We start from the raw sequence: 144,179 nt of genomic DNA on the forward strand, positions 1-144,179 counted from the left end.
AGCAATGGTTATAGAGGTAGAAGAAAATGGAAATGGCATAGAAGACAAAACAAAATTTTCATAGGAAAGGGATGATCAAACTAAGGTCTGGCATAGAAGACGAGTGGAATACATTTGGATACATCCATGAGTGCATGAATGAATGAATTGGCCAAGCATACAGGAAGGACCAGAGAGACTGCAGGACCTGCACATATCATGGGAATGAATCTTAGCCCCCCAGGGGTTGGAATCGAGTAGAAAAGAGACAGATGGGGATAGCTGGTCTATCTCAGGACTTGGGTCCTCTTGGACTTGAACATGGGTGGTAGCCAGGTTACCCACACCCTTTTTTGGATGCAGCTGCAAAGTCAGGCTCTGCTGCCTTTCTACCCTTTATAGATGCTGTGCATCTCCTCTGACAAACTGGCCAGAGTCTTAGAAACAAAGCCTACACTATTGCAAATAATAGAAAACCAAGTAGATGGAACCTCCCAGGATGGGTGAGAATAGGATAGGAGAGACCAACCACCAAATGTAAATTTTCTAAACTCAGGATGGCCTTGGAGGAGTCCTTGTGCTCTACTCTAGGGTTGTTTTCAGTCACATCCCTGTCCTGAAATCTCAGGAATGCCTAGGTCGGTGGTAAGACACCACTTCTTCAAACATGCCCCCTTGATGTCCTGATCCAGTGCCTCAGTGCATGCTGTCCTCCCAAAGTGAAATGTTTGCCTACCCCACATAGAATTGTCCCCAAAAGGGACAATTTCTGAAGCCAGGCTGTTTTCTTACAGATCCCCTCATTTAAGGTAGTTGGTCCTTATAGTGTAGCAGCCATTCCACCGTATTTATATCTAATAATTCATCTGTTTTCCTTCTAGTCCAAGATTTTTTTTGAGATAGGAACTATATTTCATGTCTGTATCTGCAGTGACTAGCATAACACCTGACTAAGTTGTCAAATTAGGGGTACTGATTGACATATATATGATTTTATGAGCAAATATATAACAATGCATACAAGGATGAGGGCTATGTGAATGAGCGAATGGGAGTAAGTGATGTAGTTGGAGAATAAAAAATAAATGAAGAGTTTCTGGTTCCAATCAAGATGGTATATGCACCCTCCACTCTGTATTGCTCCTACTAAAAGCAACTGAAAACCCTGCAAAGAAATCATAGAGCAGCTAAAAAGCAAATGATAGTGGGTGAATCTGCAAAGGCAAAAAGTAACAGCAGACTGTTGGTGAGTGTCCTGTTGATTTTTCCTCCAGGATTCCCCCATTGCGCCCTTGACTCAAAGGTGGCCTGAAATCTAGAACCATGCACTGGGTGAAAATAGAAGCTCTAGGAAAAGTCTTCTAATCCTGGTAGGAGGAGTGGCTTCCCACTCTGGGAGGTGGAGCTCAATTTCCTTCCCCCACCCCCAAGTGTGGGCTGGATTTAGTGACTCACTTCCAAACAACAGAATACAGAACGGAAACATAAAACAGTAACTTAACAGAAGAGAAATGTGGCAGACAAGTCTGTAACCAAGTGATCAAGGTTAATGTCAGCAGTTATGTTGGTATCCAGTATCCCCTGAGATGATACAATGAGGAGGGCACTTTACCTGTGCAACCCTAGTCTATCATAAGAAAGTGTCAGACAACCCAGATTGAGGGAGATTTTACACAATACCTGACCAGTACTCACCAAAATTGCCGAAGTCAGGAAAAACAAGGAAAGCCAGAGAAAGTGTTAGAAATCAGAGGAGATAACAACTTTCTAATTTTTAAAATTTTCATTTATTTACTTTTTTAGGGATGTGATTTTGCTCTGTCACTCAGGGTGGAATGCCATGGCACAATCACGACTCACTGCAGCTTCAGCCTCCTAGACTCAAGCAATCCTCCCACGTTAGCCTCCCAAGTAGTGGGGACTGCAGGCATGTGCCACACACCCAGCTAATTTTTTTATTTTTATTTTTCGTAGAATCAGTGTCTCACTGCTTGCCCAGGCTGATCGTGACCTCCTGGGCTCAAGTGATCCTCCCACCTTAGTCCACCAGTGTGCTGGGGTTACAGGTGTGGGCCAATGAGCCCATCCCTGACACATAACTACATGTAATAAGAAATCCTGAATTGGATCCTAGAGGACAAAAAAAATCTTTAGTGAAGAAATTGGTGTATCCAAATTAAAGTCTGTATTGGTTCATAGTATTGTGCCAGTGTTAATTTCTTAGTTTTGACAAACATATCATAATAATGTAAGATGTTAGCATCAGAGGGAAATGGGTGAAGGATATAGGAGAGCTCTCTGAATACACAAAATTATTCCAAAATAAAAAGTATATTTTAAAAGATAAAGAATAAGAAGAGACATACTATACAAATACCGATCATAAGAAAGCTAGAGAGGATTTAGTAAACATCAGGATAGAAAAAATTACCAAGGATAAACAGAGGGAGAGACAGTGAACAATAAATGGAGCAACAGAAAACAAAAGACAAGACTGGAAGAAAATACTTGCAACTCACATACTCAACACAAGACTTACATTCAGAAAAATATACAGAAGCTCAAATCTCAACAGTATGAAGCAAAGCAACCATTTTTCTTAAAGGGCAAAAAAAAATGAGACACATCACCAAAGAAATTATTCATATGGCAAATATGCACATAAAAAGATGACATTATCAGCTTCTAGGAAAATGCAAATTTAAACCACAATGAGATAGAGATACCACTGTAACCCTATTAAAATGGCTAAGAAAAAAGTAGACAAAGTCAAGTGTTCCTGATGATGTGGGTCAGCTGGAACTTTCATTCACTGCTGGTGGAGATGTGAAATCATGTAGCCACTCTACAAAAAGCCTGCAGTTTCATACAAAGCTAAACCGACACTCGCCGTATAACTCAGCAGTCCGGTTCCTAGGTATTCAATGTGAGAAAATGAAAAAGTATGTTCACACAAAATCCCGTACATAAAAAGTATAACTTCTCTTTTCCTAATTACCAAACACTGGAAACAATGTTGAGTGGATAAACAGATTGCAGTTTATCCATACAAAGGGATACTATTTAGCAATAACAACAACAATAAACAATATGGATGAATCTCAAAGGCATCACACTGAGTGAAAAGACCATCTCAGAAGATGACACAGCGCATGACTCCATTTATGCAACCTTCTGGAAAAGGTAAAACACAGTGAGAGAGGACAGTCAGTAATCACCAGGCACCAGAGGTGGGGGAGTGGGATTACAAAGCAAAGGGGCACAGGGAGTTTTGGGGCTGACAGGCTCCTCTGTGCCCTGCAAGTGATGGTAGTGTCACTAATCTATACATGTTTTCCCAGGGAGAGGAAGTCGGCTTGACTGCATGTAAGCTCATATAATAATTATAATTGAGAACAGCACTAACAATGGTGAATGACTGTATTCCTACTTGTGAGTAGGAATTTCCTCATACTGTCCCAACCTGAAAGGATCTCCCTCACTCCTATCAGCCTATCTATCTATAGCAATCTCAACTAATTACTGGAATTCTGCCCCTGACATCCCTCTCTTTTTGAATCTCGCTGTGCCTGGTGGCCCGTGACCCAAGGGGTGCTGCAAAGGCTTTGTGAAACAAGCCCCTCTGGAGTCAGCCTCCCTGGTGTGCTGGCGATGCCATCCTTGCCTCTGCAGACACACTGCTCACTATGCTTGGGTGCTCTCCAAGGGCTGCAGCTACCTTGGGTTCTGTTTCCACCAAGATTCTTGGCTGTATGGAGAAGAACCTCCACCACCTTGAGCTAGCTTCAATAGGAGGCATTTATTGTAGGGCTTCACAGAGATCTCACAGAACCTGTGACAGAAAACTGAGGAGAGCCAGGCCTCAGGAATTGGAGAACTGGCCTCTGGCTCCCAGGCCTGCCCGGCCTCTCCTTTTCCCCGTGGGTCTGCTCCACGCCCCCTGCTCTCTCTCACACCTGCTTTCTCCTGCTTGCACATCAGCTTGTACAAGACCCCCAAGTCCTCCAACTCCAGGTCTACATAACCTTCGTGCTACACACTAGCAGCAGTCTCTTTCAGTTTCCAATTCCAAAGCTTGGAGAGAAAAATCAATTGGCTCAGCCCAACTTTTTAAATATGACACACACTTCTGGGCTTGGATTAGGTATTCACCTCTGGCCCAATTAGCAATTGGATAAAGAACGGGATCAAATGGCCTATGAGCTGCTCCATTGAGGGGCTGTGGCAAGGGCAGACAATACAGTAATTGCCTCTGGAATTAACTCACAGAAATGGCAGGCTATGAACACACAGTTCTCCCTGGGGTACAAAATCAAGACCACACATCCAGCTGCAGGGGCAACTGCAGTTTGGGGGCAGCCAAAGAAGCCTCAGCTTCAGACCCATTCAGATGGGCCAGAGCAAGAGGAGGCCCTGGGTGGGTGAGGTCAGGAGGCCTGCTAGAGCCAGAGGCTTGCAGGAGTCGTTGACCCAAACTCAGAATTCACCTTGAGCAAGAGACAGTCAGCAACACAGAACAGCTTTGCAGACAGATGTCAGGGCAGGCTAGGGGCGGGTACAGGGGTGTGTCTGTGAAGGGCACTCAAGGAGGCAAGGAAAGGAACACCCAACCGAGGGCCATACTTCCTTGCTTTCTAAGTAGCGTCAGCCTCCCCCTGCTCCCCACGACCTGGGGACCCTCCCTCCTCACCCAGGGCTTGATTGAGAGGCAGCTGCCTTGTCCACTCTGCTCTGGCCTCTCTGAGATTTCATCAGTTCCACCTGCTCCCAGACAAAACAATTCTCCAGACCCAGTTTGTGATAGCAAAGTGCTTTTCTCCTTTCTCAGGAAAGAAAATATGTGGTCACACACTCTGCCTACCTTTGAATATTTATTTTTTCTGTAAAACTGAAATCCCTGCCTTCTCCTACCACCCGAAGAGCAGATTTAGCCTGACCTGCCCTTGTGCTGTCTCCAGGTCACTTAGCAGTGACTTGTACCATCCAAAACTGCATTCATGCATTTTCTCTCCAGCTCATGAGCTCTTTAAGGAGAATATCTTTTCCATCTGCTTCCCTACCACCTTGCACAGTTCTGAGGAAGTGTTTACATTTGAGTTCTTCCAGAAGCTACTGTGAGCAAGGGCAAGTAGTTCAACTGGGAAAGGAACTCGGGAAACACCCACAGGGGAACAGGAGCATGGGAGGGGGAAGGAAAGGCAGCCAAGGGCTGATGCATTTAAAACCCAGCTACGACTTGTGGGCAATTGGAGCTTAACCCCACTGAGAAGGCCCTGGGAGTGCAGGATACACACTGCAGAGTTTTCCCTCCACAGGGCGAGGGAGCTGGTGTGGTTACTCACCAACACCTGTCAGCCATCCGGGAAAGGTACTTCTGGGTGGCCTTAATACCCTAGATTGCAGGCCCACCACTGGGACAGGCATAGCATGCTGCCGCAGTCAGAGATAGTCCTCAGCAGAGACATTCAGGCACTGGCCAGTGGAACTTGGCACAACTAGAAATGAAGTGGTCAGGAGGAAGGCAGAGGGGTGGGGAGGTGCGATTTAGTAAACACCTACTGAATTATGCTCAATGAACTTCAGAGTTCATTGGGAATTAACTGTTTTTCTTTTCTATCACTACAAAGGGATACACAAACGAATGAATGTTACTCCATTTAATTCTTCACAAATTTGTTGGCAAATCTTAGGCTGGTTACTTCAGTGCACTATTCCCTCCTACTGCCTTTCCTTTCAAAACAAAAAGGCACAAATATATCCTCTCATTGGATATCTGTCACCCATTGGATGGTTGATTATGATTCTGTGGGTGGGTGTCTCCTTCTCTCCTTCCTCCCCATCTATAAGCATCACTCCCAGAGCTGTGAGGTTAATCAGAGCAGAAAAATGTCCCCAAAGGAATAGTCTTCATCAGTCAGGGGCACACATGCAGCGGGGCTCTGAGTCAGCCCAGGGCAGTACCCTAGCTCTACCTCCACTCACCATCTGAGAGTGGGCAGACTACCTCACTTGTCTGTGCCTCACTTGCATCATCTATAAAACAGACATCTACCTTGCTTAGTTTTGTGGAGATGAAATTACATAAGGTATGGAAAGCATTCGGTACTATGCTCAGTACTTGAAATCTCAATTTTTTTTTCTTCCCTGAATTCACGGTAACACTGTAAAGGAGGGTCAAGTGGGGGAGAATAACTGATTTCAAAGACTGGGATGATGGGGGATTCCCATACACATAAGAGGGAACTGAAGTACAGAGAGGTCATGAAAATCATCCCAGGTCACACAGCTCAGTGTGGGATTAGAATCCGGATTGTCTGGCTACAGACTCTACTCTCATCATCACTACGTTTTACTGATTTGTCTGAGAAGGGGGTGTGCCAGTTGAATACTAGAAGTAGGAAGGTGATGAAATAGGTTCTTTCTAAGGAAATAACTCAGAAGTGCAATAACTATGGTCCAAAGCAGAGCAGGCAAGGGTGGGAGTGGAAGGAGGCATGAACAGGAGGGATGTGGCAATGGAGGAGTGTGAGGACTGGGGAAGGCTGAGGGAGCAGGGAAGAAGGAAGAAAGGATCAGTGGGGGTTTGTATTTGGCAAGCCTGTAGCTGGGTTTTGGCATATTTAACTTAGGGCCAGAGAGCAAGGTTTGCAAAAAGTTGATGACACAAATGATTTTTAGAATATCCACTGAGTCACCAAATACTTACGAAACTCCAGCTACATATAAGCTCTACCACCTCAAATTAGGCCTTAAGTATGGCTCAGAAATAACTGAGGAGCTCACTGTTAAAATGCTAGCACTCCGATATTACTTTAGACAATTAATATCTCTGGAGGTGAAGTTATGGGCATTGGTATTTTTGAAAAACATTCCAGGTGATTTTAATATGCATACAGGGTTGAGACCCCTGGAATTCAATATCTCATTTAATTCGTACATTTAATTCTCATTTAACCTTTAAGGTTCTATTATTATTATTATCTCAGAGAGGCTAAGAATCATCTCAGAAGGAGCAGAGCCAGGGTTTCAACATTAGGCTATATGATGACAAAATCCATCCTTTCTTCCACTGCAAGCTTACAACTTAAAGGGGTCTTAAAGGTTGCCCTGCTCCATCTCCTCTCATTTTGCACAGTAGAAACTCGAGGTCCTAGGATTGGAAGTGAATTGTCACAGGTCACCCATATCAGTAATGTCAGAGTCCAGACTCCAACTTGCCTCTCCTGGCCCTCGGCCCAGAATTCATTCTTCCCAGCCAGGTCACATTCTGTTTCAGACTAGAATATTGATCCAAGAAGTAGTGAGGAAAACCATCTGAGAGTCAGACACTGCTCTCTCACTCCCAAGTCTGGAAAGACAGGCACCATATTTCAGGTAGGTACTAAGCAGAGGAGTCCCAGCTGGCCACCTCCTCATGTCTGCCCAATGGCTGCATCTCCGTGACAGCCAAACCCTTTATTAAGTGGCCTGTGCCATCTCACCTCCTGCCCTTGCCGAACTTACATAGTACATGTTGTAGAGATTAGGGAAAAAAAATCCCTCAACCCTGAGGCAGAGCAATAACAACATGGAAGCCAATGGGGAAGGCAGTTCATCGTGTTGGCTTGAAAAATAACGAAGGTGACATTTAGGGCTGCTCTGGCCTTGCTGTCATGGAGTCTCATCGTTTATTCAACCGTCTCTGTTACAGACAAACTTCCTAGTCAGTCTTGGAGTGGGAGTGGGGTCATCCTGTCCTATGTGGCCCATTAAAGATGTAGGGGTCTTCTTTTATTTCCCTCTGTCTCCCCAGTCACCTGAAGTTTAGTCTCTGTCCAATTCCTGGTGCTCACATGACATTTCTGCAGGAGAACATAATTGGCTGTTGTTGACGGGGAATGGTGGGGAGAAAAGGCAAGAAGAGTCCGCTACACATCAGTGCTCTGCCTGGCTGATACATGCTATTCATTGAAAGCCCATGATGGACCATTCACTCATTCATACATTAATTCATTCAACAATTGATTACAAGTAACTCATTTGTGTCAAGAACTGTACTAAGTGCTGAATATGCCATGTGATCCAAACAGGCATGGCTCCTGTCTTCCTAGAGCATAGGGTCTAGTGCTACCCAATACAGTGGTCACAAGATTCAGGTGGCTTCGTAAATGCAAATTGGTCTAAATTACATATAATTAAAAATTCAGTTTCTCATTTGTACTAGCCACATTTCAAGTGCTCAATTAGCCACATGTGGCTAGTGGCTGCCATATTGGATAGATAGGAAACAGTTCCATTGTCACAGAATGTTCTATCAGACAGCAATGGTCTAGTGGGACAGGCAGACACTTTCTGTATATTCTTGCCTCTACCCCTCATAGATCCTTTTGAGATGGGTGTTGTTTTCCCTGTTTTAGAGGGAAGTAAACAGTGATCAGCTGGTCAATTTAGAGCCAGGATTTGAACCCAGGTTTGTTCTACTCCAAAATCTGTAAGCAACTGAAAGGTACCAGGATCAAAGCTACAGATAACAAAGTGGTTAAAAGAATATGGTTTGCAGGCTGGGTACAGTGGTTCATGCCTCTAATCCCAGCACTTTGTGAGGCCAAGGCAGGTGGATCACTTGAGCTCAGGAGTTCGAGACCAGTCTGGTCAAAATGGCGAGACCCCTTCTCTACTAAGACTACAAAAATAAGCCGGGCATGGTGGCATATGCCTGTAATCTCAGCTATTCAAGAGGCTAAGGCAGGAGAATTGCTTGAACCCAGGAGGTGGAGGTGGCAGTGAGCTGAGATCATGCCGCTGCACTACGGCCTTGGTGGCAGAGTGTGACTGTGTCTCAAAATCAGAAAAAGAACCAAGTCACAAAGTCCAGTTCAACCTAGTCTAAGAGAGAATTTACACTCCACATCTTGAACGGAAGTATATCAAAGAATTTGTGAACATATGTTAAAACTACCACAAATATGAACTGGGAAAAGTACCCAGAGCTCCCTTTGAACAGAGAGCATGGATGAATCCACCAGAGATGAAGCACAAAGTCTAGGCATATATATACCATTTTACTATCCAGGAGCTCTGGGTCAGATCCAGAGGGTATTAAGATGCCCAACCCTATCAGATGAGGAAATTTGCACCAGTAGGACATATCTGTGGTAGAGATGCATACATATGGGACTGGGCAGGGAAGGAGGGTGCATGATCGGTATTTTAACAGGATATGACACTCAGTACCCACACAACCTTTCTTCTAATTGGGGTGTTGTGTTTGGAGAGGTGAGCACCAGAAACACAGCTACTGAGAAACATTTCCAAAATTACATTCTTTTTTACTTCTGGCCAGAATATCTGGTCCTGAATTCCTGTTTCCTTTCCTTCACTTGGCATCAGGTTGAATAGTGAGAAGGAGAGGAAGAAAGGAATAGTTATTGAACACTTACTGTGCCATTTTATTTATTTCTCATGACTATTTTATCAGATAGGTGTCACAGCCAGATTATTAGAAAGGGGGTCCCCTCCCACGCATGTGTGTAGCTGTCTGTAGTCCTGAATCTCATTGTTCTCCAGCTCCAAACTCTGTTGACCTACCCAGACAGTGTGTATAATGATTCATGGAAGATACAGGCGAAAATGTATTGGCCTTCCAATTTAGATATTTAAATTTAAAGACTATGAAGGTTTACCAAGATGCAATTTACAGATGAAAATTAATGCTCAGTATTTTTCACCTACTGTTAGTGAGAGATCCTGGAGAAAGTGTAAGTGCCCCATAGTGCAGATGAGTCACTCAGGACAATCTCACTCCATGTTTGGCTTTCAACATTTTATGGTTGATTAGGGTTGACTTGTGCCCAGTTAAGTAGAGTTACAGATTATATTATTTAAAATACTAGAACTGAGAAGAAATCATGAAAACCTTCTGTACCAGATGGAGGTTCACTGGTTATCCCAGCTGACTGGGTACTTAAAAGAGTTATCTCAACATAAAGATAAAAAAGGTAATTGTCTTTCAAAAAGACATCGGTTCACAGTTTCCTCACCCTTTCTGTGATGAAACTCGTTTTCTGTGAATAAACTAGTTTCTTACAGCTAAGACAATAACTAAACTCAGCCTTTGGTATGCATTGAACTCGGGACTAGATTTTCAAATAATTGTTTCAGAAAGTGTGGAATGCAGGTTTTCAAAAACATAATATTTTAGTATGAGCAAGCATTTTTCTTTCATTAATAATTTTAAATTACTATTTTTATCTCATGCTTTAAAAAATCTCCATCTTAAAAATGTCCACTTATGTATGCTTTAGAAATAAAATATTAGTACAGAAGTTAACTATGTACTGTGTTAATAACGACATATAGATACATTGGTAGTAGAAGCTCAAACTCTTTACAGCCAGTAGAGGAATATGACCAAAAACGAGTGAAGACCACTGCCTTAGAGTCTAGTTTTTCCTTTTAATGTGATTGAAACTTGCTCTCATTCTTTTGAAGGTATTAAAAGGAAGGAAAAGGAAAGGGTAGTTAGAAGGGAGAAAGCAAAGATGGAGACACAGAAGGGATGAAGGCTTTGGAGGGCCAGCGCAACTCAGGAATGGCCCAGGAGAAAGCAAGAAAAAAATATGTCTGAAGCTGTTTTCACATAATCACAATAGCCAAGGACAAAACCACAGTCAACCCCAACTAACCTACTAAGCAGCTAAAAAAGGGTCAGAAAGGTACACCTCAAAGGATGCAAAGCCAGCAAGTGTGGAGATGAACAATGGTAGTTCTGTGAGCACCCCAAAGAGTGAACTCTCTCTGTGGCTGAATTATTCCCAGAGGCTCTGATTTTTTTCTGTTTATATTTTCTATCCTGATGAGAAATGCACTGATTTTCACCCTGTCTCAGGACAAATAGAACTTTGACATGTAGTTCACAATCTATGTAACTGATTTCATATACTTCTGCCAGCTGTATCATGTTTCTGACAATTACAAATATTTCTCTCCTCACTCCAAGGAATTGTGGGACAGCCAGAATCATGCTGCTATCCCTTGAACATTACAGTCTGGGTGCTATTATTTCCTTCTGACATTGCAGGCAAACAAACTGAGGCTGAGAGGGGTGATGTTGCTTACCAAGGACCCAGGGGATAATTGGTAGAGCCCGGATTGGCACCAGGGTTGATCTGAGAAGGTACCTTAACTAAATTCTTTTCTGTATTCCAGGTGTCAGTCTGGATACCCTCAATCCCAAGGCATCTCAACCAGTAGCAATTTTTAGAGGTTCAGGGTACCCCCAAGCTATTCTTAAAACTTCAAAAGTCTCATTAAAATGGCACAATACAGGTTATTTCTTAATGAATACAGTGTTTGTATTGGAGGAAATCTTTCAAGGGTGGAGTTAATGATGTAAGAAAATCAGATATGTGGTCATCGGTAGTCGGAATACGGGGAGCCACTGCTTTAGATTTTCACCCAGAAGACAAATATCCCGCATTAAATCCCTTTAACTTCAACAGCATATGGCTTAGCTAGACTGCTTCCTAAGTGGAAAATCTCAGGCTGTTAATATGACCTTATGTGCTTCAGTTTCCTCCTCTGTAAAGTAGGGGTGAAGACAGACATACCTCTGAGTGTTATCGTAAGGACTGAAAAAACTGAAACATGTACGGCCTTAAAACAGTGCCTGACACATCACAGGAAGTCAGAGACAACTGTTGCCCTTGTTGTTGTAACCTCAATTTCCTTGTCTGTAAAATGGGGGCAGTTTATGTACGATCTACCCCATAGGATGATTGTAAGACTCAAATGAAATGGTGAAAAAGTGCCTCATAAGCAACATCATGCTCTGAAGATGAGAATGTATGCTCTAATTTTCACTCCTGTCTCACATATGAAACAAGTCTAAGAACAGTGTATTCCAGCCAAGAAATTGAAAGCTTTGTTCCTTCGGAGTCAGAGTGTGGCCCTGAACAGATCAATGTTGCCGAAGCGAAAAGAGAGAGATTTAATTACCTTGAGCCTTAGTGCCTTCCCCACTGAGAGCAGAGAGTTCCTGGTGAGAGGAGTAGCTGAGTGGAGAGGTGACAGGTCGTCATATGAGTGCCTGGGGACTCCCAGATATAAGCTCCATCACCTTCCTAGGGCCAGACAACTTGACAAAGGAAGAGCTGGCTCCAAGGAGAAGGTGTGAACCTGTGTCTTTGAAAGGCCGTGATCTGTGATGAAATCTGTTTGAGTGTGGCACCCTGGGGAGAAGGAGGCTAAGGATGCCTTTTTGGCCCTTGCATGGCTGTGTGTAAATCTTCATGTTCAAGGCATATGGTGTTTGCCTACACTGGTATCCATATTCTAAGGGGATGTACACTCACATACTGAGTCTTATATGCATAAGGTTGTATGCATACTTGAGTATGTGTGTACATGTATCTATGACCTGGGCACATTCCTGCATGCATAAATGGGTTTGCATGTGGACACTGGTTCTGCCTCCATGGGCAAAAATGTTCAACTGTGTCTCTGCACTTGGTCTGGTGGATATGTACATACCTGGATGGCCACGTGGACCCATGTGTATAAGTCCCTGGCTTCACAGGTATATGAGTCTGTACACATCCTTGCGATGTGTTTCAGTAGAGCCTGAGAATCTGAGACAAGCTGTGGGGCTGTCCACTGGGACCATCTGTGGAGCTGGGTCTCCAAGACTGTGGGTGAATGACCCAAAGCTAGGAAGAGACGGGAAGGTTTGCATGAGGGAAGCTGAGCTCACAGGTCCAAGCAAATGGATCCTGCATCCAGCCAGAGGGGTCAAGGAAGACCAGATACTAAATGACAGGAGGTGCAGAGCCTGGGCTGTGAGGAGGAGAGTTGACCAGCAGGGAAGAGCACACTGCAGAAATGTGGAAGCAAATGCTCTGGCCACCAAACCACAGTTGCTAAGCAGGCACAGGCAGAATAACATTTTTGTTGTTTAATTAGAGATGTTTTCTTAAAGGTATCATACCAGCTGCACCATGTGTATGCATGGAAGACATCAATGTGTGTATTGTCATGCATACGCTGAGGTCTGTGTTTGTACAGGTCCTTACCAGGGCTTGACATATGACGCGATTGCATCTCAAGGATTTCCACTGTTACTCAGACAGCATTTAGACAGCGCTTACCATGTGCATGATGCGTTCAGGAGAGAATGGAATGAAGCAGAATCATGTCCCTTGTCCTTGAGGTTTTCATATTCTAAATGGGGCCAGAAATATGCAATGCAGAGAAACATTATAAGCAGCATAAATAAGGTGGGTAGGAATTCTTCTGCCTAGATTTGTGTTCAAGCCTGAACTTGGCCCTTGTACTAGCTGTGTGGCCTTGTGAATGTTACTTAACTTCTCTGAGTTCCTTTTCCCTCATCTATCAGATATAACACCAATATAACACCAAGACCTAGCACTAGGTTGCTTGAGAATTAAAGGAAGTAACATATCAAAGTCACCTAATAAAATATAAAGTACAAAGCAAATACAATGGATGTGGGCTTGCTCAGGCAGGCTCCTTGGAGGAGGAGGCAAGAGCTGACAAGGGTGATGGGCAAGGCTAACTATAGCCCAGGAGAGGATGCGACCATTCTGAACTCCATTTAGGGCAGTCCTCATCCTCACACCTCAGCGCTTTTCGAACACCAGGCTTCCTCTAATCACTGAATGTCAGGGCAGGAGAGGAGCTTAGAAACATGAATCTAACGCTGGGCGTGGTGGCTCATGCCTGTAATCCCAGCACTTTGGGAGGCCAAGGTGGGCAGATCACAAGGTCAGGAGTTTGAGACCAGCCTGACCAATATGGTGAAACCTGGTCTCTACTAAAAATACAAAAATTATCCAGGCGTTGTGGTGGGTGCCTGTAGTCCCAGCTACTTGGGAGGCTGAGGCAGGAGAATCACTTGAACTCGGGAGGTGGAGGTTGCAGTGAGCTGAGATCAAGCCACAGTATGAGACTGTGATTGAATCTAACCCATCATATTGCTAAGGCAGAAACACTCAGAAATGCTCATCAAAGCCTTTCCAGAAGTTTGCAGGAGTAGCTGACACAGTGTGAGACATCGTGCTGGTGCTTTTGCACACATTCTCGGCCTGGCTTATTGGCAGAGCTGTTGTTAACCAATATAGTATCTTTCTCAAATAAGAAAAGGCCCTTCCTCTGGACAGATGCAGTCTATCAGAGGCTCATATGACAAGCTTTAAGCAATGCTGTATGAATGGAAACTTCAGGCAGGCACAGCCCCTGAGCACACCACTGGGCCCCTGCCACAAGGTGGACTGCAGCCCTCCTCTCCTCTCAGACAAGCACCCTGCATGACCCTAGAGAGAAGCCCTGGGTTTGAGCCTGGCTAGGGCAGGAGTCAGCCAACATGTAGGCACTGATGATGTGGCAGGAAATAGGACATCGTCCTCACCCCAACAGGAATTCTCAGTTTATTTCAAGAAATGAAAACAACAACAAAACATGCAACTAATCATTGTAAAAAGTTCTGTGGGAAAAGGAAGCTACAGGTTCAGAGGAGGACCCAAAACCAAACCTCAAGGTCAGGAGCAGCTTCATGGAAAGATGGTGAAGCATTCAGGAGAGTGAGATGCAGGTATATCTGGCACACAGCAGTGGTGGGAATGCAAGGCTTTCACATTCTGATGTAGCCCCATCAAACCAATGCATTGAAATGGTCCCTAAATCAAAAATGGATCCATTAAAATAATAATAGATATCATTTATTGGGCACTTACCATGCATTTTAATTCAAGTACTTCTGTAACAACCTTAGGAGACAGGAACTGTTATTATCCACACTTTCCCACAAGGAAACTGGGGGGGCTCAATGCCTTACCTGCAGCACCCATGGTCAGTGGCAGAAATGGGGGCTGCTGTGAAGCTGTGCCCTTCATCACTGCCCAATGCCATCTTTGCTCAGGACTGTTTCTCTTGGCAGAATCCAGGAAGAGGGGCTGAAGCTGAAGCCAGATTTGGGGGTATATCAAACCTAGGGCAGTATGTTGGCCATGGAGAATATTCCTCTCAGATACCAAGCTTCAGGGAGCATGACTGCCCAGTGGTCCCCACAACTGCTTTCCAAAATCCAGCACAAACTGCATCCTGACTACCCCTGGCCACCCCCAGCCAATGGAGGAGCAGGGCAGGGATGCTGAGGAAGGGCCCTTCCTGGAGACTTGGGACTCCTCTCTTGGGCAACCATGGCTCCAGGACTCCCAGCCTTGTCAAAGTTTCCTTAGGATTGTCTAAAAACGCTTCCCTCAGCCCTCCCTCCCCTCCTTTGCTCCTTCACAGGGAGTCAGGCCTGCGTTGTGAACTTGTGGCTTTTCCAGCCTCCCCTGGCCTCTTCATTTTTTCCCACAAGCATTTCCTCCAACAGATTTCTTGCATGTTTAATCCTGTCTTGTTTCTGCTTTCTCAGAGGACCTGGACTAATACAGATGGGGTGGGTAGGTCTGTGTGGAAGCAATGTGGGGGCCCAGGGGTGGTCCCTGAAGACAAGGACTTGGAGCCTGGAAGGCAGATGAATGGGATACTCTGAGAGAATGCACTATTGGCTGTCACGGGAAGCCCTGACACTGTGCTCTTTCATCAGGTCTCAGAAAGGATGCTCTTTCATGAAAGGGATAATCCTCCTCCCCTGCCAAACACCCTCCTGTCTTCCCTCCACCTACCTTCACCTGGGTTTCATCTGGAGGTCATTCTTCCAGGAAGCCTTAACATTCAGCACTGGTGATGTTTTTCTTCCTTGTGCCACCACAGCCCCGTTGACCAGCACCTGTCACAGAACCAGTCTGTGACTGTAAGGGTAGCGGTGCTTGTGCATCTGAGCCCTCACTAGCTGGGGTGCTCCTTGGGGTGGGTCTCAGTCTGAGCCATTCATCACTGTATCCCAGTACCTGGCGTAGCAGTGCCTGGAATGCAGGTGTTGTTGAGTGAATGAATATATGAATACCTGAGTGAGTGGCCTCAGCAGGTCCGCAGCTTGCCTTGTTTGATGCAGATACAAATTTGCTGACCCTTAGTTTCCTTATCTGCGAAAAGCAGTGATAATGCCGAACTCTCCAAGTTGTGAGGATAATGCCCAACTCTTCGCCTGAAACATGTAACAAAGTGGCTGCCACTGTAACAAGACCTCACACACCTCAGGCCGTCTGGCCTGGCCCCCAGCTGCCCCACTGTAGCCCTATTGCCCATATGTAGCAGCACTCAAACAAAAGCGGAAGCTCTGCTTTTTCGATTATATTGAAAAAATAGTTACTTAGGTTTTGCGGTCTGTACTACCTGCCATCTCACTCCCCAGTCCCTGGTTTCTCTTCTCCTGATTATTAAAAACATAATAAACACATATTGCTCCCTTGCTACTGTCATAGCCACTGGGGATTCAGAAATAAGGAGATGAGAGTCTTCTTTCTTAGAGCTCATGGTCCAGTGAGGGTTGGGGAGAGAAAGAGAACAGAAACAAACATAAAAATAAATATTCGCTACTTGGTGTAGTAAAAGCCGCAGTAGACTAAGACTCAACTGATGGCATGTGACAACATATATCCAAAATTTCCCAAAACATAGCCAATTTCAAATTATTTTATCATTTTTCACTAGAGACAATTTGTTGGGTATGACTTAATATGTTTAAATTTTTTATTATGAAATATTTCAGGCATATAAAAAGCACAGGCATAATGAACAACTGTGTACCAAGCACGCAGCTTAAAATACAAAACCCCTTTGCATTCTTCTTTTTCTCCTCTGTGGTAACCTCTCTCCTGAATTTGGGTTTAGCTTTCCTGTGTGTGTGTGTGTGTGTGTGTGTGTGTGTGTGTGTGTGTGTGTGTTTTGTTCTTTGAGATGGAGTCTCACTCTATTGCCAGGCAGTGGCATGATCTCGGCTCACTGCAACCTCTGCCTCCCAGGTTTAAGCAATTCTCCTGCCTCCTGAGTAGCTATTACTACAGGCATGCACACCACACCCAGCTAATTTTTGTATTTTTAGTAGAGATGGGGTTTCACCATGTTGGCCAGGATGATCTCGATCTCTTGACCTCATGATCCACCCACTTTGGCCTCCCAAAGTGCTAGGACTACAGGCCTGAGCCACTGCCCCAGGCACTTAGTGTGTTTTTATGCTTTATGTATTCATCTACAAATTACATATGACATCCTTTGACAAGTTTTAAAACTTTATATAAATGTTACATACTGTATGTATGTATCACTCTGCAACACTTTTGTTTTGTTCAACATTGTTTTTCAGATGTATCCATGTTGATGCCTCTATCTCCGATTCACTCATTTTCACTGCTCTATAGTATTCTGTTGCATGATGATATCATAGAATTGATCTGTTTTCCAGGTGATAGACATGTGGGCTGGAGAAACAGAATCACTGTGTCTTTCCATTAGCGATCTTCAGGAAGTAGACACCAAGATGGGATTAGCTGTGCATGAGATGTATTGGAGAAGTTCTTGTACATGACAAAGGAGGTGATCAGGATGAGACAGGAAGAGCCTTCAGACCATGATGTGGGTCTGACATATGAGAAAGGAAAGTGGGAAGGAAGGAGAAGGAAGAAGGAAGAGCTGTGACTACAGTGCAGTTCTAAGAACGTTTTGGCCAGGCCAACAGGGAGTCCTCATGCAATAGTCATCCATGACACCATCTCATGTGCAGAAGGAATGCCCCAGCTTTAGTGCCCCCGACATACCCAGTTACTGTGGATATGAAGGTGTGGCAACTGGAGCATTTGTCAGTTATGCACGCCACAGAGGGTTCTCTTGAGGAGTGATCTGAGTGATGCCCCTCCATGGCCATTACACTGCGTATGAGCAGAGAGGAAGCAGACACATTCTTCCTGGTGGACCTTCTTTCATTCATGCATCCTCTATCTTATGGAAAAAAAGGTGAGATATTAGAGAAGGTCATCACAGGACAGTATCATTAAAGCTGGGTCCTAGGGGACCGTCTCAGGCATCATTGCTGGCCGGCAATTACAGCAAGCGTTATGTGATTCATTTATTCTTTGTATTTATGTGGAGCTCTGCTTCCAGGGATCTGCCATCAATGATCCAAGAGGCTCCTTGTTAAGGCTTTGGAATCACACAGACATGCATTTTATTCATCTCAGCTACCTGGGCATTGCATAACATTGTGTAAGTCTTTTCACCGATGTGGGTCTCACTTTTGTTATCTGATAAATGAGGATAGCCAGACCTATCTCAGGGTGATATTATAGGGATTAAAAACATGATATAAGCATAGAGTCTGGCACTCACAGTTAGGTGCTTTTAAAAAGAAAACATTAGTTCCTTCCCCATCCCACTGTGACATTATTAGGGGAAAAGAAATCTACTCTTAGATGTAGTAATTTTTCTTAAACTGAGAAATGTTTAAAAACTTAGGGCCTTAGTTCTGTAAATTCCAGCTATCTATAGCAATTGGGGTGAATCAGAATGATCTCCACGAACCTTCTAATTCACACCCATCACTCTGTCTAAAGCAGCAATTTGTGATTAATCTCACTCTAGGGCTAAATCAGTCCCAAGCGCTTCCAAGGCACTTGATAAAGAAGCTCTCTGATTTATAGCAAACACCATTATTGAGCGGTGGCAGGGAGAAGCCATTGGGGATTTGTCTTGCTGGAAACTGTCTGTTGGAGCCGTTTCTTCTATTTTCCTGGGTAAGAGCTCAATTTATTTCAAAATAGAGGAATGGAGTTCCTTGGTAGGGTAGGAGGAAGAGAGGACTTAGATAATTTTTAAAAATAAATAATAATACTAATATTTGAAATTCGTGAAACACTTTCAGCTTACACAGACATCAGGATTTGAAAGAAGGCTAGGCATATAGGGGTCTTCAATAAACGTTTGTAGATGTGTACAATCATCTCATTTAATCTTCACAGCAGCCCTAGGAAGTACACTGAAGCCATTCTTCCCATTTGACAAAGAGGGAATGTGAGGTTGGCAGCTAAGAAATAGCAAAGCTGGGACTTGCGTTTTATTTATTTATTATTTATTAATTTTTATTTCTATTTTATTTATTTTTGAGACGGAGTCTCACTGTCACTCAGGTTGGAGTACAATGGCATAATCTCACCTCACTGCAACCTCTGCCTCCCAGGTTCAAGCAATTCTTGTGCCTCAGCCTCCCAAGTAGGTGGGAATATGGGTGTGCAGCACCATACCCAGCTAATTTTTTCATCTTTAGTAGAGACGGGGTTTCGCCATGCTACCCAGGCTGGTCTTGAACTCCTGACCTCAAGTGATCCTCCCACCTCAGCCTCCCAAAGTGCTGAAATTATAGGCATGAGCCACCCTGCCTGGACAGAGTTGGGACTTTCATGCAGATCCAGGCCTGACCCTTACCTTTCACCTTGCCATCACCCTCAATGGTCCAGGAGCAGCACTATCAAACCCATTCCTGGACCACAGATGTCTGAAGCACTGTCTCATCACCAAACTGGAAACCTGGTTAGCCAAGACTGCAGTTTCTTTTTTTGCCTATTCTTTGGGCCCATGTGGTTCTATTACAGAACACATTTATAACACGTTAGCATCTTGCACATGGTCCATCTTTCTGACTCCTGTCTACTTAGAGCCTGGTTCTCCTCCCAGTGACCTTCATGGATGGCTGTCTTTTCTTTGCTTCAGCATCTCCTATGACTGACAGCTCCCTACTCAGTTGCCCAGTGTCAAGAGCCCTTCTTACTTGATTGAGCCAACCTATCACCCCTGGAATGAAATTCCTTGGACTGTAGACTTGGATCCAGGCAGAATCGTAGTAGCACAAGCTTATTAGGCCTTCCCACTTACAAGCCAGGTGACAGAGGAAAAATGATTTAATTTTTTATGCCCTGGTTTTCTCAATTATAAAATGGAACCAATACTATTTTATCAGTAGGAATACTTTTAGGAACAAGTAACAAAACACCCAATTAATAGTGGCATAAATAATAAAGACATTTACTATCTCACTTCACAAAAAGTTTTGAGGCAGGCAATGCCAGCACTGCCCCAGCACCCAGTGACACTGGGATTCTGGGTTGGTATCCCTGGGATTCCCTGGGTCATCATATCTTGAAACAGAACTTGCAAGGCAGGGATAAAAGACATAGGTAAAAACAAATAAGCAAACAAACAATTAAAACAGAATCTTCTGTGGCCTCTTTCTTCTCAGGGAGGAAAATTTTTGCCATTCTTGGAGTACTTGACATTGCTTTCTTTCTTATTCATCATATCTAGCTACACACCTGTTCTTAGACCTGGCCTTGGCTTAGGTGAATAGCATTAGATAATTGACTGAGATATTTGCAGGCAGGGCATACCGTCACCTAAACAAAATGAAAAGCAAGAGGAACAGTGGCTGTTGGCTGGTGAGACTGGATCTGTGTCCCCATCCAAATCTCATGTTGAATTGTATGGAATCGTCAATCCTTTTTTTGGAGGTGGGGCCAGTGGGAGGTGATTGTATCATGGGGCGGGTTCTGATGAGTAGTTTAGCGCTATCCCCTCAGTGCTGTTCTTGTGATAGTGAGTGAGTTATCACTAGATCTGGTTCTTTTAAAAGTGTGTAGCACCTCCCCACCCCTCCTGCTCCCACCACATGAGATGCCTTGCTCCTCTTTGCACTTCTGCCATAATTATAAGTTCCCTGAGGCCTTCCCAGAAGCTGATGCCACCATGCTTCCTGTACAGCCTGCAGAACTGTGAGCCAATTAAATCTATTTTCTTTAGAAATTAGTCTCAGGTATTTCTTTATAGCAATGGAAGAACAGACTAATGTAGCTGGGCAACAACAGCATTATGTCAGGTGCAAAATTGGATAATATATGAAAAGTATTTAGTAGCATCCCCAACACCTTCTGCTTCATAAATGCTAACTATTACTATTGCCTACTATTATCATAAACATTCATAAAAAGTAACCAGGGTCCCTCTGATCTTCTCTTCTCCCATCTAGGACTTCTGTTCACCTTCAATTATGCCGTACCTTGCTAGTCATGTTAAGAGAGGAAGTAGTCCCAGGGGAATAAAATAAATCAAATGACATTTCCCCACACCGCACTGTATTGTCATGCTTTACAATCCAACCAACCAGCCAGAGCTCCCAACACTTAATGCCTCCAAATGGCATTTCATCTGAGACCCAAGAGCTTGCAGGGTCAAGGTAAGTCTTACCTGGGAGGCCTGAGTCAACTCACTCACACTCTCTGAGCTTGATTTCCTCATTCATAAATCAAGTGGGACAATTTTATCTGCCTCACAGAATTGTTGCAGGAGTCAAGCGAGCTACTGCATGTCAAGTGCTTTCAGAGCTTGGTTTGTAAGAGGTCTCAATAATGAGTGGTGGCCATTATTATTGCTCTTGTTACTGCTCTTATTGTTAGGGACTTGATCTTACCAAGCCCTAAAGACCTCATTGCCAGAACAGTCTGACCTGAGGGCACTCTGCAGAGAAAGTCTGAGCACCGCCAAGCATGCCTCCCAAGACTGGTGTGTCTGCCCAGCCTGCGTTTCCTTCACATTTCAACTCCGACAGATTTCTGTGTTCTGGATGAAGCTGTTGAGTGTTAACTCTGCAATCTGTTCTGGCTGTTCAATAAACGTCTGCTCCCAAACGAGCTGTCACATACATGTAAATATCACTTCATGTCTGGATTTTGATTTCCCAGTCAAACTTCTACTTCAAGGAGGCTATTAGGGTCATTCCAGATACAGAGACTAGGAATCACCCATAAAGCATCAAGCATTCTTGGGGACTGTGGATAAAAAAGATGAGGATGCCAGAGCTCCTGCTCTCTAGGAGCTCCCAGGCCAATAGCCAGCTTGCAGCATGATGGGGTAAGTGCAGTAACAGAGATCTTTCCGTTGCCACAACATACAGGTAAGGATAAACTGAGCTTTCAAGAGGCGTAGTGACTTGCTGGATCCCACAGCTGGTAGGGAAGGCAGGATGTGAACTCAGATCTTCTGACCTTGAATCCTCAGTGCTTTCCTAAACTATAGGTTGGTGCAAAAGTAATTGCCTTTTTTTTTTTTTTTTGCCATTTAAAAGTAATGGCAAAAAATGCAATTACTTAACCTAATGGTTCTCCTGAGAGGAGGAGTTAGTTCTTCGTAATGCACTCAGAAGTCAAAGCTTGTGGCCCATGTGACTTTGGGTAGCTATTAGGGTCCAAAAAGTGCCCTAACCCCTGCATTGTCAAGGGTCAACTGGGTCAACTAGGCTGCTGGGCCTTTTTCATGAATACCTTTTAGTTAGCTGAATGGCTCATGGCAAAGGGAGCTGGTATTTAGAGAGGAGATCATGGAAAGTTTCAGGGACTATGGAGGAGAAATGCTCTAGGCACTTGAACAAAGCAGGGGTCCCAAATAAATGTTTCCCACATTGTCCTGCCAATTGCTCCCATTTCTTTTGTGTGAGGGGAGGTGTATTAAAGACAGTGAAAGCCTCTGAGTGTCATAGACCTAGCTAAATTCCTGGGCTACTGTGTGACCTCTATAGAGTTACACAGTCCTGTGAACCCCCATTTTCTTTTCTGTAAATTAGGAGAATAAAACATGCCTCACAGGGTCGCTGTGAAGATTCCTATTTTCCCAGCACATCATCTGGCGAATCGATTGGTGATTCCAGGAAAAGGCTGGCCTTATTTCTCCAGACTTAAACATCAGAATGTAGAAATTGATGGAAATCAGGAACACTCTCCAGACAAGGGCCATATGGATTAACAGAATTAGGTTAATTATTATTATTATTGAGACTGAGTCTTGATCTGTTGCCCAGGCTGGAGTGCAGTGACACGATCTCATCTCACTGTAACATCTGCCTCCCGGGTTCAAGCGATTCTCCTGCCTCAGCCTCCCCAGTAACTGGGATTACAGGTGCCTGCCACCCAGCTCTGTAATAAAATTTTGTATTTTTAGTAGAGACAGGGTTTCACCATGTTGCCCAGACTGGTCTTGAACTCCTGACCTCAAGTGATCTGCCCACCTCGGCCTCTGAAAGTGCTGGGATTACAGACGTGAGCCACTGCACCTGGCCGAAATAGGTTAAACACACACACACACACACACACACACACACACACACACCCCAGACTAAAACAAAATATGCCACAAATAAAAGTTTCCTTTCTTCTCACACTGAACTAGGAAGAGATCATCTCCAATTCTGAGTTGTAACAGATCAGAACCAACTGTTTGGAAATGACCTCTCTTAATTAATAATCTTCTAGCCCAGATGAAGACATGTTAGAGTATGTTAATAAGAATCAGAACAGTGTGGCATTTGGGATGTTCAGCAGAGCATATACACATTACTGTATTTAAACCCATAATAATTCTGGGAATTGAGTAGGGCAAATATTACTATCCCATTTTCCCAAATAAAAAAATGAGACTAGTGATGTTGCCCTTGATTCTTTCAAGGCTCCAGTAACATCAGAAAGGAATAATTTGGAAAAAACTAAACTCAACATTTCTGTGCAAAAGCAATAGTTACTTACAGAAATACAACCTTAAATATAGAAGAACAGAATTCTTAAGTAAACCATCCACCATTTCTAACCTACAAAAGTATGATTAAACTTTAATATACTGGTCAAAATTAATACATGTTAACTTTAATATTCTGAAGGAAGAAAAAAAAACAAATCTTATTTTAGACCAGTGCTGCCCAGGATAAGGTCCCAGGCCCCTTGTGGTCTACTAAGATGGTACTGAGAGCCTGCCAGCTATGCTTAATATTTCAAAGAGCTTAACTAAAAATTTTATATTTTCTCTCATATAATTAAGCTGCTCAAACTAATTAAAACAACAATTTTTTTTTCTTTTGGCTGAAACTTTGGTAACACCAGAGATCACAGGATGATCAGAGGCCCTGCTTGGTTTTTTGATGATATCAGAGACATCCTGGAAACAGAGCTGCGCTGTGACTTATGCCCCACACCCCACAGTCTCCTAAACAGCCAGTGCAGTGAGAACACCTGGGCATGAGTCTAGACACACCAACTCTTCAGGATAGAACTTAAACCCCTTGCAGGCAGAGCCAGGTAATGTAAAAGGAGGCCTGGATGATTCAGAAGCTGGGAGCCACTAGCCTAAGTTGTCTGATGGAGGTTAGGGGCAAAGTGTAGATGGGTAGAACACTGATAGAGTTTTCTTTCCCGTAATGAAGTGGGAGATTTATCTCATCTCACTACAGATTAAAGAATTCTCTAGGCTCTCATCAAAACATGTTATGAGGTGATCAACAAGAATTTTATCCTTCACATGTATACATATGCTTAAAATGGATATTTTTACCATCTGTCATAGACTATTAAAATGGGTGCTTATAAGGGAAAAGAGGTGTTGGCCCTGCTGTTCACCAGTGAAGGGTGAAGGGAATGCACATTTTTCATCCTCACTTTCTATATGAGATTTGTTCACGAAAGTGGCAGTACATGGAGGAGGACGGACTTTGGAGTCAGAAAATGAGAGAGGGTTTGAACCAGTTCTGCCATTGAAAGGTGAGTAGTGCTGGGCACACATTAACATATTTTTGAGCTTCAGTTTCCAGGTAAATGGAGGTAACAGCGCCGTCTCCAAATGCAGTATTGCAGAAAGAACTCTGGATTACAAATCAGTGGATTCTTCAGTTCCAATCCCAGTTCAGCCATTTACCTGAATACACACTTGGATCACTTGCCTAATTCCTCCAAGTTTTGGTTTCCTCCCCTATGAGTAAATAATGCCATTTGTCCTTCCAATCTCATAGATTGGTTTTGAGGATGTAATTCAGTACAAAACAAGACAAAACAAACAAAAAAACTTTTAAATGGTAAAGCAAATAGGCTAATGAAAATTTGCTATCATACCAATATAAAATTTGTACTACATTTTTTCTCAGGTTAAATATCATTTTAGATAAAATTTATCAAGGAATCATCTTGTTTCTTTGCCTGCTGAAAGGATAAACATAAGGTTTTAATTCCAGTTCTGTCACTTACTTCATAAGCCCTGTGGTTGCATCTCTCCCACCATGGAGTAGCCATTCTGTTTGGGTGGTGTTGAGTCGTACCCATCCTCAGCTCCAGGGTTGGATCTGGATAGGTCCAAGCCAATCAAAATAATGCCATCCCCTGCCATGGTGATTGCTTCAGGGGTGCAGTTAGTGTAAAAGGCTTTGTTTCAATAGTTGGGGTGTGAGTCAGTCACTCATCCAGCTGGATGTGAAAACATGCAATCCTGGGAGCACCAGCAGCCATCTTGACATCAACAGGGAACATCTGCGAAAGACTGAAAAGAAAAAGAGCCCTTGCTCTGATGACATCATGATCCCCCGGATTAAACTGTGCCTGAAGCAGAATATTTCTGGGCTTTTCTGTTAGTTTGAGGGAACACATTTTCTTGGTTGGGTTTGTGTTGGTTTCTCTGTTCTTCCAAGTAAAAAAAATCTTAAGAACCATACCATGTAACCTTGAGCAACTTCCATTACCCCTCTAACCTTCAGCTTCCTGATCTACAACAGGGCATAGTTGAATAGAATATCTACCATAAACAGGGTTGCTGTGGGGTTCAACAGTGCTTGCAAAATGCTTAGCACCATGCATGGTTGATAGGTTTGGCTCTTTGTGTCCCCACCCAGATCTCATCTCAAATTGTAATCCCCATGTGCCAAGAAAGGTGATTAGATCAGGGGGACAGTTTCCTCCATGCTGTTCTTATGATAGTGAGTTCTCACCAGACCTGATGGTTTAGGGGGGTGGTTTCCCCTGCTCTTGCTTGATCTCTCTCACGTGCCACCAACTGAGATGTGCCTCTTCCCCTGCCACCATGACTGTGAGATTCATGAGGCCTCCCCAGCCATGTGGAACTGTGAGTCAATTAAACCCCTTTTTCTTTGTAAATCACCCAGTCTCGAGTATGTCTTTATAGCAGTATGAAAATGGCTAATAGTACAAACTATGCATTCAGTATATGGTAACAATTATTATTTCATTTGCAGCTCTAAACTTTGTGTTAAATGCTATATCATTTCACTTGGTCAACCAAGTCAACCTAGGAGAATTTTTTTTGCCCCCACTTTAAAATTAAGAAATGAAGATTAGAGAGTTTATGTGACTTGTCCAGGGTTCTACAACTACAGAAGCAGAGATTTGAGTATGATTGTTTCTCCTTTTTTTCAGTCCTTTGACCAGATGATTGTTGTACAGTGTCAATAAAATATTAATTAATGCCTATAATGTGCCAAGAATTATAAATATAGCAGTAAATATATGCACTGTCCTTTAGTTTTAGGGGATAGTCTCACACTATCAGAATTATAAAAAAATCAGGTTGAGTTTGTGTCTTGGATTTATTAGCATCATGCTCCTAACAACTAAATTAACCAGCCTATCATCTAAATCCTATAGGCACATGAAAAGTATTGACAGGAACAAAGTAGTTCTGCAATTAAGTGCAGAACATAGAGATTATTTCCATGTAAAATTAAATATATATATACATCTTGTATTTCAACTGCTATTTAATTTCTTCTAATACACTGAGCTGAACTGTAACATTTATTTCTTTTGCATTTGATTCCACTGGTTGAAAAAAGTCTTTATCTTATACTATAAAGATATTATCTCTGCTCCTTCTGACATGGTGTCAACTTGTATACGTTTCTAGGAAGTCTGAACAACACAATTAGAAGTGACGACAGTATAGAAGAAAAAACAGAGGTCTCTGCTACACTATTTTCTTAGGAAATCTGCAGGAAAATCTAATGCTGTGTTTTACTGTTTACCTTTAGGTGACATTCTCCAAGTGTCTTTATATGTTATGGAGTGCCTTTTACAATACTCCAATCACAAGGAGTGTAAAAAATGATTATATTGAGAATAGTTAATGTGAACCTCTTTATGACCAATGTTGTCTTGTGTGCAGATCAGGAAATTCCTTACGAGTAATGTATAGTAAGCCCTGAGAAACACAAACAGCCTCTGAACTTGTCTTCTTAACAACTAGAGTTTGTCTACGAAGATTTATTAGTGACAGGACACATCCCAGATGAGATTTCACAGGCTTTCACAGGCAGTGGGAGAGGTTCTACCCTCCTACACTGCCTCATCTTAAGCTTTTCATGTCAATTTTGAGAGAAGGGTCTGAGAGAACCTATAAAATCAACCTGCAGGAAACACAAGTGGTCCCTGATTTCATAATTATGAGATTTTTACTTGTATTGAAGCCATATGTGGGGAAGCTAATGAACAACTGAGAATAGTTTGTTCCTTGTTTTGATAGCTTACCCTTAGATATCTGAGCATAGTGAAAAAGGGACAGATTTGTAGTCAGATAGATCTAGCTTTGTTCTATCAAAGTGAGAGACATTGGGTATATTATTTAACTTCTCCAAGCCTATTTGTCATTGTAAAATAATAATAATAAAACCTAGCAGGGTTATGGAAAAAAATAAAGGGCCCAGCTCACAGTAGATTCACAATAGAAAGTAGTCCCTTTCCTCTGTAATTCTCTAAGAAAATATTTATTTAATATAATGTGTTTAAAGAAAAATGTCCTTCTTAGAAATATAACCTAAGCATCACTAGACTTCACTAGTTTTGGAATACACATATTAAATAAGTCATATTTCCACATTTATATAATGCAGCACTGGGCACCACTGGGGGTGTGTCTTGTGCTTCTTCTCTTGTCATTTCCCTCCAGTCCCCTTGTTGATATCTGCAGCTCAAGAAGGTCAACTTGGGGGCAGTGCCTTGCCTCTGGCTCTTTTGATGGCACCGTCATAGAAACAGAGTGGTTATCTTCTCTGGGAACCCCAGAGATTCCCAAATGGTAATCCCATCAAGCAATCAAATGACACAATCTTCTGTTAAGACTTCAGTGCACCAGGAACACAGTGTCTCCATGGAAATGCCCTCTCCCCAAATTCTGTTTCTTGCTTTGCCATCTGAACCACAAACTCTACTTCTTGTGTCTCTCTAGGAAAATAGCTTCCGCCTGTAGCATTTCTCCAGTCATCCACAGGTGAAGACAAGGAAATTCTCTATCCTGAGGTCCCTTTTTCCACATAATCCCACCCCGATGCTAACAATTTCCTGCAAACAGATACCTTCAGACTATTTCCCACTTCATCATAACCACTCAGACTTGGAAATCCAGTTTAGGCTCAGTTGAAACCTTCTCTACAATAAAAACTACTTGTGTGTTCTCATTTCTCATCCACTAGGGGTCTGCCTTCTAAATCAAAAGTAGAAGACCGAGTAAAATGTGTGATATAAATTTATTCTGTGACATTTTCCTCATTGAAGATATTTTAACATAGATTAAAATACATCAATATTTCATGAAAAATAAATTCTAGAAAAATTTAGATAATATCTGTAATGTACATGATTTGACCCTGAATATCCTTTTTGTTCATTTCAAACATCATTTTTTTAAAAGTAACATAAAATGATAAGGACTGCAACATTCTTCATATACCTTGTGTCTCATAAATTTTAATTCAACTGCCAGTTCTTTTCTCAACTAGGTATGCTAATGGTATTTGTTCCTGTTTTTGAACAGAAAGAGTATCCATTTTCTGTTTCTTCGAGATATTTAGGTCTTCTTTCTCTGATTCTTCGAGAAAATGCTTCATGCTGAGTTTGAATAGCAAACGAGGGTCTGGTTTAGACAGTGGTGGGCAATTACACATCTCTCTAATTTTGAGAGCCTATAAAGAATAAAATTTAAAAATACTATATACAATCAATGTATTCAGATTGTTTCAGTAATCCCTAATATGTTTCACATACAACAAAGAATGCATTCTATATTTTTTGAATAAAAGGTGTCTTGATTATAACACATAAAAGGGAACCACTAATTCACAGTGAACAGTTGTTTTCATGATTTGGTCAAATAATATTAGAAAAACAACAATGACAACGACAATAGTATTAATATCTTTAACAACTGCCCAAATGCTTTTTTGAGAGTAAACAAATCTTAGAGATACCTCTGTGGTTTCAGTTAAACTCTAGCAGACCTGAAAACAATCATTCAGATTTAAAAAGATTCTATGAGAGACTTTTTCAAGAAAAGGAAAATCGCAGAAATAGATGACTGAATATACTAAAAAAAGATATACATAACTGATACAGTCTTGGGTAGGTAGAATTGATGCTAATAACTTAGTGATATGGTTGGCTATGACCCCACCCAAATCTCCTCTTGAATTGTAATCCCCATAATTCCCACATGTCATGGTAGGGACCTGATGGGAGGTAACTGAATCATGAGTGTAGATCCTTCCCATGCTGTTCTCATGATAGTGATTAAGTCTCACGACATCTGATGGTTTTATAAAGGGCAGTTCTCCTGAACACACTCCTTTGCCTGTCCCCATGTAAGACTTGACTTTGCACCTCTTTCACCTTCCACCATGATTGTGAGGCCCATCCCCCAGCCATGTGGAAACTGTGAGTCAATTAAACCTCTTTCCTTTATAAATTACCCAGTCTCAGGTATGTCTTCTGTTTTTATTGGCAGCATAAGAATGGACTAACATACCTAGAAAAGTAAACAAATCAAAATCATGACAATTTTTAACTTTAGGAAAAATAAAACACTACAAAGGAAGGGAAAGTAATCACAGTGTATTATGGGGCTCAGCTATGACTAGGGCTTACGGTTTAAAATATCAAATCTTGATGAAACCAAAAGTACAATTTAATCATACTAAGAAGGGGAGAGCTGCATGTGTGTGTGCATGCACAGGGTGTGACACTGGGAAGAGAGGGCTTACGTCTCATCCTGCACAGTGGAAAATGAGTAAGGCCCAAAAGTGAAGTTAGGTCATAGCAACATAAGCATGTTATTTAGACACAGTGGGAAATACCAAAAGAATCATCCAATAGAATTGGAAAGTTACTCCTGAAACTGATGGCAGTAACCAGTCTTAGAACTATTTAACTCTTTAAAGTGGGTATGTGGGTAATTTTAAGACATAAAGACCAAAATAATGTTTAAGAAAAAATGGCCTTCATATTTAAGGAGTTTTAAAAGAAAGACATTTAGTGGTAAAAACTATTTTCATTTTTTTACTACTTCTGGCTTTTTGATATTGATGTGTCTTAACAAGGGAAGTAAATAGGAAGTAGCGGGAACAGTGTTTGCGGACTGGTAAGATTTTACAAAGACTATCCAGGCAAGGGCTCTCTGATAAGATAATGACTTTGAGGGTCAAGAAGGGGACAGACCTGAAGAACATGAGGAAAAAGACCATGTAGCAACCTAGGAAAAAACCATTCCAAGAGGGAGCTGTGAGTACAGGGGAGAACGGAGTGTGCCTAGGTGTTTAGAACAGTGAAGAAGCAGGTACAGCTGGGTGGAGCAGGATAGAGGGCAGGAGCAGATTATGTAGGACCGCACAGATCATGCTAAGGATTTTCAGTTTTACTCTAAACAACCTGCATCTAATATTTGTGGGGTCCATGGCAAGAATGAAAATGGAGGCCCAGATACCATGTATCTAAACACCTAAAAGCGGTAAGTCAAGCTAATACACTACTACATAAAATCTGTTCATTCTCCTACTTTTAGGAATACACATTCAAAATTACCTGCAAGTCCAGGTGCAAAATCAGAATTCTTGAATTTTAGAACACATACGATTGCAGGGAGCTTACTGTAGCTCTCGCCATTAGCCTGCCATCTGCCCCCTTTCCCAGCCCTAGCTTATCTGGCACTGTAAAGGGCCTTGTGTGCATGTGTTCAAGGAAGAGGTCCACATGGGCCCTGAAAGCAGGCTGAAACATGTTTGGGCAAGAAATTCCATCATCCCAGATACCTTGAGTTGGGTGTGGTAGGGGCACTGGTTCTTGAGTCCCACAGGAGAGGGGGACTTATAGTTAGAGGCAAGCCAGATAGGCGTCCTCTAAGTGAATGGGGTCAGGGGAGAAGCTTGGGTCTAGGAGCACTTCTAGCTCTGAAGAGGCTATGAGTTTCCAAAGTAAGCTAGAGAGTTTGAACAAGCATTACTTAATGTGAAATTCTTTGGTGGCAGGGGCCTTGTCTTATTTTTCTTTGTATTCCACGGCAGATTTAATATATTCCTTATTTTGACCGAGTGTCAAGTAAGTGTTTAAGTAAACTGAATTGACATAACAAGAAAAAGTTTCCCAACTATAGCAATTATAGCACTTAAGTAAACAGAAAGTCAGACCATCAGCTCAATAGTGACCTATTGTCCAAATGGGGATATCTTTGACAATGAAAGGAGATGCTAGTGAGATTTACAATGAGACATCAGGCATAAGCCAAGACTGTCTCTGCAAAACTGGGATGTAGTCACTCTTGTCTTAGCTCCTTTACAACATGTTAATTTTCTTTCCCAAGTGAAAAGTTTACCTGTCATGGCCGCCATATCAGCGTAATGCCTATGTCTAAGGACTGCACTGGTATCAGTAAAGGGGGAAAGCAAGGAGTCCAGCAGGTAACAGCCGGCACAGCTGAGTTTGGCAATGAGAGATGCAAAGCAACAAAGAGAGGAATAGAATGTCATCCCCTAAGATCTTTGGGTATTCAATACAAACTCTTCTCTTTTCCTTAAATTCTCTTATTCAGTCTTTTTAGTACAACAAATACTTAGAACACCACAGTGAGTAAGGTGCCAGGTACATGTCGGTCAGAATAGTCATGGTCCCTGCTCTCATGTAATTTACTTTGTATTTCTCCATCACTGGGCATTAGAAATGTTCCCACAGTTGTGTCTGTTGGGCTTTTATAAATTACCCTGCTATAAAAACCTTTGTTTTTTTTAAAAAATCTTATTTTCTTACCTCCATTTGGAGTTATGTGAAGTCTAACCCTCAAAATAGAATGACCTAATCAAAGAGTTAAGAGCAGACAGAATATAATTTTTATTATATAGCACCAAACTGCTTTCTACCAGAAAGGCTTTATCAACCTTTAATGTCACCAGCAATACAGGCGTACTTGAGTTATTCGCAGTTATTCACATAAGATTTCATTACTTTTATCTAAGTAACTACGTAATTTCAAATCTCAGAATCCTTAGAAAATATCAGCTCAATTTTATAGATGAGGAAACTGAGTCTCAGAGAAGTTAAATGCCAGGCAAGGAATAAAAAGCTGGCTTGGTAAATGTTTTTAACAGCTTTATTTGCTAAAACTTGGAAGTAACCAAGATGTCCTTCAATAGGTGAATGGATAAACTACAGGATACCCAGACAAAAGAATATTATTCAGATCTAAGAAAAAATTAACTATCAAGCCATGAAAAGATATGAGAAACTTAAATGCAAATTGCTAAGTGAAAAACACCAATCTGAAAAGGCTACATGATTCCAACTATATGATATTCTGGAAAAGGCACAACGATGGAGACAGTAAAAAGATCAGTGGTTGCCAGGGGCTTGGGGGAGGGAGGAATGAGTAGGCATAGAGTGTATTTTTAAGGCAGTAAAATTACTCTGCATGATACTATAATGGTGGACACATGTCATTATACATATATCAAAATGCACTGAATATACAGCACCAAGAGTGAACTCTATTAGATTTTGGGTGATAATGATGAGTTAACATAGATTCATCAATTGTAACTAATATTATCACTCTGGCATGAGATTTTGATAGCATGGGAGGCTGAGAGTATGTGGGGGCAGACATATAAGGGAAATCTCTATACCTTCCATTTGACCTAAAAGTTGAGGCTCTAGAGTCTAAAAATAAAAGCTAGAGTCTACTATTTTAAAAAAAAAAAGGCCATTTTGTGAAGAGACGAAGACTGAGCGGTTGTGTCCGCGTTGCCGACCTCTAGCAGCAGTCGGCTTCTGCACGTAGAACCTGGGAGTAGGAGACTCAGAATCGAATCTCTTCTCCCTCCTCCCTCCTGTGAGATTTTTTTGATCTTCAGCTACATTTTCAGCTTTGTGACAAACCTTATCATCAAACACAATGGCCAGGAAAGTTACCAACAAGACAGATCCTCGCTCCATGAACTCCTGTGTGTTCATTGGGAATCTCAACACTCTCGTGGTCAAGAAATCTGATATGGAGGCAATCTTTTCGAAGTATGGCAAAATTGTGGGCTGCTCTGTTCATAAGGGCTTTGCCTTCGTTCAATATGTTAATGAGAGAAATGCCCGGGCTGCTGTAGCAGGAGAGAATGGCAGAATGATTGCTGGCCAAGTTTTAGATATTAACCTGGCTGCAGAGCCAAAAGTGAACTGAGGAAAAGCAGGTGTGAAACGATCTGCAGTGGAGATGTACGGCTCCTCTTTTGACTTGGACTATGACTTTCAACGGGATTATTATGATAGGATGTACAGTTACCCAGCACATGTACCTCCTCCTCCTCCTATTGCTCGGGCTGTAGTGCCCTTGAAACGTCAGCATGTATCAGGAAACACCTCACGAAGGGGCAAAAGTGGCTTCAATTCTAAGAGTGGACAGCGGGGATCTTCCAAGTCTGGAAAATTGAAAGGAGATGACCTTCAGGCCATTAAGAAGGAACTGACCCAGATAAAACAAAAAGTGGATTCTCTCCTGAAAAACCTGGAAAAAATTGAAAAGGAACAGAGCAAACAAGCAGGAGATGAAGAATGATAAGTCAGAAGAGGAGCAGAGCAGCAGCTCTGTGAAGAAAGATGAGACTAATGTGAAGATGGAGTCTGAGGGAGGTGCAGATGACTCTGCTGAGGAGGGGGACCTACTGGATGATGATGATAATGAAGATCGGGGTGATGACCAGCTGGAGTTGATCAAGGATGATGAAAAAGAGGCTGAGGAAGGAGAGGATGACAGAGACAGCGCCAATGGCGAGGATGACTCTTAAGCACATAGTGGGGTTTAGAAATCTTATCCCATTATTTCTTTACCTAGGCGCTTGTCTAAGATCAAATTTTTCACCAGATCCTCTCCCCTAGTATCTTCAGCACATGCTCACTGTTCTCCCCATCCTTGTCCTTCCCATGTTCATTAATTCATATTTCCCTGCGCCTAGTCCCATTTTCACTTGCTTTTTGACGCTCCTAGTAGTTTTGTTAAGTCTTACCCTGTAATTTTTGCTTTTAATTTTGATACCTCTTTATGACTTAACAATAAAAAGGATGTATGGTTTTTATCAACTGTCTCCAAAATAATCTCTTGTTTTGAAGGGAGTAGAGTTCTTTTCATTCATACATATGTTCAGTAGTTGCTTTCCTAACTGCAAAGGCAATCTCATTTAGTTGAGTAGCTCCTGAAAGCAGCTTTGAGTTAGAAGTATGTGTGTTACACCCCAACATTAGTGTGCTCTGTGGGGCAGTTCAACACAAATGTAATGATGTATTTTTCTGAATGGGAGTTGGCATGTCAAATGCATCCTCTAGAAAAATAGTGTTATAGTGTTAAGATTTGTTTTCTAAAGTTGATACTGTGGGTTATTTTTGTGAACAGCCTGATGTTTGGGACCTTTTTTCTTCAAAATAAACAAGTCCTTATTAAACCAGGAATTTGGAGAAAAATAAAAAAATAAAAAAGCTGGTCTGGAAGTAAAAATGCTAGGTTTAGAACCTGTTTTTACTGCTTTTTCCCTACATGCTTTTTGTGCTCACGCTTTTTTGCACCACATGATGTTTCTTGAGTAAATTTTTCACTGAATAAATGTACTCTGGAGACATCTGAGCTAGTTTTCTTTAATTGCTAGAAACACTATATATTCTTCACACAGGTTTTCTATCACTGCTTCTTCATATGTGAACTGTTTCTCCTCTCCAACTATCTATCAGGCAGAATCCTGTTATGACCATACATATTTCTATCAAATCTTCATCTATTTTGCATAGTAAGATTTTATTGGATGTCTTGGTAATTTATTTTTTCTTTTTTGCTTTCCTTTCCATATTTATCTTATTACATTTCAGGGGGGCAATGTCTTTTTATTTTTATAAATTCTAATCTATTTTATTAAATATATCTTCATCTCTTTCAAAGTGAGCAAAATTTTCCCACCATATAGCTAGAATATGCCTTTCCACTTCCTTCACTTTATTTTCTGTGTTGAACTCCATGCACTGAACATAATAGACACTTAACAAATGCACGCTAAATTTTAAACAAACATTTATAGAACACTAGCTATGAATAAATCATTATGATAAATGTCACAGAGAAAATACTCTTAGGAGTTTACGGTTTAAGAAAAAGCAGAAATGTACTCTAATAGCAAGAATATATGGTTCTGAGACTCCTAAGGAAGATTTGAAGTTAAATATAGAATTAACCAGCCTAAAGACTACAACTAGAAGTGAAAGAAACATCTATTGTTCACTTTCTATGTGCCTTTCACTGTGTGAGGTATTTTACACGTTATCTAAATCAACAATGGAATTTGAACCACTTTTGAAATCTTGGGCCTGGCATAGAATACTTAGAAGTGTCTATGCCCAAGAGAAGGGGACAAGGGAGAGAAGGCAGCAGGACCTTACCTACAGAAATGCACACGTATGTACATCCAACATCTAGGAGATGATCTATCCTGATTTCACATATGAAGAAAACTGAACGTTGGATAGGAAACTATCTTCAAGTTAGATGGCTAAGTGAGAATTAAAACCCAACACTCCTAAGACCACTGTTATCTTTACATTACTATTTCCTGTGAGCATCTTTCTCCCATTATCAACTATTAATTTCCACATGCTACATTTCTGTAAGTGAGAGGAGGTACTGTTCAATTCTACTGCCAATTTTTCTATTTTTCACCCACTATTGTATTGCTTATCTTGCCTATTATTACATATCATGCAATCATTTAACCAATATTCACTAAGCATCTCAAATTGTCATAGGTACTATAGATATAACAGTGTACAAAGGCCTTACATTCTAAGGTAAAAGCCAATAAACAAATAAGGTAATTTTAGTAAGTGAATGAAGAAACTAAGCAGTGAGGTGTGGTGGACAACGAGTACATGGAAGTGAGGCTATTTGAGATTGTGGGATCAGAGAAAGCCTCCCCAGGACAGTGACATTTGCCTAAAGAACTGAGGGAAGAATGTTTCAGACAGAAATCAGCAAGTAGAGGAGCTGTAAGGAGGACACTACCTTGACATGGAATGGCTAGACCAAGGAAAGACTAAGGAAAGGGGCATATGAGCTAAGCAGTGGCCAAATGACATGACTAGAAGACCTAGGAAGAGTCTGGATTTTTATTCTAAGCTAGATGAGATGCCATTAGAAGGTTGTAGGCAAGGAGAGGACATTAAAATGATCACTCTGGCTACATACTGAAAATAGGCTGTTAGGAGTTGAGGTGAAAAGTGACATCAGAAGATTAAAACAGGAAATGACTGCGGTAACTTGGGAGGAGATGATGGTGACTTACTAGGAAAGGAGCAGTGGTAAAGTTGAGAAGGGCACAGATTCTGAAGGTACTTGTTGAGGCAGTCAACAAGCTATTTTCATGAATAGGATACAGAAGTGAAGGAAAGAGAAATTGAAGATGAGTCCTAAATTTCCTCTTCTGTGTTAACAGCTTTTCTTTTATGATGCTTTTCATGCATCTGAGGATAACTAACTTACTCACAGTAAATAATTACTGTAACATAATATAGTATTGCTTGTCAATTAATGACCCAGCCCATAAATTCTTTTAAAGTTATTGTTATCAAATTGTCAAAACAAAATCATTCGTGCTCATAAAACGAAATCAGAAACTTAATAACATAACTTTCTATACTTTGAAGGTGTAACTAATTAGTCACTAGGCAATTGTTCTCTGAACTTTTGAAAAAATTCTCCAAATGAAATCCCATCATAGCTAGACGCCCTTTTCTTTTAGTTTATTATGACTCTATTCGTTTCTAATACAGTTTTTAAAATCTGATTTATTTATACCTCACTTATTTCTAAAACTAATTTGAGGAGCTTCATTCTAGCTATAATTTCTACTCCTAGCTGCATCTACTCTGGCAATTCCCCTCCTGCCTCAACACAAACATACTTTAATTACTTCTGATTTTGACCTGAGCTATTAATATCATCTAACTAAAAATAACATTCTCTCAAATATTTGTTTCTTGTATGTTACTGTACCTCTTCTCCTGATCCTATTTACATTTTATTCTTTGTCTAACTAAGCTAATGATTATGACTTTGACTAAATTTCCTAAAGAATCAACTACTGTCATTTTGCTTATTTCTACTTAATCTTATATATATATAATTAATATTTTCCCTATTTGAAACACTTATATTTCCATATTTCTTTTCTTTTTCTTTCTAATATAGACATTTAAGAAAATTTTTAAAAAACAAATTTAGTAAAAGCTCATGAAAATGTAACTACATTATAAAGTTTATTGAATTTAAGGCATCCTCTTATTGTCTATACATTTCTCCCTTGCTTTACATGTGTGGAATTTTAATTTTCATGTGGTTATCCATCTTTTAATTTTTGTTATATTAATTTTACTATACTATGTTCTGATGACTGGAACCAAAACTTTTTGTATGTGTGTATGTATATATGTATGTATTTATTTATTATTTCAATAGGTTATTGGGGAACAGGTTGTGTTTGGTTACATGAGTAAGTTCTTTAGTGGTAATTTCTGAGATTTTGGTGCACCCATCACTCAAGCAGTGTACATAGTACCCAATGTGTACATCTTTTATCCCTAACTCCCTTCTCATTGTTTCCCCTGAGTACCCAAAGTCCACTGTATCATTCTTATACCTTTGCATCCTCATATGAGTGAGAACATTACATTTTTATATTATGAACAGATATTTTTGTCTAAGTTTTATGATCAGTATTTTCATGAAAGCTATGTGTGTATTTGAAAACATATTCCTTTTTCAGGATGAGTTCATGTCCTTTGCAGGGACATGAATGAAGCTGGAAACCATCATTCTCAGCAAACTAACACAAGAATAGAAACCAAACACCACATGTTCTCACTCATAAGTGGGAGCTGAAAAATGAAAACACATGGACACAGGGAGGGGAACATTACACACCAAGGCCTGTCAGGGGGTGGCAGGGTAGGGGAGATATATTAGGAGAAATACCTAATGTAGATGATGGGTTCATGGGTGCAGCAAACCACCATGACACATGTATACCTATGTAAAACAACCTCCACGTTCTGCACATGTATCCCAGAACTTAAAGTATAGGAAAAATAAACAAATAGAAACTATATTCCTTCTTCTTAGCATTTAATTTCTTATGCCACCTAAATCTTATTTTTCATACTATTCAACTGAATTATTTGATAATTCCTTACTTGATCTATGGTTTTCTAAGAATGGCAGGGTGCAAGCTACAGTTACAATTATATTTAAACAAACAAAACTATATTTTATCTAATTCCTGATTGTCAGTTGATTCTGGAAAGAGCACTGCTGCAACTGAGCACTTCACTAAGATATTGTTCTACGTGTTTCATTCACTAAGGATCTTCCATCATAAAAAGCAAAGCTAATTTTGCTACATATCATACCAAAGCATATTAGTCCCACTGCTTTTGTTTCGTTTCTTTCCTTCTAAACTCTTATATTTCCTCCAAAAGCAAGAAGTATAAGAGCTTAGGAGGAAAGAAACATATTCCTTACACTTACGAAAAGCAAGGTATAAAGTCATTCTTAATCTTGTGTGTAAGTTTTGTCTTTTTACCTAGGTAGCTTGCAAGAGCCTGTCTTTGCAATGAAGATTAAACATTTCATAAATTTAAATATCTAAGCACTGTCATTTCAGGGCTTCTCTTGGATGATACTCTGGGAATCTTCTAAAAATCCATCTTGAGAAATGTTACCTAAACCAAAAAATGTGATACAGAAACCACAATCAAAGAAAGGAAGACATGTAGAAATGAACGAATGTATCTTTCCCATTGTTATATGCAGCTTGGATTTCCTTTTCAATATTCTTTCATTGTTTTAGATTCTTTTTTTCTCGCTTTTGGCATTTTAATTTGGTTGTGCTATGTTCCTCTATCTTCTGCATCAGTGAGTCTTTGCTCTGGGGCATAAGTTCTGCTCTTTACAGCCTCCACTGAAAATTTTACAGGTTCTCTGCTGAATTCACAAGTTTAACAATTTTCTGAAATCGATATATCTTACATTTGTGAAGTTGTTCTTTCAGATTCTGTCACTTTCAGTGCAGTTAAATGAACCTTATCATGCCAGCTTCAGGTGGCATATCTTCTAGGATCTTGCCACCTTGGCTGTTCTCTCCAATAAAGTAAAACGTTTAAGTTTGAGCTGAGATTTGGTTTTGTTTTTCATATTTCTGCTCTTTAAAGCTTATCTCAACCGGGAATGATGAGTATTTCAGCGGCTTCATTTTGGGTTGCTATTACTGAATTTAGTTTACATGAGGGTCCTTGTGGTATTATTAGCTAAGAGTACTTAGATAATCAATAATCTTTTAAATAAGATTACCCTCATTTTCCCTTTCAACTCTGTTTTTCCAAGTCTTGTAAACATATTATTCTGATTTTTTAAGTCTCTCTTACCTATCACTTAAATCTATTATTGAATAAGAGAAAAGTATCGGCAACATATTTTATTCTATTACGGTTAATTTGGCTGGTCTGAGTTCTAAATAGAGTCTACATACATTTCTCGAGAAGACACATTTCTCAGGTTGTTTGAAAACTGATTATTTGTAGGGTGGTGCTAAATTATCACCACACAATCACTTGCTGGTCACAAGGAAGAAAATCACCTTTACAAGCAAAGGACCAGGCAATCACCATCCAAACCGTTGATGGCCTTCAGCATGACCAAATGTTCCAATGCAAAGCACTATGAAGCATAGTTGCATCACCTATAAAATATCCTTCCCAAAATTTAACTTCTATTTACAGATATACAGAAACAAGTTAGAAATATCATGAAGAAACAATCAAGTAAATCCAGAATCTACAATGTGGATTATATGTACTCGACAAGTCAATGACAAGTTTTAAAACAAACGAAACAAAAGAGAGGAAGGCAGTGTTCTAAAGTCAAAAGGACTTTAGGGATGTAAGGACCAAATACAATGTGTGGATCACGAAGCATCCTAATTTAAACAGGCCAACTGTAAAACTGCTGAGATAGGGAAATCTGAATATAGAAAGAATATTTAATTTTAAGAAATTACTGAGTTTCCTTAGGCATAATGTTATGATTATGGAAAAAAATGATACTACTTTCTGAAATGCATACTAAAGTTGATGGACTTCAGGACGTATCATTCCAAAATATGACTCCAGGAGACTAGACTATCCCACCCCAAATATGTCTCTTTAGCATAATTCTCCACCTCTTGGAGAATTATTCATTCCGTATCTCCCAGTTATACAGGAAATATACATGTTAATAAACTTCCCTTTCTCTCTTGTCAATCTGTCTACAGGAGTTCATCTCAACTAAGAACTACGAAGCACAGAGAGAAAATTATTTTTCCTCCCTATAAAGCAATTAGGGGTAAAATGCCCTGATATCTGGGCTTTATATAAAAATACTTCTGGGAAAAACAGAGGGATAGATGAAGCAAGTGTACAAAAGGATTATACTGTTGAATATCAGTGAGCGAAAAATAGTGGCTCATTAAGCTATTCAAAGTATTCGCTATCTTGATGTGTGTTTTAAATATTTATAATAATGGTAAACTAAAAGCTAAAAAAAAAAACTTTTTCCACTGTCCATTCTCCTCTAACATTTTTGCATTCCTATAACTTCACCCTTGATTTTACAACTATGTTTTTAGATCTAAATAGCTCATGAGAGGTTTAAATGTTTCTCCTGGAAAATGAAACTAGTCCCTTTACTACCACCTCTACTTCCAACTCTCTTCCTTAATTTCTAAAAGCAAACATATACTTTTCAGAAGGCCTAAGGAGTTAGGTGTCAATGACCCTAATCCAAAGACTCACTATGCAATAGATTTAACAGAATTTAGTGAGAATAGTGGCTATCTACTTTAAAAGACACAAAAGAAATACAACAAGGATAATGCCTACATGGCTACTTATTAACAGAACTAAAACTCTATAAAGAAAATCCCCAGGTCATTTCACCATTCCTTATTGCCTATGTATATCAATGTTTCTTGAATTCTCTTTGAACTAGTTATAAGATATTATGGGTCACTCATTAATGAGTCAAATAAAATCTCAGAGATGTGTTCATTTTATATTTGAATGATTCATGATTTCACATTTTTAAAAATTATCCTTTAATTCATTTCATTTCCTTTCACAAACACTGCAATGGAAATTGGAGTCTGACTAGTTTTTGAAGTGTTCTAAAGTAAATAAGTATAAATAACTGAAGTAAACAATTTAAAGTAAATAAATATAAGAAATTAAGGCCACCTTGACATAGGGCAATTATCCTCTGGAATGATAAAATAATTAGGAAAGATTTTCAAGCAAACCTATGAAAACATTTTATAATCAAACACTCCTAACATATGACCATGATAAAAATCCTATCATTTGCAACAATATGGATATATCTGGAAGACATTACGCTAAGTGAAATGAGCCAGGTACAGAAAGAAAAATACCATATAGTCTCACTTATATGTGGAATCTAAAAAAGTCCAACTCAGAGAAATTACGAGTAGAATAATGATTACCACAGCCTGGGGATGGGGGAATAGGAATGGGGAGGTGTTGGTCAAAAAGTACAAAGTTTCACCAGCCTGGGCAACATGGTAAGATCACATTTTTACAAAAAGCCAAAAAAAAAGAAAAAAGAAAAAAGAAAAAAAAAGAAAGAAAGAAAGAAAGAAAAGAAATGAAAAAACAGGCATTGTGGTGTATTCCTACACCCTAGCTGCTCTGGAGGCTGAGGTGGGAGAATCGCTTTAGCCCAGGAATTCAAAGCTCCAGTGAGCTATGATCACACCACTGCACTCAGCCTGGGGACAAAGCTAGAGATAGATGGACAGACAGATAAATAGATAAATAAATATTAAAAAATATAATGTTTCAGTTAGGAGAAATAACTTCTGGAGATCTACTGTACAGCACTGTTACTATAGCTAATAAAAATGTACTGTATACTTGAAAATTGCTCAGAGAATAGATTTTAAACATTCTTGCCACAAAAAATAAGTATGTGAGGTGATAAATATGTTAATTCACTTGATTTAACCATTACACAATGTGTACATATACTGAAACATCACACTGGACTCCGTAAATATATACAATTTAAGAAATTAAAATAAAAAATAAAAGCATTAAAAAAATAACTAGCTATATTTATTCCCAGTAACAACTAAAGTATTTATGAAACAACTGCTAATACACATCAATACTCTGGCAGGCACTACATATCAAGTAAAACAGCAAGTGCTTTTTCACGAAAAATAAAAGTAAGTTTTTTTAAAAAAAGACAAAAATGGAAAAAATTAATGCCAGAGAGTTTTCATGACTAGATTAAAAGCTTTCTTTGAAAACAGAAAGCAAGACATTTCAAGGGGGAAAAAAAAAATCACCTCTATTTTTTTTAGTATGTTTTTCTAAAAATATCATTACTTTCTCCTTTCCCCTCAAAAGCAATTTTTTTCTAATAGCCCATTCATTTCAGCCTCAAGTAGATACACATCACATGCACCATAATTTTTTTTTAAGGGTTTAGACAATGTTACTGTCAGGCTTCCTGGCTTTATATGATTCAGAGGCCAATTCAATTACAGTAGCTGCTATGATATTTGCCTTCCTCAACACTCTCTATTGTATGACAAAATGAAATTCTGTAAGGTGAACAGTGTATGTTTGTGTACATTGGCCAACAACGACATTTCACTTCAATGTTAAACACTCTCATATTTTCTGGTCATGAGATGTATAATATTAATAGTTTATTCATTTACTTTGTCCAATTATAAATGCATAAGAATGATTTACACATGAGTTCAAATCCCTAGCTTCCTGAAAGTGTAAAGGATACAAAATAAAATGAGATTAATATGAATGTAGCCATCAACATCAAGTGATTCTGACATCTAGAAATTAAATGAAGTGAATTTGATAGAGATTTTTTTGTTTCTGAATAAAACTGGCATTGAAAGCTCTAAAACATTTAAAATATATATCCTATTCAAATGGATTATAAACATAACCCTAAACAATAAATAAGTTCAAATTAAATATTTTTCCTATATGTGCTATCATTTTCCATACCCTTCATCCAACGAACAGGAGATGGCAGAAACAGGGTTGATAAGTGGAGAATAAGAAATCCAGTTATAAATGCTTTCAGTTTTAAAATAAATCTTTGAAGCAGATTTCTCTTATTCATATCTATTCATATTTTACAACAATTCTTATAGAAAAAAGTTAAATAAGGTGTCTCTTTCAAGGGCAAATTATAATATATATAAAGTCTGAACAGGGTAACTATAATTTTAAAACTGTCATACTATTAAACATCAACAAATTGATACAACATCTGCTCTTCATTTTTTCACTCAGGTTGTTAGGATAATCAAAATATATGGAATATGTGTTTAACTCATTATTTCAGGTACATAAAATTAATCTATCAGCTTATTAACTACAAAGAGTATTACTACAAACCTGTATTTACCCTTTTTAAATGCTAGTACATCACAAGATTATATTTAACCAGGCAATCTACATGTTTTATCTTGAAATTCACATTTAAAAAAAAGCAAATGTGAAAAAAGGTTTGCTTTTTTTTCTAATGTGAGGTGTTAACTTGACTTAAACAAAGCAAGAAAGGAACTAATCTATTTTCTGAACAATATACTATGCTAAAATGATCCAAAACTATATTATTGTACTGCTTTGTAGGTCACATCCTTTTCAAACATAAGTGACCCTGTCACTCCTCCAGTCCTCTGCTCAAATCCCTCCACTAGTGTCCCATCTCTGTGAACAAAAGCCAAAGTCCTTACAGGAGCAATAAGGCCCATGCCCTCCCCATTCCCTTGCTCACCCCATTAAACCTACACTAGTTTTCTTGTTATTGCTCCTGCCCCATGGCCTTGAACTCTTCCCCAAGACAGCCACAAGCCAGGCTCCTTCACTTATTTCAAGTCTGTGTTCGAGTATCAGCTTCTCAGTGAAACCTTCTCTGGTTGCTGACTGACCTCATTTTACACTGATACTCCAGCACCCCTCCCATCTCTGCTCACACATAACTGTCTACTAAGGACTCATGTTTTCCTATAAAATTCATATTTTGAAGTCCCAACCTCCAGTGTAACTATATTTGGAAATAAGGCCTTAAAGGAAGTTACTAAGGTTTAATGAATTCTTAAGGGTGAGGTCCTGATCCAATAGGATTAATAGTTTTATAAGAAGAGACATGAGAGAGCTGTCTCCCTCTCCTTTGTTCCCTACTCCTACCCCCAGTACTGAATTTACTATCTGTCTCCCTTTATTGCAGAATAAGCTTCGTGAGGACAGGGATTTTTGTCTATTCATATATCACCTACAACCTGGCATATAACAGGTGATCAATAAATATCTGTTGAATGCATAAAGTGTACATTTAAAACATCTTAAAAGTTGATAAGCTACAGTAAGAAACAATACATTTTTGTAACACTAGTCAAGGGATCTAATACGAAAATACACAATCTTCAATAAGCTAAAGCTTAAAAATCAAATGATCAAAATTTGTGTTCTAATCACAGAATCCTACTTTCTTGGTTCTCCTCCAATGAATCTGATCCAACATAGGCTCTGTCTTCCTCCCACCCATAAATGTGGAAAATATGTAATACTGTTACTTTGAACATTTTCTCTAATCACTTCCTACATGAACTCATCCATTCTCATTGCTTCAACTATCGCTTTTTTTTAAGATGACTCTGAAACTCTGAAATCTTCATCTCTGGCCTGGACTTGTCTGTGCTCTCTAGTGCTGTATTTACAACTGCCTTTGAGGGGAACATCACTTCACCAAACTGCTAGAGATGTTGAAGGGCAGAATCCTTAAGTAGAACATAATGTACTCATTTGAGTAGAAAAAAAATGCTACATAAAATATAATTTTAAAATGTAGTAGCAGTATAAAGACTCACTTAATTCTATATACTGCCTGAGAAACTGCCTTCTTTCATTATAGAAATTAGACTATGATAATAGGGAATTCCAATCTTTGAGTTATGACTGTGTATTCTAATTAACAATATACCCGTGTACTATCAGTTTCACTTCAACCACTGAGTTATTCCCAATATTTCAATAAAGTTTTATTACCCTGAAATTGAACTGAATCACTTGGGGTGAGGAATATAAGAAATTATATGAGGTTTTCAAATTAAGTTTCTGAACTAGGATAGTTTATTTTTAGAAGAAAAATGTCTCATTTCTTTGTCTTCATCATTGGCTCCCAAATAACACTTGTTTCTTTAGTGATTTTTCTTCCTACTCACTAATCAATTCATTATTAAAGACTTCTCTAAAGCACAGTTTTCACCTCTCCAAAAATGCTCAGTAATTTGATGATGAAATGACAATTCCAAATTTAGAAGTCTTCACATTAAAAGCTGGCTAACAGAATTCATTATCCAATTTAAACAAACCACGTATTTTTAGAATTTCATTGAGCAAAAAGAAAAAGAAAAAAAATCCAGGAGAAAATCATACTGTTACTATGCCTTTATAGACAGGCCGAGGCCTTCCAGGGTGCAATAAAGTCCCTGGGGCCTTGGATAGCATGAAGGAACCCCTTACAGTCAGTGATCCTCAGTACAAATCAGTTACTGATGAAATACATGATGTCCCATGCCTATACTACCCTTTTAAGAGGAATAATTACTACATATTATATCAGGTAAATTTCACTGCTATTTCTTTCTCAAATATTTTTTCTTCAAATTAAGAATATAAATTAAATCTAGTTAAGATAGGTACTGATATAGACTGAATGCCTGTGTCCCCCCAGAATTCATGTTGAAATTCCAACTCCCAATGTGATGGCATCAGAAGGTGAGGGCCTTTGGGAGGCGATTAGGTCATAAGGGTGGAGCCCTCATAAATGGGTTAGTGCCCTTATAGAAGAGGCTATTGAGAACTCTCTTGCCCTTTTTAGCATGTAAGGTTATAAGGAGAAGATGGCCATTTATGAGCTGGGAAGTGGGCCCTCACCACCCACCAAATCTGTTGGAAACCGGATCTAAGATGTCAGAGCCTCCCCAACTGCGTGAAGTAAGTTTCTATTGTTTATAAGCCACCCAGTCTATGGTATTTTGTTATAGCAACCTGAACAAACTAAAATCGGTGTTAAGAAGCCATGCTCGACTGTCCTCAATGCTCACAAAAGGCACAAAGTATGCCTAAACTACCAACGAATCCTGTCATCACTCCTCTCAAAATATATCCAGAATCTGACCAATTCTCTCTCCCTTTCCTGCTACCAGATATCTTTGTCTAAGCCACTGTCATCTGTTACCAGGATTATGGTAAGAGTATCCTAAATAATCTCCCTGACTCCATCATTGCCCCACTACAGTCTACTCTCCACACAGTAATACCCGTGGATCACAATAAAACATGAGTCAAATCAAGTCACTCATCTGATCAATATCCTTGACTAGCTTCCCCATCACTTGAAGTGAAAGTCAAGTTCTTACAATGGCTTAGAAGAACCTTCGTGGTCTGGTCCCCCTTCACCTCATCTTAAACTGTTCTTCCTCTCCTTTACTCCCTTCAGCCCCACTGTCTTCCTTGCTACTCCTTGAACACATCAAACACACTCTCACTTCAGGTCCTCTGCATCAGCAGCTTCCTCAGCCTGAAAGGCTCCCTCTCCCTCCAGACAGCTACAAGACTTGTTTCCGCGCTTCCTTCCCGACTCTGATCAGTGAGGCCTTCCTTGACAACGGAACAACGACTAGTACCCCTTCTCTGCTGCCTGCCCTTCTCTAATACCTTTCACCTGCTTTATTTTTTCCCAAAGTGCTTTTTATTGCTTGGCATACTATATGTTTGTTTCTTATTTGCATTACTTAACTAGAATGTTAACTCCAAGAGAACAGACTGTTGTGTTCTTTGTTCATTTCCTAGCAAGAGAATATAGAATAGTAGATTATCAATAAGCATCAGTAAATATTGATAAAATGAATGAATAAATCTTGCACTAGTTTCTTATCCCAAACTAGATGCGGATTCATCTTCCTTCAAACTGCATACCACTAAATTTTTATTTTTCTTAGGATAAATCACATCATTGTATTAAAAATCATTGTGTATGTATCTTAGCATCCTGTAAATACCAATAACCATGTCTTATTCCTCTTTGTATACCCCACATCTAGCATCATTTCTTTCTTTTAAGAGGTACTCAGTATTTGTTCATTTGTTGGGCTGAATTTGAAGTCATACTGAAAAAGACTTCCTTTTTTTTTTTTTTTGAGACAGAGTCTTACTCTGTCACCCAGACTGGAGTGCAATGGCGCGATCTCAGCTCACTGCAACCTCTGCCTCCAGGGTTCAAGTGATTCTCCTGCCTCAGCCTCCTGAGTGGCTACTACAGGTGCACACCACCATGCCCAGCTAATTTTTGTATTTTTAGTAGAGACGGGGTTTCGCCAGTTGGCCAGGCTGGTTTCAAACTCCTGACCTCAGGTGATTTACCCACCTCTGGCCTCCAAAAGTGCTAGGACTACAGGCATGAGAAAGGTATTTCTATAATATACCTGATCTATTGTGCTATCCATTAGCACATGGCCCAGTACCAATTCTTAAATTGCTAAAAAAATGTTCTGCTTTCCTAACAAGCCACCAAAATTTAATACAAGTGAGAAAGAAGAGGGCATGTAAGCTGGCTCAGAGATGCCTAATATCCATTTTGCACTGATATGGAAACCATGAAACACATCTGGAATGATGTCAACAGATCAAAAGACTTTCAGAGGATACTGAAAACTACTTGGAAGAAAGCTGCCTCAGCTTGACCTACTAATGAATTCTACAAAAAGAAAAGCCAGAGAGCAAATCGTTCACTCTTATCCTTGTAAAGAAATAAACAACCAGAAACAAACTAACATGAAGAGATTTTTCCTCAAAAAACGAATTCCAGCATCACTACTACAATTAATATCCACTTGACCCAAAACTTTTAAACAACTCATTAACTGGTATTTTTAACAAAACATTTAAATCACCAAGGAAAGATTAAATTATCATCAATGTTTAAAAAACGTAATATGCCTTGGGTTTTAAACTTTCATCAAGTCAGTTAAAATTAAAGTCTCATATTAAAGGGGTTAAACCTTCACTAGTAAGAAAAGTCAACCATACACAGTAATTTATTCTCTAAGACTTGTAGACAAGCAGAATTTTGCTTTTCAGTCAAACTTTTTGAAAACTAATCATCCATAATTATAGTAATCAAAACAGTTAATAGACTAGAACTCTTTTTACCAAGCAAAAGAAATGACAGCATTACAAATAAATGATACAGTAAAAATAATATCCTTCCTTTTATGGTGTCAGCTCACCTGAGGTATAAGTCTATCCAAGTGCTCAACTCGATTGCCATGAGAAGGGTGTGTAGATAACCATTCTGGCATCTTGGGTTGGCCATGCAGGCTATCGACAAACTCCATTTGCTGCCAAAACACTGAACTAGCTCTTATGTCCACACAAGCCTAAAACCAAAATTAGTAAAGCCACACAATGAGCTCAGTTTGGAGAATATTTTTTTTAAACATGACTTTATGTCACCACATGCTTTAAAATCACTTTCTATCATCATTTTAATAAAAGTAGAACATACTCATTGCTTAGAAGAAGACCCACCTCAAACAATATGGTATCACAGTACAGAAATAAGAGAATGCCTGCCCTCCCCACATACAACATTCACAATAATCCTGCTCCCCAAAGATAACCCACTATTTCTAGTATGATGGATATAAAGAACATATATTAAGGGTAAAATATTATACACAAATTAAAAATTTTTGTTTTTAAAAAAATAAGGTTTTAAAAATATAACCTGTTATTAAACTACATTTAAAAACTTTACTTCTATGCCACTAGATCAGAAAAGAAACTTCAAATAAACATAAAAGAAGACATTTTTATTGTGCACATCAATTTACCCACTTTTCTCAATGCATATGGAGAATACACTTAATTCATATTATACCTTAAAAAATACAATACCTTATAAAAGTACATTAGTACTTTTTAAAAGACTACATGTAGATCTTTTGTTGTTTGTGTATTGTATGTGTATGCACAATTCTATCATACGCTCAAATATATACCCATACATATATACTTGTATATGCACAGAACATATCTGGAAAGCTATTTAAGAAATGGTTAACAGTAGCTACCCTAAGAATGTACCTGAGGTATTTGATAGTAGAGAGGGAGGACTTTTATTTCTGAACTATATTAAAATACATTATTTTATAATTAAAATTATTTTAAAATCCTCCATAAGGTAGATTAATATTTTATTAATTTGCTCAATTTATTCACATTTCTTAACTTATTCTTTCTATAAGACGTAACTGGAAAACAAGTGATTATATTTCCCAACCATTTTACTTTTGATTAAAACTAAGAAAAATATATATGTACTATATTAACTAAAACATACTCTCAAAAACGCTTAAAATAACGTAATTGTGAAACCACAGAGGCAAATATATTAATAGAACACTGCATGCTAGTCAATATCCATCCTATATAATTTCTTAACAAATACCATTAAAATATTTCCAAATGTTAGCAAAATAAATGAAAAAATTTTAAATTCAAGTAAATCTTATTAAATATTTAAAGAAATATAATTCTTTAAGGTCTCCGAGTATTTTAAGTTGAAAAGAAGTCAAGGTACTTTATACACTACTGCAAAGATATGGATATACACATTTATATGTATATAAACAGGAATATACAGATAAATGTATATCACAAACATAAATATGATTCACATTTGTACACATATAAGTACACATCTATATATGCAAGATGTGTGCATGCTTATGTATAAAATATGTGTGTAACATATATACCTACACAGAAATAATTATTTGATGCTGAATTAGAAATACACACAGGAATATGCCCCTCAGTCATAGATAATCACATTCACAATAAAAATACAAGCTGAGAGTAACAAGTATTCTTCTAAAATAATCCATTAAAATATAAAATGATTTGAAAGAATTCTAACACAAACAAAAAAGCCCTCTGAAAACTGGAAGATAAACATTTCAATGGACTACAAATTCATGAATTATCTAATATGAAGTCTGTCTGCTGTACAAGCAAAAAGCATACTTATCTAATTTTTTAAGCCTAAAACTGTTGATCAAAAGACAAAATATTTCCCTATTCAATCTCTAAGTAACACAGTTGAAGGAAATCTTTAAAGCAATATTTGATATGCAGAAATAGAAAAAGAAATTAATTATCCCAACAGACTAGAAAGTATTCCAAACTAAAAATATTAAAAAGGGACTTGAGATGTCTACTTTAATGTTAAGATAAGAGTGTTGAGTTTGTCTATATTTCTCAAACCCAGTTCAAAGACCCATTAAAGTCAGATAATTGTGTTTCCAAAATGAGTATCTGATTTACATTTTTCCAACTTAGGAAAAATAAGTAACAGGGTGGACATCAGCAAGATGGAAAAATAGGAAGCCCTGAACCCTCCTTCCCCATATAAACACACTGATTCAACAATAATATACAAATTCCCTTTGTAAGAAATCCTGACACTAGGTGCAATGCTCTGCACCTGCACAAGTATGAAACTAGCCACATCAAACCTGATAAAAAAAAATTGGAGATACCCTCTCACCATAATCTCCAAGAGCAATTATATACCTCCGATACAGCACCATATGATCCTAAGAATACCTGCAGCTCCCCACCACTCCTTAAGGAAGGAAAAAGTTAGCTTGTGTATCTAACATTCCAACTTTTCTAAGAGCTGCCCTAGGAACTGTCTTTTGTCTTGCCACCCATGTAGCACTGATGGAATCTAGAACATTCTAGATGACAGGGGGCCAGTGATAACAGCCACAGCAGTTTGAACAAGCACAAAAGTAGTTGCCATACTCACTCCCTAAGGCTCAGCATGAAATGAGTTGGAGAAAACTCCAGAGCCCAGCTTCTCCCAGTGCAGGGCTGGGGGAGAAGCAGTAGATCACATATCCAACATTCTAACATTTCTGAGGGCTGCCCACGGGATTGGCTTCTGTCTCATCTGTCCTGGAGCACTGATAGGACACAGCATAAGAACCAGATGGACCAGATAGGACCCTACATGCCTAGGGACTGCTAAGAACAAAAACAGCAGTTTGTACTAGCATGAAAGAGATTCTCAGAATCTCTGCTACACTGACTAGTGAAGATCTTCTCCCGTACAAAGAGTCTGTAAAGACTAAGAGAGGTTGCTGTTTTTTCCTAATGTGTAGATATCAACAATAAGAGTCAAAAAATAAATAGAGAAATATGTAACAAAGGAACATGATAAATCTTCAGAAACTGACCCTAATGAAAGGGAAATTTATTTATCTGACAAGAGAATTAAAAATAACCATCATAAAGACATTCAATGAGGTCAGAACAACGCATGAACAATGTTAGAATTTCAATAAAGACTCAGAAAATGTAAAAAAGTACCAAAGAGAAATTCTGAAGCACACTCTCAAACAACACACTCCCGGCCTATGGGTCAAAGGAAAAAAAGAAAGGAAAATCATCTTAAGACAAATTAAAATGAAAACACAATATAACAAAACCGATGGGCTACAGCAAAAGCGGTTCTAAGAGGATAGTTTATAGTGATAAACAGCTACATTTAAAAAAAGAAAAAGAAAGAAAACCAATAACCTACTCTTATACCTGTAGAATCTGAAAAAAAGAATAAAGAAGAAGCCCAAAGTTAGCAGAAGGAAGGAAATAATAAAGATTGAAGCAGAAATAAAGGTGAGAATTTTAAAAATAGAAAAAAAAACTTGAAACTAAAAGCTTTTTTGGAAAAAATTTACAAAACTAACAAATCTTCAGAGTAATTAAGAAAAAAGATTTAAGTCGACAAAATCAGAAATGAAAGAGGACACATTACAACATACCATTATAACTGATACCATACAAAGGATCATTAAGAGACTACTCTGAACAATTATACTCCCACCAATTGGATAACTTAGAAGAAATGGATAAACTCCAAGAAATATATAACCCACCAAGACTGAATAATAAAAAAATAGAAAATATGAACAGATCTATAACTAATGGGATTGAATGAATAATAAAAAAACCTCCCAACAAAGAAAAGCCCAGAACCAGATGACTTCACTGGTGAATGCTATCAAAAACATTTAAAGAATTAATGTCAATCACTCTCAAACTCTTCCAAGAAATTGAGGAGGGAACACTTCCAAACTTATTCTATGAGACCAGCATTAGCCTGATACCTATGCCAAAGACATTGCAAAAAAAAATTACAAGCCAATATCTGTGATGAACATGAATGCAAAAATTTTTAACAAAATACTAGCAAACCAAATTCAAGAGGACATTAAAAGGATCACACCTTATGATCAAGGAGGATTTTTTTTCCTGGTAATCAACAGTGGTTCAACACACAAAAATCAATTAATGTATTAATATGATACACCACATTAACAGAATAAAAAAAAATTACATGATCATTTCTATAGATGCAGAAAAAGCACTTGACAAAATTAAACATCCTTTCATAAAAACTCTCAAATACTAGAAATAGAAAAAATTATCTCAACATAATTTTGATTACATATGAAAAGTCCACAGCTAGCATCACATTTCATAGTGAAAAACAAAAAAGTGCAGGAACAAGGCAAAGATGTCCAATCTTGCCACTTGTATTCAACATAGCACTGGAAGTCCTAGCCAGGGCAATTAGGCAAGAGAAAGAAATAAAAGGCATTGAAAGCAGAAAGAAAGAAGTAAAATGATTTATCTTTTCAGATGATATAATCTTCCAAGTAGAAAACTAAAGCCTCCACACACACACAAAAACCCTTCTAGAACTAACAAAGTCAATAAAGTTAGGATACAAAAATCAGTTATGTTCTACACACTAACAACAAACTATTCAAACAGGAAATTAAGAAAACATTCCACTTACAAAAACATTTAAGAATAAAATACTTATTAAACCAAACTAAGGAGGTGAAAGCCTTATACACTAACAGCTATTTTTAAAAACTGATGAAAGAAATTAAAGACAACTCCAATAAATGGAAAGACATCCCATGTTCATGGATTGTAAGACTTAATATTGTTAAAATATCCATACTACCCAAGGTGATCTACAGATTCAATGAGATCTCTATGAAAATCCCATTGGCATTTTTCTTATAGAAACAGAAAAAAAAATCCTAAAATGCATATGGAACCACAACCAACCCAAAATAGCCAAAGCAATCTTAAAGATGAGGAAGACTAGAGGCATCATGCTTCCTGATTTCAAAATGTATTGCAAAGCTACAGTAATTGAAACAGTATAGTATTTGCATAAAGACAACCATTCAATCAATGGACAAGAACAAAGAACTCGAAACTAAGCCCATACAAATACAGATTTTTAACAAAGCTACCAAAAATACACAATGGGAGGCCAGGCATGGTGGCTCCTATCTGTGATCCCAGCACTTTAGGAGGCTGAGGCACATGGATTGCATGAGACCAGGAGTCCAAGACCAACCTGAGCAACATGGTGAAATTGTCTCTACAAAAAATTAGCCAGGTATGGTAGTACATGCCTGTGGACCAGGAGGCTGAGATGGGAGGATCACCTGAGCCTGGGAAGTTGAGGCTGCATTAAGCTGTGATCATGCCCTGTACCCCAGCCTGGATGACAGAGCAAAACCCTACTCAAAAACACACACACAGATACACACAAACACACACCCTTCACAATGAAGAAACAGCAGCTTCTTCAACAAACGGTGCAAGAAAAACTGAATATCTACATGCAAAAGAATGAAAGTAGACCCTTAACTTACACTACATACAAAAGCTACTAAAAATGGATTAAAAATGTAAATGTAAGATCTAAAACTATAAAACTCCTAGAAGAAAATATAAGGGAAAAGTTTCATGACTTAGGTCTTAGCAATGATTTTGTCAATACGACACCAAAAGTACAGAAAACGAAAGGCAAAAACAGACAAGTGGAAGTACATCAAACCAAAAAGCTCTGCACAGTAAAGGAACCAGAGTGAAAAGGCAATCTATGGGATGGGAAAAACCATTTGTATATCTAATAAAGAGTTAATTTCTAAAATATACAAGGAATTTCTACAACTCAATAGCAAAAAAACTAAAAACCCAATTTAAAAATGGGCAAAGGGGGAGAAGATCCAAGATGGCCAAATAGGAACGGCTCTGGATTGCAGTTCCCAATGAAGACACAGAGGGTGAGTGATCACCACATTAACGAATTTTTACTGTCCACAGACCAGGAGATTCCTGGGCAGAAAAGCGCCATGAGTCTCCAGCATGGCTGTTTTAGCCGGTGCAGCAGGTCTCCACACAAAAACTCACACAAATCTGGGCACAGTTTCAGCTGGTGCCTGGAAAGCCTGGGAGACAGAGTCGCCCACTGAACTGAAAAAAAAAAGGGGCTGCAACAGGGAGCCAGGTGATCTGGCTCCGCTGATCCCACCCCCACAAAGACCAGCAATCTGAAATGCTCTGGACTGAGAGTTTCACAGCAAGCACAGTTAGACACAGAATGGTCCAGCTCTCTGGGGGGGAAGGGCATTCGACATTACCAAGGCAGTCCACCACTACCGAGGCAGTCCACCATTATCGAAGCAGTCCATCATTACCAAGGCAGTCTGCCATTACCAAGGGAGTCCACCATTACTGAGGCAATCCACCATAACTGAGGCAGTCTGCCATTACAAAGACATTCTGCCGTTACTGCCGCAGACTGCCATTACTGAAGCAGTTCTAACTATTCCTCTATAAACAAAACTGAAAGGAAGTTCACACAGCAGCGGGGCAGAGCCCACAGCAGCTCAGCAACACCTCTGCTGGCAGACTGTGACTAGGCTACCTCCTTGCTGGGCAGGGCATCCCTGAAAAAAGGCAACAGCTCATCAGGAACTTATAAATAAAGCCCCAACTTCCCAGGACAGAGGATCTGGGAAAAAAAGGCGTTTATGAGTTCTGCTACAGCAGACTTAAATGTACCTGCCCAGCAGCTCTGAATGGAACAACGGAGCTCACAAGCACTTGAGCTCCTATAAGGGACAGACTATCTCCTCAAGCAGCTCCCTGACCCCCATATATCCAAAGAGACACCTCATAAAGGAGAGCTCAGGCTAACATCTGGCAGGTATCCTGGGACAAAGATAACAGAAGGAGAAACTGGCAGCAACCCTTACTGCTCTGCAGCAGCTGCAGGCGATCCCCAGGCAAACAGGGTCTGGAGTGGACCTCCATTAGTCTTATAGCAGAGGGACCTGACTGTTAGAGCAAAAACTAAAAAACAGAAATAACTTCAACATCAACAAAAAGGATGTCCACTCAGAGATCCCATCTGAAAGCCAACTACAAAGACCACAGGTAGATAAATGCACAGAGATGGGAAGAAACCAGTGCAAAAAGGATGAAAACACCCAAGACCAGAATGCCTTTCCTCCTCCAAGGGATCACAACTCCTCACCAGCAAGGGAACAAAGCTGGATGGAGAATGAGTCTGATGAATTGACAGAAACAGACTTCAGAAGGTGGGTAATAACAAACTCTCTGAGCTAAAAGAACAGGTTCTAACCCAATGCAAAAACACTAAGAACCTTGAAAAAAGGTTTCACAAAATGCTAAAGAGAATAAACAGCCTAGAGAGGTATATAAATGAATTGATGGAGCTGAAAAACACAACACAAGAACTTCGTGAAGCATACACAAGTTTCAATAGCCAAATCTACCAAGCAAAAGAAAGTATATCAGAGATTGAAGATCAATTCAATGAAATAAAATGAGAAGGCAAGATTAGAGAAAAAAAGAGTAAAAAGAAATGAACAAAGCCTCCAAGAAATATGGGATTATGTGAAAAGACCTAATCTACGTTTGATAGGTGTATCTGAATGTGACAGAGAGAATGAATCCAAGCTGGAAAACACTCTTCAGGATATTATCCAGGAGAATTTTCCCAACCTAACAAGGCAGGCCAATATTCAAATCCAGGAAATACAGAGAACACCACAAAGATATTCCTCAAGAAGAGTAACCCCAAGGCACATAATTGTCAGATTCACCAGGGTTGAAATGAAAAAAAAGCTAAGGGCAGCCAGAGAGAAAGGTCAGGTTACCCACAAAGGGAAACCCATCAGACTCACAGCAGATCTCTCAGCAGAAACCCTACAAGCCAGAAGAGAGTGGAGGCCAATATTCAACATCCTTAAAGAAAAGAACTTTCAGCCTAGAATTTCATATCCTGGCAAACTAAGCTTCATAAGCAAAGGAGAAATAAAATCCTTTACAAACAGGCAATTGCTGAGAGATTTCATCACCACCAGTCCTGCCTTACAAGAGCTCCTGAAAGAAGCACTAAACACAGAAAGGAACAACCAGCACCAGCCACTCCAGAAATGTACCAAATGGTAAAGAGCATCGATACAATGAAGAAACTGCATCAACTAATGGGCAAAACAACCAGCTAGTATCAAAATGGCAGGATCAAATTCACACATAACAATATTAACCTTAAATGTAAATGGGCTAAATGGCCCAATCAAAAGACACAGACTGGCAAATTGGATAAAAAGTCAAAACCCAACAGTGTGCTGTATACAGAAAACCTATCTCGCATGCAAGGATACACATAGGCTCAAAATAAAAGGATGGAGGAAGATTTACCAAGAAAATGGAAAGCAAAAAAAAAAAGGAGTTGGGCCGGGCGCGGTGGCTCAAGCCTGTAATCCCAGCACTTTGGGAGGCTGAGGCGGGTGGATCGCGAGATCAAGAGATCGAGATCATCCTGGTCAACATGGTGAAACCCCGTCTCTACTAAAAATACGAAAAATTAGCTGGGCACGGTGGCGCGTGCTTGTAATCCCAGCTAGTCGGGAGGCTGAGGCAGGAGAATTGCCTGAACCCAGGAGGCGGAGGTTGCGGTGAGCCGAGATCGCACCATTGCACTCCAGCCTGGGTAACAAGAGCGAAACTCCGTCTCAAAAAAAAAAAAAAAAAAAAAAAGCAGGAGTTGCAATCCTAGTATCTGATAAAACAGATTTTAACCAACAAAGATCAAAAGAGAAAAAGAAGGACATTACATAATGGTAAAAGGATCAATGCAACAAGAAGAGCTAACGATCCTAAATAAATACGCACCCAATACAGGAGCACCCAGATACATAAAGCAAGTTCTTAACGACCTACAAAGAGACTTAGACGCCCACACAATAATAGTGGGAGACTTTGACATTCCACTGTCAATATTAGACAGATCAACGAGGCAGAAAATTAACAAGGATATCCAGGACTTGAACTCAGATCTGGACCAAGCAAACCTAATAGACATCTACAGAACTCTCCACCCCAAATCCACAGAGTATACATTCTTCTCAGCACCACATCACACCTACTCTAAAACTGACCACATAATTGGAAGTAAATCACTCCTCAGCAAATACAAAAGAATGGAAATCATAACAGTTCTCAGACCACAAAGCAATCAAATTACAACTCAGGATTAAGAAACTCTCTCAGAACCGCAAAACTACATGGAAACTGAACAACTGGCTCTTGAATGTTGACTGGATAAACAATGAAATGAAGGCACAAATAAAGATGTTTTGCAAAATCAATGAGAACAAAGACACAATGTACCAGAATCTCTGGGACACAATTAAAGTAGTGTCTAGAGAAAAATTTATATCAATAAATGCTCACATGAGAAGCATGGAAAGATCTAAAATTGACACCCTATCATCAAAATTGAAAGAGCTAGAGGAGCAAGATCAGAAACACTCAAAAGCTAGCAAGAGGTAAGAAATAACTAAGATCAGAGCAGAACTGAAGGAGATAGACACACAAAAAAACTATCAAAAAAATGAATAAATCCAGGAGCTCGTTTTTGGAAAAGATCAACAAAATAGACAGACCACCAGCCAAATTAATAAAAAAGAAAAGAGAGAAGAATCAAATAGATGCAATAAAAAATGATAAAGGGGATATCACCACAGATTCCACAGAAATACAAACCACCATCAGAGATTACTACCAATAAGTCTATGCACATAAACCAGTAAACCTGGAAGAAATGGATGAGTTCCTGGACACCAGCACCCTCCCAAGCCTAAACCACAAAGAAGCTGAAACCCTAAATAGACCAATAACAAGGGCTGAAGTTGAGGCAGCAATTAACAGCCTTCCAACCAAAAGCAGCCCAGGTCCAGATGGGTTCACAGCTGAATTCTACCAGACATGCAAACAGTTTCCTTCTAAAACTATTCCAAACAATCCAAAAAGAGAGAATCCTTCCCAAATCATTTTATGAGACAAACAACATCCTGATACCAAAAGCCAGCAGAGACTCAACAAGAAAAGAAAACTTCAGGCCAATATCCATGATGAACATTGATGTAAAACTCTTCCATAAAATACTGGCAAACCAATTGCAACAGCACATCAAAAAGCTTATCCATCACGATCAAGTAGGCTTCATCCCGGGGATGCAAGGCTGGTTCAACATACGCAAGTCTATAAATGTAATTCACCACATAAACAGAACAAAAGACAAAAACCACATGATTATCTCAATAGATGCAGAGAAGGCCTTTGACAAAATTCTACAGCCCTTTATGCTAAAAACTCTCAATAAACTAGGTATCAGGCAGAACGTATCTCAAAATAATAAAAGCTATTTACAACAAACCCACAGCCAATATCATACTGAATGGGCAAAAACTGGAAGCATTCCCTTTGAAATCCGGCATTAGACAAGGATGTCCTCTCTCACCACTCCTATTCAATATAGTATTGGAAATTCTAGCCAGAGCAATCAGGCAAGAAAAACAAATAAAGAGTATTCAATTAGGAAAGGAAGAAGTCAAACTGTCTCTATTTGCAGACAACATGATTGTATATTTAGAAGATCCCATTGTCTCAGCCCAAAATCTCCTGAAACCGATAAGCAACTTCAGCAGTCTCAGGATACAAAATCAATGTGCAAAAATCACAGGCATTCCTACATACTAATAACAGACTCAAAGAGAGCCAAATCAATATCGAACTGCCATTCACAATTGCTACAAAGAGAACAAAATACCTAGGAATACAACTAACAAAGGATGTAAAGGACCTCTTCAAGGAGAACTGCAAACCACTGCTCAAGGAAATAAGAGAGGACACAATAGATGGAAAAACATTCCATGCTCATGGTTAGGAAGAATCAATATTCTAAAAATGGCCATACTGCCCACAGTAATTTTTAGATTCAACACTATCCCAATCAAGCTACCTATGACCCTCTTCACAGAACTGAATAAAACGACCTTAAACTTCATATGGAACCAAAAGAGAGCCTGTATAGAAAAGACAATCCTAAATTAAAAAGAACAAAGATGGAGGCATCACACTATCTGACTTAAAACTACACTACAAGGCTACAGTAATCAAAACAGCATGGTACTGGTACCAAAACAGAGATATAGACCAATGGAACAGAACAGAGGCCTCAGAGGCAACACCACAGATCTACAACTATCTGATCTTTGACAAACCTGACAAAAACAAGCAATGGGGAAAGGATTCCCTGTTTAATAAATGGTGTTGGGAAAACTGGCTAGCCATGTGCAGAAAGCAGAAACTAGACCCCTTCCTGACACCTTACACTATAATTAACTCCAGATGGATTAAAGACTTAAACATAAGACCTAACACCATAAAAACCCTAGAAGAAAACCTAGGCAAAACCATTCAGGACATAGGCATAGGCAAGGACTGCATGACTAAAACACCAAAAGCATTGGCAACAAAAGCCAAAATAGACAAATGGGATCTAATTAAACTCCAGAGCTTCTGTACAGCAAAAGAAACAATCATTAGAGTGAACTGGCAACCAACAGAATGGGAAAAAAATCTTTGCAATCTACCCATTTGACAAAGGGCTAATATCCAGGATCTACAAAGAACTGAAACAGATTTACAAGAAAAAAACAAGCCCATTCAAAAGTGGGTGAAGGATATGAACAAATACTTTACAAAAAAAGACATATATGAGGCCAACAAACATATGAAAAAATGCTAATCATCACTGGTCATTAGAGAAATGCAAATCAAAACCATATTCAGATACCATCTCACACCAGTTAGAATGGCGATCATTAAAAAATCTGGAGACAACAGATGCTGGAGAGGATGTGGAGAAATAGGAACACTTTTACACTGTTGGTGGGAGTGTAAATTAGTTCAACCATTGTGGAAGACAGTGTGGTGATTCCTCAAGGACCTAGAAACAGAAATTCCATTTGACCCAGTAATCCCATTACTGGGTATATATCCAAAGGACTATAAATCGTTCTATTATAAAGCCACATGCATACATATGTTCACTGAAGCACTGTTACAATAGCAAAGACTTGGAACCAACCCAAATGCCCATCAATGATAGACTGGACAGGAAAAATGTGGCACCATGGAATACTATGGAATACTATGCAGCCATAAAAAATGACGAGTTTGTGTCCTTTATAGGGACATGGATGAACCTGGAAACCATCATTCTCAGCAAACTGACACAAGAACATAAAATGAAACACTCATAGGTGGGTATTGAACAATGAGAACACATGGACACACGGAGTGGAGCATCACACACTGAGGTCTGTTGGGGGGGCATTAGGGAGAGACAGTGACGGGTAGGGAGTTGGAGAGGGATAACATAGGCAGAAATATGAGATATAGGTGATGGGGATGGAGGCAGCAAACCACATTGCCATGTATGTACCTACACAACAATCCTGTATGTTCTTCACATGTATCCCAGAACCTAAAGTGCAATAAAATATATATGTATTGAAAAAACATGGGCAAAGGACCTGAATAGACATTCAAAAATAGGTAATAGGTATTAGAAAAAATGTTTGATATCGCTAGTCATCAGGGAAATGCAAACCAAAGTCACAGTGAAATATCACCTCACACCTATTAGGATGTCTATTATTTTTTTTAAAAAAAGAGATAAGTGTTGGCAAGGATGTAAAGAAACTGGAACTATTGTCCTCTGTCAGTGAGAATATAAAATGGCATGGCCTTTATGAAAAACAGTATGAATATTACTAAAAAAAAATTTTTAACGAATTACCAGTATGATTCAGCAATCCCACTTCTGGACATTTATCCAAGAGTTGAAATCAGGGTCTCAAGGGATTTGCAGCCACATTCATTGCAGCATTATTCACAATAGCCCAGATGTGGAAACAACCTCAATGTCCATCAGCGAATGACCAGATTAAAAAAATATGGTATAAACAGACACTGAAATATTGTTTGGACTTAAAAAGGAAATCCCATCATATGCAACAACATGTGTAAACCTTGAGGACATTAAGCTAAGTAAAACAAGCCAGTCACAAATGGACAAATGCTACATGATTCCACTTACAAGTGGTATGTACCTAAAGCAGCAAGTTTGTAGAAATAGAGAACAGAATAGTGTTTGTCAGAGACTGGAAGTAGGAGGGAATGAGGAGTTGCTATTCAATGGATATAAAGTCTCCGTTGTTATGCAAAATGAATAAGATCTAGAGATCTGATATACAACATGTGCCTATATAAGTATATACTGTACAATCAAAAATTTAAGAGGGTAGATCTCATGTTAAATGTTCTTACTAAAAAAGAGAAAAAAAAAGTAACAATGATAAACCAAAATAAAGATATTTTTAAAATAAATATTCAATGTATCAAAAGTCTAATTCATTTGCTTCAAGAAAATTACTGAGGAAAACTAAGAACTTATTAGGCAACTGATATGGTTTGGCTGTGCCCCCACCCAAATCTTGTAAACAATTGTAATCCATATTGTAATTCCCACGTGTTGAGGGAGGGACCTGGTAGGAGGTGAGTAGATTATAAGGGCAGTTCCCCCATGCTGTTCTTGTGATAGTGGGTGAGTTTTCATGGGATCTGACGGTTTTATGAGGCAGTTTTCCCTACTCTTACACACTGTCTCTCCTGCCGGCATGTAAGATGTACCTGCTTCGCCTTTCACCATGATGCTAAGTTTCCTGAGGCCTCCCCAAATATGCAGAACTGTGAGTTAATTAAACCTCTTTCCTTTATAAATTATCCAGTCTTGAGTATTTATTTACAGCAGTGTGAAAATGAACTAATACAGCAACAAATTCAGAGTAACTCATTGCTTCCATAAAATTACTTAAGTGAACTAAATAACTTATTAAGCAACTCTAAGCACATGAAGAAAGAAATTAGACTCTAGATAACTTTTCCTTCTTAAAACAGAATAAATAATGGCTACCACTGGCCAGAGAAACATAAGAAAATATATGTCAGTGAAATACTTTGGCCCTAGAATATTTCTTGAGACAGTAAACTAAGATAATGGAAAGACTACAGGTTTTAGAACCAGAAATATCTGAGTTCAAAAGACCAATTATTTTATTTATTTATTAACAGTAATTTATATGATACTACATGTCAGGCACTGTTGTAAGTGTGTTACAAATATTAACACATTATAGTAACTCATTTAATCCTCCCAATAACCTCATGAAGTAAGTACCATTATGACTCTCTCTTTACAGATTAGATAAGGAAACCAAGATCCATGGTGACTACATAACTTGACAAAGCTCACATAGCAGTAAGTGACAGAGCCATAATTTGAACCTAAGTAGTTTGGTGACAGAGTTTGTATCCCTGGGTCAATAATTTAATCTCTAGGAGTCTCAGATTCATCTGTAAAACTAAATTAAAGCAGTGAATTATCAAGCTAAAATGTGGTAATTCTTACAAAGCAGTCAGCCAGTCCAGGACTCAGAACATAGTTGACACTATTTCTACCCTTCCTTTCCCCTGGTGAGCAATCGGAGGCCTATGGTAATGGCAAGATGCTATGTTTGGCCCTAAGTGATGATGCCATGAGTTTACAAGAAGGTTCTAGTACAATCCAGAGTAGAATATAAATGTATATGAATATGCATTAAGGAACATGTTAATTGACAATTTGCTACTGTTAAATTAGAAACTCAGTGGGATATGATATTCTTAAAGAGTACAGCAGTATAAAAATTATTCTTTTAACTTCAACATTTCCCAATGCCAAAACAACAGTAGAGAAATATGTATAAATAGATCTAGACCAAGTAAAAGCTTAACTGTACTGCTACCTGTAGCCAACATTTTCATTAGAAATGCAAAGATGAAAAGTATCTCTGAATTGTGCTGTCTATATTCATTAGACGCTCCAACAAAGCTCCTGTTAGCCATCACCCCCTTTAAGAGGTAAATCCTGACACAATGAATCTGAATCTTCTTTTTAGGAAACCCTACACTCATCCCAGTCAGTGTGGCATCCTCTCCTGTATTCCACATAGATATGTGATAGGTAAAATAATCATCTGAGGCAATACTACAAAGGATTATGGCGGGGGAGTTGGGCTCCTACAGCTAGAAAAATACACTGAGGCTGTTATAAAATTTAAAGGTGCCAAAACAGATATAAAAATGATCATTATTTTAGAGGCAATACCGCAGAAAACCAAAATTATTTCCAGCAGGCAAAAATAAAAAAGTTCCCTTTCAGAAATGGATGTTCCTCCACCATGGGAGGGGAAAATCTTACTGTCTGTGAGAGCTTTGCCAAGTTACTTAACTTTTCCATCCCTAATTTTTACCCATACCTCACAAGGTTGTTATGAAGATCAAATAATGAACACATGTAATACACTGAAGACAGCACTCAGCACACTAAAAATGTTATCATTATACGCAACCATCATTATTGTCATCATCTACCAGAAACTAGTTCATTTCAGTCTCACATACTTCCATAGGTTCATCATTTTCCAGTACTGCTGATGGCATCACTTCTTAAAGCTCATTTTATTTTGTAACCCATCTATTCTCTAAACAATATTTTTCTAGTTAATAATTTAAAATTGCTCTTTTCCAACTAAATACAACATAATCTTGAGATAATCTCAGCTAAGCCATTCTCAGTATTTGCCAATCCCTTACACTGAGAGAAAACTTATCAAAAATATTTCATGTGCTCCAATACAGAAATGAAAGACATTTGTTGTTCACTTAATTTTAATTTTTTGCTCAATTTTTTGCATCTTTTGATTGTCAGCATGTCAGTTAACCAATCAATATAATAAATTAAGTTTTCATGTTACTTTTTTCCCTCTATCTTAGGTAAAGTTTTATCGTAAGACTGACAGCTCAAATCATAACAATGAAAAATCACATGAATACACAAAAGTCTGTCTCATTTCTCCAGGTGATAAAATTAAGTTCAAAATAATGTATGTATTATGAAAGTTACTTTACAACATACCTATTAAATAAGATGGTCTCATTACTTACTGGTTCTTTTCTTACTTAAAAGAATCATTAAGCAAAGAACCTAAAACAGTAACCCAAATAAAACACAAAGATAGTCTGCTGTGATGAAAGCTCAGAAAACCAACCTGAAAAACAAGAACTAAGGCTCTTCCTACTAACTAGGTATAAGTTATTAGATAAATCACTTCACATATTTGGACTCTGGTTTTCTTATCTGTAAAATGAGAAGGTAAATTAAATTAGCTCCAATTTTCCTTCCACTCTAAAAGTCTGATTCTACAATTTACTATTTTAAATAAAGTTTAGAATTTGAAATTTTCTCATTTCTGTGATGAAAAGTAGATTTTTGCTTATTACCTAATGCCCTCACTAGATGGTGCTATTGGCACAGTTATCTCAGGGCACTTGAAGAAACTAGCAGGCCATATTTCCCAAAAGGGCCACTTAACAGGCTTTGGGGATTACTCCCAGTGAGTGCTTTCCAAGCCACTATAGAATATTTATTACCCCTGTTCCTCTCCCATTAAACACCCATAATTTCCCACATCACCCCAATCACTGTGACATTCAAAAACAATCATACACAATGTCATCCTAGAAGGCTACCCCAGTTCAGAACCACTAAAAGAAAATCAGTTTTCTTTTCCAAACTTAAGAAATTGTCATGAAAAAAACTAAAACTGATAGCTTAGTTGCTTGTGAAATCTTTTAAAAGTAATTTCTATAATGACTGTAAAGTGTCAAAAGCTCTTTACAGTGACAAATAAATATTCATACCTCCCAAAATCAAATGCTTAACAGGACATCTTTTGTCAGCTGATAAACGAACAGCTCGTTAATCTATGTATAATTTACATGTCAGCCCTACCAGTTAATACTAACTCCATATCAATCATTCTGATAATTTATATTCTGATAATCATTTAATTTATATAATGATAAATTAAATGCTTTCCAAATGAAAAATTAAAAGTACTCCTATAAAAATGTAAATATGCAAAATAAAATCACTCATAGCCAATAGCAGAGGAGCAGTAGAGAACCCTAGAAAGTGGGCTGTCTACTTTGAAAGAGGCTTCATGAATAACATACTGAGATATATTTTATAGATAGAATTGCCAAGACTTGATGAAAAAATTGAATGTAAATGATAAAGAAGAAGGAAGAACTAAGGAGAACTCCAAGTTTTTTCCCAAAGCAATTGAATAGAAGGTAGTGTATTTATTGGGAAAAGGAAGACCAGAAGAAAAACATGTGAGAAGAAATTAAGAATTTAATATTGAACATACTGGGTTTGATATACTGTACTTGTGAAATAAAGAGGAGACAGCAGTCATCTGAAGATAAATGATTAGTAGAAGGGAGTTCTATGAATTTTAATTATATTAAGTGTATGAGATAGGTCCAAGCACTGTTCCTACCCTACAGAGGAGGAAAGTTGAAGCACAAAAAGAATAAATAACTTGATAATAATCACACAGCTAGTACTCTCTCTAGAGCAGATTCTCAAACTTAGGCAGTACAGTTCCAGAGTTCATGCATTATCTCTACACTTATTGCTTGCTTCTTTGGCAATTGATTAATCACCCCACACTACAGAGACCCCAGAAAGGTACAGTATTTGACATCCAAGAAAGAAAGGTGGAGGTATAAGGTTTGGTAACAGAGAATTTTTACAAGTCTCCACAGTGAACGGAAAAATCCTACCCCCTTTTCCACTGCCAATCCTCAAACAATGACAAACCAATGTTTTTTGCTTGCTTTTTATTTTTCATTTCTGTGGGCACTTAGCAGTTAATAAATTTATGGATTACATGAGCTACTTTGATATAGGCATGAAAAGTATAGTAATCCATCAGGGTAAATGGGATATCCAACAGCCAGTTTTTACAGAATTCATCTGCAGACATTTAAATGACCACAGAGAAAAGGCCAAAATATATGCTATGGGAAGGTTCCCCAAAGAAAGAACTAGATCCGGCCGGGCGTGGTGGCTCAAGCCTGTAATCCCAGCACTTTGGGAGGCCGAGACGGGTGGATCACTAGGTCAAGATATCGAGACCATTCTGGTCAACATGGTGAAACCCCGTCTCTACTAAAAATACAAAAAATGAGCTGGGCGTGGTGGCGCGTGCCTGTAATCCCAGCTACTCGGGAGGCTGAGGCAGGAGAATTGCCTGAACCCGGAGAATTGCCTGAACCCAGGAGGCGGAGGTTGCGGTGAGCCGAGATCGTGCATTGCACTCCAGCCTGGGTAACAAGAGCAAAACTCCGTATCAAAAAAAAAAAAAAAAAGAACTAGATCACTGTACTATAATCTCACAGTAGAGCTCATCATCCCAGCCTACGCAAACTCAGCTCAGGCTCTGAATGAGTGAAGATATCTGCTATGCTCTAAGTGACCACTGGACTACCGGGAGAATCCTTCTAATGGAAAAAAATGTATGTATCATTCAGAACCAACAAAACTGTCTATATGAAATATCCAGCATTCAATCAAAAATAAGCAACCAAGCCAAGAAACAAGACCAAAGGCAAAAACAGACAAGAAAAACAGACCCAGAGATAATACAGATAATAGAGTTAACATGATTTTTTAAAAAATATGATTAACATATTCAAAAAATATAAACAAAGAAACACATGACAAAAATGGAGAATTTCCCCAGAGAATTGAAATTCATAAAAGAGAATCAAAGGGAGATTCTAGAATGAAAAGACAAAGTAACTAAAATTTAAAACTCAAATATGAATTTAATGTAGAACAAATACAGCTAAAAGTAAGCTTCGTGAATTTCAAGACAGGTAGTGGAAAACATACATGCTGATACATGGGCAGTCAGAGGTTAAGTGATTAGCCTACTGCATGTTCTCACTCATAAGTGGGAGCTAAACATTGACTCCACATGGACACAAAGATGAGAAAAGACACTGGAGACTACTAGAGGGAGGAGGGCAAGAGGGGAGCAAGAGTTGAAAAACCACCTACTGGGTACCATGCTCACTATCTGGGGGACAGGATCATTTGTACACCAAACCTCAGCAACAAGCGATTAACCCATGTAATAGACCTGCACATGTACCCTGAAACCTAAAAGTTGAAAAAAATAAAATAGCAAGTCACAGAATCAAATAAAATATTTGCAAGACACATATCTGACAAAGAACCTGTACCTAGCACTTATGTGAAAAACTCTTACAACCCAAGAATAAGAACACAAACATCTCTGCCCAATTTGAAAATAGGAAAAATATCTGAGAAGATAATTCACAAAGGAATATAAATGAAAAGCCAACAGACACATAAAAATGTTCCACATTATTATATAATTATAAATAAGAAATACAAATTAAATAGACTAATTTCCCCCAAAAAGGCAAAGATAAAAACAATAATGTTCTGCTTACAAGAGATACACACATAAGAACATGAAAGTTTAAAAATAAGAGAATATTAAAAATTCACCATGCAAGCACTAACTGAAAAAAAGCTGAAATAACAATACTAAAAGAAAAAAGTGGACATCAGACAATAAGTTTTACTAGAGACAGTTATTTCACATTGAGAAAAGGATCAATCCACTAGGAAAATCTAACAATCCTGTGTGTATACTAAAGATACTTTTAAGATGTACAACGCAAAAATTAGTAGCACTAAAAGGAAAAAAATGAAAAATCTACAACCATAGCGAAATACTAACAAACCTCTCTTGATAACTACAAAAAAAAGCAAAATAATTTCAGCAAGAACATAGAAGATCTGAAACAACAGAATCAACAAACTTGAAAAACCTGACATCTATAGGCCACTGCACCCGCAATGGCAGGATTCACTTTCAAGTGCACATCATTTCAACAAAATTGATCACATACTGAGCCACAAAGCAAGATCCAACAATTTTCAAAGGATTCCAATCATTCAGTGTACTATCCAATCAGAGTGTAATTAAGCTAGAAATCAAAAACAAAAGTTAACTTTTTAAAATCATCAAATGTTCAAAAACTAAGCCATATACTTCTAAATAACCCATGGGTCAAGGAAGAAACCACAGTGAAAATAAGAATACGTTTTAAACTGAAGAAAAAATAACATATCACCACTTGCAACATGACAAGTAAAGATGCTCTCAGAGGAAAACATATGGCCTTAAATGTATGTACTAGAAAAAAAACAAGAGTTTAAAACAAATGATGGTAGTATTCATCTTAAGTTAGGGAAAAAAATAACATATGAAACCCAAAAAATGAATACAGAAGAAAATGATGAAAAAAAAAAAACAAACATGGTAACTGACGTAACAGAAAACAATTATATAATAGAGAAAATGAGAAAACCCAAAAGATGGTTTTGAAAAGATCAATGAAAGTGATAAACTCAAGCAAAAAAAGACAAGACACAGATCACCCATATTAACAAAAGGGACATTTAAAAGATATATGTAAAATGCAGGTATTTTTCGGACATTAAAATATAATAATATATTAAAACAACTTTATGCCAATAATTTGGAAAACTTAAACAAAAATTCCTAGAAAAACTACAAACACTTAACACAAAAAATAGAAAAATCTGAATAGTTCTTTATCTATGAAAGAGACCAAGGCCATAATTAAAGACAAACTCACAGAGAAATCATTAGGCCCATGTGGCTTTACCCAGGAATTCTCCAAACGTTTAAAAAGTAAATACAGCTAATCTTACAAAAACTCTTCTGGAGTAGAGAAAATGAAGAACACTCCCTAAACAATTTTATGAGGCCAGCATAACTTTGACTCCAAAACCTGACAGGGCATTACAAGAAAAGAAAATTCTAGGCCACTATCTCCTGTGGACATAGAGGTAACATTCTAAACTAAGCATTAAACCAGTCCTAGCAATACAAAGGATAATGGACAAAATTCAGTTTATTTCTCAAAAAAATGCAACTTAACTTTTAAAAAAATTAATGTAATTTGCCATATTAACAGATTAAAGAAGAAAAAATCATATAATCATTTCAATAAATGCAGAAAATGCAGAGGGAGGGAGACCATCAGGAAGAATAGCTAATGGATGCTGGGTTTAATACCTAGGAGATCTGTGCAGCAAACTACCATGGCACACGTTTATCTATATAACAGACCTGCATATCTGCACATGTACCCTGGAACTTAAAAGTTGAAGAAAAAAATGTAGAAAATGCATGTGGTAAAATTTAATACACATACATAATTTTAAAAAATCTTAGGATATCATAAATGGAAGAGAAACTCTTTTGATAAAAAGTATCTATAAAAAGCTTACAACAAACATCATAATGGTGAAATACTGAATGCTTTCTTTCCCCTAAGATCGGGAATAAACAAATTTGCCCACCACTGACTTTGTACTCAAGTTTCACACTACTACAATAAGGCAAAAAAAAAAAAAAAAGAAAGTACAGTTGACCCTTGAACAATACAGAGGTTATAAGCACTGAACCCCTGTGCAGTCAAAAATCCACATATAACAAAAACCTAACTACAAACAGCCTACTGTTGCCCTTGCCAGTAACACAGTATATTAACATGTTTTGTACGTTATACGTGTTACATACTGTATTCTTACAACAAAGCTAGAGAAAAGAAAATGTTATTAAGAAAGCCATAAGGAAGAGAAAATATATTTACTATTCATTAAGTAGAAGTGGACCATCATGTCTCCATCCTTGTCTTCACACTGAGTAGAGTGAGAAGGAAGACGAGAGTTGGTCTTGTGGTCTCAGGGGTGGCAGAGGTAGAATGGGAGACAGGAGAGGCTGGCACACTCAGTGTAACTTAATGGAAATACTTTGTAATTTCTGTCGTAAAATAAGTCAAATGTAGTCTTGAATAATCAGAATCCTTCTGCTAGATTGTCTAATGTCAATTTGTTTTCTGGCACTACTATGTCTTTTTTACCTGGCACCATTTTTCAAGCACTCATCTCCATCAAGTTATCTGCTGTTAATTCCTCTGATATGGTGTCTATTAGCTCTCGAATTTCTCCAAGATCTGTATCTTGAAACCCTTCCCTCCCCATCTTTTTTGCCATATCCATAATCTTTTCATCTTTTCCTTGATTGGCTCTGTGTAGCCACACACAACATCTGGACAGTTTGCTTCATCAACGATTTATATTTTAGGTTTGATGGCTTTCATGGCTTTTTCTCTAACAATGATGGAATCTTAAATGGTGTAATCCTTACAGACTTTCGTGATGTTCTATTGGGGTTCCCTTCCACAGCACTGACAATCTTTTCCATAAATTACCCTGTTGTAGCGACCTTTAACGGTCCTTATGGCCCTCTGATCAGAGACTCAATTAGGAATGCTATGTTTGGGGGCAAGCAGACCACTTAGTGTTGAACTTTCAGTGTTGAACTCATGGGGTTCTAGGTGGCCAGAGGCATTGGGAATATAAGAAGAAATGGCAGCCCTTACTGGCAAGATGCTTCTTGACTTTAGAACAAAGCATGGATGGAACCAATCCAGAAGAAGTGTTCTCATTGTGTAGAAGGCCTTTTTGTTATACAAACAAAAGACTGGCAGCTGGTATAATCTTTTTCCTTAGAGGCTCAGGGGTACCAGCTTTATAGATTAGAAAAGTACTTAGAAATCCAACTCCATTTCCACAGAGTTAGCATATCCCTTTCTGCCTTAAATCTTGATGCTCACTTCTCTTCCTTACTAATAAATGTCCTTTGTGGCATTATCTTTTTTCTAGAATAGGACACTTTCGTCTGCATTAAAAACCTGTTCAGGCAGATATTCTTTCTTCTCAACGATTTTCTTAAAGCATCTGGAAACACACCTGTTGCTTCTTGATCAGCAGAAGCTGCTTTTCCTGTTATCTTGACATTTTCAAGTCAAATCTCTAAAACTATCAAACCATCCTTCACTGGCATTAAATTCTCCAGCTTTAGATCTTGCATCTTCCCTTTGTTTTAAGTTGTAATGTAGTGACTGCTTTTTCTTGAATCATATTAGAGTCTATGTACAAGCCTTTCTTAGAGCAATCCTGCACTCACATAAAAGGTACATTTTCTACACAAGATACAGACTTTTGCAAAAAGTGCAAGGTTTTCAGGCTTGCTGGCATAGCTGCAGCTATGGCTTCACAAATTTTCTTTTCTTTTATTCAATGGTCCTTACTCTGGATTCATTTATTTTGAAATGGCAGGCAACCACAGCTGCAGACCTCAACCTATAGGACATACCAAGCAACTCAACTTTTTCTTGTAATGTCATGAGTTTACTTCTTGGAAGCATTTCCAGTATCGCTAGCAGCAACTCATACGGGTTACTCAAGGTGTTTACACCATTGCACTAAACACGATGAAAACTATGCAAGAGTTGCAAAAGACCATTTACTGAGATACTCAATTTATTGGAAAGAAAGCTGCTCATATGGAGATGATTAGCATCTCATGGTGTTTTAAGCAGATATTCACAACACTTGAGATCACTGCAATAGCAACAGAAAGTAAATACAAAATTATAAGAGCAGTGCAATAGGTACTACCGTTAATTCTATGAAGTTATGATTTAATACTGCATCTTTACACTTGTTTACATTTATCCCAACTGCAAATGGCACTATGTATGTCCGTGTATGCACACGTTTTAATAAATTTTCATAAAAGATTTGTATTTTATGGTAGCAAATTACAAAACAGATGAATATATACATGTGTTTTATGCATTCATGACATACCTTTTTCTTAACCTTTTCAATATTTCTAGGCTACGTGGTTCATCTGTTTTTTCAAATTGTTGCACATTTCCAAAAAACTTTCCAATGTGTTTATTGAAAAAAATCCTGTGTATAAGTGGATCTACACAGCTCAAAAATATGCTGTTCAAGAGTCAACTGTATACAGATTGGAAAGGAAGAAATAAAGGTTGTTGGGTACAAGGTCAGTTGTAAAAATCAATTGTATTTTTTTAAAAGCAGTTTACTTTAAAAATGACACTATTTATCATGACATCAAACACTTAGCAATGAACCTAACAAAAGATGTGTAATTCCTACATACAAAAAAAATTTCAAAACATTGAGAAAAATTAAAACATCTAAACAAATGGAAAGACGTATCATATTCATGGATGGGAAGAATCAATACTATAGACACTAGTCAAGTGTCCCCAAAATTAATGTAGAAATGCAATGTAATTCCAATCAAAAAGTCATGTGTTCTTCTATGTATGTATAATTTAATAAGCTGTTCCTAAAATTTATATGGAAATGCAAAGGTACATAGTCAAATCAATTCTGCAGAACAACACTGGAGGACAGAAGCTTCAGGTTATAGTGATAATATGGTATTGGCTGCAACATAAACAATAGGCAATGGAACAGAATAGTGCATCTAGAAAAATACCCCATATATAATTCCACCTTTATGACAAAGAGACACCGAAGTCTGATGAAAAAAAGATGACTTTTTTCAATGAACAGTGATGCGTCTATTAGCTATCCATATGGGGGAAAAAGATGTTACCCTCTTCTTCATATTATATATTTAAAAAATAATAGTAAAGTTTCTTAGAAATAAAGCAGGAATAACTTACTGAGATAAACAAAGATTTCCTAACCAGAACACAGAACACATTTAACATACAGGGAAAATCTGACAGACTGCAGCAGATTAAAATTAGGAAATTCGGCCAGGCGCAGTGGCTCACACCTGTAATCCCAGCACTTTGGGAGGCTGAGGCAGGCAGACCACAAGGTCAGGAGATTGAGACCATCCTGGCCAACATGGCAAAACCCTGTCTCCACTAAAAATACAAAATTAGCTGGGCTAATGCCTATAGTCCCAGCTACTTGGGAGGCTGAGGCAAGAGAATCTCCTGAACCCAGGAGGCGGAGGTTGCAGTGATCTGAGATCATGCCATTGCACTCCAGCCTGGGTGACAGAGGGAAACTCCATCTCAAAAAAAAAAAAAAATTAGGAAATTCTTGATACAGACATTCTGTGGCCCTCTTATTTGGGAACTTCTCAGTGTATGCAGTCTGATAATTCCCTTAACCATACTTACTTAACATTTAAAGAACTGCTTTTGCTTTTGTGAAGGAGTAATATCTTGATTTACGAAATTAAATCCATAAAACTTATGAAAGAGTCAAACAAATGATTAATAGTTTTAATAACTACCAGAAACATAACAAAGGATCAAATAAAATTTGAATTTAATATGGGAAGTGGCATTGTTTTCACTCATTTTTTTTAAATGTTTTCTTTTTTAAAATGCAGTGTATCTTAAATGCTACACTCAGTTATCACAGGTGATTAAAAATAGCTGCCAGGTTCCCTGTTCAGTAGATGGGAGCAAAATCAACTTAAATAAAAGTAAAGGCCCAGAGGTGCTCTCTATGTCTAGCAAAAAAAAAGCCATCTGCCACAACAAAAATTACCTAAATGTCTGGTTCTTCTACTGTTTATTTAAATGGCAGAAACTAAATTTGCTTAGCCAAGATCATAGCTACAACAGGATTAACCTATCTTCAAGCGGGGTAAACTACCTATCATCTTGTTTATTCAAAAAGCCTCCTTAGGGCATAGGTTGCAGTGAGCCGAGATCGCGCCACTGCACTCCAGCCTGGGCGACAGAGTGAGATGCTGTCTCAAAAAAAAAAAAAAAGCCTCCTTAGATCAGAGAAGCAAGAAGTAAAATATTGGGAGTACTCAAGTAAAATAAAGATAGCATTAGCTTTCCAGAGGGCACAAATGTTAAAAGGCCAGAGGGGATAACACATTATATAACCAAAAGTTTTAAATGTTCAATTTATATGTTTCACGTCTATAATCAAAAAATGTATACATGCAAAATTTATTTCCAATAAAAATAACTGAGTTTCTTTTAATAGAACCTAAAAATTACTATAATCTTATGGATTCTATCTAAGGCATAATACAGCTTCATATATAGAAGGAAATTGAGTATCTTCAGTTATACATTCTTTCAAGGTCCATAATCTTTCAAATTTCTACATTAACAGAAATTACATAAACGGCTAATACAGTCCAACTCTTATTCTCTACTCATGCCAAGCATCATTAAAATAACACACATTTATCTTTTAGCCTGTGAAGGGCACTGTGTATTCTCAACTACTAAACACTTTACCTTTGCAGCAAGCAATAGTCCAATTTTGTCAGCTTCAGCCTCCAATTTTCTGCTGTATGGTCTATTAAACATATACTAAGAAGAAATAGGACAGAAAAGCTCCATTAAGACAATTTATTTGATGACAAAAGGAGTAACAAGGAAGGTTTTTTTTTTTTTAAAGAATTTCATGGAGTATCTAGGATAAAATTCTTATACTGTCTACTAACATTAAAATAACTCCATGATATAAAATACAAACACAGTCTTTATTTTCTTGATTAGAAATTAATACTTTAAAAACATGATAAGAATAGAAGTCATGCCTATAAATTTCTAGACAGTCTCTAGTATAAGTAATTTACTTCTATTTTTCCAATTATAGTCTCCACCTACTGAGTACAGGATTCACTAAGAAAGCTTATTGATGAAGGCTTTTAATATGGTCAAGGAACATTTTGACCTTGCAGTTTAAAAAGGAAATCAAGAAAATGTAGGTATATAATAGCCAATGACACTACTAGACAATTTATTTCAGTACGAAAATTAACCATATAGCAGAATGCTCTTACTTTGATAAATTAACTTAATTTCCTTTTTCTTTCTAAGTATTGATTAGCTGGGAAAATGAAATTTTCTTCTGACTTCAATAAAAAACACATAGATATAGTAACTTTAATTTTCCTAATTACTTGTATTTATGTGAATGCTTTCCAGTTAAATTCTAATTTTCAGTAAGTACTAAAACTTTGTAGGAGATGAATCAATAGGAAGGACTTTTGAGAAAAGAGCTATTAATTGGGGAAGCAATCTTTCAAAGGTAGCCACATGTCTGTGATGGCCTGAAATAATATAATAAATCTGATATACAGTATGTGACCATTAGAAAGACTTTCTTCCTGTTCAATCATGTCTGTTTTAGGTCGATAAAGTATATTATATACTGCTTCCACTCTTCATGACAGGCTGCAGGTGCCCCCATCAAGTCTATTGATAGCATATGGATTTAAAACTTTGACTTTAAAAGGAGAAAAACTAAAGTTCAAGTCCAAATACTGCTAACTTATTGTTAACCCTGAGCTAACTGTTCAACCCTACTAAGTCCAGCAGTATCTGGTGTAACACGGAACTAGTAACAGTGCCAAGCAAACATAACAGCTCATATTTATTGAGTCCTAACTTTGTGCCAGGTACTGTGCCAAGTGCTTTATATAAATGATGCTAAACCTAGTGTGATTTTGTCCTCCAGGGACATTTATAAGTGTTTGGAAATATTTATGACTGTCATAACTGAGAGGAAGGAGAGCTATTGGAATCCAGGGGATGGGAGTCAGAAATGCTACTAAACATCCTACAGTGCACAGGACAACTCCCCTGCAACAAAGAATTACCCAGTCCAAAGTGTCAGTAGTGCTGAGATTGAGAAATCCTGCTTTAAATGTATCACTCAGTCCTCACAACAAATGAGTGTCAGCAATTCCCACTCTCGAATGACTTCACTATCAACATTCCTCTTAGTTCTCCAATCACAGTGAGCAACTTTCTAGAGAAAAACCTCTCCTTGTCACCAAAATTATTGAGGGGACTTGATTTAGGGAAAAAAAATTCAAAAAGAATCATTCCTGCTTTATTTTCATTGAAGAATTACAGTGAAGTGGTAGAATTTATCAAGTATTTCAAGAAAGAAATAGCTACATGTTATCTTTCTTATGATCAACTCTGCTGACTCCATTACAGAAAAAGCAATCTATAGATAGATGGGGAAAATAGCTACATTAATTCTTTTAATTTCCCGGCAGGTCAGTGACAGAAACAGAATTCAAAATATGAGGTCCTATAGCCTATGCAATAGCCATTCTTTTGTTTTCTCTTTAAGAACCTTTACTTCAATGTAAATGAACCAAACGATATGGTAATAGTGAATAAGAGACTTAGTTATCCAATCGCAAAAACAGTTTGTCTCACTGAATTTTGCACATTAGATTTAAACAGCACCCAGATGGCACTCTGATGGGTGCTCCATAAATCATTAAATAAATAACAGATTGTTCCTAAACAACCAAACCTCCCAGGACAAGAGGAAATATTCAGAGAAAGATGTAAAATAAAATAATCATAGTTAACAAAGTAGTTATAAAGATGGCAAATCTACTTTCAGTAGTACAGTGTTTTGAACAAAATGAGGCACTGAATAAATTTTTGAGATGATTATTATACATAAGCACTAAAAACAAAAGTTAACAAACACATAGTAAGACTTTCTTTGCAATATTTACAAAGCAATGATAGTTTAACAGAGTAAGAAGAAAGGAAGGGTGGTAAAGCAGCTTTAGCCAATTCTGTGCCCATTAAAGTTCAAAGGTTTTAATAGTGCCCCATCAAAATGCAAACATAGTTGGCTCTCTGTATCTGTGGATTATGCATCTGGTGGATTCAACCAATTTGGATAAAAAATATTTATAAAAACAATAAAAAACTACAACAAACAAAAATGTATATAGTAAAATAACTATTTACATAACATTTACATTGAATTATAAGTAATCTAGGGATAACATATGAGAGGATGTGCATAGTTACATGCACATGCCATGCCATTTTTAATCAAGGACTTGAGCATACTCAGATTTTAGTATCCACGAGAAGTACCGTATACCAAGGGATGGCTGAATTTGGGGGTTGGGGGAAGTCATTCAGTTACTACAAAAGGAAGGGTCAGTGACTGGGTTTTCTCTCTGCAAAACCAATAAATATATTTTTAAAAATTATATTAGCCACAAGTTTCCAAGCCCTTCTAACTCATCCATGCTCATCAATTAAGAGATATAGTATTCCTTAATTTAAATATTCATACATAAGAATATCCCCCAAAAATAAGAAAACATAAGACACTAAATATTAGTACCCGTATTTTGAAGTAAAATGTGAAAACGTCTCTAGATTTGCTGCTTTACAGTAGTAGTAAAATATTCTCAGCACAGGCTATGATAAACTCAAGTTATTGTCTCAGACTTACCTCTTGCAATTTAGACTGTATCCACTGGCCCAAAAGGGCCAAACTATCTCGAGGACAAATGGCCCAAATCATTGTGAGGAAAATCATACCTAGGAAGTCCAATAAATGAACCATGCCAGCCTTTTCTGCCTGAGAATAATGGAAATGATAAAAATTACATTTCATACATCAAGATAGTATATGCTTACATTTTCTAGTTCATTATGTGTTATAATTACCTGACTTCCACCTAAGATTGAGAGTTCTCTTTTTCTTCTTTTGTTTATTCTTTCCTGGTCTGTTTTTCACTTCCTTTGTTTACTTACATACCCATTCATTCATTTAACTAGTATCTACTGAGCCACTTACTATTAGTCAGATATTACCCTGAAGTTTCTTATATTAACAAGCATAATAACCTTGTGAAATGGGTACAATTTTCCCTATATTTATAATAACTAAACTGAGACAGACGTTAAAAGAGTTGCCCAAATTCACACAGCTATTACTAAAGAACCAGAAATCAAACCCAGTTTTAGTTTTTAATTTAGTTGCATCATTTAAAAAAATCAAATATATGTTTTATTTTACTAATATTTTTGGATAAAGATTAAGCACTACCTAACATACGAAACACTTAACGAGAAAAAAAAACAGAAAAAGACTGGAAGTTATTTTAAATAAAGGTATTCTGGTCTTCAAGACCAAATATATGAAACATTATTCATTTATACAAGTTTGTAATTTTTAAGTCTAGTATTTCCCATGAGAGAATCGGGTTCTATGAATTTTTGTATGTACTTAGTTACCAAAAAATATTTTTTCATAAAATAGTTGTTTTGAGTACTAATATCTAAATATAAGTTTAATGAACCGAATTGTTCATGATTTGCCATTAAAGTTGATGAGTAAATATTAATGTTGTAAATGTTAATGACTATCAGCTGAAACTTTATAGCAGTCCTTACCTGAATGTATGAAAAATGCCTGGAAACTAAAAACAATGACTTAGAATATTTTCCCTTAACAAATATTGTGCCCTCACAAAACATACTTTACCTCATTATATGTGTCTCATTACTTTGCCTCAAAACACAACTGTGCGTTTTGAAAAACAATTATGAAATTATTTTAACATGAGAAAGTGAAACTCAAAATAAGGAAGTTGTTATAGAAGAGAAAGCTCTTGTTATTAAAGAATATAATTGCTATTATACAGTCTTAGAAAACTAGAAATATATACAGAAAAACCCTGTATTTGTAGAATGAAGAAAACCTAAAAGCCTAGACAAAATAAAAATTGAGACTCCTAAAAGAGAAAATTTAGTGCTGACAATATTTCAGATCTCTGCAAAAACATATTAATAACTATTTTCCATTTTAAGGCTGCTTGCTTTTTATATCTCATGTATTGTTCCTGCACTAATAGAGATGACAATACACTGAATATGAGGCACTGAACTAGATGCCTGAAAATCAAATGGACTGAATGGTAACATCTTTCCAATGCTAAAATGGACAAAACTGATTGATCTTGCAGTTATGAAGCCATAACTTCATTACTTGAAAGGTATTAGAGTGCATATAATAACACTATTTCTACTGCTTAGTGTATATTTGTTTAAGAAAAAAAGATTTTTTTTCTTTTTTTGTTCTTTGAGACAATGTCTCACTCTGTCACCCAGGCTGGAGTGCAGTGGTGCAATCATGGCTCACTGTAGCCTTGCTCTCCCAGGCTCAAGCAATCCTCCTGCCTCAGGCTCCAGAGCAGCTGGAACTACAGGCATGAGCTACCATGCTAATTTTTAAATTTTTTTTTATACAGACAGAGTCTATGTTGCCCAGGCCAGTCTCAAACTCCTATGCTCAAGCAATCCTCCTGCCTCAGCCTCCAAAAGTGCTGGGATTACAGGTGTAAACCACTACACACAGTCAATAAAAAAATGTTTTACAAGAAATAAAGGAGAGAATTACTCTTGATGCTTCAGAAAAACACCTCATCTTATTACTACTCTAAGGAATAGGCAGAATTTGAGATGACTTTTAGAAGGATTAGAATCATTATCATTTCCATTTGAAGTTGTTAACGTTACTTGAATTTCTGATTTAGCATTTCAGTCATTTCACTATTTACCTTTGTGTTTACAGTTAAAAAAAAAGTACTTCTCTCTAATGTAGACAAAAGAGCCACTCACATTTTTAAATGAGTAACAATTTAAAAATGTGTGAAACAGATGTGTTATTTTCTTCAACACATATCAAGATGAACAGACATCTATTCACAGGAGCATACATCAATTCAAATTGTATAATCTATAAGAAAAGTGCTGCTAAAAACTGGGGAGCTATGGTAAAAGGAAGAAACCCTGGCCTAACATACAGAAGACCCAGGTTAAAGTACCAATTCAGTTACGTCATCAGGTTAGTCATGTTACTCAGTCTTTCTAAACATTAATTTTATCTTATATAAAATAGTAATAATAAATACATACCTCATTAGGTATTAAAATTATGAATGAGAAGCTACATATACTAAAAAGCTCAGTAAACTGTAAAATGGCAAGGTATCATTATTACTCTGCATTAATTATACATGACACATCATTCTAGACATTTTCAACGATGCTCCAAGCTATCCTCTGAGAATGAATAAAAAAAGATGATTTACCCATTTAAATAGCAATATCACTTCCCCACAATTAATTTTCTGACTAGATTACAAGTATATTAATAATTACAGAAAGTTTAAAATTTAATTTGAAATAATTAGGGGTTGAGAATAATTACTTTTGAGCAAAAGAGACAGGTGATAAAAATAGTATTTAAGAGAAATGTAATTATTCAGTATCAAATACTAAAGACCATAAAAATTCTCAAAATTAGTCAAACACATTTTTTCAGGTAGCAGATTAAGGCAATTCCTCAAAACTAAAATTCCACCATTTAAAAAAAAATGAAAAATCATCAATTCTTTAAAAGACTTGTTAACTTCAAAGCAATTTTTCCAAACCTGAACATTCATTTTAGGTACTTACGGCATGCCCAAGTACTGCATGTGCTATTTCATGGCCCAGAAGGAAAGAAAGTTGATGAATATCGGTTACACTATTTAAAAATCCAGTGAAAACAAACATTTGTCCATTCTGCACCACAAAGAAAATAATATAAGCAATTAGAAGATAATAAAAAATAAGGACAATAAATTTAACAATTACAATGAGTTTGAGAACATTTACTTACTGGAAGCACAAAGGCATTAATAACTGGGGAATCAACCACATGAACAGTCCAATTGATCTGAGAGATCCCTGGAACATCTTTATTGGATTCGATTAGATGACAAAGCACTTCTTTAACAGCCAGGTATCGGGCATCTTTCTCAGTCAGCATATGATTTTTAAATTCTTCCATCCACTGAAAGATTAAAAATCACTTCTTATTTCAAAAGAGCACTACAAAATGTTTACTCTGTTTCACTGAAAGTTATATGGCTACTTATTGTTGAACATTGTAACTTTCAATTATATAAAAGTCTGCATATATTAAGCACTCAAATTTCTCAAATCTGAATTATTCATGCAAAGGCAATGTGGGTTCTCACAAAGGAATAAATTCTAATACTAAAATTTTTTATGGATTGTATACATTGACATCAAAATTTCACTCTTGATTAACTTCAAATGAATACTTAAGTATTATTTCTACTTTCCTAAACATTTTAGAAAACACCGCCTAGGCCAGGCAAGATGGCTCATGCCTGTAATCCCAGCACTAAGGGAGGCCAAGGTGGGAGGATCACCTGAGCTCAGGAGTTCAAGACCAGCCTGGGAAACATGGTGAAACGCCGTCTCTACCAAAAACACAAAACATTAGCCAGGTGTGGTGGTATGCACCTGTGTTCCCAGCTGTGTGGGAGGCTGAAGTAGGAGGATTGCTTGAGCCTGGGAGGCAGAGGTTGCAGTAAGCTGAGATCTCGCCACTGCACTCCAACACTAACCTGGGGGACAGGGTAAGACCCTATACCAAAAAAAAAAAAAAAAAAAAAAAAAAACCTGCCTAGAGAACTTAAGATTTCATCTAAGTAAAATACGCAAGAAACTTATATTCACAATGCACTGAACAGAAAAACACTTTATACTTAAAAAGAAAGTTAAACTTTTACCAAAATAGATATTTCATTAATTTTAAGGTGTTTTATTCACACAAATTGAAAAGTAATTACTGAAATCTCAGAACTAATGAGCATATCACTGCCTCTACATGATGCTGATTAAAACTAGCCACCATAGAAGATACTTTTTCTGAAGTTATATTAATGAGAGCTCTTTCAAGCATATTGAGAAAACTACAAATGTTCTAAAATATTACTTTAACTTTCCTAAAATGTATACTTTCTTTCACTTAAGAATCAACAAGTGGCGGGGCATGGTGGCTTACACCTGTAATCCCAGCACTTTGGGAGGCCAAGGCGGGTGGATCACAAGTTCAGGAGATTGAGACCATCCCAGCCAACATGATAAAACCCCGCTCTACTAAAAATACAAAAATTAGCCAGGCATGGTGGCGCATGCCTGTAGTCCCAGCTACTTGGAAGACTGAGGCGTAAGTGCTTCAGTTAAGAGGCAGAGGCTGCAGCGAGCTGAGATAGCACCACTGCACTCCAGCCTGGGTGACAAGGTGAGACTCTGTTTCAAAAAAAAAAAAAAGAATCAACAAGTTAGTAACTTTTCTCCTTGAGATGCATTGCAAAGACATTATTTTATACTATAGAACATGAACTTACAAGTAGTCTTGATCTTAAAGACTTTTAAAAAGCGTAATTCACCAATGTGAACTGCCTAAAACAAAAACCCCCATTATCAACTCTTCTGAAGTAAACAAAACAAGAATATATATAACACTTTATAATATCCCTATAAGAACATGTATTTAAAATTTCCTATCATACAAGTATTATAATTGTAGCTAAAATAAGAAAAAAGACAAATACATCTATGTCTATACGGAATTTTTAAAAATGTCTTAGGAATGTGAGTGGTAAAAGATGCACTAATACTAGGCCTGTCTCCATCTTTCCAGAACAATTTCCTTAAACCTACCTCTGACTAAATTCTAAGAAACATCTCAAGTCTCCATATATACTCTGAGATTGATCTTACCTTAAAAGAAATTTTTATACTAAGAAAACATTATTTCTTTTTTCATAGTAGCTTTTCATTGACAAACTCAGAAGTTGATTTGGAATAAAAAGACTTAACCGTGCCGAGTGTGGTGGCTCACACCTGTAATGTCAGCATTTTGGGAGGCCAAGACAAGTGGACTACCTGAGGTCAGGAGTTCAAGATCAGCCTAGCCAATATGGTGAAACCCTGTCTCTACTAAAATACAAAATAATTAGCCAGGTGTGGTGGTGTGCATCTGTAGTCCCAGCTATTCAGGACGCTGAGGCCAGAGAATAACTTGAACCTGAAGGCAGAGGTTGCAATGAGCCAAGATCCTGCCACTGCAGTCCAGCCTGGTTTAAAAAAAGATTTAACCATGCCAAAGCTGTCGAGTGAGGCTACTGGACACCAATTCAACAATTATTGAGTGACAGGGCATATAACATGTATATGTGCTATGAACTGGAGAGAAAATGATGACCTCTGCTCCTAAGAAACTCACTAGGGTACAAAATGTTTCACTACCTGAGTTATTATACTTTCCAAAGAGGTAAATCTTCTAAATTCCAACTTTAGTTTGGATTCAAAAAATATAATAAATTGCTAAAACTGATGCTTGGAAAAAATGGTCTTATATTACTAGATTTTCAAGGTATAAAAGTTCTGACTATAAATCTATTTATTCCATACATATATACTAAGCACTATACTTATACACTGTGTATTAAAATAAAACCATAAACAAAACAGGTAAGAAGCTTAATCTAATAAGGGAAACAGACTATCAAATAAATAATTATACAAATAATTGTTACTCTCATGAGTGCTTTGAAGGAAAAGTATAGCATGCAGAGAAAAAAAGCCTAGGAGACCTAACCCCAGTATAGTCAAGCAATGGGCACAACTACAAATGAGCTGGTTCATAAACGAGTTGGTATGAAGGACACCTCCTAGGGCCTGATCCAGTCGCCCTGCCTAACCCTGTCTGGATAATCAAGGAAGGCCTTCCTGAGAAAGTGACATTTAAGGTGAGACGTGTTAAGCAGGAGTTAGCTGGGTGAATGCTAAGAAAAGCAATGTAGGCAGCAGTAATACTAAGTGTGAAAGGTCTGAGGCCTTTTGGAAAAAAAAATGCTAATTTCATATCAAATACTAAAATTAAAAAGCAATGTATCTTTCATATTTAAGAAATTTCCTACTTTGAGTGTTATATTAAGCAGTTTAATTAAAAACAATTCTTACTACTTACTGCTTCATATTCCAGTTCTGATAGAAGTCTGAACTGCTCTTTCCCCAATAATAGCAGCTTGCTTCTTCCTGTGATTGGACTTACTTCCAGGTGAGTAAAATAAAACACCATAAAGAGCAATCCAAAACTACTCAAACCAAGGACTAGCTTCCATTTATTCTTCCTTATACTATCTTTAAATAGTTCCTTCTTGTTAGGAGGAAGTGCCTGCCACCATTTCCTTATGCCCCTAAAGCAAAAAGAAAAATTCAAAGTTCTGATCAGCGTTCCAGCACATATCACTAAAGCTCAAATGCATACACTAGAATTTTATGTCCCCAAACACCTGAATTTGTGTGATATATTTTGCTGAACACATGGCTTTTCCAATTAATAAGGTTCTTAGCTAAATGATGAAAAATAATTAACTATGTAAAGTTACAATTAAAAATTCTAAGACTCATCGAAATTTTCTTCTTCAGCTATTTTAAGGATAAACACTAAATGAGATGCTAGTTGATTATAACTATCACTGGTTATCTTTTATTACTATTTAATACATGCAAAATACATATGTATGTATCTATACATATATATGTGTATATATGTGAGCTGGTTCCTTCTATCTATATTACATACAGATATATATGTGTGTGTGTGTGTGTACATATATATATACTCTCTATATATGCATATATGCAGAGTATTTTGCATGTATTAGATGTATTTGCATGTATATATATGTTATTTTATTTAATCTTCATAGTAACCCTGTGTCAGAAGAGAAAATTGTTAAGTAACTTGTCCATGACCACAGAGGTAACAGAAGGAAAACCAAGCAATGAAGGCAATGATATTCCAGAGTCTGACCACTTACCCACTTAATAAGGATAACTGTCTAAATAAATATGTAAGAGGTTACAGTACAACAAATCTATACCTGTAACCACTATTTTTTCCCACTTCTCCTCAGACCTCCAGCACAATCGGCCAGTGCTTCAAGGTACAAGGGAAACTACCTCAGTACTGATTTTGGAAATAAATAGTGCTCAGTAGCAGAAACTCCACTATCCTCTTTAGAACATGAAAAAGGAAAGATAATAATAAGATCAGTAAGTACTCATTATACAAGAAAGTAGGAGATTTTATAGATAACATCTGAGAAGGTCCAATTTCTACCAGACAGTAATACTCTCTACTGCTTAGCAGTGTTCAGATACATTTTGACAACAAGCAATGTTTTCAATACTGAGACTAAATTTTTCCGTGTGGGCTGATCTATAAAATAACAACAAAAATTTAGCATGCATACATCATTCTCTTGACAGAAATCTACTTTACAAAATAACTTCTTAGAGTTATCTCTATTTTGTGAAGTGACACACCCCAATGCCTCTTTATACAAAGTGTTTCAATCTAAAGGGACATAAAGCAAACTATCAAGTATACTTATTTCCTATTTAAAACCTTACATGACATTATCATTTATTTAAAATGTATGAAAGACATATTCTAATGAAAAATTTTAGGTGATTAACAATAGTAACAAAAACAAAAAGTTTAAAATAAACAATTTAAAAGGATGAGAACATACTAGGAATCATCCCAAGAACCTGGGATGAGCGTATTACTTCAACCAAGAGCCAATATAGCTGTATCTCTTCCAGATGCCAACACCAAATCCTGAAGAACACAATAAACTACAAATAGAAGTTCTCGGTTTTTGATCAGAAGCAAGCTGGTTTGGTTCATGTGAAAGTTAAGAAGGCTAGAAGGAACTTCACAGTCATCAAACACAAGAAAGCTTTCTGAGGAAACAGTGATTAGCTTTCTTCAAACTCCATGAAACAAATGAGAGAAAAAAGATTAAGTACTACCAAGCTGTGAAAATACTATTACAAAGGACCACCAAGAAAAAACAAAGATGTGTTGGGAATAGAAAAAAAAAAAAGAAGCATTAATGACTTAAGAGTTAACTAGGAGTGAGCCCACCCTTATATAAGCAAAGTTCCTCAGTTTTATGATTTACTGCTTCAAATTGCACAAATTTAAAAAAAATAAGTACTCTTCTTATATATGAGCTATAACCAACATTTCTGATCCATAAATCCTAAGATCCTATAATCATAAATATAAGATTTTCTAAATGTCTATACAATATATAAGAATAACTTTTTAAAGAGATCAAATTTCTATACCATAAATTAATATGCAATAGGTCCTAATCTTGTTTCAAGATTATTAAATCATACATAACAAAACTGAGTAGGACCTATTGTTTAGAAATTTTGTTTTGAGCTAAATGGGGGAAGAGAGGGGATCTAATGAGGTTTCTTTAAAAGTCCAGTTTTATAAATAAAAAATGTTAGTTTCTAAAAGTTAATATAACATAAAACATTAATGCAAAAAGTTAATACAAAAGTTTATTTTTCTAAAAAAAGCATTTTACCTGCCTACAATGATTGCAAGTAACTTCTGCAATGGTTTAAGAATCATCAACAAGAGAGGAACTGGAGCAGCTTGAAACCGTGGAGAGGTGTGGAAATTCCTAACAGCTCTTAGAGGAGAAGGGCTTAGAGGATGCAATACTAACAGACTAGGAACTGCTGTAACTTTTTTTATTAATAGCTGCCTTGAAAAAGAGTCCTTCCATACAGTATATTTGCTGGCATTCATCCAAATTTCCTTACTTTTGGTACTTGAGAGACATCCTGTTTTTTTGTTGTTAAAAGTCCTATAAAAATGAAAGTTTCCAGGCAGAAAAGTCCACCTATCACACTGATTTACTCCCAGTCCCTGAGACTTATTTACTATATGGTGAACTCGTACTTGATGACAGCCCTGTGAGGTTGATGCTAACGTGTTACATTTTCTCCAGTTAGCCAGTGAGTTAAACCGGAAGAAAACATGGTTTCTAACAGCAGACTGCAATCCACAGATGAGGCTCATACTTTTTACTTGATTACCTGAAACACAAAAAATAAACTATTAATATCTGCGGAAAATATTTACTTACCAAACTGGAAATATAACACTTATTAAATAGGTGTGTCAGTTGTTCTTCTAACACATCTCTGGCTAAAATACCTTGGGTTTCAACTCATCGCCCCTACAGCAACACCTTATAGTAAGATAAACCAGAGTATACATAACATTACATTTACTATGCAGTGTGTACTTTAGAAGCTGGAATTTTTTTCATTTCATTTTTAATTTTTAGTTAGGAAAGGGCTCTTTTTATTTTAATGGCAAATTATTTGAGCAATAAGAAATGGATTAGATAAAAACAATGGTAAAACTTTATCAGTTTGCAGTAACTGGGGAGAAGCATGAAACAGAATAGTAAAATCTAACTTACAAAATGCACTGGTCATTAGGTGGTGAAAAACAGGGATCCCTAAGAGATGGGAAACAAAGACTATGACAACAAATTGCCCTAGCTCATTGCCTGGAGAGTGCTTCCAGGTCACAATGCAGATAGGGTAAACCTAGGTGGAGCCCAGTGGTTCCCCTAAATAGAAAAGATAAAGCTGGGAGGTCAAGTAAACAAAGGCTGCTAGAGCTCACAGGACAGAAGACAAGAGAAGACGAGCTGCACTGAGAAAGAACTCCAGAGTTCTGCAGAGAATTACCCTCTCATATTCCGCTGAGTCCTGTCTGGGCATATGCGTAAGAAAATCCCCTGGAGCTGGGAAAGAACCAATTGAAAAGACTGGAGGGAACGACATACAGGGCTCACACAGGCATGGTATAGTGCCTATCCCCCCGCATCAAAGTGGAAAACCTTATCATTCATGGGTAGAACACTCAGAAGGGTTTTGCCTCAACATTAGAGAAAGATCAGTCCTAGGTCAAAAGTTGCTCTGGCCCCACCGAACAAACATTAAAAGCAACACCCAATAAGTCAAATGCTTCCAAGCAGCAACTGCATCCCGGAAAAAAAAAAAAAAAAATCAACAACAACAAATTCATGAACCGGTATTAGGACACAAAACTATTTAGCACTTAACAAGGTACAATTTACAATTAAAAATCACCAAGCATGCAAGAAGCAAGATATGTGATCCATAATTAAAAGAAATTTCTATCAGTGGAAACTAACTCCTAAATAAACAAATAACAGCATTAGTAGACAAGAATGTTAGTTATTATAACTATATTCCACATGTTTAAGAAGCTAAAGGAAAATATGAGCATGTTATGTAGAGATATATATTTCTTTAAAACGCCTACACTAAACTTTTAGACAAGAAAACTGTAAGATCTAAGATGGAAAACATACTGGACGAAACTAATAACAGATTAACATTGTAGAAACGAAGATTTGTGACCCTGAAGACGCATCAATAGAAACCATCTAAAATGAAATGCAGAGAGAAAATACAATGGAAAAAAAAGGCACAGAGCGTCAATGCGGGATGCAATAACTTCAAGTGGCCTAATATTCACCTAACTGAAGTCCCCAAAAAGGCGGAGGCGGGGGGAGGAGAGAGTGCTGACAGAAAAAAAAAAAAATACTTGAAATAATGGCCAAAAATTTTCCAAACTTGATGAAAACTACAAACCCACAAAGTTTAACAAACCCTACACAAAAGAACAAAAACTGCAAGGCACACAATTTCTTAAAATCGATAAATGATAAAATCTTAAACTTGACATCTTCGATGAACTGTATAAATTCATTGGAAAACACAAAAAAGGCTGGTCACAGTGGCTCACAACTGTAATCCCAGCACTTTGGGAGGCTGAGGCAGATGGATCTCGTGAGGCCAGGAGTTCGAGACCAGTGGGACCAAGAAGATGAAACCCCGTCTCTACTAAAAATACAAAAATTAGCCTGCTGTGGTGCTCACCTATAATCCCAGCTACTCAGGAGGCTGAGGCAGGAGAATCACTTGAACCTGGGGGGCAGAGGTTGCAGTGAGCCAAGATCCTGCCACTGCACTCTAGCCTCGGCAACAGAGCAAGACTCTGTCTCAAAAAAGAAAAACACAAAAAAGTATATCCTCTGATTACATCTCTGTAATATAAACTGCAAAAAATGCAAACTAATCCAGAGTGACAGATCAGTGACTGCTTGAGGAGTGGGAGGAAAAAAAGGGGCAGTGGAACAGATTGCAAAGAGTGGCGCTTGCCTGCAATCCCAGCTATTCAGGAGGCTGAGGCAGGAGAGGTGCTTGAACCCAGGAGGTGGAGACTGCAGTGAGCCAAAACTGTGCCACTACACTCTGGCCTGGGCCACAGAAAGAGAACTTGTCTCAAAATAAATAAATAAATAAATAATAACAGATTGAGAGAATCTAAATATAAACTGACTTTTAAGTTGTTTTAGGTAATTATTACTTATTTTCTTAGGTGATAATAATATTGTGATTACGTAGGTGATTATTGCTGGGATACGTGGTGAAGGATTTATGATAAATAAAACTCTTTCAAATTGTACAGCAAATGTACACACACACACACAGAGGATGAGGACATAAAAATCAATAAATAGAGTATCAGCAATCATTGTATCTAAGTGATAGTTATATACGTGTTCCTTAAATTTTTCCTCAATTTTTTCTGCACATTTCAAAATCTTCATATGAAAGTTATGGAAAAAATAGGTAAAACTCAACCTAAACTAATACGATATTATCTAGAAAGATGCTTCAGGACTACCAGTTTTAATGAACAGTACTACCTATACATCAAACTATTTTTAAATTACTCAAATTTATTTTTTATGTAATTTATACATTCAGCCCTTGCACTGTTAATGTATAATGTGAATAAAGGGCATGCTAAGTTAAACGTTAACTTTGAATTAACCCGTTCTGAAATACTACCAATTTTAAATTAGTAAAGTCTAGGGTGATATATAATAGTTTGACATTATAAACAAGCTACTTTGTTTTTACTTTTCTGAACCAACATGAAAAGTGGTAAAATAATTTATGCCCAGAAATCATTTCAAAATTCATACTGGAGTAGCTAGTAAGGTTTTCATTGGCTAGATGGCATCAGAGTTATGCAGCACAGAATATAGTCCTGCCCTCATGAATGTTATAATCTAGTTGAGGAGACAAAACTAAGCCTAAGTAAAACTATTAGGGGATGATAAAATTCAGTTACAAAATACTACATACTGTATGCATTTTTAAAGAGATATCCATGAGTAGCTGAAGAGTTCAGGAAGGCAGCAATTATTTTTCATGCCATTTATTGGCAGATGCAGAAAGACAAAAAACAAATTGAAAGAACTAATTTAAATGGAAAACTGTATTAAGGTTTAAATGTAAAATCTTCTAGAAGTCAAACTGCAAAAACAACACAAGCCCACTTTCTTTCCTTTCCCTCAAATCTCATGATTTACTATAGTAGATAAGCTTCAGACACTTGACCAAGCACAATTCCTTACGCAAATATGCATCTTACAGCCTCAGTTTAGGGATGGGCCTAGATGACCACATTCATCCCCAGCAACCCCTACCAGAGGCTACAGAGCTAGGAGTTGGTATTTAACAATAAAAAGATTTTACAGAAAACAGTATTCTGTGCAGGAACATAAGGGCATACGCAAGCTGGGTCTACAGTAGGTGCTAAGCCCAAACAAGGCAATATGTAAGCAAGAACTACAAACGAAAAGCTTTAAAAAAAAGAAAGTGGATCCACAGAAAAGACAATGGAATGTATGTGTAGACAGAAGGTAAGTGAGAGACTACAAAGCCAGAGAGAGCATGAGAGAATCAAACCTCCCTGACTCCCATGAAACCACTGTATTTCCTACATTTAATTGAGCTTCTTGAGCTTTTACTTTATCCCAAAACTAATTCTCTTTCCTCAGTGAGTTTCTGTATTCTGCAAATGATCTCTAAGACATTTACATGGTATAAAACAGCTACACATTTGTTTTCGTAAATCGATAGCTTTTTAGTATTATACATGTTGTTTACTAAAACTAGCTGAGGGATCCTTCTACACTTTGCAAAGCCAAATTTACAAATTTTCAACATTTAATCAGTTCCAGAAATACTGGATTATCTCTACAGCAACTCCAGCATCCAAAGTATCTCAGCCCACATTAAATAAGTCACGTCAATTCCACCTCCTTATCTCATTCTAGCCCTTCCTGGGCTTGTGGTCTTATGTTATTGCACTACAGACCTTATCTCCCTGCCTATTTCACCACCAACCCCTCTCACTCCAGTGTGACCCCAAACTAGCCCTAAAGCACTCTTTCTAAAATGCAAACCTACCCCCACAATTTATTACATACAGTCTTACCCTGATAAATACCAAGTAACCATTTAAAAGATGACATGGGGCCAGGCACGGTGGCTCATGCCTGTAATCTCAGCACTTTAGGAGGCCGAAGCGGGTGGATCACGAGGTCAGGGGTTCGAGGCCAGTGTGGCCACATGGTGAAATCCCGCCTCTACTAAAAATACAGACACACAAAAATACAAGTGGCACTTGCCTCTAATTCCAGCCACTCCGGAGGCTGAGGCAGGAGAATCACTTGAACCCGGGAGGTGGAGGATGCAGTGAGCTGAGATCATGCCACTGCACTCCAGCCTGGGCAGCACAGCAAGACTCCATCTCAAAAAATAATAATAAAAAAATTTTAAAAGATGACAGTGATCTACAAATCTTCAGAAGATTTAAAAGATAGCAATCTGTGGCAAAGGGATATGCAAATTTAAAAGTAATAATAAATGCTACCTGAAAACTTCCGTATAGCAGAGGTGGCAAACTCGAATGTCTAAAGAAGCACTGTCTAAAGACGACCTTTCTACAATGATGGAAATGTTCACAGCTGCACTGTCCAATAAGGTAGCCCCTACATGCGGCTACTGAGCATTTGAAATGACCAGTGCATCTGAGGAATAAAATTTTTAACTAAGTTAAATGGCCATATGGAGCTAGTGTCTACTGTATTGCACAGCACAGGTTTGTAGGGTCCAGGCAGGTGAGTATCAGCAAAGCGATACTGATGTGAATGTGGATTCCTGCCCCTCTAAAGGAGGTACAACTGGTATGATGGAATTTGAACTTGCAGTGACCAAATGACTCAAAACTTTCAAGTAAAACCAGAATTTCAGATTTTTATCAATATTTAAATGTTGGCAAAGAACTTAAACAATTTTAACAACCTTGACCAAAAATTCAGATTTTGTGTTTTTGATGTCTGAACTGTATTATCATTCATTTATTCTAAAAATATTTAATGAGTGCCCACTAAATGTTAGGCCTTGTTATGGATGTTAGAGATACTGCAGAGAATAAAATAGATTTTAGAAACCCTCCACAATTTGCAGAAATAGTAATGACAAAATATGCTAATATATACAAAAATAAATACACCAAACTAGTCACAATTATTTTGAATGGGAGGGTGGTGGTTAAAAGGGATTGTTAGTATTTTCACCTTACATATTTCTGTGCAGTTCAAACTTCTACAGGATGTATTATTACTTTTTAAGCCTCCACTCAGGCAACTTTTTCTTCTTTTTTTTTTTTTTGAGACGGAGTTTCGCTCTCGTTGCCCAGGCTGGAGTGCAATAGAGCTATCTTGGCTCACCGCAACCTCTGCCTCTGGGTTCAAGCGATTCTACTGCCTCAGCTTCCCAATTAGCTGGGATAACAGGCATGCGCCACCACACCCAGCTAATTTTGTATTTTTAGTAGAGATGGGGTTTCTCCATGCTGTTCAGGGTGTCTTGAACCCCTGACCTCAGGTGATCCACCCACCTCAGCCTCCCAAAGTGCTGGGATTCCAGGTATGAGCCATCACACCCGGCTGCAACTATTTCTGTAATGTCCTTTTATTTTTTTCCTTTTCGAGATAGGGTCTCACTCTGTCGTCGCTCAGGCTGGAGTGCAGTGGCGCCTTCTAGGATCACTGCAAATGCAACCTCGCCTCTTGAGTTCAAGCGATTCTTGTGCCTCAGCCTCCTGAGTAGCTGTGATTACAGGAGTGCACCACCACCCCTGGCTAATTTTTGTATTTTTCGTTGAGACAGGGTTTCACCATGTTGCCTAGGCTGGTCTCCAACTCCTGGTCTCAAGTGATCTGCTCACCTCGGTCTCCTAAAAGTGCTGGGATTACACGCCTGAGCCACGGCAACCGGCCAGTCCTGCTAATCTTTTAAAAATTTTTCTGTAGACACGGTGTGCCACCATGTTGCCCAGGCTGGTTTTCAACTCCTAGGCTCAAATGATAGCACTGCATTGCAAAGTGCTGGGATCACAGTCATGAGCCACCACGCCTGCACTTCCATTGGTTTTCCATGGCTTCCATAAACTCCTTCATATGGTAAACCAGGCCCTCCTACTACTCCTCCAAGCACCTTCTCCAACCCTCCTCCACCCATTCCTAAATTACAAACCCCCTGATTTACTTACAGCCCTCAGAAAAAGGAAGCTCTCATCCCTATGGCTATGCGCATCTATTTACACTGTGTAGCTCCGCTCAAGACAAGCAAACTCCTTCTCATTTCTCATGACTTGTGTGAAAATTTTTAAAAAGAATCCCACTGACACAGAAGGCATAAACAAAAGCCCCAACACCACCCGTATATAATTAAAATTATCATTTCTATCACTGACAACTAAGTGTCATTTTGACTAGAAACAGTGCCTGATAGTTTGTAATCCCGTTTATCCTTAAAAAAGGGTAAAGAATGAAGGAAGAAATCCTTTCATGCATTTTCACGAAGCCAATCACTAGATGACAGAGCACACAAGAAAAAAAAATCAGGGTTGACACATTCTCTTCAAAGAGCTGTGGCAGGTCAACAAACATAGCTGGCAGACTTCTAGGATTACAAAATTAATGATGTGAGAAAATTAAACAATTTGGATTGTTAGCCTCTAAGAATATTTCAGATCTTTAATTCTTTAAGTACCATCTCAGAATGAGCAAGTGCAGCACTCACAGCTGAAGCCTGGAAGACAGTTTTAACAACTCTTGCTGAAAATGACTATTTCTTCTCCAGTTTCTATGGAAACAGCTGTCAGATTGGCAAAAATAGGACACGTACTTTAAAATAATCATTCAAGCAAAGTACACACATGATGGGAGGCTTTAAAAAAGAATTGGACGGGAGCAGACTTGGTTCTTAAGCTTCCAAATGTCAGACTACACCCCTTCACCCTGGCTGAGAATGGCAGAGATGAACCTAAATCCTTTTAGCGAGGGTGGCATGACCTTGATCAACGCCTGAATGCCAAATAAGGGATTTTCATCTCCCTGAACTACAATTTCTTGTTGAGGATTGCAGGGGACAATAAAACTGTTGCTCCACACACAGGCGACATTTAAAGAGTATACAGTGAGTTCTGTAAACGAGTTGACGAAGAAATTGTTAAAACTCCCCGGAACTGCTTAGACGGGGAATGTTCCGGTTTGCACAGCCGAGTTTAGGCAGGAAACGTGTTCAATTTCTCCTGGAGAGTTGGGGGCAGGGCGGGGAAGACGGATGCCTGACCCGGCGGGAGGCGGTCCCCTCTGGCGGGGGTGCCCGGTGCGGCGCCCGAAGCCTTGCGGGTGAGAAACGCCGCTCTGAGAGCGGAGCCGCTGAGGAGGGCGGGCTGAGGGGGACGGTAGGCGGCCCCTGAAAGTACTGCCACGGCGCCAGACACACGCGGTCCTCGGCGTGCCCCTGGCCGGGCGAGGGGAGAACCGGGCTCTCCCAGGACAGATCCCCCTCCCTCTCCCGCCCCAGGGCCCCGCGTCCAGCCCCTCCACGCAGCCTCGCCGCCCACCCAGGCCCCCTCCTGTACCCCCTCCCCACACATCCCCGCTCCTCGCCGCGGCGCCCCCGCAGGCGCTCTGCGCTCCGCCCCTTCCCGCTCCCGCACTGTGCCTCCTCCCCTCCACACGGTCCTACTCGGAAAAGCTGGGGAAAGGCGTCACCGTGAAGACTGAGTCTAGCAGAAGCGAAAGCAGGGACACCTCCGACCCGACCTATGCGCAGGCGCACATCCGCACTTCCTGCCCTCCGCACCGGCCTGGGCGCCCTTCGCTCCGCCTACACCCGGCAGTCAATACAGCCGCCCAGTCTTCTCCCTGCGGCCCCGGTCCCCGCGCGGACTGTGGCGCTCTAGCGCCCCCGTGTGGCTGAATGAGGGAACGTGGCCCTGGGCTGGGCTGCTTGCATAGGAACAGCTTACCTCTGTCCGTGGTGAGTTGGGTTCTCTAAAGAATGATCCATGCAAAGCTATGTCCGTTGTAGACTCTACGGCAGTATTGACCAAAAGGGGAGAGACTCCAAAGGCTGCCAAAAGACGAAGGCTTCCTGGTTCTAAATCTGCATTCATAGAAATACTTTGGAATGTGGGAACGGTGCTTTCATATGATTTTTGGAGGGACTCGTTTTTAAAAAGATGAAGTATAACCTTAAGTGTCTGGAAGTTAGTTGAAAGTAGCTGGCTACAAAATGATGTGTATAGGATGTTTGATTCACTTCACCAAAACATATTTATTAAGCATCAACTACATTTTAAGTGTCGGGTCAGACCTGACTTTCGTGAAATTTGTATCACGGTGAGGAAAAGCAGGCAATAAATTAAAAAGTGTACAAGTAAGCAAAAGATTGGATTGTGATGGATGAGCAGTGAGGTCCCATATTGTTTATTATGTTTATACTCTGTGCACAATGAAAACATCTCAAAGGACATAAACACTGAACAATTGTAGGTATCTCTTTGGAAAGATTTGTAAGTTATTGTTTCTTTTATATGTATTTTATAATTTGCCTTTTATTTTGAAAGGGATAGCCTGGCAAACCCCTGACCACTGGAACCCTAAAAAAACTGAAGTAGGAGGTCCTTCAATCTTCATGGGATTTATCTCCCTACCTCTGGAGTGCACGCGACTTATCAAAGTTTTCAGCGTGCTAGCCACCTCTTGCTCATCCTGCCTGATTAGCCTGATGTCAATGTGTAATGTTGGGGCTCAGGGGAGCCCTCAGTTCCCCTGAGAGGACAATTCTCCAGGTTCTTGATGTGTCATTCCCCAGAATGGGAGAGGAGACCACGGCACAGTGTGCTCATAGAAGTAAACGCCGGACTCAAACGTGTTTGTAGGAAGTGATTTATTCAGGTAGAGAGAAAGAGAAAGAAACAGCTAACTCACTGAGTGAGAGAAAGAAAAGCCGCTCTCACACTGAGTGAGAAGGGTTCCCAGAGGGGAAAACCAGAGAAGGAAAGCTCCTCTCATACTGAGTGAGAGAATCCAGAAAGATGGAATCCAGGAGAGGAAAGCAGCTTCCACACTGGGTGGAAGGGAATTGAGAGAGAGCTGGAGTTTAGGAGGGGAAGACAGGCTTCCACGAGAGAGTGTGGAGGGGAACTCCAGAAGGGAAATCCAGGGAGAGAAAGACTACTTCCACGAGGGTGGAAGGGGATCCAAACTCGGAGCCTGAAGGGGTGTGGAAGAAGGGGACGTTTAATCTGGGAGGAACCCCCACCTTCTCTAAGACCTATAGCCAATGAAAGGAGTTCCTTCGAACTTCCGCTGGAGTGATTGACTTTTGACCCTTTCTCAAGCCCGGCAAAATTAAAACATCAACCGTTAAATCTCCCGGATGGAGAGAGATGAGAGGGGGGCATGGCGCTGTGAAGTTCTTGCCCTTAAAACTACGCCCTCTTGTGGACCTGGAAAGAGAACACATTCCCTCAATTGGTGTAATAGATGGATGTGTTCTCTGGAATTTCCAGGTGATCCAGCTCCTTTTGGACTGCAAAGAGCCGTTATGTCATTCTCCTGGGTCTGACTGATTTCCAAAGGGGCCAGACTGGCAAGTTAAATAAAGAGAAGATGACCAACCACCCTTGTATAAATAACCACGCTTGTTAAATAAAGGATGACCAACCACCCTTGTATACTTTAGGTCTTTAATTTTGGCATTAATCTCTATCGTCATCCCCTATCCCCTCAGATGAAATGTTGGTTTTGACTTATTATCTTGACTTGGAAAGAACGGCTTCAGAAGCTTCCTGATGGCTATCCCCGCCATGATAATTCAAGACCAAGGATCTTGAGCTTTCTTATCAATGTGGAGATTGCTCCAGCCGCCCAACATGTACTTCCAGTTATGCACTCAGGAACTAAGGAAATGACTACAGGATGGGTCCATGTATTCCTGGACCCACTGTAAGCTGAACATTATTTAGGACTCTGCTTATTACCTGATCCCCATAAGCCCCCACACTTAGAGAGCCATGTGTGTTATACACATTGGGTGTCTGGGTAACACCTGTGAAATGTCTGAGTATTCCTCTTTCCTCAACATATAATCAGTCAAGAAAATGGGCATGGGACACAGACCAAAGAGTAATCATTATAGTAAATATTTGTTTCAGTATTGCAGGATTCTTTCTAGGGACCCAACAACCTCTTAAGTCAAGATTCTGTGGTCTCGGTGTGAAAATAGGCTTGGTTCTGAGACTTGAGCAATGAGAAGTGCTTTCTATTAAGCAGTTACTCCCTGCATGGCATAAATGGCTTTTCTTCCGGTTGTAGATGTTAAGCAACACCCTTGTTGGCTGCCCATCTATTTTTCCCCCAGGGAGATCTTATGCTATTAAAGCCCTCCACAACCTCTGTGGATCACGCCCCCTTGGCTGCTCCTCTGCCCTTGCCAGATGTTACAGAAATTACATCCTCTGGGCTCCTCATGGTTAAAGCCACCACCTGGCTTCTACTACTTCAGGATCCTATTATTCCAATAGATATTATCACACCCAGCCCTGTGATCACCTCTCACCATCATTCCTTCCCTTCAAAGGAGAGTCTTCTCTGAACTTCTTAGTGATGCTTTTGCCCTCTTGCCAGTGCATTCCCCATTGCCATGGTATATGAAGCATCCTCTGGGCCTCCTGGGGAGCATTCTTCTCCACTAGGGAAGGATCAGCCACCTCTGCAAGCTCTGAGGGTCTGCAGAGTCAGTATCCTCAGGGATTCTATCAGGTTGTCCCATCTCATGCTTCATGGTTCCAGATTTTCCCAACCAGGGCCCAGACCTGCCTAGGCTAAGCATTTGAACATCTCTGGGGCTCTGCAACTCTGATCATGAAAATCTCTTTTGCTCCCCTGCTATCTACACTCCTCCACTACAGGAGAGAAGAGCCTCTCTGTTACCTACCAAGGAGACTTCTGACTCCCACTCAGCCTTAACTATTTACTAATGACCTCACGTTCTCATTATCCCATGCAGGGCACCCACACAATGCAGCAATAACCAGCCCACTTGCACTGTTGTTTCATACATTCCTTCCTCCATCTTTCAAGTGCCTTAATTGTCCCACTTAATTGGCATTGCCCTCCACTGGGCCATTTTCCCAGGTTGCCATCACTGAAATCCACACGTGAGTCACTATCTTGTGCCAAACACTATCCACAACCCTACATGCCACGCAAGATGGAGTTTTTGTAGCCAGCTGGGCAGTTAGTGAGCCACTCTCAAAGCCGATCTTACCATCTTCTTCTCAGCCCCTTCTAGTCCACCTCTATCAATGTAGGCCCCCTAAGAAACAGATGCCAAGGTGGAAGCAGATGTGCAAGACATATTCACTGGGTGGAAAATCCTAGGAAGGATAATGAAGCAGGAGCAGGAAGAGACATGAAGGGCCCTCAGATTATGACCTTGGTTAAAGGAGAGAGGGAAAGAAGAAAGACTGGGTAAGAAGCACCTCAGGTTGTAGCACAGTTCTAAGAAGGTTTTGAAAATGAGGAGTCCTTGGGCAAAAATTCCTGCAGGAGGAGTTCCATATTTTACAGAGATGGACATCCACTAGTGTTCACACCATGCGTAATCATTGGCTAAGAGCGGCCTTTGGGGAGCATGCGCTTGTTACAAATGCAGGGAACCAGAAGGTCAGGGGCAGGGCCTAGCAGTCAACCATGCTCCCCAGATCAGATGTAAGCCACATACTTTCACAGCCACAGCTGCTGGAGGATTTAGTTCGAATAAGTCTTCCGTCCTGGCAGTACGTCTTTGTGCGACCCTTTCAGCAAGCCTTTAAGCAATGTGCTATAGATTGAATGTTTGCATCCCTCTGAAATACATATGTTGACCCCTAAATTCCCAATATTACAGTATTTGGAAATGGGGGCCTTTAGGAGGTAATTAAGTCATGGGGGTGGAGCTCTCATAAATGCAATTAGTGTCTATAAGGAAATAAAGAGATCAGAAATCTCTCTCTCTGCCATGTGAGGATATAACAAGACAGCTGTCCATAAACCAGGAAGAGGGTCCTCACCAAATCCAACCATGCTGGCAACTTCATCTCAGACTTTCAGCCTCCCAAACTGTAAGAAAAAAAAGTTTGTTGCTGAAGCCAATCAGTCTGTCGTACTTTGTTGAAACAACCTGAACTGACTGAGACACATGATCAGATTCCATTCACAGAACCAACCTTCCTATATTGATTTACTACTTTTTTAATTGCATTTTAGGTTTTGGGGTACATGTGAAGAACATGCAGGATTGTTGCATAGGTACACACATGGCAGTGTGATTTGCTGCCTTCTTCCCCATCACCTATATCTGGCTACTCTTACAAGTTTTGCTTTTGTCAAATTTCCCAAGTTGTTTACCCCATCTGAATTCAGAGGATTGACATTAATAATTTCCTTCAGCTATGCCCTTGGGAAAAGGGCTTCATTTCAAGCACAACTTAATGAGCCTAATGAGGTGTGGGAAGTTTTTGAAGGTGTTCTTTACTGAGCACTTAACGGTAGGAGGGTTGTTGAAAGGGTTACAGGAAGATTGTCCTGTGACAGCATTGGGAAGTTGGACTTTGGATATCACACTTAAAGTCGATGCTGTGCTGTGACTGCAGATCCCCATTCACTGAGGTTCTCATGCTGGCAGCTGCCTACCTCCCTAGAGATTTCCCTTGGCTGGAGATACCTGCTTCATCCAAGGATAGGCCCTCTGCCCAGCGACAGCACTTACCCAGCAAATATTGATTGGGAGTACACAGTCCTGACTCCTATACTTCAGCTGAGGGTAACACTGCAAGGCCATCCCAGCTGGAGAGCCCTCCACGAGACTCCACTTCTCCCTCTACCCAGTCTACTTTCCCTTACTCCCTTATAAGTGTTGTTCCTTGGCCGGGCACAGTGGCTCACACCTGTAATCCCAGCAACTTGGGAGGCCAAGGCAGGCAGATCACTTAAGGTCAGCTGTTCGAGATCAGCCTGGCCAACATGGTGAAACCCCCGTCTCTACCAAAAATACAAAAAAAAAAAGCCAGATGTGGTGGCTCATGCCTATAGTCCCAGCTACTCAGGAGGCTAAAGCAGAAGAATCGCTTGAACCTGAAAGGCAGAGGTTGCAGAGAGCTGAGATCACACCACTGCACTCCAGCCCGGGTGACAGAGCAACACTCTGTTTATAAACAAATAAATGAATAAATAAATAAATGTTGTTCCTGAGATCTCTCCCCTATAACCCTGCACACAAAGATTTATCTCAGAATCTGTTTCCAGGGAACCCATCCTAAAACAATTCAGTCTTCTCCAGTGGAAAACTATATTAAATACTATGACACAGAGAGACGTACATTCACACCTCCTATAGGAAGTGCTGGATGCTGAATATTGAGTCAAAGAAGAGAGTAACTCTGAACAATTATGAGGCATAGCTTGTCTTATAACAGGTTTAGACAGAAGTTCAACAGACAACAATCAGACCTCTGATGATGTAGATTCTGGATGAGAACCAGGTGAAATAGCCACAGGATTTGATGAGGGTCACATACTTGAAAGGCTGCAATGTATGGGTGGCACCTTGACTGAAGTGGCCTTTCATTTTTCTTGAATATGTGCTAGGCATGACTGTTCAAAAGGGTTGAAATGACTGATTGTGAATTTGAAATCACTCCAACACAGAGAATTTCAGCATCTTTATTTAAATGTTCTACTCTAACAAAAATCAGCCCAGTGCTTTCCTCAACCACATATTTAACTTCTTTTTATTTCTTGTGTCATTCCAGCCCTTCTTCCAACATACCATGAAGAAATCTGCCATTTTAAAGTAAATTTTTTGCTTAAAGAGAATGATCACACTAAGTTCCAGTGTGTTATTTTTAAAAATTGCCGTCTAAATTATCAGTACACTAGTATCCTGACTGGTCTCCCTGTCTCCAGCCTCATTCCTCTTGTCTAAACAGCAGCCACCAGGACCCAGCTCTGGAAATTGGGTGTGGGATAATTCAATATGGCTCAGCGAGCTCCACGGAAGGCCATGGGGAAAGGTCTCACCTTGGACATACCTTTCTCACTCCTCAGAGATCAGTTCTTCAAAGATGCCAGGCGAGCACTTTTCTAAGTGTCAGTGTAACTATTCGTATTTCAATTTATTGCACAAGTGAAATACTAATACTGTAGAAAAGCAAAACAAAAAAGAAAAAAAAATCACCCTTAGCCTTACTATCCCAAAATAACCACTGTTAACATTTTAATAAATAACCCACTTGAAAAGCAAGATTAAAATTACTTTAAATATTTAGAAGATTGATGAGATAAAAGCTTCCTCATTGTTGTTTTGATGTACATTCCTTTGATTCCTAATAAGGTAAATGCTTTTTCATGCATATATAATGTTTGGATTTCTTCTTTAGTAAATTGCCTGTTCATGCCCTCAACCCATTTTTCTGTAATATATTCTTTTGTATTTTATAGACTTATAAAAATTTTTTAGACGTTTAAGAATTGTCTGTCATTTATGTAGCAAATATTTTCCCCACTTGAAGTTTGTCTTTCAACTTTGTTGATTCAGGTGAAAAACATACTTAATTGCTAAAATTTTGATACAGTCAAAAATATCCATCTGCCTCTGAGATCCTATCTACTGTCTGTCTCAAGTTTAAGATTAAATATTTATCAATATTTTCTTCTAGAACTTGAATGACTTTGTTCTTTCTTAAATCTTTTAAAATCTTTAATCTACTAGGAATTTATTTAAGCATAAAATAGGAGGAAAAATAACCTAAGCTGGGCACAGTGGCTCACACCTGTAATCCCAGCACTTTGGTAGGCTGAGGCAGGCAGATCACCTGAGGCTGGGAGTTCAAGACCACCCTGACCAACATGGAGAAACTGTCTCTGCTAAAAATACAAAAAAATTAGCCAGGCTGAGGTAGAAGAATCTCTTGAACCTGGGAGGCGGAGGTTGCAGTGAGCTGAGATTGCACCGTTACACTCCAGTCTGGGCAACAAGAGTGAAACACTGTATCAAAAAAAAAAATAAATAAACTAAAGTATTTTCTGAATGATTAGGCCAGTGGAGTTTTTACAAAGGATATATGCATGTGCCTTCCCCATGGTTAGAACTACCAAAGTAACTCTGTCTCAACAATTAATTTAATGGGTCCTGGCTGACTTAAAGCATCACTGTTCATAATATGCTAAATTCCTGTAAATATCTACACATGTTTCTACAGTTTCCCTTTTTTCTCTTGGTCTGGCTGTTCTGGAGCTAGTGCATGATTCTTTCTATTTATTGTAACTTTGTAATACACATTTTGTTTTCCAATATTGTCTGGCTCTTATACATTTGACCTTCAAGATGAACTTTTGAACAATTTTTTTCAGCTCCCTTCCAAAAAAAAACCATTGGGATTTTGATTCTGTTATTGTTGTTTTTATCTTGGATTAATTTGGGTGAGATGTACATCTTTGCAAGGTTGACTATCAATCAAGGAAACATGTGCATCTCCATTTATCCAGGTCTTCTTTTATGTCTCTACATAAAGTCTTACACTTTTCTTATATGGGTCAAAGCAGTATATTTTTTAAAAGAACTATAAACTTTACTTCTCAGGATTACAGAATCTCAGAGCTGAAAAGGACTTAAAAATCACCTCATAACTCCCACCCCATCTGCTACTGAGTCCCCATCTTAGCCAAAGATATGCAGCATATTTTGGGTGATTTTTTAACATAATGATATCACACTATGAATATTTTCTGTAACTTCCAGGTTATCACTTGCACAACATGCCTTGGAGAGATGTCTTTATTAATACTTATAGATCAATTTAATCCATTTTAAGCACTGCATGATGTCCTCTGGAAAAGATTTCATGTCGTTTACTTAATTACAGTTGATGGACATTTAAACCATTCCCATCGTTTTGCTCTCACTAACAACTCAGTTCACAACCTTGAGCTCTAACTAAAGAGCACACACCACTGGGGCACAGTTCCCCTCCTCATATATCACTACCAAGTGGCACAATGCCTGTTCAAAGAAAGACATTCCTTTACCTTTCCATGGAGTCTCAATTCTATTCAACAAACATCTATTGTGCATACGTACTGGGCTTTTTGTTTCTAATCACTAAGAGTTACTATTCAGAGAAGTTTTAGGATCACAGCAAAATTGAGCAGAAAATGAGAGGGTTTCCATCTACTCCTCGTCCCCACATGGACACAGCCTCCCCCACCACCAAGAGTGGTACATTTGTTAAAATTAACATGCTGTAATCACCCCAAATCCATAGTTTATATTACAGGCACTTTAACACACTAATTTTGATATAATAAATCCATGAGTTCGATAATACTATGGAGGCTACAGCATGTGCCAGATACTCTACAGAACCTGGTGCTCCAGGGAAAAGAGGCAATTCCCTACTCCTCTTCTCAACCTAAACAGTTCCCAAAATAAAACATGGGCCATCACATCATGATATCTACTTATTTATAAGCACAGATAACTCTTCATCTATTAGATCACTAGAACAGGTAGACGATTTCTAAATAATTTGGATAACCTCTGGAATTTGAGGTGCCCATGCTTAAATTTCCATGTTCTTGCACACACTGTTCTTTCTGTATGTCTTCCAAGGAGAATTCCCTATTAGACAGCAACTGACACAGAAAGAGTAACAAGTGCAAGCCAAGGATATGAATATGACAAGCATAATGATTCAAATATAAGTAATGTATTTGGGAGGGGATCCTAGGAAGCACCCATTGGTGAGCAGAGAAGTAAGACAGGCAAGGAAAGAGCGCTAATAAAGAATACATTAACAAACTAGTTACCAAAGGGGCCCAATGGAGAGTCATCCCTCTGAGGAATGCTAGGAAAATGTGTAAAACAGGCCACTGAGTTGTACCAAGTGAGGATGGGGAAGCTGGGCTATTTAACCATCATTCCTGCCAGTAGCATTGGTTGAGGGGTGTCCAAGGAATGATTAATTCTATGACCCCTCCAGCCTCCTCCATGAGCACGTAGAGAGGCCGTCTACAGGACAGAGAAAGACCCAAGCAAGGAGCTTCAGGTTCTGGCAGTTGCAAGTTGAACCAGTATGTGCAGAAATATGGGCCAGACACCAATATAAAGGATAATGTGAGTAGACACCAGTGGCATCCGCTACAAATGCCTTTTTCTATCATCACCTGGCTAATTCACTCTTCAAAACACAGGGCAAAATCACCTACTCTGACAAGTCTTGCATGTTATCTGCACCAGGCCTGGGGAGCTACCCTACTTCTGCATACCTGGGGCACTTTGTGCTTATTTCACTCCTACTAAAAGATTGTAAGTGGTTGCACTGAGTCCAGGTTGGCCTGACTCCACATCCCAAGGTGAAACCATGAAACCAATATAAGTGAGCCCCTAAGCTCATAGATGCAACACTCTAATCTCTGCCTCCATCTTCACATTGCCCTATTCTCTGGGTATCTTAGTGTCTCTCCTCTTATAAGGACAGTAGTCATTGGATGTAGGCCCGCAAGATCATTAACTTAATTAACATCTGCAAAGACTCTATTTCCAAATAAAATCACCTTTTTTATTTTTTGAGACAAAGTCTCACTCTGTCACTCAGGCTGGAATGCAGTGGCACGATCTTGGCTCACTGCAGCCTCCGCCTCCCTGGTTCAAGCAATTCTCCTGCCTCTGCCTCCCAACAAATAAGATCACTATTCTGTAGTTCCAGATAGATGTAAGTTTTGGGACACTCTCCAAACCACCACATACACAAAACAGACCAATTAGACTAATATATTTTATCATTGAAAGAGATAAAAATTCTGCCATGTGGCTCTTAGATTAGGAGAATATGAGACTAGGATATGCATTTGAGATATCCTAGGATATGCATATGAGACTACTGATATGCATTTTGACCAGGATGAGGAAAATGTTGGCCTAGAAAATAAAATGAAGTCAAGAGCAGATGAAGATATTAAGACACAGACAATCAGAATAAGCTTATATCTATTAAGGAAACTGAACCAATATTTAATTACCTTCCACAACAGAAAACCCCAGGCCCAGGTGGATTTAGTGGTGAATTCTACCGAACATTTAAGGAAGAAATTATACTAATTCTTTACAATCTGTTTCAGAAGATAAAAACAAAGGTCATACTTCCTAACTCATTCTATAAGTGCAGCATTACCCTAATACCAAAACCAGACAAAGACATAAGAAAATAAAACTATCAGCAAATGTCTTTCATGAACATAAGTGCAAAATTCCTGAGTAAAATGCCACATATTGAATACAACAATTATAAAAGGGATCATATAGCACAATCAAATGGGAATTATTCTAGATATTCATAGGTCAACACTTAAAATCAATTAATGTAATTTATTACATCAGCAAGCTAAAGAAGGAAAGTCACATGATCATATTAATACATGCAGAACAAGCATTTGAAAAAATCTTGTATCTATTTATAAAAACAAAACAAAAAAAAAACTCTCAGTAAACTAGGAACAGAGGGAAACTTCCTAAACTTGATAAAGAATCTCTACCAAAAGCCTACAGCTAACATCATACTTAATGGTGAAATACTAGACACATTCCCGCTAAAATCAGGAAGGAGACAAGGATGTCTCCTCTCACCACTGCTTTTCAACATTATACTAGAAATCAAAACTAATGCAATACAATGAGAACAAGAAATGAAAGGTATATAGATTGGGAAGGAAAAAATAAAATTGTCGTTGTGGATGACATGTTCATCTAAAGACAGAATCCAAAAGAATTAACTAAAAAAAGAAAAAAATATCCTCCTGAAACATCAATTAAAGCTAGGTTGCAGGGTACAAGATTAATAAACAAGTTAACTATTTTCCTACCTGCCAGCAATAAGCAAGTGAAATTTAAAATTAAAAACACAATGCCATTTACATTAGCACCACTCAAAACGAAATGCTTAGGTATAAATTTATCTTTTTAAGTACAAGATCTATAGGAGAAAAAGTACACAATTTTAATGAAAGAAATCAAAGAAGAACTAAATAAGAGATATTCCATATTCATGGATGGGAAAACTTAGTATTGTCCATCAGTTCTTCCCAACTTGACCTGTAGATTCAATGTAATATCAATGAAACTCTCATCAAGTTATTTTGTGGACATTCACAAACTGATTGTAAAGGCAAAAGAGCTGGAGTACCCAAGACAATAGTAAAAGTGGATAAAATTAGAGAACTGACACTACTGGACTTCCAGACTTACTATGAAACTACAGTAATCAAGACAGTGGTGTACTGGCAAAAGAATAGACAAATAGACCAGAGGAACAGAAAGAAGAGTACAGAATTAGACCCACAAAACTATAGTCAACTGATCTTTGACAAAGAAGCAAAGGTAATACAATGGAGAAAAGATAACTCTTTTCAAAAAATGGTGCTGGAACAATTAGATATCCACATACAAAAAAAAAAAAAAAAAAAGAAAGAAAGAAAAACAATCTAGACACAGACCTTACACTCTTTACAAAAATTAACTAAAAATGGATTATAGATGTAAATGCAAAACTATAAAACTCCATTGTAAAAATGCCAAAGTATAACAATAGATTTTCTTGGCCAAGTGCGGTGGCTCATGCCTGTAATCCCAGCACTTTGGGAGGCCGAGGTGGGTGGATCACAAGGTCAGGAGATCAAGACCATCCTGGCTAACAGAGTGAACCCTGTCTCTACTAAAAATAGGAAAAAAAAATAGCCAAGCATGGTGGCATGTACCTGTAGTCCCAGCTATTTGGGAAGCTGAGGCAGGAGAATCACTTGAACCTGGGAGGCGGAGGTTGCGGTAAGCCAAGATCACGCCACTGCACTCCAGCCTGGGCGACAGAGCGAGGCTCCATCTCAAAAAAAAAGGTTTTCTCACTGTGTTGCTCCAGCCTAGGAGAAAATCTAGATGACCTTGCATTTGGCAGTGACTTGTTAAGTGCAACACCAAAGGCATGATCCATGTAAAAAACAATTATAAGATGGACTTTATTGAAATTAAAATTTTCTGCCCTGAAAAAGATACTGTCAGAAGAGTTAAAAGAAAAGTGACAGACTGGGAAAGTATTTGCAAGAGACACATCTGTTTCTAAAATGTTATCAAAATAGACAAAGAACTCTTAAAACTCAGCAATATAAACACAAAAATCTGATTAAAAATGGGTCAAAGGCCTTAACAGATATCTTACCAAAGAAGAAATACAGATGATAAACAAGCACATAAAAAGATATCCTACATCATATGTCATCAGGAAAATGCAAATCCAAACAACGAGTTACCACTACACACCTATTAGAATGGCCAAAATGCAGCACATTGATAACATCAAATGCTGGTGAGGCTGTGAAGCAACTGGAATTCTCATTCATTGCTGGTAGGAATGTAAAAATGGTACAGCCACTTCGAAAGAGCAGCTTCTTATCAAACTAAATATACTACTTTTATCAATGATCTAACAATTGCACTCCCTGATAGTTACCCAAAGAAGTTGAAAACATGCCCACACAAAAACCTGCACACAGATGTTTACTGCAGGTTTACTCACAATTGCAAAAACTTGGAAGCAATAAAGATGTCCTTCAGTAAGTGAGTGGATAAAAAAGCTACAGTACATAGAGACAACGAAATGTTATGCAGCAATGAAAAGAATTAGGCTATTAAGCCATGAAAGACATGACAGTTTGGGTGTGGTGGTACATGCCTGTAGTCCCAGCTGCTTGAGAGGCTGAGGTGAGAGGATGGCTTGAACCCACAAGTTCAAGTCCAGCCTGGGCAACATAATGAGATCTCATCACTAAATAAAATGATAAATAAATAAATAATGTTTTAAAAGAAAAGGGCATGGGAGAAACATAAATGAGTATGACTAAATTCAAGAAGCCAATCTGAAAAGGTGACATACTGTATAATTCCAATGACATGACATTCCGGAAAAGGCAAAATTATAGAGACAACAAAAAGATCAATTGTTGGCACAGTTAGGGGAACGTGACGGATGAAGAGGCAGAGCCCAGAGGAATTATGTTAGGGCTGGAAAACCACTCTATGTGATACTGCAATGGTAGATACATGACATACATTTGTCCAAACCCATTAAATGTACACCACTAAGATGGGGCCCTAATGTAAACAATCTACTCCAAATGACAATAATGTGTCATTTTAGGTGTATCAATTGTGAGAAATCTACCACTCTGGTGAAGGCTGTTGATAATGGGGGCAGCTGTGTGTAGGGGGGGCAGGGGATATATGGAAAATCTCTGTACCTTTTGCTAAATTTTTCTTCAAACCTGAAACTGCTCTAAAAAATAGTTTACTGTGATAGTTAATTTTATGTTTAATATGATGGTTAATTTGACTGGGCTAAGGGATACCCAGGTAGCTGGTAAAATATTATTTTTAGGTGTGGCTCTGGGATGTTTCTGGAAGAGATTAGCATTTGAATTGGTAGACAGTAAAGAAATAATCCTCACCAATGTGGGTGGGCCTCACTCAGTCTGTTGAAGGACCCAGTAAAACAAGAAAGTGGAAGAAAGATGAATTCATTCTCCCTGTTTCAACTATGACATCCATCTTCTCCTGCCCTCAGTCATTGGCACTCCTGGTTCTTGGGCCTTCAGACTTGGACTAAGATTTACAGCCCTGGCTCTTCTGGTTCTCAGGCTTTCAGGCTTGAACTGAAACTCACCATTGGCTTTCCTGGGCCTCCAACTTACAGATGGCATTTGGAGGACTTCTTAGCCATCATGATCACATGAGCCAATGCCTCAGAATAAATTACTCACTCACTCACTCACTCATTCACTCTCCTATTGGTTCTGTTTTTCTGAAGAATCCTAATTAATACATCTGTTTAAAAAACATAAAGATATTAAGAGAGTCCTGACAACATTATTTGAACCCTTGGATCCAGCCATGACTAAAATTAACACCTCCCCTTCACTTTCCAGTTATACAAATCAACATATTTTCTCTTTGCTTAAACTTGTTTGAGTTGAATTGCTAGCACTCACTGCTGAATAGAGCTTGCTAATACAGTCAGTTACTGCACATCTAGTTCCCTCATCAATCCATTTTCCTGTCCTCTTCTTACACATGACAGGTTCCTGTTTATCCTCAGGTCTCAGCTTAAGCAGAACTTCCTCGAGCATGTCTTCCCTAAATTGATCCCTACTTCCACTCCAGCTTATATCAGTTCTCCTTGCTGGATGTTCTCATAAGGCCCTGTATTTCCTCATAACACTCACCCCATACTATTGTAATTACCTGTTTCATTTATTCCCCTGTTCCACCACCACTACCCCTCTGAGCTGTAAGATCTTCGAGGGCAGAAAAAAAATTCTGTTCATTGCTATATTCCCATTTCTATGGTGATGTATGAAGTGAGTTGTCTGTTCATTTATAAATTTAAATCTTCATTTGGTTTTCAAAATTGTAGTAAAGTAAATTATGAGCAAGTGTGTTTTTGAATGGCTACTAGACAATTGTAATATGTTCTGATTAATTTTTAGCATAAAAGCTAGTAATTGCTTTTACTTAGGGAGTTCTAAATGAAACTGTAATAATTTTTTTAAAAACTCCCCAGGCTAATCAAAGGGAATTATTTGAAGAAGATAATTATACACATGGAGGATGAAGATTATTGCTTTAATAGTATTCAGCAGTCTGATTAGACTAAAGAAGGAGAGAACCCAGTCTGTTCATTCTTTGAGCATTTTCTGAAGATCTAGATTGAAGTCTAAAGAGATTCCTTTTCTTTAATTTCCATATAAACAACACTACACACTTGCTTAGCCAACTTAAACTGAAAATTTAGGGGAAAAAACCAAAAGGTATTTATATCACAGTTCTATATACATCATTCATTCATTCATTCATTCATTCATTCAGCAAACATAACCTTTAAAATAAATGAAACATTCGAATTCCTTGTTATTAGTCAAGTCACGAATTAGGGGTCTGATTGATACAGGAGTTAAGAAGAAATCACTTAGACAGCAAGGGCATTGCTTTTCTTTTTAAAGAAAAGCAGCCCCAAATCATTTCCTAACCAAGAGCAACCTGCAAGCTGGAAACTTGCATGGGTGATTGCCGGCAGGACCTAAGAACTAGACATTTTGAAGACTGCAGCTCCATCTTTCCTTCTCTGCCAGCCATGTGTACTGTAAAGGACCAGACAATATGGTGTGGGTCAACTGGAAAGCTACTTTGCATTAAAACATTAGGGTGGGGCAACCAGCCTTCCTCATGCACTATGTAACTGTCATACCTGATTGAACCAGTCTATGAGACCTAGGTAAATCAGACACCGCCTCCTCAAACTGTGCTATAAAACTTGGGGGATGAACCACAAACCAGACCTTTCCTCTTTGAGACTCCCTTCCTCCATAGAGGAAGCTGTTTCTCTTTCTCTTCTTTTCTACCTATTAAACCTTTGCTCCTAAATGCCTCTTGTGTGTCCATCTCCTAAATTTTCCTGGCACGCAACAGAAACCCCAGGGGTGTATACCCCAGTTAATGTAGCCACTTCATGATCTCGGTTGAATAGTATCCACCCTAATTCATGTTCACCTAGAATTTGTGTATGTGATCTTATTGGAATAGGTCTTTGCAGATGTGATCAAGTTAGGATCAGTTCATACTGGATTAGGGTGGACCCTTATTTGGCAACTAGTGTCCTTATGAGAAGCTGAAGATTTGGACACAGAGATGCTCACAGAGGGAAGACAGCCATGTGAAGAAAACAGAGATTGGAGTTATGCTGCCACAGGCCAGAGACTGCCCCAAACTCCCAGAAGCTAGAGGATACAAGGAAGGATTCTTCCCTAGAGCCTTGATTTCAAACTTCTAGCCTCCAGGACTGGAAGAAATTAATTTCTGTTATTTTAAGCCACTGAGTTTGTAGTAGTTTGCTATGGAAGCCCCAGAATACTAATTCATGGTCCAATCTTCTGCCAAGTGGTCTTTCCCCCGACTACCCAGTCTCCATCCAATTCCAAAACATTTCCTCCCGTGTCTTTTTTGTTGTTTCCTTTTAAAAGTGTTGGGTTGGCCGGGCGCGGTGGCTCAAGCCTGTAATCCCAGCACTTTGGGAGGCCAAGGCGGGTGGATCACGAGGTCAAGAAATCGAGACCATCCTGGTCAAAATGGTGAAACCCCATCGCTACTAAAGATACAAAAAATTAGCTGGGCATGGTGGCGCATGCCTGTAATCCCAGCTACTCAGGAGGCTGAGGCAGGAGAATTGCCTGAACCCAGGAGGTGGAGGTTGCGGTGAGTCGAGATCACGCCATTGCACTCCAGCCTGGGTAACAAGAGCGAAACTCCGTCTCAAAAAAAAAAAAAGAAAAAAAAAGCGTTGGGTTTTGCCATGTTGCCTAGGCTGGAATGTAGTGTCTATTCAAAGGCATGATCCCTCTACTGATCAGCATGATAGTTTTGATTTGCACCATTTCAGACCTGGGCCGGTTCATCCCTCCTTTTAGGCAACCTAGTAGTCCCCCACTCCCAGGAGTTCCCCATATTGATGCCGAACTTGGTGCGGTCATCCAATCAACACAGTGCACAGCAGCCCAGAACTCCTGGGCTCAAGCAACTCTCCTGCCTCAGCCTCCCCAGGAACTGAGCTCCAGCCACCAATCCCAAGTCTTTATGCAGAGCAGTTAAGGATCTTTAGCTCCTCACCCAAGCAAAGTGATTCCCTTTGCATAAAGGAAGGCTCAGACCCTGCCTCACCAAACAGGAGGTGCCTGGAGATAGCAGGGTTTCCTTTCCTCCACCCTAGCAGGCTCTTCAAAGGGAGAAGAGTGCAATAAGACTGCATACAGTAGAACAATTGATTTCTTCACGGATTAAAATTATACCATTCCCTTGAAATTTAAAAAAACAAAGACAAAAAATAAAAGAGAAAATGAAAGCGGTTACAATCAATTTGGATTTAGAACAACAAATTTTGCATTTAAAATAACAAGTTTGTTCCCATTTTTAAAAAATGAAGTGGAGTCATGTAATTTTGTGACTTTTCCCCCTTCACCTAACAGTATATTGTGAGCATTTTCCCACACTAGAAAGTCCTCAAGGATTATACCATAACGTATACAGATCCGCAATCCCTTATCCACTGTTGGGGACAAGGGAAGCTCCTTTTCACCTGCTGAATGTTCCCTGAAAAATCAGCTTACAAAGGCTGATTAATTGGACAAAAGGCATACAAATGTATTTAACATAAATGCATGAGAGTCTTCAGAATTAGGAACCAAACCCCTAGTGGGGTGCAGAAGTTTGTATACCATCTTGAGGTTACAGAAAGAATGGAGGGCTGGGATCCTGGCAAACAGATATGGGAGGGGAAGTCCATGGACTTGAAGAGCATACAATGCTCTGTTGGGCCCAGAGTGAAGGATGAGCTGTGACAAAATTCTGTCCAGGTTTGTTGACAGACATGAGTCTTCCTTCCTGCGATATGGGTTTAGTTCATGAAACCTCAAGGAAGGGACTGAAGTTAATTGTTTTCTTCTTTGGTAAGTCTGGGCTTTAGGCAGAGAAAGAAGCTTTGGAGAGCAATTTTATTGTGTGCTTTGGTAGAGATGGAGGTTGGGGGCAGAGATCGAGAGAGCTCCTTTTTCAGTTCAGCATGCACAAAGCACTAAATTTTGGGATATTGATTTCTGAGCCCCAACACCACAAATCCAAAAAACTGAAAATCCAGGAGCTGTTTTAAAAGTTTGGCAGCAAAACTGATCTGAAGTGACCTAAGCCTATTTATGGTCTATTTATACCACTTAGTGTGACGGTTAATGTTTTGTGGCAGAAATCTTAATGTGTTGATTAGAGATGCTGTCACAGACCCTGCTGAAGGGATTAAAAAACATGCACCAAATCATTCTTCTAAAATCCGAACATTTCTGAATTCTGAAACACACTGGGTCTTAAGGAGTTGTGAAGCTGTATCATCACCCTCCTGTAGTTATTTATTTATTTTCGCCTTTTTACTATCATAAAAAGTGCTGCATGCAACATGTTATACATGGGAATCTTGTTTGCATCACTGTTTGTGTCCTTAAGATAAATTCCTTGATAAGGAAATAGAAAGTCAAAAAGAAATAAACACGCTTTTGGTAGATATTGTCTAGTTGTTTTCCAGAAAGGTTGTACCAATGAACACACCCCTCACCAGCGCTGAGAAACACCAGTTTTATTAATTTCACAAAGGAAAATTGTGATACCATTGTGCTTTTAACCCATTCGGTTACTGGTGATGTTAGATACATTTTTAAAAAGAGGTTTAGGCTGGGCGTCGTGGCTCACGCCTGTAATCCCAGCACTTTGGGAGGCCAAGGCTGGTGGATCACGAGGTCAAGAGATCGGGACCATCCTGGCCAACATGGTGAAACCCTGTCTCTACTAAAATAAAAAAAAAGTTAGCTGGGCCAGGTGGTGCGTGCCTGTAATCCCAGCTACTCAGGAGGCTGAGAAAGGAGAATTGCCTGAACCCAGGAGGCGGAGATTGCGGTGAGCCGAGATCCCGCCATTGCACTCCAGCCTGGGTAACAAGAGCGAAACTCCGTCTCAGAAAAAAAAAAAAATACAAAAATTAACTGGGTGTGGCGGTGGCTGCCTGTAGCTTCAGCTACTTGGGAGGTTGAGACAGGGGAATTGCTTGAACCTGGGAGGTAGAGGTTGCAGTGAGCCGAGATTGTGCCACTATACTCCAGCCTGGTGACAGAGTGAGACTCTGACTCTCAAATAAATAAATAAATAAATAAAATTTAAAAAAAAAGAAAAAGAGGTTTATTCGTATTTCACGTTCCTCTCCTGGAATTGTCTACTTATGATCTTTGTTCCTTTCCTACTAAAGTCAAGTTCATCTCATAAACTTGCTTCATGTATGTGCTGCGCAAAGGCCAAGGGAGTGGGGGCCAAAATCAAGCCTGACTCTTGATCACCCACCTGTGTACCCTCCACTAAGGAGGGAGCACTTTTTCTCTTTGAAAGGTATCTCTCCACCTGGTGCACTTGCCAAGCCCAGCACTGCAAGGCTGAGTCCAACTAGATAGACTGTCTTTTTCTAATTGTCTGCCCAGAGCAAGTAAGATGCACTTTCTAATTTATACAAAAGTACAAAGCTGAGATCTTAACTAGATGAATTGTGTTTCTAATTAATTTGAGTTTAAATTCTTTATATAGGCCGGGTGTGGTGGTTCACACCTATAATCTCAGCACTTTGGGAGACTGAGGCAGGTAGATCAATTGAGCAGAGAAGTTTGAAATCAGCCTGGGCAACATGGTGAAACCTCGTATCTCCAAAAAAAATACAAAAATTAACCAGGCATGGTGGCACATGCCTGTAGTCACAGCTACTTGGGAAGCTGAGGTGAGAGGATGGCTTGAGCACAGGAGGCAGAGGTTGTAGTGAGCCGTGATCATGCCACTGCATTCCAGCCTGGGGACAGAGTGAGACACGGGTTCAGAAATCACAAAAAAAGTTCTTTATAGAGTAAAACTATTGAATGTCAACTATTGTAATGTGCTAACTGTGTTTTCCTTGCTTATTGCTTTGTATTTGTTTGATTTATAAGTTATCTAAATGTCTTCCATTTTACTTCTCTTAAGAAACGTTTGTGGAGCTCTAAGTAGCTTTGTTTTTCTTCCAAATATTATTTTAAGTTATGCAATATGGGTAGAAACATGTGAAATCTAATCCTTGAATAGTTAATCCCAGCTGTTAAAGGGACACCTTTGACCCTGTTTAAATTCCTAGGCCAGAGATAGCCCTTCTGGAAGACATCAACACCCATCTCATCTCTCCATCCATTCAGCCAGCACAAATTATTGAGCACCCACTGTGCTCCAGGTACTGTGCAAGACATTGGGAATACAGAGGTGAATAACAGAAACCGATTTCCTTCCTTTATGGAGCTTGCAGTGGACACCACATGTTCAAGTTTCACATAGCAATATCCATAGCTAACATTTAGGAGTGCTCACTGTGTGCCAGGCACTTGTCTAAGTGCTTTACCTGCGCTAATGTGTTTACTACTCTCAGCAACCCTATGACGAGGTAGGTATATTATCGTTTCCATTTTATAAGTGAGGAAAATGCACATGGAGTTTAAGTAACTTGATCCAGGATCACAGACCAGCAAATAGCTTGGTTACTTATAAAGTTGTACCCAGCAAGTCTTTATCACTTTCATTTCCCATGTCACTTTCACAGATTTGTCACTTTAACTGTCAACTCCAACCCTTTCTTTCTTCCCCTTGGTCTGGGGCTTGGTTTCCACCAATGCTTCCAGCCCCCGCAAAGAAACTGCTTTGCCACCTGGGACTTTTGACTCAGTCTTTATCTCCTGGTACCAGTCTGGGCTTGTCTTTTAGTCTCCACTCCTGGTTTTGACCCTTCTTGGTTTCCTTTGCCAACTCATTCTCATCTTTCTGGTCCTGATGTGCTAGAGTCTTTTAAAGCATGGTGCTAGTTTCCTTCTCATTTTAGTCTTTCACCTTTCTCTAGATAATTGCATTTCTATCCCTGGCTTTTGAGTACTACCTATAAACCAGTGCCTCCAAAATTCCCATCTCCAGTCCATAAAACACCAGACTTCATTAGTCAGCTTCTGGGTAAAAGCCTGAACTCAATTGTCCAAAACCATGCTCATCATTTTCCTCCCACCAAACATGTTCCTATCCCTGTGTTCCCTTTCTCAGAAAATAATGCCACCAACCAGTTATGAAAGCCACAATCTACAATCATTCTTAACACTTCCCTTGTCTTCACCACCCCCACATAAAATTCATCCCCAAGTCCCATTAATTTTATATCTGAAATATTCCTCCAGTACATCAACTTCTCCCTATCATCATCACTATTTTCTATTCCTGCCCCTCATCCAAGTTACCTTTATCTCTCACCTGAAATGCTCCCATTACTGGCCTTTTGTGGTTTCCTTGTCTCTATTCTCACTCATTTTCAGTCTATTCTTCATACTCCAACCAGTGATCTTTTTATAACATGAATCTGATTATGTCACTCCTCCTTAAAAACAAATAGTTTTTCAAGGATTTCTCTATACTATTGACAGGGAAGGGGGTGAAGCTATGTCAATAGGAAAGTAGGGGACCCTTATTTCTTCAAACAAAGGTACCTACCAGCCCATTTGCCAAATTCTGCACTGCAAGGTTAAGTCCAACTAGATTGGAAGCCTTTTTTCTAACTTGTCTGCACAAGGGGTGTGCTCTTTGTCATTTGCACAAATGTGAGAATACTTAATAGGTTTGAAATGCCTTCCATGGTTTGTCCCTGCCCCACTTCCTCAGTCACATGCAGCACCAGTCTTCTTGCTACCCACAGTCCACCCAGGCTAGTCTACTCTAAGGTCCTCAGATAAGCCACACTTGCTCCTGCTTCATGAAGGACCTTTGCACATGCTATTCTTCCTTACTGGAATGCTTCTCTTTATGCATAAATAACATCTACTCATGCCTTATATCTCAAGTCAAGCATCAATTGCTTAAGACGATACTTCCCTCAAAACTAGGACAGAACATTTATATTTGCTTTTTTTCTTGAGAGCACATATCTCATTTTTTTTTTTTTTTTGAGACAGAGTTTCGCTCTTGTTACCCAGGCTGGAGTGCAATGGCGCAATCTCGGCTCACCGCAACCTCCGCCCCCTGGGTTCAGGCAATTCTCCTGCCTCAGCCTCCTGAGTAGCTGGGATTATAGGCACGCGCCACTGTGCCCAGCTAATTTTTTGTAATTTTTAGTAGAGACAGGGTTTCACCATGTTGACCAGGATGGTCTCGATCTGTTGACCTCCTGATCCACCCGCCTCGGCCTCCCAAAGTGCTGGGATTACAGGCTTGAGCCACCGCGCCCGGCCATATCTCATTTTTAAATTGCTTCCTTACTTACATGATTGTGCAGTTAATGACTGCCTATGCTGTAGCCTCATTAAAGGCAGAGACTGTACCAGTCAGTATTCTTGGTTGTAAGCAACAGCACAGGATTTGAGCTAAACTTAAAAGGAATTTACTGGAGGATTTGGATTAAGTTCACAGAATCAGTGGGAAGGCTGGCGAATCAGACACAGAAAATGACTAGGACTTAAGGTTGCCTAGGCAGCAGGGAATGTGGCCAGTGTCAAGCTCTGGGGCAATCCAATTGTGATCTTATACCAAGGTTTCTGCCACTGGACTTTGGCACTCACAGAGCAGCTTTGCTCTTGACAAAGCCAATACTCTCATGAGAACATTTCTCAGTTGGCCCAATTTGTGGCTTCATGTCCTCTAGATTTCTGTCCCAGGCAGGAGAGTTTAATTGGCTGAGCCATGTCACATGCCCATATTCCACCTGCCAGGGAACAGGACCAGCAGGCCTCCCATCAAGCTTCACACAATGTGGATGTTTTCCCATTGAAAATTTTGTGGAAATGCCACAGTGGTAAGAAAAAATAAAAGCAACAAAGCAGTTCATCATATGTTCCCCAAACTAGTATGATATCTGGCATCAAATAAGACAAAAACTATTTAAGGGAACAAATAAATGACCAATACTTGGCATCTTTGATGAAGCAGACTGTCCTGCTTGTGCTTACTTCAGGGAAACCACTCACAATCACTGGGGCCTTTGCACTCCAGCTAGAGCCAACACTGGTCAAACTGGCTGCTCAGTCAAGTTCAACCCAGTTCCGTTGAGGTCAGATGGGCCAGGAGCTTTATGAGCTAGAGTGAGTGGAAATTATTAGACCTATTTTATAATGCAAATATGACATTCAGGGAGATGGACTGTCATATTTAAGGTCATACAGCTGGAAAGCAAGAACAAGGACTTGAAGCCTCATCTGCTAGCATAGTTTCCCACCTTCTGTATCATGTTGTTTCCATCGCATATGACAATGTGCTTCACATCAAAATATTTGGATGGCCAGGACATTTCCTCCAACAGTATCAGATAACAAGGGAGTTGAGAGTGCTGAGGCCACCGAAAAGACCCAGCTACATCCAATATGGGAGAAGGGTGGGTACAAGGATTTCAAAGAGTTAATGCTTAACTAGGCCAGATCCTTTTCCTTGCAAGGAGACAAGATGCCTTGGTGAGCTGAATTGCCTGCTGATAAACTGCTGGCTAATGTCCATGCTATCACTCTGGATCATTTCTCTTTCCCTTCTTACTCAGATCGATTTTCCCTCCTTGTACAGCATGGACCTGAGAATTTCTACTGAAATTGAAGACATATGGCTTGCTGTGGTGCCAGGGGACACAATACCCCTGTTTACAGTATGATTCCCTAACAGCGAATGGGCCCTGCCACCCTACCCATCACCACCCCTCCCAACAATTCCTTCTTTGAGCTCTCTATAAAAGGCAATAATGAAACCTCTAATGATATTTAGTAATGGCAGGGAATGGTTCCAGGAGGGAAATTACAATTGGAACATGTCCACCAGGACCTGCTAGTAATTGTAAAGGAAATCTACTCAGTTCTCAAAGGGTTCTTTGTTTAATATAAACAGGATGCTTCCAAGGTTGCTCTAGCCCCTCTAATAGCAGAAGTCTGTGGAGAGATGTCTCCTCCACAAAGTGCAGTGGAAGTTCTGTTCACATTACGTTAGAAAGAACCCACTCATTACTAGTATTTTCCCTTCATGTTCTCGGGGGACCTTGCTCTAGTTCTAACAAGAGTGACTATTTACTAAATACATCATCAGCAGACTAACCAAGGAGGCAAGTGCAACATTAGACAGGATAGAGTCAGGGTGTCAGAGCTCTTGGGTGGCTCTGCCCCTCTCTGTCTGACTTGGGTAAATCCATTCTCCTCTGTGAGATTCAGTGTCTTCATCTATAGAATCAGAATATTGAAATAAATGACTCTCTAAGCTTTCTCCAGCTCTGACATTACATTCTGTGATTCCACTTGGAAATTGATAAAGCAAAAAAAATATGTAAGCAGAGAGAGAAATGGGTGATCTTTAAAAAATTGCTTCAATGACAGAAACAGCAAGACCGGATACAGCCCTGGTGACCTACACAAGGAAATCAGTTGAGCCTTCTCAGGAGGCTCAGAAGGCAGGCTGCAACTTGCTGGGCAAGCCACACCTGCTCCTCACATTCCTTCCAAGGGCAGCCCCGGGTCTGAGCTCACAGCAGTAAACCAGCGAACCATAAGGTATTTGTTTGTTTGTTTGTGGTGGTGGGGAGGTGGGTGGAATCTTGGATGTTGCTGCTCAATCCCTGAAGATAGCTGGTTCTGAAGTCCTGACCCCAGCGGAGGCAAGCTGAGTTTCAAAACTGAAGCATGAGGGCGCTCTTCCTTGGAAGAAGTGAGTTTAAAAGGCATCTTAACCTGCTGGGTACCCAGCAGGAAAAAGAAACAGTAAGTGTAATGGATTCATGTGGTTTTTACAGCTAATAGGTATATGCAGGATGTGTGTTCATGAGTTTACTCAATGTCTTTCAAATCTCATCTTGCTGACATGTGACATGGATGTAATCTAAACAAGAGAAAATTTAAAATACACAGAGCTTTCACTAAGTGTTATATTGTTTCAGACGCTCATATCAATAACCTGATTTAATCTTCACAATAGTGAGAGAGGGATTTACAGTTTCATTTAACTAGTGAAGAAACAGGGGAGGTAAGTGACTTCCTGGCCCAAAGGAGTAAGATTTGAGCTCAGGTTTGTCAACATTTGGGTTACTTCCAGTAAGTCGATGGCTCAAAAAAGATTATACGTGTGAAAATGCCGTGCAAATTATAAATGGTATAAAACGTAAGAAGTTACAGTCCTGAATTAAATGCACAAACCTAAATATCGTCCAGAAGCGACATTCTGATGGAGGAAGGGGCTTTTCAGGGAGCCTCCTTTGTTCAGTTGTCCACTGGATCCTTTATTTTCTAGGCAGACAAGTGTGTTCTTAAAAGTGACTCTTGAAACAATGAGGCTTTCTAAGTCCAGCTGTGCTATAGAAACATCACTCTTAAGTCACTTGCTCTTTTCATGTATGAAATGAAGTGTTAGGTCACAGTTGATCACCAAGGTCACTTCTGTCAAAGCACTTCAGTGACTCAGAAGTGAAAGGCACCCAGAGAGACCTAGAGTAGAGAGTCAGGTACTTTAGCCATCCTTCCCACTGTGGGAGAGCCTGCTCACATCCACCCTCTCCCCCTGGTAAGTCCCATTTGGTCCTGGAAGGAAGTCTGGATCCCGGAGGAAGTTTCTCCCTTGATGAATGGCTGCAGACTGATATCTCTGGCAATCCTATAGTATCCACTTCACCAGCGCATACCAGCCACAGCCCCAAGTTGAGAAGCCAGTGGCTGAGAGCTACCTCTCCCCAATTCTTACTGTTTCAGTCTTGAGAGGCCATCGTAAACTGTAGATAGGATGGGAGGAGGGGCATGAGATGGATTCTAGGGGAAGAAACTGAAGTCCTACATCTAGCTTAGCTGTTGCTGAATACTTGATATACCAACCACTCCCTCTTCGTACACACCCAGTGTTGCATCAATTTCTCAGTTACTGCCGTAACTTGTTTACTTGGGGGGTACCCCACAGACACACACATAAATGAATGTGAATGACTGAGTAAAAAGGAAGAGATAAGGATAACACAGACAAGTGGCTAGTTTTTACAGCTAATAGGTAAAACACGTCTTTAAAGTACAATAGTAAAAATTGCCAGGCCTGATGGCTCACACCTGTAATCCCAGCACTTTGGGAAGCCGAGGTGGGTGGATCACGAGGTCAGGAATTCGAGACCAGCCTGGCCAACATTGTGAAACACTGTCTCTACTAAAAATACAAAAATTAGTTGAGCATGATGGTGGGCACCTATACTCCCAGCTACTTAGGAGGCTGAGGCAGGAGAATCACTTGAACCCAGGAGGCAGAGGTTGCAGTGAGCTGAGATCACTCCACTGCACTCCAGCCAGGGTGACAGAGCAAGACTCTGTCTCAAAAAAAAAAGAAAAAGTAAAAATCTTAGGAAAACAACCTATGCATACCCAGCAAGGGCATAGGGCCCCCTGCAGACTGGCTCTAATTATGTGGGAAAGTCATTTAATTGTAGAGCCACAACGCTTTGATATTAAGTAATTTGCTCAAAGCCTAAATGGAAACAGCACCACCAATTTCAAAGTAGGGCTTGAATTCAAAGGAGATACAGCTCTTGAAACAAACTAGAGATTTCTGTCTCCACTGGTGAGAAGCCTTGTTTAGAGATGACCAAAGGCTGGCACTGTTTTTCATTAAAGTAGCTAGTTTTAGCTTCCTCTCTCATGCTCACCCTCCTGCAGTATGAAGGAAGTTTCCAAACAACCTCATTTAGAAAGAATAGCATGTACACTGGCTAGTTAGGATATCTCAGGACACACAGGAGTAGCAAAACGAAACGCTCATTTTGGGGGAAAAAAAGTGTTATAATTTGAAATTTAAAAAAATACAAGTCTTGGGAAATTAGAGGAGACCAAAGTGATAGAAACCTGGGGGGACTTTTCACAAATGCCAATTTTTGGTTTGTGCCTTTTCCATATTTTATTAAATTCACGTTTAAAAAAAATCACAGCAACATTATCAAAGACAACCTATGTACAAACATTTTACAAAAGAGAAAATTACCAATGTCAGTGGTAGCAAGGGCAAGCTGAAGAATAAAAAGACTGAGTTTCTGCGCAGTGTCTGTTCTCAAAGACATCTAAACTGCATTCAGGCAGCTGAAACAGGCTTCTTTCCCGGTGACAAGCATATGTGGTCGGTAATACAAAAACGATGGTAAATGAGGCTACTACACAGGCCTAATTAACAAACTCCTCTTCTGGTCGGGTAGGCCATGACACAAGTGGAACTCATCAAATAACTTAAACCCAAGATGACAACAACGCTGTTTCCTATCTAAACTCATTTAAGCCTTCACAGTGCCACAGTGGATTCCGTCACTTGCAAACGATGCCCGCTGGTCACACAGACACTTGCTTTTTACACATAACGCTGCGCCATCCCTTCCTTCACTGTCCCAGTGAGGTTTCTTGTTGTCGGATCGAAAGGGGAGACATTTCAGAAATACTTCCTTCAAGACAGAAGTGAGAAAGAAAGGCGACCCTGAGGCCAGGATCTATTAAATTCGGTGTGTGCGCAAAGCGGAGGGGGGAAGGCAAGAATTTGAAAGGATAAACGTCTCTTTTGCACCCACCGAGAATCAGGAAACGTGACTCACTTGGGTCTGGGACGATACAGAAATCCGGGACCCAACCCCCTCCCCTCCCCCGCCGGGTACCTACAAGCTCGGTTCCTTTCTCAACTCCCCCAGTTCCTTGATCTCCACCTTCTTGTACTTCCCCGACTTTCTCCGGTTGGTGATCACCAGGACGACCACGCCGGCGACGAGGGCCACCACGACCACCACGATGACCGCGATGAGGCCGGCGGTGAGGCGCTTCATTGAAAACTTCGGGGGCTTCTCGTCCAGGTAGTAGATAAGCGTGCGCTCCACCTGCAGGGGCTCGCCGCGCACGCGCAAGTCCAGGCCGCCGCGGCTCTGGAACAGAGATTCGCCCTTGATGTCCCTCTCGAAGTAGTAGGCGGCATCGCCGATGTCCACGTCGCCGGCGATTTTCTGCGACGTGTTCTGCTGCAGCTCGATCTGGATGGTGGGCTGCTTATAGTGCACGGCCGCCACGAACTTGGGGTGCAGCCGATAGCGCTCGCGGAAGAGCCGCCGCAGCTCGGCGTCCAGGTCAGAGTGGTTGAAGGCGCCGGCGGTGGGGCGGTGGCGCAGGTCGATGAGGATATGATGAGTGCGCACCAGCTCCTCGCAGCGCAGGCTCAGGTCGCCCTTGTCGGTGCGGCGCACGCCCACCGAGTTCACGCACCAGCACACCGACGTCTGGTTGCACTGGCGCGCCTTGAAGCGGCCCTCGGGGTCGCAGTCGGGGTCGTAGAGGCCGTCGTTGTCCACGAACGCGTGTTCGCTCGGCCGCACCAGCGTGCGCGCGCTCTTGGGGGCGCTCATGCGCGCCTTCAGGAGCAGACACTTGGAGGTCAGCGTGGAGCAGTCGACCGCCACGCCCGAGCCCAGCGCACGGCACTGGCAGCGGCCGCCGGGGCCGTCGGGGCTGCACACGGTCATCTTGTTGGTGGGACACGTGCAGTTGTCCTGAGCGGTCGTGTGGCCGGTCACCACCGCCAGCACCAGCAGCAGCAGCAGCGGTGGCGGCGCGAGCCCGGGCCCCCGAGCCATGGTGGGGCGGAGAAGCGCGGACCGGACGCGGGCGGATGAGTCGCGGGGGCCCGGCGGGGCTCGGGCTCCGGAGTCCGGGACCGTCTGCGGGCGTCTGGCGCCCGGCCGCTCCTTCTGGCTCTTATACTCTGCCCGACCTGCCCGGCTGGTTCTGCCACCGACGTCCCCGCTGGTATTTGGGTGACACATCCCGCCCCCCTCCCCGTCCCACGGAAGGCCCAGCCGGCCCTGCGCCGCCCGCGATAGGATCAGAGCAGGGGGAGCTGCTCCCGCCTCCTCCGTACCGAAAGCCGGGGAGGGGAAAACCGATACTCACCTGCAGGCTGCTGGGGACCCGCCCTCGGCGCGGCCGGGCGGCTCTCCGGCAGAGTCTAAAGAGTTCCATTGCCAAGCGTGGCGGTCTCCCCTACCCCGACTCCTTTCTTTCTTTCCCGGCCCCTAGTCCTCCCTTAAGTTCTCTCATTCCCCGTTTTCCTTGTCCGGTTCTCACAATAGCACACATTTATATAGTTTACAGTTCACAAACATTATCTCATCCTCACACCAGTTGTGACCGGTAGGGACGATCAGACCCATTTTATAGGTGATGCTAACGAGGCTTCAAGACCTAAAGTCACACAGCTATCAACTTCCTCATATTCCTGAGAGGGGTCTTTGGCACCCTGCCTGGCAGTAATGAGACCTTAAAATGTTTGTGGACAGGAAGTGGTGCAGAATCTGAAGGGAAGTTAGGGAGGCAATTCTGTTACTCAGCATATCAAGGGTAAAAAACAGGTATTCAGGCGTCTAAAGTGTTAAAAGTTCTGTTAAGCACTAATTTTCTGGCGAGCACACACACAAACATACACAGGCGTGCACGTACATAATATTTGTGTGCACTGGCTATAAAGAGGCAAACAGGAACAAATTCTTAAAGTGCCAGCAAGACTATAAAGAGTTTTTTGTACAATTTGATTCTAACACAGAAAATCATTGCATTTCTTTTTCTGTATCCCACGTGAGTAGCTGAACCGTGTAAATAATGACAGAATGGAGCCTGCGTGAAATTGCTTGTCTGCCACTGTGTGGCTACTTTCATGGCACAGAGGGGTTGCAATCTCTTTTTGAGTCATTGAGAAAGTCCGGAGTTTCAAAGCTGTGGTAAAATTAACAATGATTAGCAAGCTATAATTATTCCCGGGTCCACCATCAAAGCACATTTCATATATTCAGCATTTAATGTGCACCGCCAGTCGTGCGAGGGTGTTGTTTAGCAGATGAAAGCCAGCTGGGCCTCTGTCCCATTAATTTTCACGTAATTCCTGAGGCAGGAAGATTGAAATATAATATTCTGCCTTGACAGAGGAAGCAGAGATGTGTGAGGGACAATTTTTTATCCACAAACACCAGGAATTGTGGGATAGTCCTCTACTGTCTATCCCCACTGTCTCTGTTCAGGTCTTCCTTGGACAAATATCTGAGTCAGTTTCAAGTTTTATCTTCCCCCTCTTGGACCTTGGTCCAGGCTGCATCCAAGAGGCTTTTCTAAATCACAAGTCTGTGCCCACCTCCTCTCTGCTAAGTTCGGAGTGAGGCGGTGCTCTCGGCTCTCCAGATAAAATTCATGTTTCTTGTATTAGCCCATAAGATCATTCCTATATGATGTTATAGGCAAGCTCGTCTCTGTGCCTTAGTTTTGCATCTGTAAAATGGGGATAATAAAAGTACCTACCTTACAAAGTAGGTGTGGTAATTAATGTAGGTAAACTGCTTTGAAGAGTATCTGTTCTAACAGTATCTGCACACAGTAAGCAACGGATAGTTGTTAGCTGTAGTCATTTGTCATCATTATCATCATCATCATCATCGTCATCGTGCTCCTGCTAACCTCTGCAGCACTCCATATGTTTTCAAGTCTTTGCAAAGTCACCTACCTGGATCTCCCTTTCTTTATTTAGTGCATAATTGTGTTTTTCTACTCAGCTCTTGAGTCACCTCCAAGAAGCCTTCCCTGATAAGGTCCTCCCTGTTACACTCAGGGATATACCTCTCCTCCATTCTTTCTTAATCTTGGACGTACTGAAACCTCAACATTAAATTTCCTGGGCTTTTGTCCTTCCACCTGTAAAATGGGCAAAAGAGAGTCTATTTCATAGATTATGCTGAGAACCAGATGCAAGGAAGTGAGATAGTAGATGCCAAAGCTTTATAAACAATAAGACTGTAAAAATGTTAGATTTCACTTTTATTTCTAAAATATATGTGCCCTCTTCTCACTTTCCCAGATATTGACTAGGTAGCCACAATCCTCTATAACTAGCAGAGTTCTCTATTTGTCATTCCACCAGGTCCCAGGCTGGCAAGAGGAAAGCTGATGAGAGAGGGTTCTCGGGGCTGAGGAATTTGTGTGATGTTGTCATTGACTACCAAGCTAGGACAGCCCCAAATGGGTGTGCATCACTGGGGCCTCCAAGCCTTTGTTTCTTGCAATTATATTAGGTCCTGAGAGGACAGAAATAGAAGCGGCCCAGACTCAATATCTTCTAGGGAAGTTAGAGTATGTCAAAGATGCCCTCCTAACCCCCCCACTCCACTTGCTTAAATTCTGTGGTTCTGCCAGGCTTCCCCCAACAGCATGCAAACACCACAATGAGTTTATTACATAAACACAGTCTCAGCTGTGATTCTCCCCTTTCTCTTCGTCCTTTTTCTGCCAAGTTCTGCAAAATAGCATGTACTAGCCTTATCTATTTGTTTATCTTTTTTTTTTTTTTTGAAACGGAGTTTCACTCTTGTTGCCCAGGCTGGAGTGCAGTGGTGCAATCTCTGCTCACTGCAACCTCTGCCTCCTGGGTTCAAACAATTCTCCTGCCTCAGCCTCCCACATAGGTGAGATTATAGGTGCTCGCCACCATGCCCAGCTATTTTTGTATTTTTAGTAGAGACGGGGTTTCACCACGTTGGCCAGGCTGGTCTTAAACTCCTGAACTCAGATGATCCACCTGCCTTGGCCTCCCAAAGTGCTGGGATTACAGGTATGAGCCACCACGCTTGGCCTGTATTCTTTTAATTTTAATTTAAAAATATTGAGCAAAAGCATTTGAGGCTTGTCGAGTGTTTATGAGGGATAGGAAGCACATCTAAGCACTGTATGCAGCCCCAGCACCAGCACATATTAGGCACTAAGTAATCTTTATTGGATTAACACTGAGTTGTGCCCAGAATGTTTCAGTATCAATATATTCTCCTAGGAGTTGTCACATGGACCAATTCATTACTTCTCTCCTTGTCTAAGTCTCACCATCTGCCCCAACCATGAATCTCTGTCCCTACCCTAACCCACCCTCCAAACACCCAATTTCAAGGAAGATGGGTAATGATGCCTTTACTGTCACTTTTGCATGATCCTTAACTTTTGTCAGCCTTGTGCCTATAGGGATGAGGGATATGCTCTGAGGATACCAAGAGCATTCAAAGATTCTGTAAGCCGTGTATAATGTAGTTGAAAGAAAATGGACTTTGGATCCAGTGAGACTTAGGTTCTGGTTCTGGCTTCACACCACTCACAGCTATATGTTTTTGAGCAAGCTGTTTCAGCACTCTGCCCTTCAGTTTCCTTAACTGTAAAATGGGGGTAATAGGGCCTACATTGCAACAATGCTTGTGAAAAAGGTAATTTTCCCACCTTGTAATTAAGAACATGTTTTTCCCCACTACACTTCATGCTTCAGCTCTTGCGCTCTTTGATAAACTCTTGGTGATTATCTGATTCTCCTTGGTATAAGACCGATACTAGCATGTGACTTTTATATTAAAGGGTATGATATATAAAAACAAAACATAAAAATAAAACTATTTTAGTAATTAAAAATAAACAGCACTTACCATCGAGAATTATTTTAATGATTCCAGATAAACAATATAAGATACTCAACATAGTGTTTGACATGTGCTAAGAAGAATAATCTTAGCTATTATTATCAGCCATCTCAGGAATGTGAAGATGCTTTAAGATTATTAAAGGGTTCTTCACAAAGCCGGTGATTATGGGGATTGCTGAAGATCAAGTCCAGGGAGCTGGGTGCTAGGCAGGAGAGCTGCCCAAAAGTCCCCATCATCTCCTGACCTCCAGGACACAATAAGGAGAGTGTCTATATACAAACAGTGCTTTAGTATATTTGTTCCCATTACCTTCTGGGATCCCTACAACACCTCTGGGGGTTAGGGAGGGAAGATATTATTATTCCTATTTTACAGATGTGGAAATAGAGGCCTCAGGAGGGGCCCTTATTTGTACAAATATTTTTAGGAAGTTCTGGTTTCAGGGAGAATAATTAATTTATTTTGTAGGATACAACTGCGAGCCCACAACTGAAAACCCTAATGCCCAGCGCTATGCAGGGAGGAGTCCTCACTCTTCTTTCTGGCCTGACCACCATCGGCGTCAGCCTCTTTTGAGGAGCACCTCTTGAGACAGTGGGCAGTGCTGGAGGGTCAGTCAGAATTTCCCTTGTTTTTCAGGGGGAGTTTGCATTCCTAAGAGAAGCAGGTAACTCTTCAGTCAGAATACCAATAATGTAGAGAGAGAAGTTGGCTGTGGTGATTATTAGTTCAGGCTGGAGGAAGAAAGCCCCAAGAAACAGAACAGATAAAGAAGTCCGACAGGGTCCAGAGTATAGACGTGTGGAGAAAAGATAAACAAGGGGTACACAACTTATCTTCAGTGTTTCATTTCTTTAAAAATGTGACTTAAGTAAAATACTAGAAATCAAGAGCTAGGGAATAGGTATACTCTCCATATTTTCCTCTTTGCTTAAAATGTTTATAACTTAAAAATTCACCTCAATTCCTCAAAGTAAGTTTAGGAGAAACCGTTTGGGGGTAATATTTTCTGGTTTTGCTTCCACTTATCTTTTTCTCCATTTCTGTTGTTAATTTTATTAATATGAGCTGCCATTTATTGATCATTGTCTTATAAATTCCCTGTAATTCCCCCAGCAACCCGACAAAATAATTATTTGTGTCCCCATTCACCTGATCAGGAAGCTGAGGCTTAAGGTCACACAGTTAGAAATGAGTCCAAGACGGATTCGATCCCAGGTCTGGTGACTGGGACATTTTTCCATGGCACAGTTTAGATTCTCGCAAATGGGTCTTGAACAAGTGAGAGAGGTCAAGGATATTCAGCTGGTAAACTGGGTATGGTTTGGGTCCTGGCTACTTGGGGTATTTGATCTTTTCACTTTTCTGAGAAGACAGTGCGTTTCTGTTTGCGCTTGCTCATTTGGGTGGGGCCTTCTCAACTTCTTTCAGGAGAGGTTGCCTGTGGTGTGTACAGTTCTGCTGGGTTTTTGTAGTTCATCTGGGTTTGAAAAGTGACCGCAGTTTCACCTTACAAGTGTGTGTCATGGTTTCATTTCAGAATCCTGCCCATAATCGTCTCTTTGTGATGTCCTTGTTCTGAATTGCAAACCATAAATGGCCTCCTTCTCATTCTGGTCTCTTTTTCTAGGGGCAGCTGGCTTCTTCTCTAAGGGCTTTATGCTCCGGGAAAAGCCAGTAAAACACCCAATGACTTTTTTAATTTCACCAGGCCCAGCAGCTTCTGGAGAGATTTGGCAACAAATGAAGAGGGATTGGGAAATCTTCTCCCTACATTCCTGGGGCAGCCACACTGCTCGAACCCCACACTGATGAATCACGGAGCTTCCTTTCCCAGAGCTGGCCCAGTGATGTGTGATGGCCTGTTAAGGGGGTGTGGAGGTGTTTGCTGTTTTTACCCACTTCCAGCTGTCCTCTAAGTAAGGGCAAGTTATGAGAGGTCTTAAGTGGGCTGCTGCCACTGACAAATCTGTCTGCCTTTCTGGACAGTCCTGATCCAAGTGATGTTCCTTAGAGTTGTCAAAAGGGGTCTTAGAGGACATGTATTCCAATCTCCCTCCCAAAGGGAGGTATCTCAGAATGCTAAACAGCTGCTTATAGGCTACCTGTGATGATGAAACATCCTTCCCTCCCCACAAGACAACCCATTCCAGTCCCAAGCAGCTTTACTAAGAAGTTCATCATAATAATTATGGAAATTCAGTGCCTCTGTAATTTTCACAAGCTGATCTAAATTTCTACTCTTGGAGCAAGAAAGAGTAAGTAATTTTCCCCTTTCACTCCCTGGTTCCTCAGGAATTTGAAACCAGTTCTCCTGTTCCCAGTCTGTCTTCTTTCCTGCTCTCTCACTGCCTCTTCCATTGCCTTTCTCTAGTGGAATGTCCCTATCCCATCATCCTTCTTCCTGGCCGGCCTCACACCCTGGGTGGTGGCAGGCACCATCTCTGCCAGTGGCCCAGCCCAGCAAATGGCATTACAAGAGATACCAGCAGAGGATTCTAGGGAAGCTTTGAGGAGGTTTTACTCCTGCTGTCTTGCCTCTCTACTCCCTTGTCTAGGAAGGCAGGAGTAACCCCAACAGTCCCTTACCTATCTACCAATTTCCTCTTTCCTAGGAACAGATGGTTTCTGGGCAATACTTATAATAAATATATACAATGTATTAGAGGGCCTGTTACCAGCCAGCAACTCAACATGTGTTATCTCTATCCTTATAGCATCTAATGGGGGTGGGTTTTGTTATTCTCACTTTACAGGAAACAGGCAGAAGGAATAATAAGGAAACAGGCAGAAGGGCACTTGTCTAAGAATATACAAATAGTAAATGGCAGAGCTGGAATTCACATTCTCTTCTAAACATATGTTAGAGACAGGATCTCTCTCTGTTGCCCAAGCTAGAGTGATGTGGTGCAGTCATAGCTCACTGCAGCCCCAAACTCCTGAGCTCAAGTGATCCTCCCACCTCAGCCTCAAGTAGCTGGGATTACAGGTATGTGCCACTGTACCCAGCTCACAATCTGTTTTGTCTGGTTCTGAGATGACACTTTCTTTGTGACATCATGCTGCTATAGACTGTCTAAATTTCCTGAACCCAAATGTTTAAAACTCCAGCACAATAGTGTAGAAGTTCACTGGTATACAAGTTCAAATTATACCCTAACCTCTCTTACTCCTGCTGAATCAGAACATCAAAAACAGCCTCTTGAGAGAATCCAAGTAAGGATACGTCTTTGATTTTATCCAACAACTTACTATCTTTAGATTGTAAGGATAGTAAGTTTTGCTATCTTCCCTTTTTGGGAAGACAGACAAATATTATGGACACTGCAGATGAATACAGTACAGCCTAGTGCAGGTGAATTTTGTTTTGTTTTGTTTGTTTTGTCCTGTTTTTTTTTGTCCAAAGCAAGAAAGCAGGAAAGGACCTTCCAGTGTCCCTGGTAGAAGATGCTCTCCTTTGCTCTTGTGCTGCCCCTCTCACAGGCATCAGTACCCGAGCTCCCTCCCTGGCATGGCTTGCCCTTCTGCTCCTCCCTGGCCCTGTTTCTGTCCATCTCGAGATATCTCCAGTCACATCAGTCCAGGGCTGAGTGTGCTGAGGGGCTTGACTCCACTCCCACTCTCAGTGGTTATGAGTCATAAGACTGACACTGGGGATGGAAGTAGAGGCGAGGAGGAGTGGGAGAGAGGAAAAGTTCAGAAGTCTAGAAGAATGAGGCAGGCAGGAAAGAGGAGACTTCATTGTTCTCTAATTCTGGGATGTGTGGGCCCAAGACAAAGGGCAAGAAAGTCCTTGTTGTTCCTCTAGCCTTAGTGGGATGTAAGAAATTGGATTTATTCCTTCAGATTCATGTGAGAAGTCCTGGCTCTGTCAGCTGTTCCTCAACTAGTATCTTTCAAAGCATGACTGATGGGATAATGAGGACTGCCCTGAAAGGCTTCTCCAAGATCATGGGAGGCTGCCAATTGGAAGGTACCAGAAACCGACACAACTAAATTGCTCAGCCCTGTGAACCTCTTTCTCCACCCACACTACTGGTTTTTCATGTACCTTCAACCTTCTATTCATCCATCTCTTCAGCCAGGCAGGCAGGCAGGCATCCTCACTGAGCGCCTCCCAGGTGATAGGCCTGTACTGGGCTGAGGGGTACAATGGCAAATAACATCTAACCACTAGTTCCAAGGAGCTTATAGTCCACACAGCAACTACCACTTAGTGGGGGCTTAGTATATATTTGTTGAATGAATATCATGGAAATGTATGAATTACTACAGTAAGGATTTATAAACCACACCTCCGGTTCCTTCCCACTTACACAGATGATTTATCTAGAGCTGCAGGATACATCAGTAGAAAAACCTCACTGGCTCTTAAGCTTGTCTGTTTTTCTCATTTTTTAAAAGCAATGAATATGTAGCAATTTGGAGGTGGAAGAAAATACAATCCAATAGATGCCATTTGCATTTTAAAAGGCATTGGAAATAAATAACATTTGGGCAGAAAAGACAACCTCAGATAGCACATGAGGAAAAAAAATCCAAATAAACGGCATCGAAGAATGTTAAGGATGAAGACAGCCTTCCAGGAAACCTAGTCCAGTAGTGCTAATCTGTTTTGAGTCACAGAATCCGTGTCTAAAGACAGTGATAGATCCTCTCTTCAAATAAATGCAGCTGTGCATAAAGACACTATATTTTGTACAGATTCCAGTTTCACAGAATCCCTGAAATTCATATCAAGGACCTTCCTGACCTTAATGTAAAATGTCTGATGGAACTCATCACCTTCATCTCACTTAACAGGCACAGTGACATGACTTGTTCAAGATCAGTCAGCCAGTTAGTGAAAACATTAGGCAGTTTGGTCTCACGAAAGAACTCAGAAACCAGTTGCCTGAGTTCAAATTCTGCCTTTGCCATTTACTAGCGATTTGACCTCAATAAATCGTATAACGTCCCCCTGCCTCTATTTGCTTATCTGTAAAATGGGGATAATAATAGTTAACCTACTTCACAGGGTTACTGTGAGGATTAGGAGTTAATCTATGTTTAAAAACAAACAAGTTGGAGTTGGGGTTGGTTAGTAAACTATTTAGTTAAAGACTAAAAAATTTAGCCTTTGTGTGCTAAGGATCAAAATTCAAGATGGTACTGAATGCAGTGACTCATGTCTGTAATCCCAGCAGTCTGGGAGGCTGAGACAGGCGGTAGCTTGAGCCCAGGAGTTTGAGACCAGCCAGGGCAACATGTCAAAACCCCATCTCTACAAAAACTTTAAAATTTGTCAGGTGTGGTTTTACGTGCCTGCAGTCCCAGCTACTTGGGAAGCTGAGGTGGGAGGATCACTTAACCCCAACAGGTCAAGGCTGTAGTGAGCCATGCTGGCATCACTGTACTCCAGCCTGGGTGACAAGACCCTATCTAAAAATGATAAATACAAAATACAAAAAATAAAAACTAAAAAAAAATTAAGATAATTGGGAAGTACTTATATAACTATTTAACAATGCAAACAACATCTCAGCCAGGCTCGATGGCTCACACCTGTAATCCTAGCACTTTGGGAGGCTGAGGAGGGTGGATCACCGGAACTCAGGAGTTTAAAACCAGCATGGACAACATGACAAAATCCCATCTTTACAAAAAATCCAAAAATTAGCCCAGCCAGGTGTCATGTGCCTGTAGTCCCAGCTACTTGGGAGGGTGAGATGGGAGGTTGGCTTGAGCCCAGAAGGCAGAGGTTGCAGTGAGCTGAGATTGTGATTGTGGCACTACAGTCCAGCCCAGGTGATACAGCCAGACCCTGTTTCAAAATTTAAAAATGTCTCAGCCTATGGACCACACAAAAACAGAATTTGGCCAGTGCAGTTTGCTGACCCCTCGCTGAGAGCAGCCACCTGGCACACAAGAAGTGCTTGATAAATGGTAGTTTCTATTATCCAAATCAGGACTCTTTCGATTGCTCTGAACTACTTATGCTCCATGCAGCATAAATAACAGGAAACAAGGTGCTAGCTGACCAACTTAGCCAACCTGTTTGTCTAAAAATAAACCAGACTTACCAGGATGTATAGCGTCTCCCTGCACCTCCCTGTGTCAGAGCCTTCCTATTTGTGTCCTGCTCCAGTAGGTAAAGCAGCCAATGCTCTAATTATTCTCAGGGAACCCTCAAGTCAGGTGCCCCATCAAGGCAGGTGGGAGTAGCTGGAATGGTTTCTGGGCAGAGGTAGAGACTGGAGAGGGAGAAAGAGGGGCACATCCCACAGCTCTGAGGTGTCCCAGATTCTGGAGCACTCTATCTTCCAACTGTGGCATCCTGGACACGTCTTGCCTCTTGTACCTGCAGAAGGCCAGTTCTGTCCATCAGCCACCTCCTTCCCACACCTGCCCTACATTAGAGAAGCCCTTCCCAGGGCAGCTCCAGACATAAATTCAACCATGGTTCTTGGTTGGAGGGGACCCCATCATCTACTCCCAATCACCCCATTTTAACAATAGGAAAAGTAAGGACTGTGTTATAGAAGTGACTTGCCTGAAGTCACACAGCAGTCATAGTCATGCTGGGATTAAAAACCCAGGTTCCTGCCTCCCAAGCCAGTACTTTTTTCCTGCCTGAGTTCCTGCAGGTTTCTCTTTGGCACACAATGGAAATAGCAGAGGAGTTTTCTGGTGCAGTTTTTTTATGCTTATCAGAGTGAAGCTGGATTTGACCTAGATACAGCCCTTTTCACAGTGTATTCACTTGTTTATCAACATTCCTTGAGCTCCTTCTACATGCCAGGCTGTGCGCTGAGCACAAAAGATGAAAAGAGAGCCAATGTCTTCTTTCAAGGGCTCAGTTTACAACCAGGTGTGATTATTGTTTCTCATTGGTTGGTTTGCGTATTTGTTTGTTCATTCAACAAACATTACTGATCATATACTTTGCGTCAGGCATGGCACTAGATGCTGGGAATAAGCATTAGTAAAATCTCTGCCTTTGTGAAAATTATGATCTAGTGAGAGAGATCCACAATAAACTAAATAAACACAGAATAGTGTGCAGGTAGGTGTTTGAAAACAAGTTCTCCAGGAAAAAAAGAAAGTACCCTAATTTGTAGCCTTTGGTGATTTTCAAGTAGCTGATAAATGGTCAAGTCAGGATTTGAACTCCAGCAACTGGTTTCTGAGTTCCTTTTTAACACCAAATGGCCTAATGTTTTCATTAACTGGCTGTGTAACCTTGAACAAGTCATTTCACTGTCCCTGTTAAGTGAGATGAAGGTGATGAGTTCCATAAGAGATTGTAAATTGAGGGCAGGAGGGCCCTTAGTGTCCTCTCCTTGTGGCCAATTTCAAGCTACCAACATGGTGTCACCGAGTGCCAGTTTGGGAGTGATTCACACAGTTGGCTCTTGCAGCCCAGTATTGCATGGACTGTAGACAGATGACAATGGCTCTGAAGGAAAAGAAGCAGGTTACAGGGCAGGAGAGTGAGGGAGGCTGTGCTATTTTAGATTGGCTACAGGCAGGACTTTGAGAGGCAAGATTTGAACAGAGACCTAAATAAAGTAAGGAAGCCAGCTATTTAGTGAATATTTAGGAAATGAGCATCCCAGGCAGAGGGAACAACAGATGCCTTGAGTCACGACTGTGCTTCGCCCTTTGAGGGATGGTGAAAAGACCAGTCTGCAGTGAGCCCAGGATTTAGGAGAGCACGCAAAGGGGGAACTTGAATCCAGTCGGTATGTGCAGCAGTAGTGAGGGCAAGAGCTGCTACCTGGACAAGGGGATGATAGGATGATATTCGCAAGGAATCTTAAAACATGAGGACAGGTTTAACCAGAAGGGTTGGAGTTTGGGCAGAAGTGGAAAGATGAGAGAGCTCTGAAAAGAAAGAATGGTGTGAGCAAAGGCACCAAAGGGTGGAATAGAGTAATATGGCTGGGGGTTGGGAGCATGTGGTCAGTCAAGCCTGCACAGGGAAGTGAGAGCCGCATTGTGAAGCCAGTGACAGCTTTTCACCTGGGAGAGACATATAAGAAGGCATTTGTGGAGGATAAATTTGACAGGGGGACACAAAAGGCAAAGAGACTACACTACAGGCTACTGGTGCAGGATAGAAAGGATGGATGAGTGCCTGATTTAGGGAAAAGAGAAAGGGATGAATGTGGAACAATACACCCATGTCTCTGTAATGATATCCACTAAGGGCTTTCATGCATGCCATTGCTCCTCATCTTCACTACAGCCCCGTGAGGTACATGGGATATGCAGTGTGATGGGTTCAAGATGGTAGCAAATCTTTGACTCCTCCCCTCACTTCCCGTTGAATCTGGACTGGCCCCATGTCTCACTGATAGCCAACAGAATGTAGCAGAAGTGATACAAAGGGACTTCCAAGGCTAGGTCAGAGGTAACCATTTTGGCTGCTTTGTGAGAAGTCTGACTTCTCTAAGAAGTCCCAGCTAGAGAGGACACATGGCAAGAAAGGTGTCCAACCAGCCTCCAGACTTTAAGCCTTCCCAGCCCAGGTGATTTAAAAAGCCACCTTGGACATCAAGCCCAGTCTAGCCTTTGGACAAGTCCAGCCCCAGGGCCATCTGACTGCAGCTACACTAGACCCCAAGCAAGAACCCTCCAGGTGAGCCCAGTCAACACGAACCCTGAGAGGTAATAATTGTTATAAGCCATTAAGGTTTAGGGTGGTTTGTGATTCCACAATAGATAATCAGAAGACACCTGATATTATCCCCATTTTAGTTGGGGACCTGAGGCTCAAGGAGATCATGAGGGCTTGTCAAAAGTCACATGACTAATGAATGATAGAGCCAGAGCTAAAATCCAGGTGTGCTGACCTTTAGAATTGCTGTTTGAACTCTTTTCTGCTCTATCATTACCATCCTCTCCCAAGCCCTGGGCCCAGAAAAGTTGGGGAGGGAAGGAGCCAGCCATCTGAGTCTTTTTGCCAGCCCAAAGGAAGGGTTCACTCTTGCCGTGTATAGTAGCCCAGTTCTCAGGGTGGGTAAGAGAAGTGTGTCCCTTCCAGCATCCTGATGCCCAAGGGGTACTCCCTTCTGGCATATCCCCAGGTTCCTCTCTCTATTTAAGCCCTCTGCCAACCGGCTGTCCCCTTGGGAATGAAGAAACTCACATTTACTGAGCATCATCTGACTAAGCATTTTTATGCAATGTTAGCTCATATAATCCATACATCATGAATACCAAGTAGGTATGACACAATTGATGGGAAACTGAGGCTCAGAGGGGAAGAGCTTTGCCCAGACTCACACAGAAAATGAGTTTCAGAGCCTGGATTCCAAGCCCGATTTGTCTATTCTACCATCTGCATTCCTTCCACTGGAAGATGGGGCTAATGTTACACAGGCTTGTCTTGGGGTTTGGGGAAAGTAACTCCCAAAGACATGCCAGCACAGCATCTGATATGACACAGGTTGTCAGTGCATGCCACATTCCCTTTCCCTTCCCTCTCTCTATTTCTGCTCCATCCAGAAGAAATTCACAACCTGCCAAAAGGCGAGAGAAGTCCTTGAGTAGAAAAATAAGACTCAACGGTTATTGAACTCTCTGTGGAGTAAGCTCACGAATTATCTTATTTTCACAAATACACTATGAATGTAGGTGCTGTTATAGCTCCACTTTACATCTGATGAGGTCAAGCCTTAGAAAGATAGGAAACTCGCCCATGATCATATAGCAAGTAGGAGATGGACTCAAGATTGAAGCCCTGGTGTTGTTGTCTCGTTCATGCTCTTAAATAGCAAAGCCTGCCTCAGCCCCTGAACCGGGAGCTCTCATACCAGCTGCATGCCTGGCAGCCTGCCTGATGGAGCAGGACTGGGCAGGCTGATTAATGAAGGGACCGACCTGGGGAAGGAATGAGGTCACATTCCATGAGACAGAGTCAAGGCAGTTCACGCATCACTTCAAATACTCACTCTCTTGGAAAAATACCGGCAGGGTTAGATATTCATGCCAAATAAGAAAACTGGATATACAAAATGGATATTAAGACTGAGCATAGTATCCAGCCTTCCAGGACCATAGGCCTAAAGGGGACCAATGGCTCAGCCATGGGTTGTAGCCCTCCAAAGACTCGTTCATGTCCTGCCCCCGTCCTGTACTTATCCCCAGTCTCCAGAAGATCAGCTGGCAAGTGGGAGGAGTTGCAGTATGCCAGGCCTTCCCTCTGGCTTCCACCCCTCTTTGTATGTGACTTAAACACATAATACGTTGTTATGAATGACTTTTAATTCATTGACTTTTCAAGATATTTTGGGGGCACCTACTTCAGTCAGGCACTGTGCTAGGAGTAGTGAATATGATACATTAGTTACTACCTTGCCCCTACAATCCAAATATGAAACTGGAGATGAACATTTTGATAGGTAAGTATAGGGTTCTATAGGAACTAACATTATTCCTTTCTTCTTTCCCTCTCCTCATTCCTTCCTTTTTCTATTCTTTCCTTCCTTCCATAAATACTTATTAAGAACCTACTATGTGCTGGTATTAGTCAAGGTGCTAGAGGGGAAAGTAGTGAACAACAGAGATGCCTGCCACCTTGGAGTTCACATCCTGGTGATGACTGGGGAATTTGACCTGGGGTAGGAAAAACTTGTGAAGGAACTTCAACTTGTAAACCAGGCCAGAGTTTGAACTTTATCTGGTTGATAAAAGAGAACCTAATATTAAATTTAGGCAAGGGAATAGTCTAAGTAGATTTGTGTTTCAGAAAAATCACAGGAAACTACATGGAGGATGAGTGGCAGGAGGTGAGACTGGAAGCAGTAAGATCAGATTGGAAGTTGCTGGGAGACCATGAGAGAGATGGGTTGGTGCCCTAGACCAAGTGGGCTGCTGAGAAAGGAAGAGAGCCCCACAATTCACTCCCACAGGGCCAGTGGTGATGGTGGCACCTTGAACAGGATGGCAAAGCAGCACCTCTTCAAAGTGATATTCGAAAAAACATGTACAAATCTATTTGGTGGGCATAGAGAGAAACAAATGACCTGTTATTAAAAATTGCATTATGTTGCTTTATGTTAATTATGCATACTGAAGATGACATTTCAAATCATTTGCATTGTCTTTCATTTCACAATTTCTGTATCACTCCTAGGAGGGTAGCAAACTGAGATACCATGGGAAGAGTCCATCTACTCTGCTGGAGGCACCACATGGAGAGAGGGAGGGGTCCAGCCAAGCCCAGCCCAGTCTCCAGCTGTCCCCACCAGGGTGCCAGGCATGTGAATGATGACATCCCAGGATCCTCAGACCAGACCAACTGCCATCTAAATACTGCTGAGTAACCCCAGTCAAAGCCCCGTGAAGCCTAAGTGTCTCCAGACTAAGCCCTGCCTGAATTTATGACCCATAGATGGTGAGGTATAGTAAGATGTTTGTATGTTCAAGATAGTTTTGTTGTTTGCTGTTCAGCAATTTGGTAAACAAAACAGCCCCATTTGTTCAGAGTTAGTTAAGCAACATCGAAGTTGATAAGCCCCTGCTCCATCTGGAAGCCTTGTCATGTGATCCCCACTGTGAGTCTCTGGTGTCCATTACATACCAGCTGATTGTTCTAAGCAAACCTTGCTAACATCATTCTCCTTGCCAGGTGGATATGAGGAGGCTTGAGACAATGTGAGCCCCTGTGTCTTGACGGGAGCTCCTAAAGACCTAGTAAAAGATTTTTCATGGGTATCAGGTCTCTTTCTCTCCTTCACCAGATGTGAAAGACACACATCCCAACTGCCATTAGCAGCCACCATCCGATCGCAAGGGGAACTGGATTTGTGAAGAAGCCAATGCTATTGAGGGTAAAGGGAAGAGATGGAAAGAACCTAAGACCACAGTAACATCATCGAATCACTGAATCAATCAACCTGGAAGCCCACCCTACAGTTGTACAGGTGCTGGGTGAACTAATTCTTAAGTTTCCAATTTAAGCTAATTTGTGCAGGATTTTTTTGCTTGCTACTCAAGGCAACCTACTTAATTTAATGGTATGGTTTCTTTCTCTGAAATATGGATGTTTGATTGGTAAATTCAATTTCTTAATTTCCAGCCAATCCTGAACTCAACCTATGCTCACTTGCTGTAGTTAAAGCCCTAGAATAGAGAATGAGAGAGAAATATTTTTGAGCCAGCTATCATTTATACCATAAATTTGACTTAATGTACAAAATCCATGAAAGCAGTGCCTCTAAACAGAATGCTACCAATGAATATTAACAGCAGTAATTATAAGAAGGATAACAAATATCATGGAGGAGTTGCAATATGCCAAACATTATTTTAAATACCATATGGATTACCTCATTTAATTTCCAAAACACTTCCATGTGGTCAGAGATATTTTAATCTCCATTTTACAGAGTAGAAACTGAGACAGGGGAAAAACAGTTAAGTTAATTTTTTTCCAGGTCACACAGCAGCAAGTGGTGGAATTGGAATTTGAACTGAAAAAGTCTGACTCCCAAGCTCTGTCTCTTAACTATTCTAAACCAAGGAAGTAGTAACAAGGAAAGTAGTAGCACCAATAAAATAAGTAAATAAAAAGTTTTATAGATTTGTTTAGTAAGAAAGGATGATGCATGGGGGATGTGGATTTGGGAGTGAATGAATCAATTATGAGGTACAAGTGGACCCTCAATATTTTACACATGCCCATGAACACTATTTATTGATGTTTTATAAATAGCTACGTAATTACATATTCACATATATATATACATACAATGGATTTATTCATTAATTAATTAATTTATTTGACAGAGTCTCACCCTGTCATCCAGGCTGGAGTGAGTGTAGTGGTGCAATCTCAGCTCACTGCAACCTCTACCTCCCAGGTTCAAGTGATTCTCATGCCTCAGCCTCTGGAGTAGCTGGGATTACAGGTGCATGGCACCATGCCCCACTAGTTTTTAGTAGAGATGGGTTTCACCATGTTGGCCAGGCTGGTCTCATACTCCCGACCTCAAGTGATCCACCTACCTCGGCCTCCCAAAGTGCTGGGATTATAGGCATTAGCGACTGTGCTCAGCCCATTTACTGCTAATGCTTCTTTCCTATGTGACCTTTCAAACTTTAGTTTTGTTGATCATGGTAACATATTTCGGGAGAAAGCTGTGACCCTACACAACAGGTGTCAAAACCAAGCCCCATAGCAGTGGTTTTCCCTTGATCAGCCCTAGTTGCTCCCTCTGGCTGCCTCTGAACTCACCATGCTAACACTTTCAACTGTAGTCAGGTCACCGGGGCAAAATGCAGAGGGGCTGGCTATCCCAAAATGAGTTCTGCATCTGTTTGAGATAAGACCTTGGTTCCTCCAGTGTCACTGGATGTCTGCTTAGAGGAAAGGAGCTCCTGACAGGCTGATTTTACCACCAATTTTGCCAGAGCCTAAGCATTGCTGAGCCACACGTGTATCTGCTCTTCAGGCTCTTTCTTCACAAACAAACAAACAAGTCTTCACAAACAAACAAGCTGTCAAGTCAAATCCTTGGAGAAGTGAGTCTGTAATCAAATCAGAGCCCTCCAAGGGCTGCGCGGGAAACATTCCCTTTCTGGGATTCAGTCTGTTCTAAGGACTGGACAGTGGGAAACCTCTGAACAAAGACAATTCCTGCATCTTTGAGGCTCTTGAGCATCTCATTGATCTTAGGGAGTAGCCAGGCACGTGCCAGCCTCCTCAGAGGCAAATACTCCAGGGAACAACATACCTATTGACAACAGATGCCTGTGACTGGGAAGCGCCGTTCTCTTCCAAGAATTCGATTTCATTCAAGGTTACTGAAGAAAATTTGTTTTTTAAAACATGACGGATTTTTCCAGATGATATCCAAGTTTCCCAGCAACTTAAGAGACCTGCTACATTTTATACTTAGTGTATTTACTCCTTGCAAACAACAAATCATAGAGATTGCAACCCTCCCCATGATGAAATAAGTATTCTCTGATGTCGTTATCGCCTTATTTCAAGCTGTTCCCACAAAACTCACCCTGATCTTCTTCTTTGTGCATTCTTTTTATTTATGCATTCAACACATGCATTTATTTCACATGAAAAAAAACTATCACATTCTAGGTATTGGGCAAGCTATTGAGGATACCAGGGTGTACAAGACAGATATACTTCCTGCCATCATGGGGCTTAGCAGGGAGGGCTAACCAGTTCTTAGAGGCTGGGGAGTATAATTTGCAATGGAAAATCACAGGGCAATATGGTGGGTATTCTCAGCAGGGGCTGGAGATGAGGTGGGACATCTAGACAGACTGCGGAGCAGGGAACATCTTCATCAGCAGGTGGAATATAACCCAAGACCTAAGGACGAGCAGTACTGGGCCAGGGGAAGAGGTAGGGCACAGTGTTCCAGGCTATGCAGATGTGGTCCACTGCATCTGCATAGATGGAGTAGATGTGATTCAATATCTACTCCAACCTCCATCTAGTGTGTTAGTCTGGAAAGCTAAAAGCCATGTTTTCCAGGTTTCTTTGTAGTATGCATTCTGAATGTGAAATTTTTCCATCAGTCAGTGCATTCCTACATGATTTCGAAGATGGGAGTGCTGCAGTGGCCTTGCCTCCCTGCTTCTGTGGCTTCTGCTGGTTGGTAAGCTCCTTGCGGATGGTCTGGCTGTCACAAGGCACCTCTTGATTTTGGTGGCTTCCTGGTCACTTCAGTTTCTCGGCTGTGGCTGTTTGCTGATTTTGGTGGGCTTTTGATCCTGCCAGAGAGCTGCTACAGAAGCAGCTTCCCAATTTGGCTGACAGCTCCCTGATGACAGAAGAGACAAAAGCCCCCGAGGTGGCCAGAGCTATCTGTAGCACTTGGGGTTGTTTTAGAGTCTCATTTTCCCCACTTGCCATTGCTTCTGGAACCATATAATATCCTGCAATAAATAAATCCTTTTCTACTTAATCTAACTAGAACGGCTTCTCATTCCTATAACTGCTCCCTAAACAACTTACAGACCATAGGAACCACATACATAAATGTCCACTAGGAAGAAAGCTGGTAGCATTCCAAGGATGCCCCATGTGTCTGGGGTAGAGCCATTTAAGGGAAAGAAGCACTGGAGCAGCAAGAAAGAGTTAAATCATGGAGTGTCTTCTGAAGCAGGCTGAAAATCTCTATTGAAAAGGCAACTGACTGTTTTCAAGCAGTTTGACCCCAGAACCAGAACTGTACTTTTCAAACGCACTGCCCACTAAGTGGAAAAGAGATGGAAGGCCAGGAGTGAACACAAGAACACCAGTTGGAATCTACTGTGTTAGTCCTGGATTCAGAACATGCCTCATACATCAATATTCAATTCCATGTTGAAATACAGATAGTTAAAATTAAGCGATTCTTAAGTTTTTCATTTGTGTAAACATTAAATCTTTCTTACTTCCTCTTCTCACTTATTCCAAATAGTTTGTGACCACCATTCGTTCCTTGTTTTCTTTTTCTTTCTTTTTTTTTTTTTTTTTGAGATGGAGTTTTGCTCCTGTCGCCCAGGCTGGAGTGTAATGGTGTGATCTCAGCTTAGTGCAACCTCCACCTACCGGGTTCAAGCGATTCTTCTGCCTCAGCCTCCCGAGTAGCTGGGATTACTGGTGCCCACCACCATGCCTGGCTAATTGTTGTTTTTTTTTTTGTATTTTTAGTAGAGACAAGGTTTCGCCATGTTGGCCAGGCTGGTCTTGAATTCCTCAGGTGATCCACCCCGCCTTGGCCTCCCAAAGTGCTGGGATTTTAGGCATGGGCCACGGTGCCCAGCAGAGTGTGACCACCATTTTAACCATCAGTGTGCAATATTTCTTGGCAACCTTGTTTGGTCTTTCAACCCAAGGTCACAGCCACTGTAAGGAGGCCCTCTCCATGGCTTCCTTGTGTTCTCTCTCTTCCTTCCTTCCCCCTCTCTCTCCCTGTGTATCCTCTGTTACAGTAACTACTCTCTCCCCTGTTCCTTTCTCCCTAAAACGGTAATGTCCCTTAAGTTGTAATTAGCTCTGGGATCCTGTGCTATCTTTTTCTACCTTGTGATTTCCCTGTATCTCACCCAAATCTTTGTAAGTAGTCCTTTTACTAAGCCCTTCTCAAATTACCTAATTTGAATGTGCCATCTGTTTCCTGCTGGGACCTTGATGGATACATTGAGTCATTTGTCATGTAGAATTTTCTTACATTTTGGGTTTGGTTAATTGTCTCTTTGTCATATCATTTAACACATTTCTTTATCCTCTAGATTTCCTGCCAACTGGTAGTTAGACCTAAAGGGCTTGATGAGATTCGATTCAAGGTGTTTTTGACAGATGGTGTGGGAGCAACAATATTTCATAGGTGGCTTCTTTATACTTCTACAGTATGTCATTAGAACCCGCATAAAATCTGATTGTCCATTTTTTTTGTTGTTTTTTGTTTTTTTCTGGCAGAAAGCTTGTTGTCAGCTTTCTATTTTAATTTCAATAGTTTTGGGGGAACCAGTGTTTTTTTTTTACACGGATAAGTTCTTTAGTGGTAATTTCTGAGATTTTGATACGCTTTTCACCCAAGCAGTGTATACTGTACCCAATGCGTAGTCTTTTATCCCTCACGCACTTCCTCCCAAATCCCCAAAGTCCATTACATCATTCTTATGGCTCTGTGTCCTCATAGCTTGGCTCCCATTTATAAGTGAGAATATATATTTGGTTTTCCATTTCGGTTTTACTTCACATAGAATAATGATCTCCAACTTCATCCAGGTTGCTGCAAATGCCATTATTTTGTTCCTTTTTATGACTGCGTAATATTCCACAGTGTATATATACCACATTTTCTTTATCCACTCATTTTGGT

The 144,179-nt window shown here is 39.9% G+C and overlaps 3 protein-coding genes, 1 long non-coding RNA gene and 1 pseudogene across 14 annotated transcripts; 3 read left to right on the forward strand and 2 right to left on the reverse strand.

The window, feature by feature from the left end:
• Positions 1-12,893: 12,893 nt before the first annotated feature.
• On the reverse strand, positions 12,894-95,074 carry OMA1 (OMA1 zinc metallopeptidase). Of its 11 annotated transcripts, none has more exons than XR_013520500.1 (14): positions 94,875-94,971; positions 91,460-91,581; positions 86,447-86,963; positions 84,019-84,247; positions 80,848-81,021; positions 80,643-80,750; positions 77,629-77,757; positions 74,634-74,708; positions 48,440-48,589; positions 24,963-25,251; positions 17,679-17,859; positions 15,648-16,069; positions 14,507-14,651; positions 12,894-13,176 (listed from the first exon to the last, which is right to left on the reverse strand). XR_013520500.1 is itself a non-coding variant. In XM_054236316.2 (10 exons), the coding sequence occupies exons 2-10, from the start codon at positions 91,539-91,541 to the stop codon at positions 28,469-28,471; spliced, it is 1,674 nt and encodes a 557-aa protein (XP_054092291.1). In that variant the 5' UTR covers positions 91,542-91,581; positions 94,875-94,971; the 3' UTR covers positions 28,225-28,468. The 11 variants fall into 11 exon arrangements, 7 of the variants coding, with proteins under 7 accessions (XP_054092291.1, XP_035107515.1, XP_008999584.1 ...); XR_013520501.1 differs by lacking the exon at positions 12,894-13,176 and having other exon boundaries at positions 14,560-14,651; positions 15,648-15,751; positions 15,929-16,069; XR_008472947.2 differs by lacking the exon at positions 12,894-13,176 and having other exon boundaries at positions 14,382-16,069.
• LOC100398736 (heterogeneous nuclear ribonucleoproteins C1/C2 pseudogene) lies at positions 32,735-33,953 on the forward strand (annotated as a pseudogene).
• LOC144577196 (uncharacterized) lies at positions 91,741-96,868 on the forward strand. The gene is made up of 4 exons (XM_078333119.1): positions 91,741-91,815; positions 91,933-92,017; positions 94,567-95,168; positions 96,706-96,868. Exons 1-3 carry the CDS (start codon positions 91,741-91,743, stop codon positions 95,106-95,108), a joined length of 702 nt encoding a protein of 233 aa, XP_078189245.1. The 3' UTR covers positions 95,109-95,168; positions 96,706-96,868.
• Positions 96,869-121,761: 24,893 nt separating this feature from the next.
• On the reverse strand, positions 121,762-123,585 carry TACSTD2 (tumor associated calcium signal transducer 2). The gene has a single exon (XM_009001337.5). It carries the CDS (start codon positions 123,487-123,489, stop codon positions 122,527-122,529), a length of 963 nt encoding a protein of 320 aa, XP_008999585.3. The 5' UTR covers positions 123,490-123,585; the 3' UTR covers positions 121,762-122,526.
• Positions 123,586-133,389: 9,804 nt separating this feature from the next.
• Positions 133,390-140,071, forward strand: LOC118142953 (uncharacterized). Its single transcript, XR_004726950.3, has 3 exons — positions 133,390-138,733; positions 139,080-139,262; positions 139,776-140,071. It is a non-coding gene; the product is annotated as an uncharacterized LOC118142953 (long non-coding RNA).
• Positions 140,072-144,179: the final 4,108 nt, after the last annotated feature.

Source organism: Callithrix jacchus, chromosome 7 (assembly GCF_049354715.1).
Source record: "Callithrix jacchus isolate 240 chromosome 7, calJac240_pri, whole genome shotgun sequence".
NCBI lineage: Eukaryota > Metazoa > Chordata > Mammalia > Primates > Cebidae > Callithrix > Callithrix jacchus.

Bases quoted from the DNA above. Each gene is read 5' to 3' on its own strand.
- TACSTD2 (XM_009001337.5), bottom strand. From the start codon at position 123,489: ATGGCTCGGGGGCCCGGGCTCGCGCCGCCACCGCTGCTGCTGCTGCTG.
- LOC144577196 (XM_078333119.1), top strand. From the start codon at position 91,741: ATGTCTAAAGAAGCACTGTCTAAAGACGACCTTTCTACAATGATGGAA. The intron at 91,816-91,932 runs GTAGCCCCTACA...TGCACAGCACAG, and splicing joins CAGCTGCACTGTCCAATAAG to GTTTGTAGGGTCCAGGCAGG. The intron at 92,018-94,566 runs GTATGATGGAAT...GGAGCCGCTGAG, and splicing joins CTCTAAAGGAGGTACAACTG to GAGGGCGGGCTGAGGGGGAC.
- OMA1 (XM_054236316.2), bottom strand. From the start codon at position 91,541: ATGATCTCAGCTCACTGCATCCTCCACCTCCCGGGTTCAAGTGATTCT. The intron at 81,022-84,018 runs GTAAGTAGTAAG...TTAATCTTTCAG, and splicing joins CAGAACTGGAATATGAAGCA to TGGATGGAAGAATTTAAAAA. The intron at 48,590-74,633 runs GTAAAGTGTTTA...TTTTGGTTTTAG, and splicing joins GACTATTGCTTGCTGCAAAG to GCTTGTGTGGACATAAGAGC.